This window comes from Pipistrellus kuhlii, unplaced genomic scaffold (genome assembly GCF_014108245.1).
Source record: "Pipistrellus kuhlii isolate mPipKuh1 unplaced genomic scaffold, mPipKuh1.p scaffold_m20_p_1, whole genome shotgun sequence".
In the NCBI taxonomy this organism is placed as follows: Eukaryota; Metazoa; Chordata; class Mammalia; order Chiroptera; family Vespertilionidae; genus Pipistrellus; species Pipistrellus kuhlii.
The window spans coordinates 153,650,447-153,794,625 of NW_023425404.1; the positions used below are offsets into that span (position 1 = coordinate 153,650,447).

At 37.7% G+C, this 144,179-nt stretch overlaps 1 protein-coding gene, 1 long non-coding RNA gene and 1 pseudogene across 12 annotated transcripts in view; 2 read left to right on the forward strand and 1 right to left on the reverse strand.

Moving 5' to 3' along the window:
- The first annotated feature begins 18,984 nt into the window (after positions 1-18,984).
- On the forward strand, positions 18,985-109,913 carry CNOT6L (CCR4-NOT transcription complex subunit 6 like). Of its 11 annotated transcripts, none has more exons than XM_036412884.2 (12): positions 18,985-19,114; positions 53,359-53,480; positions 58,476-58,662; positions 59,871-59,956; positions 66,066-66,155; positions 75,086-75,154; positions 79,046-79,203; positions 82,816-83,012; positions 93,000-93,151; positions 97,741-97,971; positions 98,140-98,342; positions 102,698-109,913. In XM_036412884.2, the coding sequence occupies exons 2-12, from the start codon at positions 53,369-53,371 to the stop codon at positions 102,908-102,910; spliced, it is 1,698 nt and encodes a 565-aa protein (XP_036268777.1). In that variant the 5' UTR covers positions 18,985-19,114; positions 53,359-53,368; the 3' UTR covers positions 102,911-109,913. The 11 variants fall into 11 exon arrangements, with proteins under 11 accessions (XP_036268777.1, XP_045427433.1, XP_036268766.1 ...); XM_036412873.2 differs by lacking the exon at positions 18,985-19,114 and adding an exon at positions 19,333-19,495 and having other exon boundaries at positions 97,744-97,971; XM_036412862.2 differs by lacking the exon at positions 18,985-19,114 and adding an exon at positions 19,334-19,495.
- A 22,278-nt stretch (positions 109,914-132,191) lies between these two features.
- Positions 132,192-144,179, forward strand: part of LOC118704889 — an 18,681-nt gene continuing 6,693 nt past the window's right edge. The window contains exons 1-2 of the long non-coding RNA XR_004983539.1: positions 132,192-132,205; positions 136,069-136,079. This is a non-coding gene — a long non-coding RNA (uncharacterized LOC118704889). The remainder of the gene's footprint in view (positions 132,206-136,068; positions 136,080-144,179) is intronic.
- LOC118704881 lies at positions 141,126-141,829 on the reverse strand (annotated as a pseudogene).

Genomic DNA, 144,179 nt, shown 5'->3' on the forward strand with positions numbered 1-144,179 from the left:
AAATATATTTTTTTATATCTTGCTCTGATGAGAGCCAGGACAATCTCTAATTACCCAAAGATTGCCAACAGTGCAACAAAAACCAACAAGATATAAAAATAGATTGTTAGACAACTATTTTAAAAATAAACTTTTTGAAAGAATTTTATTTTTTGTTAGTTGGTGCCTGGTCTTATGTGAAAGGCATAAGAAAGATTTTTTAAAATATATTTTTTAATTTTCAGTTTGCCTTTCAGTACAGCAGGCTTATGAGATGTGAGTCTTAGTCTTTTTTGCTGTTGTTAATCCTCACCCAAGGATATTTTCCCATTAATCTTTAGAGAGAGTGGAAGGTAGAGGGAGAGACCAAAAGAGAGAAACTTCGATCATATCAATTGGCTGCCTCCTATACATGAGGATCGAGTCTGCAACCTAGGTACATGTCCTTGATTGGAACTAAACCCAAGACTCTTCATTCCCCAGTTGGACACTCTATCCATTGAGCCAAACCAGCTAGGGTGAGACTTAGTCTTAAATGACTTGTACATATGTTACACTAGTGAAGACTTTTGAAGGAAATACATTATAGTCTTTAATTTTTTTTTCAATTTTAGTTTGTCATTTCCATCTAATCCTTCTATTAGCAAACACTTTCTGATAAGGGATTAATATTCAAAGTATATAAAGAACTCATAAAACTCAAAAGAAAAAACCAACAATTTGATTTAAAACTGGGCAGAGGATCCAAATAGACTTTTCCACCCAAAGAAAACATAACAGCCGGCCAACAGGTACACAAAAAGGGGCTCAACATCACAACTCATCAAGGGAATGCAAATCAAATACACAAAGAGATGTCACCCCATATCTGTTAGGATGTTTATTACCAGAAAGATGAGAAATAACAAGTGTTGGTGAGGATGTGGAGAAAAGAATGTTGGTGGAAATGTAAATTGGTGCAGCCACCAGGGAAACAATATGGAGATTCCTCAAAACATTAAAAACAAAACTACTGCCCTGAGAGGGCAGTTAGGGGTGACTAAGCCAGCAGGAGAGGGAAGTTTGGGGTGATCGGGCAGGCAGGGGAGCACTTAGGCATCAATCAGGCTGGAGGGGAGCGGTTAGGATGTGATCAGGCTGGCAAGCAGAAGCAGTTAGGGGCAATCAGGCAGGCAGGCAGGCAAGTGTTTGGGAGCCAGCTGTCACGGATATTTAGAAGGATGTCTGACTGCCTGTTTACAAATAGGAGTACATGTGTCTCCTTTTTTTCCTCCCATTGACCTTCCCCCTGCCTCCCCTACACCCTCACACATGCCCTCACCACCCACCCCACCCCATGTCTTGTGTCCATTGGTTATGCTTATATATATGCTTCATTAGTTCTTCTTCTATGATATTTTTATCACAGGGATCGGGCCTAAAACGGCAGTTGGACATCTCCCAAGGGGTCCCAGATTGGAGAGGGTGCAGGCGGGGCTGAGCGACAACACTCTCCCCATTGCTGAATTTTGTGCACCAGGCCTCTACTTAAAACAATAAGAATTGTTGATATGAAAGATTTTAAGAATGGTGTCAAGGGAGTAAATCAGGCAAGCAAGATAAAGCGTTCTTAAGGGAGAGAGAAATTGAAAATGCTTACAAAAAGAGAGAAAGGTAATGAGCTAGGGAACTTCAGACATCCTGAGGTTACATGTTAAAGAGATATTTATGTTGATGTCTATCTCTACTACCAGATTTTTAGCTCTTTAAAGCAAGATGCCATATCTTACTCATACTTGGGTCTCCCAGAGCAACCAGCTAAGTTCCTTGTTCACAGAAGGTACTCAATGTGTACTGAGTGGAACTTCAATAAAAGTTACCTGAATTATACCACCAGGCTATAAAACACAATGCTAGAACAAAACAAGACAAGTATCAATTAAGTGTATATGTACTATCTTATTTATTCATTCTACAAATTCTTTGTGAGCACCATGTGCTGGGAAGGCTCTGAGACAGCAATGAATCATATGTGTTGGGATCCTCTTTTTCTTTACAAAAATATAACCCATATCTTCCAAGTTTGGCATTAGAAAAATTTCTTGATAATCAGGAAGCCAGTTGGATCACATGGCACTGCCTTTTCCCCTGGCTTTCCCTAGCTGTTGGGATCTTTACATTTAAACTGACTGACACTGAGACAACCACACTGGGGTGGGGTGGAGGGACCTGGAGGAGATGCAGATCCTTCTTTTGGTACTGCCCCTGCTTCCTGGAATACAGCCAAAATAGTTCACTTAAGATCTGGGATAACAAAAGGTAAATAAACCTAAATAATAGCATGCCTTTGGATAATCTGGGTTGAAATTATAGCTTGTCTCCAAAGCTCATGTGCTGCAGGGGAACAAAAAAAGTTAAAAGCCAAAGAGTTCTTATTTATGTCTTTCCTTCTTGGCTACCTATTTGCTACCATATGGTGGATCATGGGGTCATCTAGTCATTGGTTATGCTTATATGTCATTATTCAAGAGTACATTTTCAAACATTCTGATCTTTCGAGATCAAATCTCATTTTATTTCTATTTTGGGCCCACCCACTCAGTAAAACTTTCCTGTGTGAGGACTGGCCTCTTTCCTTGACAATTATCAACAAGAAAGACCTACTCCTTTAGACTGCTTAAGATGAATGCTCTCTGAATACAGATACACATACAGTAACAGAATAGGTGAGAAAGTTAGTTTACTAGTATACCATGAGGGTACTAGACTCCCTAGTTTCTTCTTTTATTCCTAATTAGGGAAATGGGTTCTATCTCTATTACAATGATCAGAACAACATAAAGTTCGTTAATTGTGTCCAGCTATCCTACCAAATTCCATATACATGTCATGGAGGGAAGAGACCCTTTATGTACACAAGTTCAACATTTGAATCTTCAACACTTTGGCTTAAAGCACTCTGTGATGGAAAGGAGATTGTGGGGAAATTGAGTAGAAAGAGAAGCTCCTCTTTTCAAATGCCTCCCATGTGCTAGTATAATTCTAGCAACACACAAATATCTCAGTGGATCTTCACGACAACCTATAAATTCAGCTCATTGTATAGATGAGGGATCTAAGTGAGGAAGTCTGTTCATGTTCAGCTTATAATTATTGTGCTGAATTAGATTGAACTCAGCTTCATGTAGTTAGCAGATATTTACTGTGGATTTACTATGTACAAGCATTACAATATACCATAGAGGAAACAAATTACTTCCACTCTAGTAAAGGAGAAGAAAACACTCCCCTAATGAGGCGGTCATTCATATCCACTGAAATAATATTTTCAGGAGACTATAGTAGAGGTGAAGGCAACCATCCAGTGGTTTAAAAAGTGAATGTCTCTGAGGAAACAGAGGTATTAAACATGCAATAGTATACTCCCTGAAGATGTGGGTTCAGGTTAAAAATTCTCAAGCTCCTTTAAAAATTGAATTTGCTCAGTTATATTGAGTTATTCATTCAGAGACAGCCCAAGGCCTCGGACGTTAATTAGAACCATTTGTAGCAGATCTAAATCTAGCACAGATCTCCACTTTAAAAGGCAGAGGGAAGAGGGGGTGGGGAAAGGCCTCCTGTTTCCAGAAAATAATTATTTCAGAAAGATCACAAAGAAAAGGCAATTATAAAAGGGAGCTGCATCAGAAAGTAGGAAAAGAATCGAACAGAAAGAGAATGACTGCTCCAAGAAGTAATAAAAACGTCCTTTGTCAATATATTGTTCTGCCTAAGCATATTGACTTAAACATTAATAAGATCTGGATTTGGATTCTGATTCCCTGGAAGAAAGCTATTTTATGTCTTTGAGCTCAGGTTTCTCATCTGTAAAACGAAGAAAAGTAATACTACTACTTACCTCTGTATGGTGATTGTAAAGGTTAAATAAGATAATACAAATAAAATGTCATTGGGGCATTGAGAACTCTTAGTAAGTGGTTGCTATTATGATTATTAAGTAATCTAAAAAGACTGTGTCCTTGAATTTAGTGAATAGTTGGTAACCCACTAGTGCCATATTAATTCAACGAAATGGTAAATAATCTTTAAAATATATTTTACAACAGTGGTTCATGAATAGGAATGCATTCTGAGAGTTTGTAGGGAAGGTTTTGGACATCATAGTAATGCAAAGAGTGGAAAGTGCACTCTCTGGGTGTAGTAGACAGAAGTTAAGGATGCTAGAAATTCTAGAATTCTCAAGAAAATCCTGCACATAAGAGAATACATGCTCATGCTTCCTACATGATTTTTAAATGTCCCTCTAGAATTCATGTGGTTTTACCTACATGAATGTCTAGAAAAACCTGTGTAAAATGATCTGAACCTAGACCTCAACTCCATTTTACTTAAAACATAATTTTTTCATGGTTTCAATATGAATTTCCTAAGAATGCAGCTATTATGTAAATAGAGAAAAAATTGTTTTGCTTCAATTTTCACTTAAAGTATAATACTTCATCATTTTGGTAAAATCATTGACTAATGACAATGTCGCTTCCATGACAAATCAACACATCTGTAAATCAGTCTGCTTTTGTAGACCCGGTATTTGCATTAAAACCACAAGCATCTCACTTCTTCACCCAGTCCTCCGATAAAGTCATGCCTGAGCAGTTCATATGTTATTTCATTATAAATTATTTTGATTTTAATGGTCCTGTATACTATAGTTAAGGCATTATATTGCTTTTTAATAATTGTTTATATACATATAATATTACCTATGCATTTCCTGTCAGGATGGTAAAGAAAGTATTACAAAATATTTGCTATAAAGGGGAGTGGTGGATCTGATGGGGTTGAGAACCATGCTTATTATGTTTAATGTCATGAAAATATATTAACAATATAAGGTCCAATGGAAAAGGTAAATTTTAAGCATTACTGTTTGATCTCATTTTTTAAAATAAATTAGCAAAAACCTCAGGATCTCACTTTCTCCCCCATAATATCTTATGGGATCACAATAGCCCAACTGAAGAGGCCTCCTCTTAGGTGCTGTATAGTTCTCCTGCTTTTTAATCAAATAATTTGTGTTTTATTTCAGTTGGAGAATTATAAAAATGTATTATTAGAGTGCCCAGGAATCAGATGAGAAATGAAATACAGATTCTAATCTTGGCTGTATTATTTAGACAAGTCATTTTACTTTTTTAAAAATATGTATTTTATTGATTTTTTTACAGAGAGAAAAGGAGAGAGATAGAGAGCCAGAAACATTGATGAGAGAACATTGATCAGTCACCTCCTGCACATGTGCCCACAGCCAAGGTACATGCCCTTGACTGGAATCGAATCCAGGATCCTTGAGTCCGCAGGCCGACGCTCTATCTACTGAGCCAAACCTGACTCAGCAGTGGGTCATTTTACTTTTAATAGTCTATTTCTTTATCTGAAAAACCTGAGATTTAAGATACATTATCATTAACAAAAGACTTACAGCTTTCTGGTTCTATGATTTTAAAGCAAGATTTTGCTGATTATAAGCTCAAGTCATGCTTCCCCAAGTATGCTTCACAGAGCACTGATACGATGGGTCATTTATGAGTATTAATAGGGTTCTGTGGTTAATATATCTAAGAAAAAACTGGGTTAAGTGAAGTTAAGCATGTTTCTTTAGGTAAGACATTTCAATTTCCTTGAGTAGTGTGAGTTTTCAAGGGAAGTACAGTGGGTAGCAATTCCTGTATACGTTAGACCATAGAATCTCCCCTCCCCCTACACCTGAAAATCTCAAAAGTAGCTTTCTGCAATAGCAGGTGTTAGGACACACTAATTTAAGATGATGTACATTGAAGATAAGGTTTTAGAAAACATTTATTTCCAAAGGACTCAATCTCCATGGCTAATTTTCAGGCATTATAACTAAAGCAATAGTTCTGTGTAGTAATTCTCTTAAACCACATCCTATGGTGGAACCCTAACCTGTAAGTTCAGGTTGACAGACAGAAGGAACTGAAAAGGTTAATAAAAGAACACAAATTAAAATGTGTAATGAGCATGAGTCATTTTAGAACTAAAAAGTGAGAGATTCTCTTCACATCAAAAGATTGCTCTGTTTTAAAAATTCTGTCCAGAAAGACTAAATGTGGTTGGTCTAGGCGTCAATTAAAATAGTTAAATCTGAAAGGTATTTTTGCTTGCTTGTATTTTTTACAATGCAAATTCATCCATAAAGTGTTGTTCAGGACAACAACAACAAAACATATCACCTTCAAGTGACCCTGTGATTTACAGAGAATATGACAAAAGCCAAGTTTTGCCAGGTCTGAATTCTATGAGTGAATTCTGAACCTCCAGTGTTCTCCTGCAAAATTCTTCCACCACAACCACTCCTATTTCCCTAGAAAAAACAGCAGTATAGATACAGAAGGAGCGTTATATTACATATAGAAAATAATTAGGAAAATAGATGATTTAAAATATTAGACACATTGTGTTTTCTTGATTATTTTGGGTATTTCATCACCAGTATAGAAGTGCTAAATTCTTAAAAAGTGGAGTATAATTATAAAAAGAACACAAATAACATTATTGCTGTTGTAGAAAAGAGCCTACTATCTTTAACTAATGATTACTTTAAAGGTCAGCTGGTAGAAGTTCAACAAATTTGTTGTGTGGGTGTATCAGCAGATGGTATTAGTTAAAAAAAAAATGGAATGCCTGACATTTAAAGAGTTATTTTAGACCATATAAGTCTCACATTTCAAAACATAAATTATTTAATGAGTGGAGTTATCTGTTGAAAATTTTTAACATCTAATTTATTTGCCCTGCCATACAGTGTATTTCTGGGCTAGTTTCCTACTCAAGATGGTTTATGAAAACTAATTTTAATAACGTAACAGGTAAAACTTAATCTACCATCAAAATAAAAACTAAACCCAACTGTCAAATAATGGGTTCTAAAACAAAGTTAAGGCTTAACAAACACATAAAGCTCTTAAAGGCATAAGCAATACTGAAGTCTATATTTTACTGAACAGTTATTAAGTTTTTACATGCACAATTTATTGAGCTAGATTTCTGGAGAAAAAAAAAACTGTTATCACTCTAATCCAGGGTCCAAATTCAGTATCATTTATTGTGAGTCAACGTAATATTATGTGCCTTCTGATGGTAGGTAACATTTCATGTAGAATGTACCTATGATGTTTTCTAGCCAAAAATGCTTAATTTGAATCCAACAAATCTTTGGATATAACATCCAGGAATCATGGAACAAACCAAATGATAACACAAGGAAACAATTAAATAAACCAGAAAGTGTTACAATCTCTAGTACAGTTCTGTTTTCTTCAGCAAGTCGGGTCATTAAAAAATACAGTACTAGCCTGGCTGATGTGGCTCCGAGGTTGAGCATCGACCTATGAACTAAAACGTCGCTGGTTTGATTCCTGGTCAGGGCACATTCCTGGGTTGTAGGCTCAACCCCCAGTAGGGAGTAAGCAGGAGACAGCCAATGGATGATGTTTCTTTCTCACCTATGATTCTGTCTTTCTATTCTTCTCTCTTCCTCTCTCTAAAATTGATAAAAAATACATTTTTAAAAAGTATAGTGCTAGATGAAGAGAGATGCAATGTGTAGTCCTGGATAGAGGCTGGCCCAGACAAACCAGTTTTGAAGCACATTAAGGAATTTTTAAAACTATATTCTGCATTAGGTAAAACAAACATTTCCTAAAATAGATAGGTGGGCCTCATCATGGTATGAGTTCATTTTCTTAAAAAAAAAAAAAAAATAGAGAGAACAGGAAAAATTACACAACTTGCACTAAATATAGTGGATACATAATGTTTTTATTTTTGCTTGCCTGTAGTTTTTACAATGTAAATTCATAAATAAAGGGCTATTAAGAACAAAGCATATGGCCTTCAAGGCAATGACAGTTTTCCTTGTGACTTACCAGGCTGTATAAGGTATATGACAAAACTCAAATTTTGCAAGGTCTTGATTCTAAGAGTAAATGCTGAACTTCCAGTCTCCTACGAAATGCTTCCTCCCAATGCCATTCCTATCCCCCTATTCCTCCATCAGTTACATCTTCTGGGATCTTACACAAGTTAAGAGAAGACTCTTCTCTTTGTCTCCTAAAGATAAAGAAAAAGACTTCAGCTTCTCTTTATCGGAACTCTTTCTCTCTTGGGCCTCAGGAAGGAGGAGTGGCCGACCAGATGGGCTAGCTAGAGCTTGACATTTACTAGAGCACAATTTACCGGTGGGCAGGTTGCTGGGTCTCAAGTGCAATTCTGCATGCACATTTCCCCCCACACCAGATGGAGTAGATTGTGTGTCTAGCTCCACTGTTTTAGCTGGATAGCCAATATGTTAGCAGAACCTCCTTAGTGCTTCCCACCATGAGGACATGGCCTACCATCCTCTCCTGTTTCACTTGTAGCTGCCTGTCCACCATTCTCTCTCCTGCTCTCAGACTCCTCACATGTGTCAGGATAAGTCAGCCAACAGCCATCTTCATTTCTGTGGGGAAAAAATCCCTCACTTTGGCCTCAGCCCAATACTGGGTGTACCAGTTAATAATGCAGATTTTTTTCAATATATGGAGTTACACATATGTTGATATATATATGCGATTTGACATGTATGCTATTTTGTTGTATTGCTCCTTCAGATTACCACTTGTTCCTATCAATGGCACACGCACTTTCTGAGCAGCACTTCAAAATGTATGAAGAAGTGGAAAATTGGGTCTCTGAATGGTCTGCCTCAAAACAAGAAAAATTCTATTGGGATGGTATCTACAAATTATCTTAAAGATGGGGGAAATGGGTAGCTAGCGATGGACATTACTTTGAATAAAGCACTTTTGATGTTTCTCTTGAAATCATCATGTTGTCTTTGATTACAAAATCTGCATTATTACGGTTAATTATTTGGATTAATTATTAACTGATTAATAGTGTGGATTAACTACTAGCCAGCTAATAATATGGATTAACTATTAGCTCGTTAAAATGCAAATTAATTTTTAACCGGTTAATAGTGTAGATTAACTATTAACCGGTTAATAATGCAGATTTTGTAATCCAAAGAAAACATGTTGATTTCAAGAGAAACATCAAAAGTGCTTTATTCAGACAATCATAAATCCTGCACTATAAAGGAAGGAAGAAAAAAAGTAAGGTAGGGCCAAAACCGGTTTTGCTCAGTGGTTAGAGCACGTGTCAAACCCAAGGCCCGCGGGCCAAATCCGTCCCGCCAGGCCTTGCAATGTGGCCCGCACTGCGCTGTCATCACTGCACTCCGCTGCGTTTCCATCACAATGACAGTTTATGACTGTTCAGTAAACCATTTGGCCCGAGATTTAGGCTGGATTTTAGATTTTGGCCCCTTCTCTGATTGAGTTCGACACCCCTAGGTTAGAGCATCAGCCTGCAGACTCAAGGGTCCCAGGTTCCATTCTAGTCAAGGGCATGTACCTTGGTTGCAGGCACATCCCCAGTAGGGGGTGTGCAGGAGGCAGCTGATCAATGTTTCTCTCTCATTGATGTCTCTGGTTCTCTATCCCTCTCCCTTCCTCTCTGTAAAAAATCAATAAAATATATATTTTTTATAAAGTAAGTTAGGTGGATAGGTTAGTCCTGGGGGCCTGATTAGGTTGTGCCATCAGAAAACAAAGAAGAAATTCATCAGAGGAAGAGAGCCAAAGGAGATACACTTTTTTTGACCATTTATTTGTCTCTTATTGTAATACTGTAACATAATTATAAAACCTAGAGTAATATATAACATTTTTTTGTTATTTATTATTCCTCAGAATGTTTAGACTTGATTATGTTCATCTTCAAGTTGTTTAGGGTATGTAATATCCTGTTTTCCCCCCCTCTATGTTTAATAGATCAGGAAGCTGAGAAAAGAAAATCCTGGCAAATTGCCAATGGTAGCAAAACTATTTAATGATATAATTGGTTGTTGAAAACATCATTTCTGCCTCCCCATCTAGTATGAACACATCTGTGTATTTATACAATTTTTTAGGCTATGGTTACCTGGAAATTTTTGTAATGAGATTACTTGAATTAAATACATGCTTTGAGTATTTTCTACTTGTGGATATGTCATTTTCTCATGTCACTGTATTTTGTTTTTATGATTTTTACTTCTGATAAAAATCTTACAGAAGAAATCACTACAGCTTCTCTTTTAAGGTAGCTTTGAAATATTTATAATATTAATATAAATTAGCACAAACCTATATACTATATTTGTTAATTTAGACAAGAAACATTGTTTACTACTGTCAGACTTAACATTTAGTATTTAATTTGTTTTCATGACAACTCTTCAAGTATGCACTATACTTATGTTTCAGACAAAGTGAAACAATTTGCCTGGGGTCACATAGTAAGTGGATAGTAACCAGAATTTGTATCGAGATCTATCTTTCTCCCAAAGCATAGGATTTCTACTACACCAGAGTCCCTTCTCTCTAAGTGCTGTGGGTATGCAGATGGGGAGGGAGATATATCTGATGGGGAGGGGATGATGTAAGGGTTCATGAAAGGAGCATTGGAGCTAGGGCTTGAATGTGCTTGTTTTGATCATGGGGGAATGGCGGGTTGAGAAGTAGAAACCAAAACCAATGTGCACAAAGGTACAGAGAGGGATAGTCAGTGCATGGAGGGAACAAGCTTGGATGGAACCTGGGATGAATGAAAAAGAAATGTGGAAAGTTTAGTAAGGTGCTTGAGGTCATAAAGATCCTCGAACAAAAGGCAATGAGAGCCTTTACTAACTACCATTGGCCTAGAAGAGGTATGAATACAACAGACATACTCCTACAATTTCAATGGTATCTGGGTTAGGAGGATAACTCTCATCTTAAAAACCCCCCTTCAATTTATAAAAAGTAAGGGAACCCTCCTACTCAACAACTCAGAATTTAGGTGTAGATGGTATTTGGGATATCAAAAACAAACTCTACTGACCTTTCATTAAGATAGACAGACAGACAGACAGACAGACACCATGAAGGTTGTACTGAAAGTGTCTTGCTTTAATGTAGATAAACATAATTATATGTTTGCTTTGCTAGGGTTAAACTTTTAGTTATGAAACTCAACCCAATGGCTTAACTTATTTCTTTAGACTCATCAGCCATCTGATGAAGTACTGGATTGCATTCAGGCTGCACCTACATGGAGTCTGCCCACTAGTTCATGGTGGCAGCATGTGTAACTAAAACTCTATTTTCAGTCTCCCTTTCAATTGTTTGTGTCCTGTCATCAAGTACTGGCCAATGAAATCTAAGCAAATGTTTTTGTTTTTTTTATGTGGGCCTTCCAGGAAAGTGCTTAGTGGTAGTAGTAATTTTTCTCCTGCCAGGAAAATGGATGTGATAGCTGGAATCCAATGGCCAAAATATCTCTGTTAACCTCTTTGGTGCATTTGAACAGAATAGAAAGCAAACTCATCCTTGCAGATAGATTAGAAAAAGTTCCTCCCCTTGGTAGATGCAATACATCAAACTATACAAAACCCTCTCACTCCTTGATCTGGCGCCTTTGCAGTAAAGAAATTGCAAAACTCTATGAGGTGGCCCTGACAGCCACATTGGACTGTGAGGCAGGAAAGGAAGCCATGTTCTAAAGACAGCAAAACTAAAGGGAAAAGGAGATAGTTCCCCGCTGACCATGTATGTGCCATATCGGCCGTAGATGGACAACTTCCAGACTTCTTTTGTGTGAGAGAAAAATATTGTTTGTTATGGTTACTTCTGATGTCTTTTACTATCAACTATTAAGAACACATGGCATGTTTTGAGGCATGCTATTTTTAATTACTTATTAAACAAATATTCCTTGAGCATTATGTATCAGATACTCTGTATATGCCATGGATAAAGACAGAGCTTACAGTCTAGGGTAGGGGTGTCGAACTCAATCAGAGAAGGGGCCAAAATCTAAAATCCAGCCTAAATCGCGGGCCGAATGGTTTACTGAACAGTCATAAACTGTCATTGTGATGGAAACGCAGCGGAGTGCAGTGATGACAGCGCGGTGCGGGCCACATTGCAAGGCCTGGCGGGACGGATTTGGCCCGCGGGCCTTGTGTTTGACACATGTGGTCTAGGGTGTGAAAGATAGATGGGTACTTACATAGATAATTACAGTATACAGTGATATGGTGGCTCAGTTTGCATATTGTACAAAGACCTGTGGCCAACAGCTGAGTGGGGGCTGTGCTTTGACAGAAGGCAGTCACCTACAGGGGGAAACTTCTCTAGTGCATCTCCATAAAGGGGATGCCCCATTTTAAAGAGTAAGATTCAACCAATAATAACACCTTAGTTTTGTTTAGTCATTTCCAAACTTATTTTAGCAGCAGTTAGCTTTCTTTGAAAGAACTCTCATCTGCCCTAGCTGGTTTGGCTCAGTGGATAGAGTGCCAGCCTGCAGACTGTTTGATTCCAGTTACAGGCACATGCTTGGATTGTGGGCCCCATCCCTAGTCGGGTGTGTGCAGCCAATCAATGATACTGTTTCATCATTTAGGTTTCTCTCTCTCCTCTCCCTTCCTCTCTGAAATCAATAAAAAATATTTAAAAGAAAAGAAAAGAAAAGAAAAGAAAAGAAAAGAAAAGAAAAGAAAAGAAAGAACTCTCATCTGGAAACACAATGTATTAGTCTGGATGTTTTGGTTTTAGTAATCTAAAATTAATTTAGATGTAGAAGAGAATTTATTAGTTAATTTACTTATACTTATTGTAAAAGAGGTGGGCACAGTATGCTAAGGGAATACAAAGTAGGGCTTTTGGGGAAGGTTTAAAAAAGGAAGTGATGTTGTAGCTAAATCTTGAAGAATGATTTCAAGAGGACAGAATGGGAAACAGCATACCATGCTAGGAAAGAGCATGTGCAAAGCTATCTAAGAGAGCATGTTCTGTTTCAGAAATGGGAAGTAGAGAGAAAGGCTGATGGCTAACTGGCTGCAAGTGGTGGTGGTAAGAAAGGCAAATTATTAAGGGACATTCATGCTTATTAGGATTTAGTTTTTAAATTATTGGAAGTCATTGAAAGATTTTAAAGAGCAGGATAATATGGATAGAATATGTCTCAGGAAGATGTTAGAATTATACTTTGTAGGGAAACATTAATTAAAAAATGCAAGAGCTCAGGCAAGAGGTGTCAGGCTGACTTAAGACAGCAGTACATTGAAATGGAGAGAATCAATTGATGAAAATATTTAGTAGGTCAAATAAATAGATTATGGTGGGGATGATACAGAAAAGTTAAGGATGATTCCTAGGATTCTGCATTGGGTGATCATTTATATGATTGCATGACCATTATCAAGGAGGTACAATTTTTAATGAGAGAGGGTCACACAAGGTCAGGAATAGATTGGGGAGGATAGACAAACAGCTCAATTTCTTTGGAATAGGTGCAGACTGTGTAGGTGGAGATACCCAGGAGGAAATTGACAATATACTAGTAGACCTGAATGTGTGGCAAGAACTCTGAACTGGAGGTGTAGATTTGGGAGATATAAGCAAACATACCTTGGAGATACAGTGAATTCAGTTCCAGACCACTTCAATAAAGAATCGCAATATAGCAAATTGTAATATTTTGCTGGTGGAAGATCTTTCCTTCAATTGGTAAAAAATACAAAATCTGTGAAATGCAAAAGAGCAGAGCACAATCAAATGAGATATGTCTACAGTTAAAATTTGTCTATCTGACCATCTAAGACTCAAAGATTGTGTTTGGGACCAATATGAAAAACACACAAGAGGCTCAAAAAGGCAAAGGGGTCTATTACGGCCTCCATGCCACCAAATATCTTCCCACTAAGCAGTCAGTGTCTGAAATTGCCATTGTTGTGATTTATTCCTTTAGGTTAAGGCTGTATCTCTAAGTAATTGCCTCTTAAAAATACCTTGGGGAGAAATTAAATAGACAACAGGGTAGTTTAATGAAGAGAATAACTGAGCTAGGTATCCAGAGATCAATTTCTAACACTGACTTAGCCATCGACTGCCTGGATAATGTACAGCAAGTCACTCTGTCTTGGGTTCCTTGTGTGGAAAATAAGGAAGGCCAGGTGACCTTCAATATTTGGTAGACTGCAATCTTATGCCCTATTGGAGTTTAGTTCAGTGATTTTTAAATGTACTTAGCAGCAGTTAGCCTTCTTTGAAAGAACTTCCATGCAGAAACACAACGTATCAGGCTGTTTTGGTTGCAGGGGTCTAACTCAAGTCTGATTAGCTGTTGAAGAGAATTTACTAGTTGATTTATGCTATGTGAAAAGGTGCAGCTAGATCCCATAATGACTGGAACATGAGACTGATGCATTGCCAGGACTTGCTCTCTACACATCTCACTTGTGTGTGATGGCTTCATTCTATACATACAAGGCAGTATGTGGCCACTGACCACTCTCAACACTTCCTTTTTCCTTCCTCCTTGTCTCAGGCGACCTCTATAATGAAATAGCCCCTTTTCTCTTTCTTCCCTGAAAACACTCTGGAGAAGAACTCTTCTTGCAGTGGCTTGAGTCATATTGCCAATGCTGCAGCCAAGAAGTTGGGAGACTCTCTTGAGCTGTCGTGGGCCTTAGATTCACATGTTTATAGTTAGGCAGAAATAGTTTCCCCAAAGAAAAGGAGCACTGTTTAAAGAAAAATGAAAATTACCAGGCAGACAAAGATGGTCAATATGTGAAACATAAAGCAGAGACTTTCCCACCTATCTGGTCCCCTCTGTGTAAACTAGATGGCTTCTGAACAAGACCTTTTGAAGTCACTATGAGGACCCTTGGGTTATAGCATTAAAATAATTGATTTTATTGAATGGATAGTATGCCAGATGCCTGCAAGCCCTTGACAAATTGAAGCCCTAGATATTTATTTATAGTGGTGGTGGGTTAACTTAGAAGAAACATTCTGGAATAAGGGAAGTACTAGAAAGAATGGTACTGATGGTGATGGAGTTGGGGTGGAGATTCTGAATATTCAGGGATCAAGAGACTTGAAACAGAGAGCACAGAAAGAGCAGGCAGGAGGGCACCAAGATGAACTTGGCCTACTTAGCCATTTTTATCTAGGACTAATATATCATATGGCACACTATTAATATTGTTGGGAAAATGTTCATATTTGGCTATGATAGTGAGATGGTCATTGATGTCACTCTCAGTCATTCTAGGGAAAGGAACAACGGGGAAGTTTATGGAAAGAGAGTTTATGGACCTGCAAAGGAACAGAGGAGATGAGTAAAGCCACCTTTCTTGGATAAATATACCTATGGAAAATGGTACCTCAAAAAATTAGAGGTAAAGTAATGGGGATATAGGGAGAGAGAGGAAGAGGAATAATATGAGTAAAAGATGAGAAGTTAGAGAGGAGTTTAGTTCAGTAAAAGGTAGAATATAGTTTGGAAGCCTTGTCAGGAAATCTGGGATATAAAAATTCAAGATCATTTTGATTAATACTTATGTAAAATTGTACTACTGACTATCATGTAAATTACACATTTAATTATTTTACTAATTATACCTTACTGAATAATTTAAATGTGATTCTTTTATTGTAAAGCTATGTAGTTATTAATATGAGTGTATATTGAAAGCAATAAAATCAAATTTGATTATCAAATAGTAATAATGTTCTTAAAAGTTTTTAAAAATCTTTGCTTTTTGAGCAAGTTTTTTCAAAGGAATTTCAGAAAACAAAGGAACATCATTTTAAGCAAACTTATAAATCCAACTACCTGTGCTACCAACAGACAAAAACATAGAGGTCAGATTTATCAGATCAAATATTAAATGCTAATTTGGAAAATGCACAGGTTGCTAGAACATGAAGTACTTTTTTTAAAAATTCAGAAGGAATCAACCAGTTCTGTAATAATACAAACAAATATAAGTGTTCTTTCAGAACAAATTGTACCTACACAGCAGTGCTATTAAACCAATTTGGTCAAAAAGGTCTTATTAAGCCAGAAATTTTCACTTGGATAAAGAATTTCTTTAAAGAGACATTTTTTTTAAACTAAAAAATTGCAATATCTGACAAACATAAAAAATTCATATGAAATATGAAAAGCAAATGTTGATCTTCTATTATAAAGCTGCTTTTATAAAAAATAATTTAAGTGTTACTCTTTCATTGGAATGCCTTTTGAATTGAGTCTAGGAGATTTTGTTTTTACATCAGTGAAGATTTAATTTCTCAGCATTTGCACAGTGCCAAAAACTATTTGAAAATTATTATTTCTCTAACCTTAATCTCATTGTAGATGTGATATATTTATAATATGTAAAAGTATTGCTTTCCTTGTTTTTAGTGAGTCAATTCATTTGCTATGTATTGCATAGAGAACATCTTCGAGTAGAGATTATTTAATCTACATTCAATTGACCTTTTTATAATAAAAGTTTCTGTTCTTAACTCTGAATGTCACAAGTACAATTATTCAATGGATTGTGACTCATTTAGTATTTAAAACTTAAAGATCAACAATGAACATCCCCTGTATATACCTAAGCTTCTGGACCAGCAAGCCTCACCATTTATTAGTGCTTATCATCCACAAAGGCTCTCCCCGCTTTCCCCACCACAGTCACCGCTGCTGTCAAAGTGGCAGGTATCATATGGCTCAAGTGAAAATGCCAGTTCCATCACTCTTCTCTTCCCCGGCATTGTTGTAACTATTAATTTTGTGTTACTTTCATCTCAGGTTTGTCCTGTGAGAATTTCCTGTTTATGTGTCTGCTTCCCCTATGACTATGAGCTACTTAAGAATAGGGACTACATATCCTTATATTTGTATCTCTGATGCTCAACACAATGCAGGTCTGGATGTTTGTTTATTGTATATAAATGAACAGCTAGGGACCTATATAGTTATAGGTATTCGAAGAAGCTTAAATCTGTGAGAATATCCCATCATCTGATTCATATTTTCCAGGTTTATTTCCCTCTTTTCTTCAACATCTGGTAGTGTTTCTCCTTGGGAAAGCGTGTTTGTGTGCCAAGGAGAAATGCTGTGGCAAGATGCCATTGAGACGGGTTTACTACTCTGGGTTCCTGAAGTGACTTGTTTGGCTTTGTTGCTTACAAAGCCAAAGATAATTATTCATAATATGTCAGCCTAGACTTAAAATTGTTGGGAAGGAACAAGTGGGGACTTCTTCCAGGATTAAAGCCATTTTGATGCCTATTACACAGTATGGGGGTGGTGTTGCTAGGGAGAGAAATGGAAACAACACAGGTGGAAAACAAAACAGCCTGAGGTCTTCTATGCCCTGAAGGGGCTTCTTCACTCATTCACTCACACTTCCTGGTAACAAAGATGAAAGTGGTGCAATTGCTCTTCTGCAATGGTGAGCTCTTTTAATAGCTGATCAGTTCTGTCTAAATGATGATTTGCATTTTTAACGCACCATTTTCCCCAGGAGATGAGAACGTTTTGCATCCAGTAATAGGGTCTAAGATTAATTGCAACCCTATACAACGTGCTCAGTGTGCTAAACAACAACCCTGTAGGAAAAACAACACTGAACACTGCTAATATACCCGTGACCTGGAGCATGCATTGAGAAAGAGATTGCAAAATTGCAACAGCAGTATTCTTTCTGCCTCCAGAGCTGGTATGATTTGGTTTTGGACTGCTGGTGGCAACAGCTGAATGAAGCTGACCCACAAAAACAAAATTAAACCCGAGGCATTAAAATGTCAAGGTCATATCCATCAAGTAAACATTAATATTTCCATTTCGCATTTTGATGTTTTCATTCTGCAGCCGAAGAAACGTGATCCTATCGCGAGAAGGGAAAATCAGGATACATTATAGGACGTGATGATCGCAGTCACGGGTTCTTTTATTTACATTTCGCTGTGCCGCCTACAGATATTACACGTAAAAAAAAAAAAAAAAAAAAAAAAAGAAGAAAAAAAGAAAACAACCACAACCACACCCACAAAAATGTCAGGAAACATCTTCGGTCCCTGCACCTCACCTGGCATCTCAGCCACCCAGACCAGCGCTCAGCTTTGCTGTCAGCCTCTTGGCGAGCGAGCAAGCAGTAAACACCGCCGAGTCCACGCATGACCACGGGGCTCGGCGGCTCGCCAGTCTCTCTCCACACACCCCCCTCCATGCATTATGGATGTGGGCTTTTGATACCCTGCCAGCCTTTCCAGCTCTGCTCGACACTCAAACCAAGAAAAGAGAATAAGGAAAACAGCAAGAGTAAAGGAGAAAACAGGCGAGAAACACCCCCCCCCCCCAATCCCTGGCCGCGGCGCGCGCACGCGCGCCGGCCCCGGGAGGCGGGGCCAGGCCGTGGAGCCCCGCCCCTTCCCCTCACCCCACCCCAGGGCTCCGGGGAGTGACGGACTCCCGCCAGCCCCTCCACGTCAATCAACCTTTCCTCTCCTCGCACTCTCTGCACCTTGTTATTAATCTCAATACCGACCTCGCGCGGACGCCTCTCCCCCGACCCCGGGGTGTGAACGTGTGTGTGTGTGTGTGTGTGTGTGTGTGTGAGCGCGAGCGAAGGCACCGGAAAGAAAAAGCTGGCGTTTCTGAGTCGCAGCCTCGGCCCCGGCGGCGGCAGCAGCGAGCGCGACAGCCACCTCCGCAGCGGCGGCAGCCCGGGCGCCGGGAGGCCAAGGCCAAGGCCAGGCTCCGCGCGGCGCTCGCAGTAGCGGAGCCGCGGCTCCGGCGGCCGCGGGGGCGCAGCGTCCTCCGGCGAGGGGCCTTCTCGGCGGCGGCGGCCGCGGGACCTCTCTCTCCTGCGGGCCAGGGTCACCGTCCCCGAAGCCGGAGCAGCGCGGCCCTCGCGTTCCCCTTCCTTCCCCGCCCCCCCCACCTCCGTCCGTCCGTCCGTCTCCTCGCTTCCTTCCAGCCGCCCTCCTCCCCGCCGCCGCCTCGGCCGTTCCTCCGGAGGCCCGGCCCGGCCCGCCCGCCTCGCGTCCCCTCCGGCCGGTGCCTCTTCCCCCCCGGCGGGCTGCCTGCATGTCTTTGCTGCCCTCAGCCCCGCCGCCACCGCCGCCGCCGCCGCCCCCGCCGCCGCAGCACCAGCACCAGCCGCCCCGCCGCCGCCGCCGTCGCCGCCGCCCGGACCCCGGCGCGCTGAATGCAGGTGAGGAGGGGGCTCAGGGCTCCCCCATTTCCCCCGCCCCGGGGGCCCCCAGGCCTCGCGCCCCGCGAGCTCGGCCCAGGCCCCGCCGGCCTCGCAGCAGCTTCCCTTCGGGGCGGGCGGGCGGGCGGGCGGGAGCGAGGCCCGCCCGCGGGTGTCGGTGTTTGCGTCTGCGGCCGCGGCCGGCTCGGGGGGAAAGTGCCGTGGGGGCCCCGGGCGCGCGCGCGCGCGCGTGTGCGTTTCCCCGGCCGCCCGCGGGCAAATGGCTGCTGTGGCTCCTCCTGGGAGGCCCGAGGCAACAGGGGAGGCCTTGGTCGAGTGTGTGTGCGCCTCCGAGTAGGATCCCGAGTGTCGGGAAGAGGCGCGCGTCCCCGGGGAGATGAGGTGGGAGGAAGGCTCCCGTGTGTGTCGTTGTGGATGCGAGCGGGGACTTGGGCGGGCGGGGGGCGGCCCGAGGAGCCGCCGCCGGAGTGTGTGTGTGTGTGTGTGTGTGTGTGTGTGTGTGTGTGTCGGGCTGACCCGGGTCTGTCAAAGGTTCCGGGTGTGAGTGTGTGTGTGTGTGTGTGTGTGTGTGTGTGTGTGTGTGTCGGGGGGCGGGGGAGAGGCGCTCCGGGCCCGGGAGGCTGGGGAGCCCGTGAGTCCGGGACCCTCGAGTGGCGTGGCCCTCCCCGCTTTGTGGCCCAGGCTTGGGGGGCCTCGCAGGTGAGAGCGGCTCCGCGGGAGCCGGGCCCCCGGCGGGCGGGCGGGGAGTGTGCGGCCCCCGGGCGGGCGGTGCGGGGCGGAGGGCTGCGGGTCGGGGCCGCGCCTCTGGTCTCGCGGCCTCGGCGGCAGGAAGCGTCCCGGCCTGCGGCGCGGCCTAACCGCCTCGCCGCCCACCCGCCCGCCTCCCGCCTGCCCGCCTCCCGCCTCCCGCCTCCCGGGACCTGGGGCCCCGCGGGCCGGCGGCGCTGTCTCGGGCCCGGGCAGGTGACGGTCCGAGGCGGCACGGACTGATGGATGGGGGAGCGGGGAAGGCATATTCCGGCTTCGGAAGTGCAGGCTCCCTCCCCGGCCCGCGGCGGTGGGACCTGGGTGGGGGGAAAGTGAATCAAAGCAATCGTCTCGGGAATCCGCGGGGCCGAGGTCCCTGAAGCTGGAGGGAGGGACCAAGTAGTCCCTATTTTCATGTTTCGTTGCAAACACTTTTACGGTTGAGAAACCATGGATGCATAAGATAAAGGTGGTGTTGGAGGGGCGAGGGAAAGAAATGGAAGCTTCTGTGGTCTGGTCAGATTGGTTGGATGTTGTGCATTTGAAATTGTTTTATCCTGCCTCCTAGGGGGAAAGGCGGGTACGCGCCGAGCTTGAGGAAGAGGAAGTTCTTGGCTGGAGCTGTCATCCTCGCCTCCTCGGGCTGTTTTAGCTCTGGCTTTTTGATTGGAATTTGCGTTCTGGCAGTTTAGCCGAGCAGTTTGTGCACACTGGGAGTATGCCAACGCCTTTCAGGAGATAGACTTGCTTTATTACCTCGAGGTGTCCTCATTGTCAGTCAAGTTAGTTGTGCATAAACACACTTTCCCTCACAGTCTCCCAAAACCTAGATGAAGCCTCTGTTGCTCTAGTGTTCTCCTGAAAAGCTATTTTGAGAGTAGTCTTAAATAAAATGCACCGCTAGAGAGAGATCTGCCAGTAGATGTACACATGCATTTCAGAATTAAGTTTAGATGGTGTTTGGGTAATTATTTGCTGATTTACTTTACTCCACCTTCTTGCCATTTGTGTCTAGTTAGCTCACCTAGCTAAAATCTTTTAAAGTCATGATATAGGTTCGACTCTTGCAGGCTTGCTCTCTATAATGGCCGGAGATTGGTCCTTTCTGACCTGGGCTCACAAAGAAATGCTCCTTGCCCTTCACTGGGAAGGGGGGGGGTTAAGAATGGTAGTTGGGGATGATATAGTGGGGTGGAGAGCCGTTTTCTGTGGCCATTATTGGATAAACAACACACATAGTTTAATGATTTGTTTTACAGACTTCAGAACTCCAACTGTGACATTGCCTTAGCTATTTGGCCTTAGGCAAAGCTTTTAATGTCTTTAAATCTCTTTCATCTGCCTGAAGGAGATAATACATTTATAGTAAGATTGTCTGAGGATAGAATGAGTAACATATGTTTGACACATAGTAGATGCTTAGTTAAATATTAGTTCCCTCACCTGCCGTCCTGATGGCTTTGAAAAACATAAGTACAAATAATCTTTTAATTAGTGAAAGCACTATTTTGTAACTAAGTTAAAAATCAAAGCAGTAGAACATTTCAGAGTCCTTTGATATGCATAAGATATATATATAACTTAAAACTGTATTTTAGAATTCTTTCTAGAAATAAGACTCATTAAAATACCTAGTGTTCTAGTTTGTAGAGACTATATAGTCTTAATTTTTTTTTTTGTATTTTCAAATGGGCCTCTAAAGAGAGATCTGCCTGTAGGTAGGTGTACAATGCATTTCAGAATTAAGTATAAATGATATTTGAATAATTATTTGCTGATTTACTTTATTTCACCATCTTGCCATTTGTATATAGTTAGCTTATATAGCTAAAATCCTCTAGTTAAAGTCATGATATAGATTCGTTTCATTACTCTTTTTATGAGTTCTTGTTAATGTAGCCCTGGGGAAAAAATTAAGTTGTTTGTAGCACCTACATGTTCCAATACAGTCAAGCATTAAAAAGGACCAAAGATCTAGAGTTTACTTTATCTATATAGGTCCACATAGTATAAGTGCTGCAAATATTGCTATGTAATTTTTTAAGTTTATGTTGACTGATTCTGGTAAACAGAACTTCTTGGAATATTTTCCTGAATGAAGGCAAAAATCCTCTGTCAACTTTAATAATTTAACATTTTTATTACTCTGTGTGAAGTAGTAAAAAACAAAACAAAAAACTAACGACTTAGCATTAAAATTTTAATAAATTTATGAAGGATTTTTGTGAAGGGTAGCAGAGACAACTTTATTAGAATGCAAAATATCATGATTTTGTTAAAGTGAGTGTGTTATGGGTGGGTGTGTATTTACAACAAATACAACTATCTACCATATAGTTATATTTAAAGGAAGAATTCTTACCTTAAAATGTATAAATGGTAATTTTTAATATCTTAAAAAAATAAAATAGAATTTTACTGTTAAGTAGGTATTTGGTTTTTACTAGATACTATGAATCTAGTAAAATGTAAAGCACTTCATACTTTTTTAATTAGGGAAAATTGAGGAAAATTTTCTCAGCATTATGAAAATAGTTGATACTGAACTAATATATTAAGACATGTGAAATTTATTTTAATAGTGGAACTGCTTCTGCTGTCATTGTTTGATAAAGGAATTGTGTTACATCGAAATCAAAGCGGCAAATTGTTTAGATTTTAACAATAAATGTTACTTAAGTGGGCTTTTAAACAATCTTTCCAAAATATTCCTTATAAATGTCTTTAATGAAAGGGAATTAAAATACTTAAGAATTTGTGCATGTATTATTTTGGGTAATGCTAATTGGGGTAAAAAAGACACTCCAGAATTTCAGTGGCTTAATACTTATAAGTGTATATTTTGCTCTCATAATAGTGCAGGTGCTCCCAGTTAGCAGGCTTGTGGCTTTCTTCCCTCTGGCAATTGAGGGACCCTGACTCCTTATATCTTATAGCTCCACCATTCCCTAAGGCCTCCTAGCCCTGCCTATTATCCACAGACCATTTCTTAAGAATCCCATACTTAAGGTGACAAACATCTGTCCACATTTCATTGGTGAGAATTTGTCACAGATTCTTATTTGAATGCAAGGAAGTTGAGAATATAGTCTCTGCATAGTGAACAGCTTGGGACTTTTCATGAGGTTATTTTAGATGGTAGAACATATTTATGAAATTATGTCTAAAATGAATTATAATTCTTAAAAATTGTTCAAAGAATAAAATTGGGGCAAGGGAAGAAAGGGGAAGGTGTAGAGCCAGAGAAGGAGGAGGAGGGAACAGGAGCTTTCTTCTTTGGGGATTTTGAATGACCACTGAAACCAGCGATTTAAAGATACAGATAGCTGAGACAACATTGTAATTGTATTTAATAATCTTTAGTGTGTTTCTTCTTTATCCAGCTATTGATTGCCATTGTGGTGTACTGGATTTTGACTGTTTTGAGTTGTTTCTCTTTGTACTTTGAAATCACTTGACTTTGAATTTTAATTTCTGGGGTATAATTTTATAGAAAACGAATTTTTGAATTTTCCTTTTCTATTGAGAAAGCATATGTAATATATAGAGCATTATAGTTATTACTTTATACTTTAAAGAAATATCATTTAGGTTGACTTTACTATGTTTTATTGTTTGCTGTTGCTGTTTTTGTAATTTTAAAGTTATTGTATCGATAATTAGAAAGAACAACAAAATCAAGGAAACAGCAAAGGCTTAATTATTTACTTGTGCTTGTGTTTCATGATGAAAATACTACAACTTTCTTTAACTGTACTAACATTGAATCTCTAATACATTAAATGCATTTTATTTTCGAACAACTTTAATTCTAACTGAATCACAATTTATTCTTGCAGTGCCTAGGATTCTTGTGAAGTGAGACCTCAGCTTTCTGGTTCACCTATACTTATTTTTCTTCTGAAGAGTTTGGTTAGGAATCTGGGAAATTTTATGTATGTCTGTATTTCCCCAAAGAAAGATTTTTGAGTGGTGTGGTTAACATTTTCCTGGTAAATATTTCTAATATTTTGTATTTTAAGAATTAAAAACCTTATTTGAGGGCTCACTCTATTTCCATTAGTATATTCAATTGTAAAGCGAAGTATGAAAGAAATAGAAGAAACCCTTGTGAGTAAGGGAGATAAAACAATTTAGTGATTTCAAAACAATAAACAAGTGCAGGTCACTATAGTATAAACTGTTCACAAATATTCTGAGAGGAAGTAACAAATAGAATGGTGGGTAGGTCGGAAAAGGTTTTTGGTAAGAGCTTTTTGAGATATAATTCACTTAACATAGAAGTAGTCCATTTAAAATACATAACTCATTATTCATATTTGTGCAGCCATCGCAACAATTTTATTATAGAACATTTTAATCACCTAAAATATAAATCCTGTGTTCTTTAAAAGTTACCCCTCATTCTCCCAAACTCTTATTTCTAGGTAATCAATTATTTATTTTCTGACTGTATATTTACCTCTTTTAGACATTTCATACAAATGCAATCTTAATACATAGTCTTTTATCACAGATTTCTCTCACTTTGTGTCCAGGGTTCTTTCCTGTTATGTACTTTATTCTTTCTATGGCTGTATAATATGCCATTTTATGGATATGTCAGCTGATCAATATTGGAGTTGTTTCTGCTTTTTGTCTATTGTAAATAATTCTGCTATGAACATTTATATGTAAGTTTCTGAGCATGTATTTTTCAGTTATCTTGGGGATATGCTAGATCATATGATTCCTTAATAGTTAAACTCCAGACTGTTTTCCAAAGCTGTCTCACCATTTCATTTCACATCTCCACCAACAGTATGTATGTATGTGTGTGTGTGTGTGTGTGTGTGTGTGTGTGTGTGTATATATATATATATATATATATATATATATATATATATATATATAGGCTCCAGTTTCTCTACATCCTTGCCAACTTTTGTTATCTGTCTTTTTGATCATAGCTCTCCTAGTGGGTGTTAAGTAGTAGCTCATTGTGATTTTGATTTGCATTCCCCTAATGATTTGAAGTGTTTTTTCATTTCCTTATTGGCCATTTGTGTATCTTTATGTGTATTTAGACCTTAAGACCATTTTAAAGTTATTTTGTTATGATTGCATTGTAAGAGTGAATTGGAGTTATCTTTTCACTTTCCTGATAGTGTCCTTTGAAAAACAAATTTCTAAATTTGAGGAAGTCTAATTTGTTTTTTCTTCTGTTGTTTGTGCTTTTGATGTTATATTTAAGAAACCCTTTACTAATCTGAGGTCACAATGATTTACCCTTCTGTTTTGTCCTAAGTGTTTTATTGTTTTAACTTTTACATTTAGATCTTGAATCTATTTTAAGTTAATTTCTGTATGTGGCCTGATGGGGGTCTGACATTATTTCTTTGCATGTGGATATTTAGTTGTCCTAGTACCATTTGTTGAAAGACTATTCTTTCCCTACAGCATTGTCTTGTAACTCTTATTGGAAATAACTTAATCATAAATACGAGGGTTTATTTCTGGACTTTCTGTTTTATTCCATTGAATTATATGATTTTCCTTATGCCAGTACTGTCTTGACTAACGTGGCTTTGTAATTAAGTCTTTTCGAAGTAATTCAGATTTCTTGAGTCCTCCAACATTTTTCTTTTCAATATTGTTTTGGCTATTTATTTTTTTATTAAAATATACTTTATTGATTTTTCCACAGAGAGTAAGGGAGAGAGATAGAGAGCTAGAAACGTCGATGAGAGAGAAACATCAATCAGCTGCCTCCTGCACACCTACTGGGGATGTGCCGGCAATCAATGTACATGCCCTTGACCGGAATCGAACCTGGGACCTTTCAGCCCGCAGACCGAAGCTCTATCCACTGAGCCAAACCGGTTTCGGCTGTTTTGGCTATTTAATGTCTCTTATATTTCCATATGAATTAAAAATATTTTTTAATTGATTTCAGAGACGAAGGGAGAGGGAGAGAGAAGTAGAAACATCAGTGATGAGAGAGAATCATTGATCGGCTCTCTCCTGCACACCCACATTGGGGAATTGAGCCTGCAACCCGGGCATGTGCTCTGACCTGGGAATCCAACTGTGACCTGGCTCATAGGTTGATGTTCAACCACTGAGCCATGCTGGCCAGGCTATTTCCATATGAATTTTAGAATTAGCTTGTAAATTCCTACAAAGAAGCCAGCTGGGATTTTGATAGGAGTTGTGTAATCCGTAGATCGATTTGAGGAGCATAACATTAAATCTTCCTATTCACAAATATGGAATCTTTCCACTTATTTAGATCTTTATTTCAACAATATTTTGTAGTTCTCAGAGATGTTTTACAATTCTTTTGTTGCATTTATTCTTAAATATTTTATTCTTTTTGATGCTATTGTAAATGGAATTGTTTTCTTAATTTCATTTTTGGGTTTATTGTAAGTATGTAAAATACAACTGATTTTTGTGTATTGATTTTGTATTTAGCATGTTTGTTAAACTTTTTATTCTAGTGGATTTTTGGTGGATTCTGTAAGATTTTCTGTATACCAAAGATTATGTCACCTGTAAATATAGTTTGACTTTTCTAGTCTGAATGCATTTTCTTTCTATAATCTTGCCTAATTGCCTGGGTTAAAACCTCTAATAAACTGTTGGAAGACTTGTCAAGAGCAGATATCTTTGTCTTGTTCTCATCTTGTGGGGAAAGTCTTTAGTCTTTGACTGTTAAGTATATTAGCTGAGGGGTTTTTATAGATGCCTCTTATGTTGAGGAAGTTCCCTTCTATTCCTAGTTTGAGTGCTTTATCATGAAGAAGGGGTGTTATGGTTGAGTTTTGAGGAAAGTATGCAATAAGAATTAGAAAAGTGAAGATGCTGTTTCAGTAATGATTCCAGTAATAATGCTTAATTTGTTTGGAAAAGAGAGACTACCTTTTCCCCCTCTCCAGTCTTTCTTTCCCTTCTTCCTCCTCTAATGTTTTCTAATTGTCTTCTCATTGATCCATACACGCATCTAGCAGATCCTTAATCATTTACTGAAGATTTTCTGAATAACTCAAATTTCTTGAGTAGTGGAGACTATTGTATTTTGGAAAACAAACTGTGGAGAGTTTTGTTCTGATTAGTTTGATAGCTAGGTTGGAAGGGGGAACACAGGAGGCTGAGAAAATAATACAAAAAAAAAAAAAGTACCAATCATAGAATTTAAAAGAAGGGAACAAACCTTTTTGATACTGAGAATATGGCTAATGATGAATTCCATGTTTACTTTGAACCTGACAGTCATCTGACTTTTTCCCAAAATGTTTCAACATCAATAATTTTGTTTTTATACGTTTTCTGAAAAATTTAATAGTTTTCTTTTTAGGAAATTTTGCTTTTACAATGTTTCAATTGATGTGGTTATTACCCGTTGTTTCATTTTTGAAACTTTTTGTTTCCATGTAGCTACATTCTGAATAGATAAAATATTAAAAAATATTTTTATTGATTTCAGAGAGGAAGGGAGAGGGAGAGATGGGTAGAAACATCAATGTTGAAAGATAATCATTGTTTGGCTGCCTCCTGCATACCCCCTACTGGGGATCGAGCTGGCTACCTGAGCATGTGCCCTGACCCAGGAATTGAGCTGTGACCTCCTGGTTCATTGGTCTGTACTCAACTACTGAACAACACTGGCTGGACTAGATCAATATTTTTAAAATTTTATTTCTGTCTTATGTTATAAGTCTCAGAATTAAAAAACAAAACAAAACTGGGTTTAGTTACAAATCATCCTGTTAAGACAGAGTTGGAAAATGGTCTATAACTTTGGGTAAATAGCAAACAAATGAAGTCAGAATATGGTTAGCAACAAAACATTAAAATACAGGGTACATAAGCATTTGTACCCTTACAGGATGGAAAAAGACAGGTAGTATAGAAGTTGAGCTTATCTTTAGCTTTAGGAGAAGGAAGGAAAGTTAGTGGATTATTGCAAATTCTTTCAGCATCTATTATTTAACTTCTCTTCCCTTGCATGTATTGTTGCCAGAGAAATCCCTAAGTCATTAGACATTGCTTATATTTCCTATCTAAAATTCTTCAATGATAAGTTACTTTATTTTGGCTGCCTATTCTGTGTAAGGGCAGGAATTGGCAAGTTGTTTTTTTATATAAAGGACTATACGTATGTAGCAAATATTTTGGCTTTTTAAAAAAAAAAATCTTTATTGTTCAGATTATTACAGTTGTTCCTCTTTTTGTCCCCCATAGCTCCCCTCCACCGGTTCCCACTCAACCCCATGCCCTTATCCCCCCTCCCCCCAACTTTCCTGTCCATAGGTGTAAGATTTTTGTCCAATTTCTTCCCGCATCCCCCACACCTTTCTCCCCCCCCAAATTATCAGTCCACTCTCTTTCTATGCCCCTGATTCTATTATATTTACCAGTTTCTTCTGTTTATCAGATTTTTCATTCACTTGATTTTTAGATACACTTGTTGATAGATCTGTATTTGTTGTCACTTTGTTGTTCATAATTTAAAAATATATATATATATTATTGATTTTTTACAGAGAGGAAGAGAGAGGGATAGAGAGTTAGAAACATCGATGAGAGAGAATCATCGACCAGCTGCCTCTTGCACCACCCCTACTGGGGATGTGCCCGCAACCAAGGTACATGCCCTTGACCGGAATCGAACCCGGAACCTTTCAGTCCGCAGGCCAATGCTCTATCCACTGAGCCAAACTGGTCTTGGCTGTTGTTCATAATTTTTATCTTTACCTTTTTCTTCTTCTTCCTCTTCTTAGAAAATACCTTTAGCATTTCATATAATACTGGTTTGTTGGTGATGAACTCCTTTAGCTTTCTCTTATCTGTGAAGCTCTTTATCTGACCTTCAATTTTAAATTACGGCTTTGCTGGGTAGAGTAATCTTGGTTGAAGTTTCTTGCTATTCATCACTTTTGAATATTTCTTGCCACTCCCTTCTACCCTGCATAGTTTCTGTTGAGAAATAAGCTAACAGTTGCATGACTACTCCCTTGAAGGTAACTAACTGTTTTTATCTTGTTGCTTTTAAGATCCACTCTTTGTCTTTTGCCCTTGGCATTTTAATTATGATATGTCTTGGTGTGGTCCTCTTTGGATTCCTCTTGTTTGGGGTTCTGTGCGCTTCCTGGACTTGTAAGTCTATTTCTTTAACCAGGTAGAGGAAGTTTTCTGTCATTATTTCTTCAAATAGGTTTTCAATATTTTGCTCTCTCTCTTCTTCTGGCACCCCCATAATTTGGATGTTGATATGCTTGAAGTTGTCCCAGAGGCTCCTTACACTATCTTCATATTTTTGGATTCTTTTTGCTTTTCCAGTTGGGTGTCTTTTGCTTCTTCGTATTTCAAATGTTTGAGTTGATTCTTGGGATCCTCTAGTCTGCTGTTGGATCTTTGTATATTATTCTTTATTTCAGTAAGTGTATACTTAATTTCTGATTGGTCTTTTTTCATATCCTTAAAGGGTCTCACTAAATTTCTTGGAGGTTCATAGAAGATTCTTGAGTAACCTAACCATGGTTTTGAACTCTATAACCAGTAGTTTGCTTTCCTCCATTTCTTTCATTTGTGACATGTTTCTTTGTCTCTGCATTTTGGCTGTTTCCTTGTGTTGATAGAGTGACTTTGTGTGCTAGGTGTCCTATAGGGCCCAGTGACTCAGCCTCCCCAGTCACCTGAGGTGGACACTCTTGGTGCACACCTTTGAGGGCTGTATGCAGTCTTGTAGTTAAGCCTTAATTGCTGTTGGTATCACCTCCAGGCCAATTGGCCCTGAGGACCAGCTGTGTCTACAGTGGGAGAACTGCTGTGCTGGAGATACCCTTATGGGCAGGACTTGCTTCAGTAGGGCTTGGTGCTCACTGAGTCTGCCCATTGAGTGTGTTACTTATGGATGTGAAGAGTTGTAATCTGTTATGATTTCACACTGACCACTGGGTACACTGGCTTTTGGATCTCCAAGGAGGTGCAAAGTTAGTCACTGCCTGAGGCCACCCAGCAGGAGCTACAGAGAGATCTGCAGATTCCTCCTCTTTGGGGTTTGGAAGTGCACAGACAAGTGCCCACCCAGCTGTGAAGCAAGGCAGGCTGATGCTGCTGAGCCTTGGGTCTTCTTTGGAAGCTTTGGAGTTCTCTTATCTAGCTACAGTTTGTTAGGTTTTAGGTTACAAAAGGACAGGCCATTCATATGCAAAAGCCACTGCGCAGAGCTTTGGTGGGGTTATAAATTGGGTGGGGCAGGGTCTTAGGGAATCACCAGGGTGGAGCAAACAGCAATGGCTGCCATTCAGCCCTGTACCTGGGTCTCTGTGTCCTGTGGTCCTATGCAGGAACTATGATCGCTGCGAGCACCTCTGAGAGAAATCTGCCCTCGTGTTCCAGCCCAATGCCAGACAGTCCAGTTTCTCCCTGTATGAGTCTGGGTCCCCAGAGTCTTGCCCTGAACTGGAGTTCAGAGCAATCGGGAACTTGTAGCTCTCTCCCAATAGAAAAAAAAAAACTTCAGTGCACTCAGTTGCCAGCCCATTTTGTTTGCACCTCTGCATTTCCGCACCTTCTACTAATCCCAATGTGCTTTTTTCTTTTCTTCTAGTTTTAGAACTTCAACTCAGCCAGCTTTCCTGTGGTTCTGGATGATATTTGTTTTGTCCGTTAGTTGTAGTTTTGATGTGGTTGTGAGAGGCAGCAAGTACAGGTGTTTACCTATGCCACCATCTTGGTTGTCTCTCTTTTGGCTTTTTGGATCACATAAGATCTCTGTTCTGTAGTCTCCTTTATGTTTTAGTTGAAGGTTTTTTGTTTCTTTTTTTTTTTCTTTTAGGTAACCATCTTAAGATGTCAAGCCACTCATTGCTGTCAAACCAAGCTGTAGTTTGCTGACTCCTGTGTTAGGAGATTTATCGAATACATGAATTAACTTACTAGAATTCTGGCAAAATTGATATTAATTTCTATTTTATAGTTGAGTAAACGGAAACTTAGAGATGCATTTTTGTTGAAAGTCATATAGCAAGTAAATGTCAGAGCTTGAATTCAGATTCAGGTTATTGGAATTCCTAAACCTGTGTACTTTCCAAGATAACCTACTACTACTCATTGCTTATATAATAAAATGGAGATTTTGTAGAATTATATGTAAGGCTCCTTATGATCTTGTTTTTGTATACCTCTCTAGTTTTATTGATTACTCTTCTCTCTTGAACATATTCCCTAGCCTAGCTATATCGCGAGACTTTATAGCTTGGTTTATGCTTTATATGTGCCTACAATACCTTATATTTTATGACCTCACTGACGTCTTTAATAATTCACCTCAGTTTCTCCCTACCCTGAGAAACTTTGCTGACACTTACACTATTTGCTTTATGCTCTTTCTTCTTGCTCCCCTAGCATCCTATGCATTCCTCTTCCGTAACATTACCAATTGCCTTGTGTTTACCTGATTTATGTCTCTTTTTCCATTGGGCTGAGGATTTTTAAAGGCAGATATACCTCATCCTTATAGCTCAAGTGTTTGATACATAGTAGAGGCTTAACTATGTACTAAATGTTTGTTATTAAATGAATAATCAAATAATCAAATAGCATTGCAAGCAGTAGAAATTACATGGACCAAATATGTAGTAGCAGAAAGGCATCCATCTAGATTCAAGGGTGAGAGGGAAGTTGAGTAAATTTCCAGTTAACTTCCAGAGCTTCAGTGGGAAGGAGGCTGATAAAGCACATTGGAGTATGATTATTATGGAGGGGTTTGAATGTGGGGTAAGGAATTAAAATTTCTTACTAAGTTCAGCTAGGTTCAACTCTAGAGCAGCATTTTTTTACATCTATAAATTTTTTAAAATTTAATAAATCTTTATCAGATTATTACAATTGTCCTATTTTTTCCCCCATAGCTCCCTTCCACCTGGTTTCTACCCCTCCCCCCCGCCCTTACCTTCCTTCCACTGTCCTCATCCATAGGTGTACGATTTTTGTCCAGTCTCTTCCTACACCCCCCACTCCCCTTTCACCCCAAGAATTGTCCCTTTCTATGCCCCTGATTCTATTCACCAGTTTCTTCTGTTCATCAGATTTTTTTTATTCCCTTGGTTTTTAGATTCACATGTTGAATCTAAATGTACTAAATGTTTATTGTACTTATGTACTAAACTATGTACTTAACTATGTTAAGTACATATTTGTTCCATCTAATTTCTACTGCTTGCAATGCTATTTGATTATTCATTCATTTAATAAGCAATTACTAACCCCAGGATATATAACAAACTTTAGTACATAGTTAAGTAACTATGTACTTAACATAGTTAAACAACACATTTGTTGTTCATAATTTTTATCTTTACCTTTTTCTTCCTCTTCTTAAAAAATATCTTTCAGCATTTCATATAATTCTGGTATTATGGTGTTGAACTCCTTTAGCTTTTTCTTATCTGTTAAGCTCTTTATCTGACCTTCAATTCTAAATGATAGCTTTGCTGGGTAGAGTAATCTTGATTATAGGTTCTTGCTATTTATCACTTTGAATATTTCTTGCCACTCCTGTCTGGCCTGCATAGTTTCTGTTAAGAAATCAGAATGGGTGCTTGTATGGGTGCTCCCTTGTAGGTAACTGTTTTCTCTGGCTGCTTTTAATATTCTTTTTGTCTTTTGCTCTTGGCATTTTAATTATTATGTGCCTTGGTGTGGTCCTCTTTGAATTCCTTTTGTTTGGGGTTCTATGCGCTTCCTAGACTTGTAAGTCTATTTCTTTCATCAGGTGGGGGAAGTTTTCGGTCACTATTTCTTCAAATATGTTTTCAGTGTCTTGCTCTCTCTTTTTTTTAGCACCCCCATAATTCTTTTATTGGTACGCTTTAAGTTGTCCCATAGGCTTCTCACACTATCTTCAAGTTTTTGGATTCTTTTTGAATTTTGCTTTTCTGGTTGAGTTTTTTTGCTTCTTTTTATTCCAAATCTCTGAATTGGTTTTTGCTTTCCTCTAGTCTCCTTTTAGGTCTCTGTACAATAATTTTTATTTCAGTTAGTGTATGTTTAATTTCTGATCGGTCCTTTTTCATATCCTCGAGGGTTTTGTTAAATTTACTGGCCTTTTCTAGGAAGTTCTTGAAAAATCTTATAATCATGGTTTTGAACTCTATATCCATTCGTTTGTTTTCCTCCATTTCTTTCATTTGTGACATGTTTGTCTCTGCATTTTGGCTGCTTCCCTGAGTTGGTAGGGTAGCTTTGTGTGCTAGGTGTCCTAGCAGGGCCCAGTGGCTCAGCCTGCCCAGTTACCTGAGGTGGACACTCTTGGTGTGCCCTTTGTGGCCTCTGTTTGCAATCTTGTTGTAGTTAAGCCTAGATTGTTGTTAGTATCACTGCGGGGAGTTGACCTCCAGTCCAGTTGGCTGTGAGGGTCAGCTATGTCTCTGCTGGGAGAGCTTTTCTGCTCAGCTTGGATGGGACGGAGTCTCAGGGTGAAGCAGACAGCCTTGGTTTGCTGTCAGCCCCTGTGTCTCAGTGTCCTGTGGCAATGGCTGCATGCACCTCTGAGAGAAGGCTGTCCTTGAGTTTCACCTGCTGCCAGACAGTCCAGTTTCTCTGTGGATGAAACTGGGTACCCAAAGACTCACCTGCAACCGGATTTCAGTGCATTCGGGAGACTTTGTTTCCCTCCCAACCAAGACAGCTAGCTGTGCAATTGCTACCCACCCTCTCCGGACACTGCAAGTAAGCCAGCCAGGTATTCAGCCACCCACCCTTTCCCCGCATGTGGGTCTCTGCACCTCTGTCCTCCACAGCTCCTGAGTTTCAGTGTCCTTTTCTCTTTCCTTCTAGTTGTAGAATTTCTACTCAGCCAGCTTTCCGGTGGATCTGGACGATGTCCGCTCTTGTCTTCCAGTTGCAGTTTTGAAATTTTTGTGTGAGCTGTAGTATAGATGTTTACCTATGCTGCTATCTAGGTTTCTCCTACATCTATAAATTGAGGTTCTGTTATTAATAACTGAGTTTTATAATATTGTCTTGATCATATTTTGTAGGGCATACCTACATGATAGTTTTGATAATAGTTATTGTAAATGTGTCTCTAGGGTTTCATAAATATCAGTATTACTTTTAAGGACATTGGGGACATTGAGTGATTTTGGGCACATTGGTACTTTGAAAAGAATTATTGAAGATTCTTGTTGAGATATGCAGAATGAGTTGAGGAGACTAGAATGGAAGGAGGGAGGCTCTTTTGTCTTTTTTTTAAAGAGTTAAATTAAAACATGAAATGATAGGTCAAGAAATTAATTGCTGTCAGTTGCTATAGAGAAGAAGGCTTTTGCTGATTGAATGTAAAGGGAGATGACTGAGAAACCAGGAGACAATTTGGGAAAGAAAATTAGGAATTTTGTATTAGATAAATTGATTAAAATTGGAATGATTTCTCTTTTTGCCTGGATTCAGCTCCTAATTACTTGTTATTTGAATAATTAGAATATCCTCATGTTTTCCCTTTCTGCCTTTAATGAATGGATGGATGTGGGTGGATGTTGGAGCCTTTTTAGAGTAATGAATTTAAGTGAATGAAAGAAAATAGATGTTATATTGAAATACTAGAATTTATATATATATATAAACAAATTGGTGATATATCAACATATGTGTCTCTTTTTTTAACGCATTTAAGAAAGGATCTGGCAGAGTCTAATAACTGATTTTGAAGTAGTGATACATATAGATGGCATATATAGTGATATATATTTGAAGTAATATAGGTGGATGATATTTTGAGGTATCTATAACAACTATAATGTGATATGTGATTTATTTGTGTTAGTAACAAAAATCACAGTTACTGTTGTTATTATGGTAGGTTGTTTAGGTCTATCTAAGAGAAGTACAAAATTTTAGTTAGAGGTTAGTGAAAATAGTGATGTAATTTTTTTTCTATACAAATTTAGATTTTCTGAGCTTCATGGACCCCAGTTTAAAAAGCTTTGCTTGTATTGTCTCCTACTTGCTTAAGTTTATTCTATGTATTAATGTCATAGTATTCTTCTTTGCAAATTGTATTTTCTTTCATGTCTGTTCTAGAAATAATGTGTTCTTTGAAAGAAAAATGATACTGAAGAAAGTAATTTTCTGGTTGTCATCAAGACTATTAGTAGTAAAGTATAGTATATATAGTATCATTATATGTTTCTGGGCAATATGTACTTATATAACTTCATAAACATACACAACTAGAATATACTATTTGATGTTTTTAAACTTGCTTTTCTTTTTATTTATTTATTATTTTTAAGTATATATTTTTTTATTGATTTCAGAGAGGAAGGAAGAGGGAGAGAGAGAAACATCAATGATGAGAGGGAATCATTGATTGGCTGCCTCCTGCACGTTCACAGTGGGGATCAAGCCTGCAACTGGGGCATGTGCCCTGACTGGGAATGGAACCATGACCTGCTGGTTCATTGGTCAATGCTCAACCACTGAGCCATGCAGGCCTGGCTTCTTTTTAAATCTAATCCTCATTTGAGGATATGTTGAGAGAGAGAAAGGGAAGGAAGGAAGGAGAGCAAAAGAGAGAAGAAAAAAAAATCAATGTGAGAGAGAAACATCAGTCAGTTGCCTTCTGTATGCATCCCAACCCAGGTTCTAAATGGCAACCTAGATAGGTGCCCCGACTGGGAGTCAAACCCACAACCTTTTGGTGTATAGGACTCTACTCCAACCAACTCAGCCACCTGGATAGGACTAAACTTGCTTTTTTCTTTTTAATCTTCATTTGAGGATATTTTCTTTCAGAGGGACTAGAGGGGAAGGAGGAGGGAGGAAGGGAAGGAGGGGGAAGAAGGGAAAGAGGGAGAGAGGGAGGGAGAGAGAGAGAGGGAGAGGGAGAGGGAGAGGGAGGGAGGGAGGCAGGGAGAGAGAGAGAGAGATAGACAGAGAGAGAGGAACGTCCATGTGTGAGAAAAACATCCATTGGTTGCCTCCTACATGCACCCCAACTGGGGCTGGGGATTGAGCCTGCAACTGAGGTACATGCCCTTGACTCGGAATCAAATCCGTGATCTTGAGATTTGCAGGCTGCCGCACTAACCACTGGGCAACAGGCCAGGGCTAAACTTGCTCTTTTATTTAACAGCATGTTATGGTCATTTTTCCATCAATAGATAAACCTCATGCTTTAAATTTTTTATTTTATTTTTTTAATTGAATCTTGGGGTGACATTAGTTAATAAAATTACATAGATTTCAGGTGTACAATTCTATAATATATCATTTGTATATTGTATTATGTGTTCACCATCCCAAATAAAGTCTACTTCCTAAAAATTTTATAGCATTAAAATTGATATATATATATATATGTATATATATATATATACACACACATATATATATATCACATAACACACATTCACATTTTAAAAGTATTTTGTCAGTATTGTGAACACCATTACTATCCAATTACAGACCATTTCCATCACCCTCAAAAGATACCTCATACCTATTAGCAATTCCAGTTTGTCCATTCTAGCATCTGTTGGCAACCACCAATCTACTTTCTGTCACTGTGGATTTTCCTATTTTAGGCATTCATATAAATGGAATCAGACACAATATGTGACCTTTTGTGTCTGGCTTCTTTCACTTATGTTTTTAGGATTATTTCATGTTATAATACCACAAGCATGTCAAACTCAAAGGCTAACATGGGCCAAATAAGACTCAAGGTTGTGTGCCTCAAAAAAAGAAAAGCTTCAATTCTCATAAAAACATAGGTTTATTTCTATAGAGACCTGCTGAATACAAAGGGCTGAAATAAAGGAGTAATTGTTAACAAATTAATAGAAAATTTTAATAAAAATTAATATTTTTTTAACATTAACTTACCAGACACTGAATAACTGCACAAGTTAATGTGTAATGCAAATAAATCTATTTTTCTTGTACTTCGAAAGCGAAATATTTCCTTTTACATACAGCAAACAAATCAGTCCAAAACTAATGATGTGGCAGTCAGCTGCTAAAATATTCACTGCTAGTATTAGTGGAGAGAAATGGTGTACCTGCCTGTAAGGCGCATAAGAAAAATGAATGCAACATGATTACAGTCATCATTCATTAGCGAACTTTGTAGTTCGTTATTAATAATTATGTATAGCAGGATATTGTAAAAGTTAAGTTATGAAATTTTTATTAAAACGTTTCTTACATACCGATATATTGGCTGGGCCACAGAAATATTCGTGTAGGTCACATATGGCCTGAGGGCTGCGAGTTTGACATGCTTGATGTAGCATGTAACATTACTTCATTCCTTTTTGTGGTTGAATAATACACTATTGTTTGAATATGCCATATTTTGTTGACTTGCTCGTCAGTTGAGTGTTATGAATTACAGTGCTTATAGCACATTTTATAATTAATCATCATTCAAGAATTGCTACAATTGAATTTTATTCTATGTAATCTGCATATATTTCTTTATTAAGTTACAGTTATTTGTAAGCAGTGTTATATATCCTTCGTGGAAAGCAACTTTACATTTTAGCAAGAAATAGGAAATACATGTTTACAATATAGTGGTCATTGTTTACAATCTATGAATGATAAGAAAAATGTAAAGTTTTTAGGGCAGGGAACTCAGTTCTAATAATAAACAATAATGGATTTTTGATAAAATGCTTACAAAGAATTACATTTTATTTTTTAATTTTTTAAATTTCTTTATTGATTAAGGTATCACATATTTGTCCTCATCCCCCCATTCCCATCCTAAACCCCTCCCCATGCATGCCCCCACCCCCCTGTTGTCCTTGACCCTGGTTAGGCTCCTATGTATGCACACTAGTCCTTTGGTTGATCTCTCCCCATTTTCCCCATCTTCCCCTACATTTTCTTTTTTAATTTGTGAAACAACCTCAAAATAAAGTTTTTAAAAATTGTTAAGCTGAAACCGGTTTGGCTCAGTGGTAGAGCGTCGGCCTGCGGACTGAAAGGTCCCAGGTTCGATTCCGGTCAAGGGCATGTACATTGGTTGCGGGCACATCCCTGGTATAGGGTGTGCAAGAGGCAGCTGGTCGATGTTTCTCTCTCATTGACGTTTCTAGTTCTCGCTCTCTCCCTTCCTTTCTGTAAAATATCAATAAATATATATTTAAAAATCATTAATTAAAAAGGTTTATTTAGGTCTTACATGGAGAAATAATAAACATGGATTATGTGCAACTTGGTTTTAGGTAACTACCTATTTTTCCTAGTATGTTGTATGTATACAGACCTCATTTTGTCAGCCTCAAAACAAGAAGGAAGTTCTGCATTGGTTAGCTAAGGAAGAAAGTAAGAGTTTAAGTAACAAAACAGGACATTTGTTCCTCTGTGACCTTTGATGAGTTTGTGAAGTTGACATTTTGACTATAGGATTGAAATTAGGAGAGTTTTATATTTAGTTTACTTTGTTGCTTTTGCAGAGTATCTATCTGCCAGGGGGGAAAAAGAAACCCAAGTTAAAGTCTTTGCTACCTTTGTGGGAAATGATGAACAATACTCTTCCTTCTGCTGACAAAATCTGGGTATCTGTATTTTACAATGGTTCGTTTTTGCTTTCACTTGGGGCCAAAGTATCCTTTTCCTGGAGCCAAGCTTGATTCAAAGCTTTTGTAAGTTCTCTTATTCTTTATCCATGTAAATAACTATTTTAGGAACTATTTTAAAGCTGACACCCCTTCCCTTCAAACCTTTTCCGCTCAGTACAAAGCACCACCTTCTTGGCAGTCATTTTATGAGTAGTGTGGGTACTCTCAGGCATTTTATTCATGCCAAAAAGTTAAGGATTAGCTCTATTGTTTAAAGCTATCTGCTTTGGATCAATGCGAGTCAGCATTGGCCCTGCCTTTTTAATTCTTTTATAATTAAGTTACTGGCACCTTAGAACCCTTTCCTGGATGGAGCTTTTCTTTGTGCCTTTATCAAGTTTTATCCACAGACAGTTTGGTTACTAAGGTTTTCCTGTTTTATACTACTGTATTTAATAGAGCCTTACATATTTAGATACTGCTTTTCCAAATTCTAAACCTTGGTTCTCAAATAAAGTAAAACTAGTTTTAACACCTTTTTGTGTACATTTTGCTGTGTATATCTAACGCTGAAACATTTGGTCTAAAGTGTGGGGCAGCTATGACCTTCAGACTTCCATAATCAGTCGGTTTTGTATTAAAAATGTAATGCATTCACTTTCCAAAACAATAGAAAATTAAAAATAAGTAGAAATGTTATTCATTATGAAATTGATTCATTAATTAAACCCTTCATTTTTTATATTACCAAACTTACTTTTCTAGTAACAAACCAAATGATTTCTTGATATATTGTTTATATTTTCTTGATGCAATAAGACATTCTTATTTTATACAGAGGTGATAATGCTTACATAAATAAACTTAAGACATTATATTTGTGAAATATTACCCAATTCTGATTTTTTTTTCCTGTACTACTATAGAGGCAGAGCCTGAAATTGGGAGGTAGGAGAAAGAAAAAGATGAAGTATTTTATTTTTTATGAAGTGATCGACTATACATTCAGTTTTTTCCACATTTAAGCATTGAACTGAATCCAGTTTTTCTAGTGGCTTTGTTACTTTGAGTGATAGGAAGTCCCGTACTCTTATATCTATTATAATGTCCAAAAATCCAAAACACTGGCAATACCAAATGCTGGTGAGGATTGGAGCACCTGATGGGAATGCAAAAATGGTATATCCACTTAGAAGACTCTGGCAATTTCTTATAAAACTAAACATATTCTTACCATATTCAGTCATTAATCATGCTCCTTGGCATTTATTCAAATGAATTGAGAACTTATGTCACACAAACACTTGCATGTGGATTTTTATGGCAGTCTTATTCATAATTGCCAAAACTTGGAAGCAACCAAGATGTCCTTTGATTTAGCTTAATGCATTTGACATTTATCCATGTTATGTGTTTCAGTAGTTTAGTCTTTTTCTTTTTTTTTTTTAAATGCTGAGTAGTATTTCATTGTGTGGCTGTACCACAGTTTATCTTTTTATCAGTTGGAGAACATTTTAATTGTTTCCAGTTTTGGGTGATTATGAATAAAGTTGCTATAAAACAACTACCCTGTTTCCCCGAAAATAAGACAGTGTCTTATATTAATCATCCAATTTTGAGAACGCTGGCAGCATTTGCATCTCTGCTTAAGATTACTTTGGAAACTAATATTGAGGTGATCAGTTAATATTTCTGTAGAAATGAGTCTATGTTTAATGATTTGTAATTTAGGGTTAAATTCGTTGAGTTAGAAGTATTTGATTCATTATGAGACTTTGATGGTTTAACATTCTCCCTTTCTTAGTCTGAATTCAAATAAAATAATATGCATCCTTATGTTCATTGCAGCACTATTTACAATAGCCAAAATAGGGAAACAATCCAAGTGCCCATCATACGAAAGTTGTGGTACTTGGCCATAAAATAGAATGAAATCTTACGATTTGTGAAAATAGGGCAGACTTAGAGGGTATTATGCTAACTTAAATAAGTCAGCCATGGAAAGACAAATACCAAACGATTTTACTTATATGTGAAATCTAAAGAACAACATAAATGAATAAACATAATTGAAGACTCATAGATACGGAGAACAGACTGATAGTTGCTAGAGGGGAGTATGCTGGAGGACTGGGTGAAATAGGTGAAAGGGTTAAGAAGTATAAACTGATAGTTACAAAATAGTCATGGGAATGTAAAAGTACAGCATCTATATATATAAAAGCTTAAGTGACCATCGCAACCAAAACAACTGAATGGACAACCGAACAGGCTGCGTGAGGCAACCAGGCCAGCACGGGGGTTAGTAAGGGATGACCAAACAATTGAGCAGCAGGTTGCATGGGGTGACCAGGCCAGCAGGGGCTTAGTGACGGATGACCAGACGACTGAGCAGCGGGCTGCATGGGGTAACCAGGCTGGCCGGGGGGGCAGTGAAGGGTGACCAAATAACCACACAGCAGGCTGCGTGGGGCTACCAGGCTGGCAGGGGGTGGGGAAGTTAGGGGTGACCAGGTAGGCAGGGAAGAGCAGTAGGGGCAACCAGGCCAGTGTGTATGTGTGTGTGTGTGTGGGGGGGAGTTAGGGGCAACCAGGCCAGAGGCGGGGAGCAGTTGGGGGTGACCAGGCTGGTGGGGGAGGGGATGTTGGGGGTGACCAGTCCATCAGGGGTGGCAGTTAGGGGTGATCAGGCAGGCAAGCAGCTGAGCAGTTAGGAGCTAGTAGTCCTGGTTTGTAAGAGGGTTGTCTGACTGCTGGTTTAGCAGGATCGGGCCTAAACTGGCAGTCGGACACTCCCTGAAGGCTTCTGGATTGGAGAAGGTACAGGCTAGACTGAGCCCTCCCCCTCTGTGCATGAATTTTGTGCACCAGGCCTCTAGTGGGGGATATAATCAATACTAGAGGCCTGGTGCATGAAATTCGTGCATGGGTAGGGTCCCTAGGATCAGGGGCTGGACCTATCAGGTAAGGAAGGAATGGATGCCGGATGCCAATGCCATCGTCAGTGCCCTGCCACCGTGTGGTTCCCTGCTTCTTTCCCCACTTCTTTCCCCTCATCACCATGCTGCCACTATTGCATGCAAGCTGAGGGAAGGACAGGGCCTGCTGGCCAGGGGAGGGACCCTGGGAGGTTGGCAAGCCCAGGGGGAGGGACCATGGCAAGTTAGCTGGCAGTGGGAGTGCACTGGCCACCAGGGGGCAGCTCCTGCGTTGAGTGTCTGCACCCTGGTGGTCAGTGTGTCATAGTGACTAGTCGTTCCAGTTGTTTGGTCTTAACAGTTGTTTAAGCTCCATATATATATATATAGATATAGATATAGATATAGATATAGATATAGATATAGATATAGATATAGATATAGATATAGATATATAGATATATAGATATATAGATAGATATAGATAGATAGATATTAGGTCTAGTAATAATTAATGTCGTTTTCTAATACTTTTTAAAATCTAATTTATTTAAACAATACAATAAAATTTAATCAACAATATAGTTGCCGTTGTTTTCTACTACTTGTGCCCAACGCTCAGGAAGCATTTTAATCCCTCTGTTGTAAAATTCTTGTGATTTTGATGCAAAAAATTCGGTCAATGCATTTTTGAGGCATTCTTCATTATTAAATTTTTTTCCAAGAAGAAGGTTTTGCAAAGAACGAAACAAATGGTAATCGGAAGGGGCAATATCAGGAGAATATACAGGTTGAGGGAGAACTTCCCATTCCAACTGGCACAGTTTTTCAGCAGTGATTCTTGCAGTATGCGGTCGTGCGTTATCGTGGTGAAGAATTACGCCCTTCCGATTAATCAGCGCGGGTTCTTTTTCTCTTAAAGCTTGGGCTAACCTTTCCAATTGGGCACTATACACTGCACTTGTAATGGTTGGTTAGATGGTAAAAGTTCATAATGAAGAATTCCTTTAAAATTCCACCAAACACACAACATCACTTTTTTCGCATGCAAGTCAGGTTTTGGCGTGGGCTGCGGAGCCTCATTTTTATCCAACCATTGAGGCCGCCTTTTCAAATTAACATACAGCACCCATTCTTCATCTCCGGTAACAATTTGCTCTAAAAACCGCAAATGGTTTTGACGAGAGAGGAGCCAACTGCAAATTGTGACACTTTGATTATGGTTGTTGTCGGTCAACTCATGAGGAACCCATTTTCCAAACTTTTGGACTTTGCCAAGTGCACGCAATTGATTGGAAATTGTTTTTTGTGAACAATTTAAAGTTGTCGCAAGCTCTTGTTGGGTAATTTGAGGATTTTGCACCAAAAGAGCTTGAAGAGCTTCTTGATCAAAATTGGACACACGGCCTCGACCACTCTTGTCATCTAACAAAAAATTTCCCTCGCGAAATTTCTCAAACCAACATTGGCATTTTCTGGCGCTAACTGCATCTTGACCAAGAGCACTACAGATGGTTTTTGCAGCCTCACTTGCTTTTCTTCCTAATTGGAACTCGTAAAGCATGCAGTGCCGAATATGCTCTTCATCCGCCATCTTCTTAGCCCTAGTTTTGCAACAAAAACCAAACCAAACACAAACTTTTTCAAGCAAAACTTGTTAATTGCACTTCACACGTTCTGTAGATACCACGTGTTTGAAGGTTATGTCAATACAAGTCAACGCCAAGCAAGATTTTAAACGAATGTTTAAAAACGACATTAATTATTACTATACCCGATATATATATATATATATATATATATATATATATATATATATTAATATTATATATATTAATAACCTGTGTTTGATGGATAGTGGAAATATGGGAGGAAACATTTTGTAAAGTATATGATTATCTACTCACTATGCTGTATACCTGAAACTAATAGCAAAACAATATTAAGTGTAAACTGTAATTAAAAATAGTAGAAAGATGAAACAATATTAATTCTGCTGAACTGTTGCTTAAATTTAGACAGGGTGTTGAGAGGGAAACTGCGTTTTAACACTATAAGGACTTCTATCTTTATATATACTGTAGAGTCTGCTTTTTTTTGTTTTGTTTTTAGTAAGCTGCTTCAGATGACCAATATTAAATGTTTACTTCTAGTCTTTAACAGTTTGCTCTGATTTGACCCAGATTTTATATATATTTTATATATATATTTTTTTTATTTTTCTTCCCCCCCTTCAGGGGAGGATGATAGTTATGTTGTTTTATTTTCCTAGCCCCAGATACAAAACCCAAGATTTGGGATTTCTTAACAATAGTATATTTAGGTTTATTTCATATATATTTTATAATATGCTATTCATTGAAACAGCATATTATATAGTTATCTTGTATTTTATTTCGGTTTTGAAAAGTTCCAATTTAAACTTTTCCAGGGCTCTTATGATAGAGATTAAAACTTACTTACTTTCAGTATAGTTTATATAGGAACTAAGAAGTAGGACGTAATCAGGTTTTTTCTCCAGGACTGATGGTTACTCTCAGAAATTTTGCACTAGAATCTAGGACATCTTCATAAAAGATAGGTTAAGGTTTAAGGAAACTTATGTGGTTAGTATTTGGGGAGCTTTGTGGAGTATTTTTCATAGTGTTGAAATTGGGTCAAAGACTGGGAAGTTTAAAGGTTGTATTGACAAATACCATATGATTTCACTTATATGTGAAATCTAATGGGAAACATAAACTGACAAAATGGAAGCAGAGACATGAATACATGAAACAGATGGACAGCTGTTAGAGGGGAAGGATTTGTGAGACTGGATGAAGGAAGGAGAAGGGTTTAAGAAAAAAAAATACCAAAAAGCATATAAATACATATATATATATATTAATATATATATATATATATTAATATATATATATGTGTGTGTGTGTATGTATATATATATGGCACACATAGACACAGTCAACAATGTGGTGATAGCTAGAGGGAAAGAAGTTAGGTAGAGGTGGGGGGGGTTGTGGGGGGTGGGATGAATGAGGGGAGGTGGAGAGACTTTGCTTGGGGTGATGGGCACACAACAAAGTGTATAATTGAAGTTTTGTTGAGTTCTACACTTGATATCTGTATGGTTTTGTGAACCAGTGTCACCCCAATAAATTCAATTAAAAAACTACAAAAAAAAGTAAAAGATTGTGTCAAGAGAAAAAAACAAGATGATGTCATAGGTAAACAACTAATCTGCCGCCTCGCACAACAATTTCAAAACTACAACTAAAAGACAAAACGTCTATCACTCAGAACCATGGGAAAGCTGGCTGAAAGAGAAAGGAGCATAAGTACTGAAAAGCCTAGGTATGGAGGCACGCGAATCCAGCTGGTGGCGGCCAACTGGGCACGCGGCTTTTTTTCAACCCAAAGGGAAATAAGCTCCCAATCACTTTAAAATCCAGTTTCTGGGGTCACGCGGGGGACCCAGATGCCTACTGGTGGAAGCTGGTCTGTCAGCTATCAGGTCCAAAAGTGAGGGTGACTTTTTGCAGAGGTGTGCGCAGCAGTCATTGTTTACTGTGCTGGAGCCGGGGATTTAGAAACACAGAAAGGCAGAGACTGCTGACTGCAGCCATCACTGTTTGCTAAGCCCCAGCCTAGTGACTACATCCTGAGACTCCGCCCTACCCTGAGGTCTCTCTCCACACATTCTACAAACCCGCCCAGGCTCCACATAGCTGCTTCTGTATATAAAAGGCCTGTATTGTGGCAGCTTAGCAAATGAAACTGCAGCTCCAGCTCCAAAACTGCCAAATCCCAAGCAAAGAGGAGAAAACTGTAGTTCTTGTGGTAGCTCCTGCTGGGTGGCCTCAGACAGTAGCTGAACTGCACCCCATTGGAGATAATAGTGTATCTAGTGGTCCTTGTGATGACACCAGATTTCAACTACTCTCATAAGGGACACATTCAAGAGGCAGATTCAGTGAGCACCAAAGCCCCATTGAAACAAGTCCTGCCCCATAAATGAGTCTCCAGCACAGTAATTCTGTTATAGACACAGCGGGTCCCCATAGCTAATTGGGTTGGTCAATTCCTCCTAGTGACATCAACAACAACCAAGACTTAACTACAACAAGGCTGTACACACAGTCCACAAAGGGGTGCACCAAGAGTGTCCACATCATGCCCATTGAACCATATAGGACACCTAGGCCCACAAAACTACCCTACCAACTCAGGGAAGCAGCCAAAATGCTGAGAAAAGGAAATACATCTCAAACAAAAGAAATGGAGGAGAACAAAAGACTGGATATAGAGTTCAAAACCACAATTATAAGGTTTTGCAAGAATTTCCTAGAAAGGCCGGTAAATTTAACGAGATCCTCAAGGATATGGAAAAGGACCAACTAGAAATTAAACATACACTGACTGAAATAAAAAATATTATACAGAGACCTAACAGCAGACTTGAAGAATGCAAGAGTCAAGTCAAATATTTGGAATACAAAGAGGCAAAGAAAACTCTTCTGGAGAAGCAAGAAGAGAAGAGAATCCAGAAAGTTGAAGATAGTGTAAGAAGCCTCTGGTACAACTTCAAGCATACCAACATCAGAATTATGGGAGTGCCAGAAAAAGGGAGAGAGCAAGACACTGAAAACCTATTTGAAGAAATAATGACAGAAAACTTCCCCTACCTGGTGAAAAAAATGGACTTACAAGTCCGGGAAGCGCATAGAACCTCAAACAAAAGGAATCCAAAGAGGACCACACCAAGACACATCATAATTAAAATGCCAAGAGTAAAAGACAAAGAGAGAATCTTATAAGCAGCCAGAGAAAAACAGTTATCTACAAGGGAGCACCCATACGACTATCAGCTGATTTCTCAATATCAGGCCAGACAGAAATGGCAAGAAATATTCAAAGTGATGAATAGCAAGAACCTATTGTACAACCAAGATTACTCTACCCAGCAAAGTTATCATTCACAATTGAAGGTCAGATAAAGAGCTTCACAGATAAGAAAAAAATAAAGGAGTTCATCACCACCAAACCAGTATTATGAAATGCTAAAAGGTGTTCTTTAAAAAGAAGAAAAAGAAGAAAAAAGTAAAGATAAAAATTATGAACAACAAATACATATCAACAAGTGAATCTAAAAGTTAAGTGAATTAAAAATCTGAGTAACAGAATAAACTGGTGAATATAATACAATAGAATCAGGGGCATAGAATGGGAGGGGATTGATAATTCTCTGGGTCAAAGGGGTGTCTGTGTGGGGGGTAAGGGAAGAGACTGGACAAAAATCATATACCTAGGGATGAGGACAGGGAGGGAGGAGGTAAGGTTAGAGGGTGGGGTGGAGACTGGGTGGAGGGAAGCTATGGGAGAGGGAAGGAGAAACAATTATAAACGAAGATTTATTTTAAAAATTAAAAAAATAAAACAAGGGGAAAAAAGATTGTGTTGAGAAGGGGCTTTTAGATTATTTTCTTATCTGATCAGGATCTGCAGTGTAAATTAGATTGATGTAATGAAAGGATCCTTTGGGAACTGATGTAAGATGGAAAAATTTGAAACTCTTGTAAAAACTAATTTAAAACTTTGCCTATTTAAAATAAACAAATGAACAAACTATAAACAGACTTTATAGATACAGAGATCAGACTGGTGGTTGCCAGAGGGGAAGAGGGTTGGATGGCCGGGTATAAAAGGTGAAGGGATTAAATATAAATTGGTAATCACAAAATAGATGTGGGGATGTAAATTACAGCATAGGGAATATAGTTAATAATGTAATGACTATGTACGGTGCCATGGGGGTACTTGAAATATTGGGGACCACTTTGTAGAGTATATAGTTGTCTAACCCTATGCTGTATACCTGAAACTGAAACAAAATAATGATTGTAAACTATAATTCAAAAATAAAAGAAAAAATCCTATCTAATAAAGAGGGAATATGCTAATTGACCATCACTCCATCATAAAGATGGCTGTACCCACTGCTGAGGACAAGTTCTCTTAAGAAGCCTTAATGAGAAATCAGTAGGGACTTGAGGCTATGCCCTCCCCTATGGGTCTTAATAGGGGATCCCAGGCTGTGTCCCCCACTTGGCAGGGCTTGACGGGGAACCTCAAGGTGCGCCTCCCGTCCTGGCACCGGGCCAGGGGACCTGAGGCTACGTCCCCTGCCTTGTGGGGCTTAATATGGGTGGGACTGGCCAGTCTGAGTCTTGCCCGATGGGCAGGGGTGAGGGAGCAGCTGGGTCTGGGTCTCACACTATTTTGAGGCGCATGAGGGTGGGCAGGAACTTGACTCTGGGTCCCGTGGTGCACCCCAGACTCTGACAGGAGGAAGGTTTTTATATATCTACATTTTACTAATTTTCTTTCATCTCTGACACTTCTATTACAGAGAAAGGGCAAATGGCAATATTAAATTATTTCCTCTAATTAATCCCCTATTGATGTGCAGAAATTTTGTCATCAGGCCACTAGTCTATATTATTAAAACCCAGTGGCTTTAATGTTTTGACAACTATAGACCAGCGCAGATGGGCGGGGCTACGAGCATGGGTGGGCGGGGCATGTGATTTCACATGCTGGACTTCTAGTAATAAATTAAAATAATGCTTTGAAGCCCTCTTAGTTACTATTTTTTTCAAAGGTAAGGCAGCATATTTTTATCCAGTATTACATAAATATTTCTTAAATGATAAAATAACCAAAACTGCCTTTTTCATCAATTTGAAAAAGAAGGCAGGAAAGGCTTTGCTTTCCAAAATAAAACATTTCTATTTCTTGGATATAAAGTGTCTATCACACAGTCTTTTAAGTCTTAGAATGATCTATATATGAGAAATCACATTATCACTGTCATATTTAGAGATTTAAATTAGCTTTGAGTTATTTTATATTGTAAGTTCTTTTAAAATAAGTGTTTTTGTGTGTTATGTCTCCAAAGTGATTCATGCTAAGGAACTAAGAAAGAAAACAAAGCTGAGTAGTAGGATTCAATAATACCAATTTTCTAAATTTGAGTTCTCTAAACTTTTAAGTAGCACATTTGAAAACTTCATGTTTGGGACAATAGTGATTTCTGGAACTATTAGGTCTAGTAATAATTAATGTCGTTTTGTAATACTTTTTAAAATCGAATTTATTTAAACAATACAACAAAATTTAATCAACAATATAGTTGCCGTTGTTTTCTACTACTTGTGCCCAACGCTCAGGAAGCATTTTAATCCCTCTGTCGTAAAATTCTTGTGATTTTGATGCAAAAAATTCGGTCAATGCATTTTTGAGACATTCTTCATTATTAAATTTTTTTCCAAGAAGAAAGTTTTGCAAAGAACGAAACAAATGGTAATCGGAAGGAGCAATATCAGGAGAATATGCAGGTTGAGGGAGAACTTCCCATTCCAACTGGCGCAGTTTTTCAGCAGTGATTCTTGCAGTATGCGGTCGTGCGTTATCGTGGTGAAGAATTACGCCCTTCTGATTAATCAGCACGGGTTCTTTTTCTCTTAAAGCTTGGGCTAACCTTTCCAATTGGACACTATACACTGCACTTGTAATGGTTGGTTAGATGGTAAAAGTTCATAATGAAGAATTCCTTTAAAATTCCACCAAACACACAACATCACTTTTTTTGCATGCAAGTCAGGTTTTGGCGTGGGCTGCGGAGCCTCATTTTTGTCCAACCATTGAGGCCGCCTTTTCAAATTAACATACAGCACCCATTCTTCATCTCCGGTAACAATTTGCTCTAAAAACCGCAAACGGTTTTGACGAGAGAGGAGCCAACTGCAAATTGTGACGCTTTGATTATGGTTGTTGTCGGTCAACTCATGAGGAACCCATTTTCCAAACTTTTGGACTTTGCCAAGTGCACGCAATTGATTGGAAATTGTTTTTTGTGAACAATTTAAAGTTGTCGCAAGCTCTTGTTGGGTAATTTGAGGATTTTGCACCAAAAGAGCTTGAGGAGCTTCTTGATCAAAATTGGACACACGGCCTCGACCACTCTTGTCATCTAACGAAAAATTTCCCTCGCGAAATTTCTCAAACCAACGCTGGCATTTTCTGGCGCTAACTGCATCTTGACCAAGAGCACTACAGATGGTTTTTGCAGCCTCACTTGCTTTTCTTCCTAATTGGAACTCGTAAAGCATGCAGTGCCGAATATGCTCTTCATCCGCCATCTTCTTAGCCCTAGTTTTGCAACAAAAACCAAACCAAACACAAACTTTTTCAAGCAAAACTTGTTAATTGCACTTCACACGTTCTGTAGATACCACGTGTTTGAAGGTAATGTCAATACAAGTCAACGCCAAGCAAGATTTTAAACGAATGTTAAAAAACGACATTAATTATTACTAGACCCGATATATAGATTCTACTAAATCACTTAGTTAATCCAAATGAAAAATGTTTTAGCTTCAGTCAGGTTATCCAAATCTAGATTCACTTTGAAAAATTAAGTAACTAGTATTTTTATTGGCTTCCTAATCAAATGAGACCTCTGACTAGCCCTTATATAGCAGTATTAATATTACTTTGGTTTTTACATATTATAGACTTTCATAAACATTTTGTGGATGTGTCTTGCAGAAACAGATTTTGTAAATTTTAATGTACTCTTAAAGTTGTAAACTTGTATTTATTTAAAAATATATAGTTTTATATAGTAGCTGTTTTAAGATTAGAATTAGAGGGCTAGAAAAGATTATTAAAATGTTTAGGGAAATGGAACATTTGAATTTATTACCTTTTCTTGAGATTAATTTTTAGAAAAGTATTGTCTGTTAGTTGGCTGTGAGATGGCAAGGGTGGTAGAAGTGGTAGATTTTAGGATTACATTCCATAAATACATATTAAGTGCCCTGGTAGGAACTATATAGAGATATAAAAAGGATATGCTTCAGCACAGAAAAAACTCACAGTCCCTTTAAGAAACATACTGTCTATGAAATATTATGCAGCTGTAAGAAAAGAAGGATGTTTTACCTTTTGAGACAGCATAGAGGCACCTAGAGAGTACTATGCTAAGGGAAATAAGCCAGTCAGAGAAAGACAAGTATCACATGATCTCACTTATATGTGGAATCTAATGAACAAAATTAACTAACAAAATAGATCCAGAGACATTGAAGTACTCAACAGATTGACGAATTTCAGAGGGAAGAGGAGTGGGGTGGCAGGAAGAGATTAACCAAAGAATGTATATGCATAACCCATGGCGGACAGTAGTTTGGGGAAGGCCTGGGGATGGGATGGGAGCAAGGTGGAGAGGGGCATTAGAGGGGAAAAGGGGCATCTATTATACTTTCAACAATAAAGATAAATTTTTTTAAAAGAAGGAAACATACCATCTAGTGAGAGACCATAATTAAAATAGCTAAATTAGCTCTAGCTGGTTTGTTTTAGTTGATAGAGCGTCAGCCTGAGGACTGAAGGGTTCCAGGTTCAATTCTGGTCAAGGGCACATACCTCGGTTGCAGGTGGGCCCTGGTAGAGGTGCGTGCAGGAGGCAACCAAATCGATGTGTTCTCTCACACTGATATTTCTGTCTTTCCCTCTCTCTTCCCTTCTCTCTAAAAATCAATGGAAAAATATTCTCAGCTGAGGATTAAAAAAAAAGCAGCCAAATTAAGTTGACCTCTAATCCTATGCTGCTTTATGCTTTATAAAAAAGATTTAAAGTTACTTTAACTTTAATTTAAAGTTAAAATCTTAAAAAAAGATTTAAAGTTTGCAAAAACATATGTTTTTGCAAATTTTGTAGTGTGTTTTTTACCCCTCCTCATTGGAGGTAATGGATTTGGTAGCATATCTTTGGATTTGGATCTGTTTGATTTAGCTTTGATCTTGTGTTTTTGTAGACTCTTATAATGCAGAAATACCCACAGAAAGATATATGTGCTTTATGGTGCACACTAGAAATTTTGAAAACGTTATCTAAAATTTTTTTTTCAGAAGTATTTTACATAGGCTAAATTTGTTAGAAATTGTTTTTCCCATGTGAAAAATGATCTTCTTTGTGCTATTTGAAGGTATGGGAGATATAATAAGGTATGGGAAATAAAATATAGTTTAGTATCACCCAAGTTGTATGATAAAATTAAAACAGAAAAGCTTAACATGGAAACTTGGAAGCTAATTACTGTTAACAGATGAACAAATCTGGAAAACTTTCTCTTTGCCTTAAGGTAAGGGGGAAAATCAACTATTTTATCTTTAGAAATAAAAGAACAATTTATGGTATGGGAAACTTTGTACTCTTATAAACTAACTTTGATTTCTTGAAACATGATAGAATACCTGTAATTTTCTCTGTGTGTGTGTGTTAAACAAATTTCAGACCCCCTGAAAATAACTCTTCCATTGAGATATAATTCTGAATTCTACTTAAAAACACTCCCAGATTTAGACACTTGGTTTTGGTGTGTATATGTTTGTGTGTGTATGTTAAAAATATGAGCAAGTGTAAATACTATGAGGCAGTTTACTAATAACGTGTGTGAGTTTAATTAGGTTTAGGACTTTGTTATTTACTATTATTGTTAGATTTGAACTGGATTTTTCCACCCTACCAATTACCAAGCAGTAATTCTTTCGTTGGACCCCTGAAACAATTACTTTTAGGACCATTTGTCATCTGTTTCATACATGCATACTAGTGTAATTTTATGCCTCGTTGGTCATTACTTTTGATTGTTCTGTGATTATTTTATTAATACATGAAGACTCTATGGTAGTTTCAATTAGGGTCGTCATGTAACTCATCATTCAAATTGGATACTTTTGAGAGTGAAAAGGGCTGATATTAATTATCTAAGAACAAACAGATATAAACCAAGACTGGCCCACGGAAACCAAGAAACATGATCACTCTAATTATTAAGCTTTTGATTGTAAATAACAGGAAACACAACTCAGACTAGTTCAAACAAATGAAATGTATTGGCTTGTGTACCCAAAGAGTCCAGTGTTTGGAAGTGCTACAGGTATGGATTGGTGAGGAATCTGGCTTTCTTTTTATATTTTCTAGACTCTTAACTCAGTGGTTCCTAATGTGGGCAATTTGATTTTTAAGGAGGGCAATTTGAGAATGAGTTATTAACTGAATTTTTTTTGTGTGTGCATTTGTTATGGTTCTAGGGGCCTCATATACAGTATATAAATTGTGACATGCTCTTTTATTTTTCTCTTTCATGGATTTTTCTCTTCTTTGGAAGCTTGTTTAGACCAAGTTAATGGCTTTTTAGGCTTCTTTGTAAATGGGAGTTCACTTTTTGAATAATAAGAATTATATGTCACAGCGCAGGGAGCATGGATTTTAGATATGCTTAGGTGGGGCATGGCCAAAGAAAGGTTGAGAACCACTTGCTCCAACATCTATGACTGACGTCCCTTTGGATGGCTGCCAGTAGCAATTTAGGATATATTCTCCTTTATAATCAGCAGAAGAGAGGGGACATCTATAATACTTTCAGCAACATATTTATTCTCCCATTATATAACATATAATTTTTCAACATATAAGAGTTTTAAACTCTGTGATCGCTGTATATGTCTCAACTAATCTATGTGTATAGGGGAATGTCATGTGTTGATTATCTTAGATATGGGATATCTGAATATCACTGATGCAAAGAAGATGGGATTATCATGGTTCTCTGGGACTAGTCAAGAGTCCATTCAGAAAATTGGTGTAGGATCAGTCTGTCATGCAAAGCAAGGAAGCTAAATGAAAGGGAATGGATGGAATGAATGTTTGGGAAGCTATTACAATGTTCATTGTGTAGTTCAGTGTCATTTTTTGTTTGAATTTCCCCCGACACACCTTTTGCTAGTTCCTGTAAGAGCCTAGCATACTTCAGAGGTATTTTTCTTTTAGTGAGAATTTGTGGTATAAAATCACTTAGTAACCTGGCAAAGGGAGACAAAAAAGAAAACTTACCCATTTTTCTCTTTTTTCTTATGAGACTCTAATGACTTTTTTTTTTCTTTTTTACAGACTAATAGGGATGCCAAAGGAAAAATATGATCCTCCAGATCCTCGCAAAATTTATACCATCATGTCAGCAGAGGAGGTAGCCAATGGGAAAAAATCTCACTGGGCAGAATTAGAAATCTCGGGTGAGTGGAGTCTGAAGCATTTAATTCAGGGTATAATAGCAATAATGAATAAGAGTTGAGTATTGTTATATTTATTTCTTTGTTGTACATTTTTAATTAGATGAACTAATCAAGAAAATATATACTGAGATACTAATGTTTAATTTATCTATAACTAAATATATTTGTTCATATCCTTTCTTTTGAGATTAGTATCTTGAGCCAGAATTGACATCTGGAATTGAAGACATTGGGAGTTGTTTCTTTTTTTGTTTTTGTTTACACTTATTTATTTATTTTTATTTATTTTTAATTTAACAAATCTTTATTGTTCAGATTATTACCATTGTTCCTCTTCCCCCTCCCATAGCTCCCCTCCATCCGGTTCCCACCCCACCCTCTGCCTTTACTTCCCCCCACTGTCCTCATCCATAGGTGTATGATTTTTGTTCAGTCTCTTCCTGCACCTTTCCCCCTGAAAATTTTCAGTCCATTCCCTTTATATGTCCCTGATTCTTTTATATTCACCAATTTATTCTGTTTCTCAGATTTTTAATTCACTTGATTTTTAGATTCACTTGTTGTTAGATATATATTTGTTGTTCATAATTTTTATCTTTACCTTTTTCTTCCTCTTCCTCTTCTTAAAGAATACCTTTTAGCATTCCATATAATTCTGGTTTGGTGTCTAAATGATAGCTTTGTTGGGTAGAGTAATCTTGGTTATAGGTTCTTGTTATTCATCACTTTGAATATTTCTTGCCACTCCCATCTGGCCTGCATAATTTCTGTTGAGAAATCAGCTGAATAATTGTATGGGTGCTCCCTTGTAGGTAACTGTTTTTCTCTGGCTGCTTTTAATATTCTCTTTGTCTTTTGCTCTTGGCATTTTAATTATGATGTGTCTTGGTGTAGTCCTCTTTGAATTCCTTTTGTTTGGGGTTCTGTGCACTTCTTGAACTTTTAAGTCTTATTTCTTTCATCAGGTGGGGGAGGTTTTCTGTCACTATTTCTTCAAATATGTTTTCAGTCTCTTGCTCTCTCTTTTTTTCTGGCACCCCAATAATTCTGATGTTGGTACGCTTGAAGTTGTCCCAGAGGCTTCTTACACTATCTTCAAGTTTTTGGATTCTTTTTGAATTTTGCTTTTTGGGTCGAGTGTTTTTTGCTTCTTTGTATTCCAAATCTCTGACTTGGCTTTTGTGTTCCTTTAGTCTCCTTTTAGGTCTCTCTATAATAATTTTTATTTCAGTTAGTGTATGCTTAATTTCTGATTGGTCCTTTTTCATATCCTTGAGGGTCTTGTTAAATTTACTGGCCTTTTCTAGGAAGTTCTTGAAAAACCTTATGACTATAGTTTTGAACTCTATATCCATTCGTTTGTTTTCCTCCATTTCTTTCATTTGTGACATGTTTGTCTCTGCATTTTGGCTGCTTCCCTGAATTGGTAGGGTAGCTTTGTGTGCTAGGTGTCCTAGCAGGGCCCAGTGGCTCAGCCTCCCTAGTTACCTGAGGTGGACATTCTTGGTGTGCCCCTTTGTGGGCTGTGTGTGCAATCTTGTTGTAGTTAAGCCTAGATTGTTAATATTACTGGGGGGAGTTGACTTCCAGTCCAGTTGGCTGTAAGGGTCAGCTGTGTCTACTATGGGAGAACTTCTGTGCTGGAGAATGCCTTATGAGACAAGACTTGCAAAATTGCAAAAGCCGCCGGGACCGGTTTGGCTCAATGGATAGAGCGTCGGCTTGGGGACTGAAGGGTCCCGGGTTCGATTCCGGTCAAGGGCATGTACCTTGGTTGCGGGCATATCCCCAGTAGGGGGTGTGCAAGAGGCAGCTGATCGATGACTCTCTCTCATCGATGTTTCTAACTCTCTATCTCTCTCCCTTCCTCTCTGTACAAAATCAATAAAATATATTTAAAAAAAAAAAAAAAAAAAAAAAAAAAAAAAAAAAAAAAAAAAAAAAATTGCAAAAGCCTCTGTGTTCAGCTTGCCTCGGGCCGAGTCTCAAAGCTGAGAAGACAGTCTTGGCTTCCCGTCAGCACTGCTCTATGAGGCCTCTGTGTCTCAGTGTCCCTCAGTAATCGCTACAAGCACCTCTAAGAGTAAGCCGCCCTCGAGTTTTGCCCACTGTCAGACAGTCCAGTTTCTCCCCCAATGAATCTGGATTCCCAGATTCTCGCCTGGAACTGGAGTTCAGCGCACTCCATTTCCCACCCACTAGAGAAAACCAGCGGCACACTCAGCAGTCAGTCCTCTCTTCACTCACTCACGCACACTCCTCCAGACCTTTTCCTTTCGAAGCTCCCCTGAGTTTCTGCCTGACAATCCAGATTCTCCCTCATGTAAGCCTGGGTCCATAAGAACTGGGGTTCAGTGCAGTTGGGAGCTTTTGTCTCCTTCCCGCTAGATTAAGCCACTCAGCTGCCCGCACGTGTGTGTCACCGTACCTCAGCCTTTTGTAGCTCCTCTGATTCTCCGTGTACTTTCCTCTTTCTTTCTAGTTGTAAAATTTCCATTCAACCAGCTTTCTTGTGATTCTGGATGATGTTAGTTTTGTCTTTTAGTTGTAGTTTTGAAATTGTTGTGTGAGGCAGCAGTTTAGGTGTTTACCTATGTTGCCATCTTGGTTTCTCCTACTGGGAGTTCAGTTTCTAAGTAAAATCAGGTTTTTTAATATGATAGATTTTGTTTTAGCTATTGCAGAGTATTTTTATTTTTATTTTTAACTTTTTAACTTTACTTTTTTCTTTACAGAGTAATTATTTTTGCAAATTGAAATCTTTGCCATTCTCCTATCATCTCAGTGTTGGCAGAGTAGAAAATCTAGATGGTCTGTTTAGTCTAACACATGTGATAACTGTGTTATATAACCTTACATATTTAGGATTTAGTAAAATTGAATAAAATTTCCAAAATCTTATTCAAAAGCTTAACCCAGTCTAATAATAAGAAACAAAGATAAACTTAATTAAAGTATATTCTTCAAAATGCCTAACTGGTCCCCAAAATTGTCAAGGTCAGAAAAACAAGGAAAGACTGAGCAACTGCCATGCATAAGAAGAGACTAAGGAGACAGAATGACTAAATGCAAAATGGTATCTTGAATTAAATCTTGGAACACAGAGTGTAAAAAATGGGTTAGATCCAAATTAGCTTATTAATAGTAATGTACCAGTGTTAATTCCTAGTTTTGATAAATGTACCATGTTAATATAAGATACTAATATTAGGGGAAATTGGATGAGGGATATATAAGAACTCTGTATTATCTTGGAACCTTTTCTGTATATCTAAAATTATTATTACAGTTAAAATTTTATTAAAAATAGAATATGAGTACTGTTTTTCTTTTATGAGTTGATATGCAATACAGATTATATAGGCTTTCATTTGGAAGAGTTAAACCAACATTATAGTGTCAACGGCAAGAATCACTGTTGCAGTTAGCTAAAAAGGGAACTGGGTGAATAAGTGATGGATAATCAGAAGAATTAATATGAGAAAATCCTATTAGGTTAACCTAGAGTTTCTCAAATTGGCATTGTAGATCCAGACAATTCTTTGTGGTTGGGGGCTGTTGTGCACCACAGGATGTTTAGCAGCTTTTCTGGCTCCTACCCACAAGTTGTTAGTAGCACTTGTCTAGTTTTTTAAAAAATATATTTTTATTGATTTCAGAGAGGAAAGGAGAGGAGAGAATGATAGAAACATCAATGATGAGAGAGAATCATTGATTGGCTGCCTCCTGCACGCCCGCTACTGGGGATCGAGCCCATGGCCTGGGCATATGCCCTTGACCAGTATCGAACTTGGGACCCTTCAGTCCACAGGCTGACGCTTTATCCAGTGAGCCAAATCAGCTGAGGCAGCACTTTCCTAGTTTTGAATACCCAAAATGTCTCCAGATTGCTGAAGTCACTTTAGGAGCAAAATTTCCCCTGGTTGAGAACCATTCTGTTAAATCCTGGGTAAAACTGAAATACATTCTTCTTGGGAACTTTGTTTCTCTATTAAAATGCAAAATCCTAGTTTGCATTTTAAGCCTGATTATAGATAGCGTGAAAAAAAACCTTGACAGAAGATCTAAGTTTAAATTTACTGCTCATTAGGTACATAAAAAGTAATATTTCCCTTTTGAGATTTTTGTCCCTCTTTACCTCCCACTGCTTTTTAAATAAAAATCAATTGTTTGAAAAGCATTATATAATTAAATAATATTTTACTTTTGTAAAGTTTATAAAATAATCTTCATATATAATAAATTAAGATATTACATTTTATAGAAGCTGAGGCGAGGTGATTTTTCCAGGCTTATGTAGCTAATAAATAGCAAAAAATCAGGAATCTGAACCATGTCTTTCTAGTACATGTTCCACCATAACTATAAGATGCTGACTATTTGTAAAACTTAATGTCTGACTATTTCCTTCAGTATGTTTACTTAATGGAAAATATTAAGCCAGAGTTAATGTATAATTGTGTCTTTTGAGGGTTAAATGATTTCCTGGTGGCTAATCTAAGGTTGGTCTATTCTATATCACAGTCATTACTCTTGTCTATTTAAGTTTGTAGACCAATTTGGGCCCTAGATATGGATAAACCATACACTGTTAATTTTTATGGAGCATATGAGATATATTTTGTTCAGGACTATGACTAAAAAAAAAAAAAAAAAAAAAAAAAAAAGTCATTATCTATTGCTCAATTCAATCAACCAAGGCTTTTTCCTTGAGAACGTGTAATCAACCTGATTCTAAGGGTCTCCCCATTATTCCTCATCTCATTTAATACATAGAAGATCCATGAGAAAGAATGATTGTCAAGGGAAAGTGGTCTGACATTAAAGAAGGGCCAGGTGTGTTTGGAAGCAGTCAGCTAGCGTTAAATGTAAAATTTAAATGTCAAAGATACAATATTTGTATATATTTGCAGGCTCTTCTACCACTTTTTAGTTCTTGTAGTTCAGTCTTTGTCTTAAGCCTAGAGTTTAATGCTTTAATATTTTACCTTTTAGGTAGAGTGCGGAGCTTAAGTACATCACTTTGGTCATTGACACACTTGACAGCGCTGCACCTAAATGACAATTTTCTTAGTCGCATTCCACCTGATATTGCCAAGCTTCATAATCTGGTTTACCTGGATCTGTCATCCAATAAACTCAGAAGTTTACCAGCAGAACTAGGAAACATGGTGTCTCTCAGGTGAGGAAATATTATAGATATGACTCACAATATGAAATTCTAAATTTACCAAATTAGAAAATTATGGGATGTTACTTATCTTATAGTAGGATTTCCATGTGTGTTTCCAAGGTCAAATGATATAGATTGAACACAGTGCTTGCATTGGCCTCCCATGAACATTTCTTTTCCTTCCTTTCAATTGGAAGGTTTCTGACAAGAAATGTGCTTATATTGCCAAGTTCTTTTGACAGACTTTAGGTAGGGTGGAAATACAATACTACATCTGACTTTTGGCTCAAGTGTATGCTCATAAGACTAATCAAATAATTGAGAAAATATAATGTACTTATTAGTAAACCTTTTAGGAACATATCTCTGTTTCATATAAACTTCTGTATATATAAAAGCGAATATGCAAAGTGTCCCCTTGGGAGTTCGACCAACTAGGAGTTCAGTCGTTCACTATGATGTGTGCTGACCACCAGGGCGTGGCACAGAACGAAGGAAAGCCCCAGTTGGCAGCCACATAGGAACTCTATCCATATATGGATTTAGTGCCCTGGGCCTCTAGTACTTACATATTACAAGTCCTTAAGGAAACCTTAAAACCTGATAAATGGATTTATTTCTAGTCCTTCAGGGTTCTTTAAGAACGTCTCCATAGGAGAAAAATTTGTAGAAATCTTAAGACCTTGAATAAATGTTCCCAATACAAACTAGGATTGCTTTTCTATATTGTTTATATGCTGAGTAGTAATTTATGAGATTTTTATCATATGTTTAAAATGAAACATACTGTTTTAAAGTCTTGTTACTCACCATCCTCTTACTATATGATTATAGTTAAATCCTGAACTTTGTAAAAATTATATTTTTTCTGTGAATTAGACTAGGTTCAAGGATATCTGTTTGTCTTTGAACACTAAGAATATCTGTCACTGGCATTTGGATGAAAGAGAAAAGAGAGTAGATTTAGCTTGAAAATGATATATAATTCCTACACCTTTAATAATGAGTAAATTATAGAAACACTGTTAATAATTGTGGCAATTACATATTTTGTAGTACTTATATATTACACAACAGTTTTACGTAAGCATATAAAATGTGCCTTGAATATATACAGCACTCATGTTATGTTAGAGGGAAGGTTAAGAAAGTAATTGTAGATATTAATAAAGCTTGATAAATTCAACTAAAACTTTTTTTTTTTTTTTTTTAAACAGGGAATTGCTTTTAAATAACAATATGTTACGGGTTTTGCCTTATGAACTTGGTCGGCTCTTCCAGCTACAAACTCTAGGTTTGAAAGGTGAGTGATTTTTTTTTTTTTTTTAATATAGTGTTAACACTCAGTATTGAGTATACTGAGCCCTTTAAAGACCATTTAAGCCGAAGCTGGTTTGGCTCAGTGGATAGAGCATTGGCTTGTGGACTGAAAGTTCCCAGGTTTGATTCCAGTGAAGGGCATGTACATTGGTTGTGGGCACATCCCCAGTAGGAGGTGTGCAGGAGGCAGCTGGTCAATGTTTCTCTTTCACTGATCTTTCTAGCTCTCTATCCTTCTTCTTTCCTCTCTGTAAAAAATAAATAAAATATGTATTTTAAAGACCATTTAAATTACTAGGTTAGGTTTTAGTATAATTTTGAAAATGGAACTACGGTATACTTATTTTTTAAATAAAAAAGTGGTTCTTTGATATTGAATTGTTTCAGGATTTCAACATGCAGCCATCTTTTTAACAAACTTTTGTGGGGGAATGTTTTTTATTTTTATCTTTAACTTTCTATAAAACGCTAAACTTTCTTAAAAGAGACATTTCAAATTAACAATAGTTTTTTTCTTTTGTGTTTTTTTTTCTTCAATGACTTAATAGCTGGAATATTCCATGTCAGATATTCATAGAGTACATAAAATAGTATTAACATATAATATTATTGTAAGAGGATAAACATTGTAACAGTAAAAATGAACTATACCTAGTGAGTATAATTATTCTAAATAAAATATATTAATTCAAAATACATGCTCCACTGATAATTTTATCTCAAGATTAGCTTGAAAAGAAAGTCATACTCAATTTACATAAATACTAAAATTTGTAGAATTTTTTCTTAAAAGAAAAGGGGTTAATTTAAATTCAGAGGACTAAATATAGATGTACTGTATTGGTTAAACATTTTATTCTGTGCTCTTGAGGAGTAAACATTAATTAAAGCCATATAAAATATATGCTTTCATGTATTTTGTTTTCCTTCTTCAGAGATTGAGTGTTCATGAACATGTTTTGTTTGCATTTGTTTATGTCATATAATGGAACATTAAAAAGAGAAACTTGAACAAGAGTGAAAAGAATGTTGACATTATTGGTTGAAATGACAGAAAAGGCTTCTTTATACAGTTAACCCTTTATAAATTATATAATTATATGAATGGTTAAGTCTTAGTTTTTAGTTTCTCTGTAGGATATTTTGGATTTTTAAAATTATATATGAAGTGGGAAAGTATTTTCTTTGAGAATTAATCCAAGGCATGTGAAATTTAACTATTGGGATATTTTACCTAATACTATATATGCTAAAACTTATTTTTATAAATATGGTTAAAACAGTCATACAGGTAGAGTTGGAGTAGAAGCAGGTCTGTTCCTTACTAAAAATAATTATGGAATGGTTGTCATTCTTTTATAATTTTAGATTCTAGAATTATGAAATTCATACTTTTATGTTGACTATAGTTAGTATAATGATAATGATAAATGAATAATTTACTATTGAGCCCAGTGGACTTACCCTTTGTACTGCATTTAACATTCTTGCAAAACCACGTATTACATATACTGTTTCATAACTCTAGTCCATGCTATCTCATATATAGACATGTTCCCAGAAAATTTATATTAAGTATCAACTGAATGTATCATTCTGAATATCTATTATCTTCTTAGTCCTTTTACTGGTTAAAATGTTAGTCTTCTAAATTACAGTAGCCTTTGTCTGCAGGAGGTATGCTCTTAGAACCCCCAGTGGGGATGCCTGAAACCAATGATAATACCAAACCCTATATATACACACTATTTTTTCCTATCATAATAATAAAAGGCTAATATGCAAGTAGTCATCATGCTGTGGCTGTAGTGACTGGAACAGCAGGGACCTAAGGCTGCACCCCCCACCAGGCAAGGCTTGACTGGAGACCTGAGGCCAAGCCCCTGCCCAACAGGGTTTGAGGGGGGTGGGGCCAGCCAGGTCTGAGTCTCGCCCAATGGGAGTGGGGCTGACTGGTTCTAGGTCCTACCAGAAACATAAGTGCATGGGCGGGGACTTGACTCTGGGTCCTGCTGCACACCCCAGACTCTGACAGGAGGGAGATTTTCACATACACTTTACTAATTTTCTTTCATCTCTGACACTTCTATTATAGAGAAAGGACAAATAGCAATATTAAAATATTTGCTCTAATTTCCTTTAAATGTGCATAAATTTCGTGCACCGTGATGACATTTATGAATTCATGCAGTAAGAGATGAACAATTAATAATAAAATAGAACAACTATAATAATGCTGCAGTAAAAGTTATTGCATAATTTTTAGATATTTTATTGTGTTATACTCACTTTCTGACTTAAAGGAAGAGCTTTATGGCTTCTCTTGGGCACATCTGAATTGCAAAGAGTACTACTGAGTTGCAAAAAGCATTGGGGCATTTTTAAGTAAAACAAGTGATACTTGAACACAAGCACTGTGATACCTCTATAGTTGATCTGATAACTGAGATGCTGCTAACAGGCAGGTAGGGTATCCACCATGGTTACACTGGACAAAGGGATGATTCATGATCTGGATGGGATGGCATGAGATATCATTACACCACTTAGAGAACAGCATCTAATTTAAAACTTATGAATTGTTTATTTCTAGAATTTTGTTTTATATTTTTGGACCTGGGTTGACCATCATGTCTCTGAAGCTATAATAAGATGAAGACTACTGTATTCTCTTTGTCTGGACTTTGATCGTAGGGCCCTTTTGACTACTGATTCATAGTTATTAAAATCTCTTCTTAGACCAGTAGTCTTTTGGATGATGCAACAGCTCTGCTTCGCCAACTTTAATTCAGCTTTGTTCATGGATATACTATATATTCCTTTTCATTAAACTTTAGTTTGTTCTATGGTAAATACCTATATGTAGCCCTTTTATATTAGAGCCTCTTTTTCTTGCAGTGCCACTTATTGATCCAGAAGAGCAAGCACCTTTTATTGTAGAAATGAAAGAAAACAAGTGCTTTCTGCCTTCTTTCAAAAGCTGAGGAGGGTAGAAATAGAATTGGCTCCATAAAGCAAATAAAGGAATAAAATGTCCCTAATGAAATATGCTTAGGAAAGTAAAACTTGAAATAATTTCTTAATCAGTTTTAATAACCACATAGTGGTACTTTGTGTTAAAAAAGGAGAAGATAATGCAATGGAAAATTTTAAAAAGCACTGTTATATATGTAAATGAAACAATGAGAATGAATTACCTCTGGGATGCCTTTTTGTCTTTTTTAAAATTCCATTTTGTCTTGAAACTGGCAAAAGGAGTGCCTTTTTTTCTATTTCCTTGTCTACCTCTGAAACACAGATACTGAAGTTTTGATAATGATTTTGATTATCTTGGCCCAATATGCTAATTTTTAGAAATTCTATTTTGAGATTTAAGGAATGTGTATGAAAGGGCAGGGTATTTGAGGAATAAGATAAAAAGGCCAATTTTAAAACTAAAGAAATGGTTAGTGTAGCAAATTGGAAGTGTTCTTTTTAGTCACTTAAAAGTCTAAAATGTATTAATTTAATGGAAGGAAAGGTATAAGAGCAGTTCTCACACAGTTATTTTAAATAATGTAGAATTCAGGTCCTAATGTGTTGGGCAATACTTTTTCTGACATATGATTGAAAGAGTTGTCCTCAGGCATTGATGTCATAAAAAATTAAGAACTTCAATAATTGTGAAAATTCTAGGTTTCTGCTAAGAATTCCTTATCTCCTTAAAATAAAATGGGCTGTGGCAATAGATTCTTTTTCCTTGTAAAAATTTTAACAAGGTTTTGAAAGTTTTAGCCCCTCTATCCCCAAATATTGCCTCTTCTCTCTCTCAACTCTCTTTCTGGCTAGGAGTTAGGCTGTGTTTACTATTTATTATAGTCGCTGTATGTTAGAATCAAAATTTTCCTCTAGTTTCCTTGCTTTTATCCTCTGTTGTCCCTGTGTTTTCCCAGAGAATCTTTAAGTAGGGTCGAAGGCTTGCAGTTACTTGAGACAGAGTCCTGTAGATTTATGATTAGGTCTGTTTTTTAGCGAGCCTGAGCTAGTTTTACCCGCACCCACAGTAGGCTACAGGGACCTGGAGAATGGGGTATTTCTCTTACCTCAGGTTGATTAAGTTTTGGTAAAATCCTAATTTATCATATTCTGGTAAATTATTTTCCTTGTGGGTAGGACTTGTTAAAGAGACATTACATTCTCCCTTCCCCTGCAAGAAGAGGCAAAACGTTTCTTTACCCTTTTAAAAATGTATTTTTTTTAAATTGATTTCAGAGAGTAAGGGAGAAGGGGAGAGAGAGAGAGAGAGAGAGAGAGAGAGAGAGAGAGAGAGAGAGAGAGAGAGAGAGAGAGAGAGAGAAACATCAGTGATGAGAGAGAATCACTGATTGGCTGCCTCCTGCATGCTGGAAATTGAGCCCGCATCGAAACACTACTTAGCTTAAGATACAGCATTTTTGTCATCCCAGAACAGTTTCTTTTCCTACTATCAAGGGTTTTGGAAACTAAGGCTTTTGGATGTAAAATTTGGATAAATTTTACATTTCCACCAGCAACTTATGAGAGTTACAAGTACTCCACATTTCTTTCTAACACTTTGGTGGTTAATATTTTTTAATTTTAGCCAAATTGGTGGGTGGGTGCTGCATTGAAGATTTCGTTTAATAGTTAGGACCTTCATTTCTGGAATTTCTTTGTTTTTTGTTTTTCAAATCTGTTTACAAGGCTGCTCTTGCATGCTTACTTGACAAATACCTCCTTTATTTCTTAAGAGAATATAGAGACTGTTAGTAATAGCTTGTTTTTGGTATTTGATAAACCTGTAGTCCATATACCTGATCAATATCATAAAAATTACTTCCCTACTTCCCTCTCACAGTTTACTAACTCATCTTCATATTAATTTTCTTTTTCACATGAAATGTCTTTTTTTTCTCATATGTAACATAAATATTCTAACTAGGATATTTATTCTAATAAATATTAGATAAATATTCTCCCTCTTTTTTAATTTTTTTATTTTTAAATATATTTTATTGATTTTTGTACAGAGAGGAAGGGAGAGAGATAGTTAGAAACATCAATGAGAGAGAGTCATCGATCAGCTGCTCTTGCACATCCCCTACTGGGGATATGCCCGCAACCAAGGTACATACCCTTGACCGGAATCGAACCCCGGGCCCTTCAGTCCCCAAGCCTACGCTCTATCCATTGAGCCAAACCGGTCCCGGCCCTCTTTTTTTTTTTAATCCTTAGCTGAGGATATTTGTTTCCATTGATTTTTAGGGACAATAGAAGGGAGAAACACCAATGTAGAGAGACATCCATTGGTTGCCTCCCTGGCCGAGAGCCTGCAACTGAGATCATGCCCTTGACCAGAATCAAACCCGAGACCCTTCAGTCCACAGGTCAATGCTGCATCCACTCAGCCAAACCAGCTAGGGCCTCCCTCTTTTTCATATCACTCATTCTTCCTCACACCAGACTTTTTTGTTTCTCAGTTAAAATATTGTCTTCAAAGATAAAGTTAGAACCTAGTCCGCAGGCCGGTTATTACTTCAAGTGTCGAGTTGTGATATTACTTCAGAATTTACTTAGATTAATATTTATATGCTATGTGTCTATGTATACATGTGATTTTGACAAATTATTGGGATATAGTAGGTAGGACTTGTTAAAGAGACATTACATTCTCCCTTCCCCTGCAAGAAGAGGCAAAACGTTTCTTTACCCTTTTAAAAATGTAGTTTTTTTTAATTGATTTCAGAGAGTAAGGGAGAAGGAGAGAGAGAGAGAGAGAGAGAGAGAGAGAGAGAGAGAGAGAGAGAGAGAGAGAGAGAGAGAGGAACATCAGTGATGAGAGAGAATCACTGATTGGCTGCCTCCTGCATGCTGGAAATTGAGCCCGCATAAATAGTGAAATATGGAAAGAAATAACTTGGAAGATTTTCTTTTTGAATATCTTAAAGTATTTCTTTAAATTCACATTTCTTTACATTTATGTTTAGATTAAATATAGTAAAATTCACTATAAAAACAATTTTTTTTTATTATATACACTTGTCTGGTCTTACTGTTATACGTCTTACAGATTGTATTTTTGTCTTCTGCTTTAGGCAATCCTTTATCACAGGATATTCTCAATTTGTACCAGGACCCAGATGGAACCCGAAAGCTACTGAACTTCATGCTTGACAATCTTGCAGGTAATTATTAATGACAAAGCAGTAAACTCTACAGATATTACTGTTGATTATATACGTCACATATTGTCACATAGGTCACAATATGTCACATATTGCTTAAGAGGATCAGACCATTTTAAAAAAAATTCTCACTTGAGGATATGTTTTTATTGATTTATGGAGAAGGAGAAGAAGCTACATTTCTTACTTATAACATTAGTTATAACATTACTTACAAGTAAGAAATGTAGTTTTTGGATAATATTAAATAACTTGGGGAAATACATTCATGTGCCTGAGGTAGGGAAAATTTTTTAAAAAGGACACAAAAGCAGTACCTTAATAGAAAAGATCAACAAACTTAAGGATGTTATAATTTTTTTGGTTCATCAAGAGATAAATTAAGAGAATGAAAAAGCAAATAACACCATGGGAGAAGGTATCTGTAATATATAGACCAACAAATAGCTTATCTCTAAAACATATAAAATTATACCCACAAACTACATAGATCCCCTACTGCTGGGTCATAGACATGAGAGATATTTAATTTTAAAGCAAGAAGAGAATAGCATACACATAATAAGTATACAGCCAAATACTCTTAAATTTTTACTAAAAATACCTCTCTAATAAGTTTATCTCTCTCCTATCAAAACTTTTAGTCATTATAGTCAAGCATCCTATATATCAATAATAAAAGGCTAATATGTAAATTGACCAAAGAGTGGAACCACAGGCCACTATGATGCACACTGACTACCAGGGGGCAGATGCTCAACACAGGAGCTACCCCTGTAGTCATTGTGCTCCCACAGGTGGAGCACCACTCAGCCAGAAGCCAGGCTCATGTCTGGTGAGGCCAGCTGCGGTGGCAGGAGCCTCTCCCACCTTCGCAGCAGTGCTAAGGATATGTCAGTTGGACATCCCCCAAGGACTCCTGGATTGTGAGAGAGTGCAGGACAGGCTGAGGGGACCTCCCCGCCAAGTGCACAAATTTTGTGCACTGGGCCTCTAGTTATTTAGATATTAATCTAGTTTTACCTTATTGTAAATCTTACTATTTTAAAAAATTTTGTATGTAAGTGTCCTCTATCATGGAGAGAATTTCCAAAAGTATAGCCAAATATTGTGATAACTAGTGACCTGGTACATGAAATTCGTACACATTAAAAGGGGATTAATTAGAGAAAATAATTTAATATTGCTATTTGCCCTTTCTCTATAATGGAAGTGTGCAAGATGAAAGAAAGTTAGTAAAATATGTATGAAAACCCTCCTGTCAGAGTCCGGAGCACACCATGGGACCCAGAGTCAAGTCCCCGCCTACCCACATGAACCTCAAAATTGCATGAGACCCAGATCCAGCCAGGTTCCCCGCTCCCATTAAGCTAGATTCAGACCTGGCCAGTCCCACCCTTGTCAAGCCCTGCCAGGCAGGGAGCATAGCCTCAGGTCCCCTGGCCAGGCACCAGGATGGGGGCCATGGCATGAGATCTCTCAGCCCAGAACGAACGGGGCAGGAGGTGTGCCTTGAAGTCCTCTGTCAAGCCCCACCAAGTGGGGGACATGGCCTGAGGTCCCCTGTCAAGCCCTATCAGGCAGGAGGACACAGCCTCAGGTCCCCTGGCCCAACACCAGGAGGGGGCGCAGCCTCAGGTCCCCCTCAAGTCCCGGCTCGGTAAGGTCGTGGCCTGAGTTCCCCCAACCCAGCACTGGGGGTGCACTTTGAGGTCCCCCATCAAGCCTCACTGGGTGGGGGGCACGGCTTGAGGTCCTCAGGCCTGGAGTTGGGGCAGGGGGAGCAGTCTGAGGTCCCCTAGTCCAGCACCAGGATGGGAAGTGCACCTTGAGATGCTCCCTCAAGCCTTGCTGGCGAGGGGGCGTGGCCTCAGGTCCCCTGGCCTGGCACTGGGGTGAGGGGTGCGGCCTGAGGTCCCCAATCAAGTCCTGCTGAGTGGGGGGTGTGCCCTGAGGTCCCCTGTCAAGCCCCACAGAGGCGGGAGAGGGTGTAGCCTCAGGTCCCTGCTGATTGCTAGTTAAGGCTCCTTATGAGAACTAGGCCTCAGCTGTGGGTGCAGCCATCTTTGTGATGAACTAATAGTCAATTAGCATATTCTCTGTCTATTAGATAGGATGGCTTCTTTGTTGAAATCTAGATTTCTCTAGCTATTTCAGACTCTCTATTTTAGAAAAGCATTATTTAATAAAAATCTGAATTTAGTAGCATTTCTATACTTTTACCCGTATTTTGAGTCTTAAGCAAAATAAATAAATAAATAAATAAAAGTCAAGCACTAGCCGATTTGGCTCTTGGATGAAGCATCGGCCTGTGAACTGAAGGGTCCTGTGTTCGATTAAGGGCACATGCCCGGGTTGTGGGCTCAATTCCCAGTGGGTGACTTTTCAGGAGATAGCTAATTCATGATACTCTCTCATTGTGGATGTTTCTGTCTCTCCCTCCTTCCTTCCTTCCTTTCTGAAATCAATAAAAACATGTTAAAAAAAAAAAATAACTCAAATACTTATTAGCTTTCTTATAAAAAAATTCCATTTGGAATACAACTATATTAGATAAATCTGGTGTTCTTAATTAAAATTCTGCTAGTAAAATTTTCACAAATGTGTAGAGAATCAAACCAGTCATATCTCATTCATGAAAAATGTACACAATGTATTAGTTCTACATAATCTGCATTAAATTCAAATTGGTAACTATGTATCTTTGTGATTAAGAGCAAGACAATCTTGGGTTCATGGCTCTGTCATTAATTAGTTGTCTTTTCTTGGGTAAGTTACTTTATTCTTTGAATCTTAGAATTTGCCTATAAGGCCAATAAAAATTCCTACCTCCTAGGTTCCTAGAAAGATTAAAAGAGATAATGTAACTACAGCTCCTTTCATATTGTTTGGTAAACAGAAACCAATCAGTGTAAGAAAAGAACAATGTCCCACTACCCTGGGATTCATTATTGGCAGGAATTATAAACTCAGGCTGGGCTGAGGGATACACAGACACACACACACACACACACACACACACACACCCACGACAAATTTCGTGCAAGTGGGCCTCTAGTTAACTATAAATATGTAGAACTTAAGTCTACCATTTTATTAGTTGTTTTCTTTATCCTTTTGTTTTCCATTGGGTTCCTTAAACATATTTCAGAATTCCATCTTGTTTTATTTTTGCTATTTTGAGTATATTCCCTTGATAGTTTTCTAAGTGATCACTCTAGATAACACAATATCCATACTTAGTACAGTCAATTAGCATATTCTCTGTCTATTAGATAGGATGGCTTCTTTGTTGAAATCTACAGATAGTGTTTTAGCACTTAAATGAGTTGATGATTCCTTACTTCCATTTATGTTTCTTTCGCCTCCCCACTTTTATTTATTTATTTATTTTTTAAAATATATTTTATTGATTTTTTTTTACAGAGAGGAAGGGAGAGAGATAGAGAGAGATAGAAACGTCGATGAGAGAGAAACATCGACCAGCTGCCTGTTGCACACCCCCTACCGGGGATATGCCCGCAACCAATGTACATGCCCTTGACCGGAATCGAACCTGGGACCTTTCAGTACGCAGACCGATGCTCTACCACTGAGCCAAACCGGCTTCTGCCGTCTCCCCACTTTTAAATATAATGGTTCTCTAGTGTTTTCTCTGCTTATACTGAGAGCCACACAGACGTTGTAAATTTTGCTTCGAGTATCAATATGGTTTAAGAAGCTGGTATGGAGAAAGATAACCTATTCTTTTTTACCCCTAATTTTTTACTCTTTCCTTGTTTTTTTCTTTTTTTCTTTTTGGTGGTCCAATTCTTTTGTTATTATTTTCTTTCTGTTTAGAAAGCTTCTTTTAGTCATTCTTCAAGGACAGGAGTGCTAGCAACAAAGCCTTTTAGTTTTCCTTTGATAAAATCTTTTATTTCCTCTTGATTTCTTAAGGATAGTTTCATTTAATATAGAATTCACAGTTGATGCTTCTTTTCTTTCAGCACTTGAAAAATATTCTGCCAGTTTCTCTGGCCACCCGATTTTCAGAAAAGAAACTCCTTGTTTCTTTATAAGTAATGTGTTCTTTCTCTTTGATGTTTTTGAGAGTCTTTGTCTTTAGTTTTCATCATTTTAATTATAATGTGTCTTGGTGTGGATTTGTTCGGGTTTATTCCACTTAAAGTTTGTTTACCTTGAATTTGTAGCTATTGGGGTATATGTCATTTACTAAATTTGGGAATTTTTAGTCATTATTTCTTAAGAATACTGCTGAAATGTATGTCCTTTCCTTTTTCTGCACTACGATGATATGAATCTTAGAGCTTTTGTTATAGTCCCACAGGTCCCTCCTCCCCCTTGCCCCAGTTCTTTTATTCATATTGAACAAATTCTGTTGATTCATATTGAACAAATTCTGTTGATTCTTAAATTCAATTATTTTATCTTTTTAAATCTTTATTATTGTGCCTTTCCTGTGAGTTTTGTTAGTTTATTGTATTTTTCAGTTCAATAATTCCAGTTTGGTCCTATTTATTTATTTAATTTCATTTTGAAAGACACTTTAATTTTTAGGGGAACAGAAGTAAAGCACGACATACTAGGGTATTTACCCTTGGAAGGGTCATGAATTGGAGGCATAACATTGGGGTGTGTTCTTTCTCCTTCTGGGCACTGATGTGATGTTTGATCTTGGCCATGGTGAAAACACCTCTGCCCATCCAGGTGGCTGCTCTGGCCACCAAGACATGATTGTACAAAAACTCAGGTTTTAGTGAGTGAGGCCGATGCCCCAGATGTCCAAGTTTCAGACCAAAGCATTGTTTCTTTTATAAATAACACTTAAAATTCTCCTGGTTCCGTGGACCTGATGTCCAAGATCAAGGTGTCAAGAGGATTGGTTCCCTCTGGAAGGCTTAGGAAAGAATCTGTTGCAGGCTTCACTCTGAGCTTCTCAGAGACATCCCAAATTCTTATTCTTAGTGCATCGCCCTGATCTCTGCCCCTGTCATCAGATAGCTTCTGAGAACCCAATTTGGTCTTTCAAAAAAAAAAAAAAAAGTCAAAATATTATTTATGCTTCTTTGCTGTAGTTTTCTGCTCCCCCCCCCCCATTTATTTCAAGAGAATTTATCATTATTTTCTGAAACAGATTTATGATGGCTGCTATAAAATCTGTCAGATAATTTCAAATCTGAATGATCTCTGTTGGCATTTGTTAGAGTCTTTTTTTTTAATGTATGTTTTTCCTGGTGTTTGGTATGAGCAGTGATTTTTCAGTTGTATCCTGGATATTTGGAATATAATGTTAGGAGACTCTTGGTTTTTTAAATAAATCTCAATTTTATCAGATAGTTGCCCAGTTTAGTTTTATTTATTTTTATCTATTATTTCTTTTTCTTTTTCTTTTAATCTTTATTGTTGAAGGTATTACATAAGTCCTCCCTTTCTCCTCTTTAACCTCTTCCAGCTCTCTCCCATACTCCTCCCCCACCCCTAACCCCACCCCCATTTAATTTTAGCATGCAGGATCTGTCAGCCCTTCCAGACTCAGGCGACACCCCTAGTGTGGACAAGCCATGCCCAGTGCTGCTGAATTTGCTCACTGGGGCTCTGTTAGAGTTGTTGTCATCAGCAACATTATTTCATCCACATTGCCGAAGAAGAAAGGAATAGAGAGGAACTATAAAAATAGATGATAAACAGTTAAGAAAATGGCAATCAGTACATAGATATACAAAAGTGAGAGTGAAGAAAGTTTGAATACTGTCTAGAGATTTGATATTTAGAAAGCACTGTTAATTTGTTTTTAGATGTGATAGTGTCATCAGTAACTTTTAGAGATACATACTAAAACATTTATTGAAGACATGAAATGTTTGGGATCAGCTTTAAATAATCTATGTGTAGGGAATAGATTGAAGAATAGATAAATCAAGATTATTTAAGAGTTTGTAATTATTGAATCTGGATAATGGATATTAGAGATTCAGTATATGATGCTCTCTATACCTTTGTATATGTTAGAATTTTCCATACTAAAAAGTGGAATTAACAAACAAGACCAAAGACTTCATAATACAAAATGAAACAAATAAATTTTTAAAATATATGTCACTCTTAAATATATTCTCATTGTAAAAAATGTTAAAATTCCTGTTAAGACTAGAATTTTCTTTTACTAGTATCTTTAATTCTAGTTTTATCCATGTAAATTAGGGGTGGAGAATGTCCAGCTGCGGGCCATATAAGGCCCGAGGAATCATTTGGTCTGGCCCTCCCAAAGTATTAGGGATGAATTAAATGTTTGATTAAATATAGCAGGCTAATTTTTAAGTTGATAATTTTGTTTGGCCCATGAATGATGTTATAAATGTCCAGATGGCCCTTGGCAGAAAAAATATTTCCTACTACTTATGTAAATAAACATACTTCTAAGTTGAGTGTGTATTCTTGTAGACATTAACATCTAAAAATAATACCAGTAGAAATTTTATAGTATTACTTTTTAAGTATGCTCTAAAAACTTTTTATAATAAATTAAATGTCTTATTAGATTTTCTTTTTTTTGTACTCAACAGTATTTTAAAAAATATATATATATCTTTATTGATTTTCAGAGAGGAGGGGGGGGGAGAGAGAGAGAGAAAGAGAGAGAGAGAGAGAGAAAGAGAGAGAGAGAAAGAGAGAGAGAGAACCATTGGTCAGCTGATTCTTGCATTCCCCCTTCAGGGGACCAAGCCTACAACCTGGGCATGTGCCCTGGCTGAGAATCTGTGACCTCCTCATTCATAGCATTGAGTTACACCAGCCAGGCTCACCAGTATTTTTATATATCTTTTCACTTTAGTATACATGTATCTAATCATTTTTTTCCTTTAAATGAACTCAAGCAGCTTTGAGTTTTATGGGTATTAGCCACTTACCATTGTTTGAGATATTTTAAACAATGGTGTAATGAATATCTACTTGAATACTGCTTTAAGCAGATAGGACTGATCCCAGGAAATAGAATTTTTTTTGTCTCAGGGACATGGATGTTTTAAATTTTAAAACATGATTCACTTAATCCTCCCAGATAGCTATGCCAGTTTTTATTCCTATCAGTTATACATGTAATTATATGTTTTACCATATATCATCACCCATGGATATCAGTAAAATTAAGTTGTTGTTTTTTAACCTGGATAAAAATATGCTATATTATCTTTTTCTGCTTTCTAATTACTGGAGATACAGTCTTTTCCTGTGTTTTTATATCTTCAAATATTTTTAGTGAATACTATGCATTTTACTTACAGTGATGTAGTAGTTAAGTATATTATTTTAAGATTTGGGAAGCACCAAAATGTTGACATTACATTACTTGTTTCATTTTGAGAATTTTCTTGATTTATACATTTTTAACCACTTGCTAAGGATCCCAGTAGCTAGAAAGTGTCATGTGTACCTTCAGTGTATTTGTATATTGGGCTTTCATTTTTGAGATAGTTGCCATGATTTTGACATGGCACTCCTAGCAGGCATGATTATTTTTCACATTGCAGTATGTTGAACTAGCCAAATGGTTTGCTTGTCCTATATAATAAAAGCATAGTATGCAAATTGTCCCCTCTACCAGTTCTTCCAGGAGTTCAACCAAGGGGTGGGGCTGTTTGGGGGAAGTAAGGGAGGCCCTGGCCGGAGGCCAGGGGAAGGGAGGGAGGCCCCACTAGGGACCCTACCAGTGCACAAATTTCTTACACTGGGCTTCTGGTCATAACATTAATCCCTTTCCTGGCACTATATGGAATATACAAAGTAATGTTCATTTAATTTTTTTGAAAAGTATAGATGCTAAGACAGGCATCTTTTAGATAAACTTTTGACACAAGAATTGGTTAGTAAACTGACATTTTTTAAGATCTTTGGTATTTGCATGAAAATTTTTGTGGCTGGATGAAGATGATAAATATTTGTTTTAAAAGAATACATTTCTCAGCCACTAAATACCCTGCACAAATAATTTGCATCAAATTGTTATGTAATTAAAAATGTTTTTAAAAAGAAGAAAGGGGGGTAGTTAAATCTTAACTTAGTGCCCAGCTGGTGTGGCTCACTGGTTGAGCATCATAACCTATGAACCAAGTGATTATGGTTCAATTCACCATCAGGACACATGCCTAGGTTGCGAGCTCTATCCCTGTGAGGGGCATGCAAAAGGCAGCTGGTCAATGATTCTCTCTCATCATTATGTTTCTGTCTCTCCCTCTCCCTTACTCTCTGAAATCAATAAGAATTTTTTTTTTTTTAAAAAGGAAAAAATTCAACTTAATGAGTTTTCTTTCATCTGATTGTTGGGTAGTATTTAGTTCCATGGTATTGATAACTATATCTGAGCAATTAATATTTAACCACTGCCTTTCTTTTTTCTGTACAACCTACTTCTAATCTCTTGCTTTGCATAGACATTATGAAAGATTTAAATTAGCAAATGAAAACCCCATTAGAAAATGTATTAATTTTTATTATCCATTCATATATGTATGTTTTTCCTATTTTAAAGAGATTTGAGTATTTTAGTTCATTAATATGTTGGAACTCTAAATAGCTTTGATTTCCCTGCAGAGAACAAGGCTGAGTCAATGTGTAATTAAGACATAAGAACCTGGTTAAAGTTTTAAATAGATACTTTTCATAAATACTATGTAAGTGGAAGTGCCAGTGAGTTTCTAGTATTATTTTTTATATATTAGTTATGTGTTTTCTGCATAGCTCATTTTAAACTTCCTTTGGTTTCTAAATTTTTATATATAAATAGTATATTTTTAATTGGGCTTTTGGTTCATTATAGCTGAAGAGAAGAAAAGTTGACTTGACATTATAACGTAAATGATACTGATTTTAGGAACATATGAAATTAACTTATTAATTTTTAATAACTATTAATTTTTTTTTCTTTTCAGTTCATCCAGAGCAGCTTCCTCCGAGGCCATGGATTACATTAAAAGAACGAGACCAAATTCTGCCATCAGGTAAATAGTTTTTATTCTTCCTTGACTTTTTCCAGAAATACTTGAAATGCCATTTGGGCAGTCTGATAAAATGAACAGGCCTTCATTTTATAATAGGTGAATATAAAAATACTGATGGATAGACTTAAAAATTCACACCAAAGCTTATGTATAAGAAGCTTTCTTTCATGTAACTTTTAGTTTTAAAGTGATTCCTTGTACCACAGCCTTCAATTGGCATCTTCACAGCATATTGGGAGATGTAAGGAAAATGAGTAATAATGAATTTCTTCTGAAAAATTTACCTATTTAGGTACTTAATCTTTCTTGAACATGTAGGTTGATAACAGTTGTAAAAGAATAATTTAGTTTGAGTTTATTTTTGCTACATAAGAAACAAAATATTATATGAGGCCTGTGATGTAGAAATGGTATAGTGTGAGCATTTGAGCATTTTAAGGATATGTTTTAGCACTTTTTGTACTGCATTAGTGTAAAAAATATAAACCTTTGTCTCTTTGTGGAGACAAATATTGATTTGACATTTTTATAGGGCTCTTTACTTCTTATTAGACATTTTATGAATGACAATTCTACTTAAAATAAGTTGTGGATTGGTATTTCTCTTAATGCCTTCTTTTTAATCACAAGAATAGTGATTATAAAATTAAATAAAAATTTTACTGTTTTAACTTGAAAATTAAAACAAGCACTGAATACTCATGCTTAAATAATTTTTAATAGGCAAATCATAGTTTATTGTGTACTTTTTAAGCCCTTCTGTTTGTGAGGGTTTTTTTTTTTATGTTATTAAATAAGAGGATTTAGAAAAAGTCATTTGCTTTGGTATTGGGAAATGTGGGCAGTATAACATCTTGCATTTTAATAACTCTGAGAAATAGCATACCTTATAAAAGAGTAATATGCAAATTAACCATCACTCCACTCAAGCCACACCCACCAGCCAATCAGAGCAAGTATGCAAATTAACCCCAACCAAGATGGCTGCAGCCACAGAGGGCAGTTGAGAGGCAATAGAGGAAGCCAAGCTTTCCACCTGCCCTGGCTGGTCTAGACCTCCACTCAAGGATACAATTATAGAAGATACATAAAACCAAACAGAAATAGGGGCAGCCTAGTGAGCAGGGGGTTTGGCTCCACTCCAGGCTACAAAGTTTCAATTGTAGAAGGTAATTCCTGAAACCAGAACCTGGGCTTGGGTTGCCAGGGGGCGTGGCCAGCCTGCAAACCACCACAGGCCCCTCGCCAAGGCCACCCCACACCCCAAGAGAACCCCCACCCTGATCCGGGACACCCTTTAGGGCAAACCAGCTGGTTCCCACCCATGCACCAGGCCTCTATCCTATCTAATAAAAGAGTAATATGCAGATTGACCATCACTCCAACACACAAGATGGCTGCACCCATGTGGTCAAAGATCCTGCCCCCATGTGGATACAAGAAGCCACCACAAGATGGCCAGCAAGGGAGGGCAGTTGAGAGGGACCAGGTCTGCAAGGGTGGGCAGTTGGAAGCAATCAAGCTTGTAGGGAAGGGCAGTTAAGGGCGGCCAGGCTGGCAGAGGAGGGAAGTTGGGGGCAAACAAACTGGCAGGGGAGCATTTAGACATCAATCAAGCTGGCATGGGACTGGTTAGGGGGTGATCAGGCTGGTAGGCAGAAGTGGTTAGGGGCAATCAGGAAGGCATGCAGGTGAGCATTGGGAGCCAGCAGTCCTAGATTGTGAGAGGGATGTCCGACTGGGATCGGGTCTAAATGGGCAGTCGGACATCCCTCAAGGGGTCCCAGATTGGAGAGGGTGCAGGCTGGGCTGAGGGGATCCCCTCCCCCATGCACGAATTTCATGCACCAGGCCTCTAGTTATCATTTACAGTTCATTTCTGTCTTCATGAAGTAAAAATGTTGAAACCAGCACAGTCTAGAGTCACAGTATCAGCCTGTCCCAAGAGGCATTGTGTCAGTGTTATTATGAATAACATTTCTATACATTGATGGTTTGAAAAAAAGAGTACCTAAGGTTTTCTACAAACCTTAAGGTAGGCAGATTTACTTTATGTTTAGCCTCCCCTAATGTGCAATTAATTTGTTCCTTTCTGGTATTAAAAACACCATTTTCTATTATACAAAGCAATCCTTTTTCGAGTATGAGTGAATATAATTTTCAAGAAAACATTTTCTAATATTGCATACCTAAATTTCCATTAGAAAAAGGACAACAGAAAGAAGTTTTCTAGTTGTTGAACTCTCAGAGTAATGTTTTTTTTGGACTTTCCTTATTGAAAACTGGTATGGGTTTTATTTTTTTTATTTTTTTTTTGAGATGTATGCTTCTCTGAGTAGAATCTGAGTGCTAAAAAAGAAATTAAAAATGCCTTTTACTTTTGGTACATAGGGAGATGTGTATAATAATGAATGATGTTTAAGTGTGATTTATAGCCAAAAAAATTATAAACATTAAACATCATAAGAGTAATTACCAAATAATGAAAAAGGTAGCAGTATATAAAATTGCCACCAATGGAGATCCCCAGGGGAGCATTGAAATTAAGTTTCTCTTAATTCTTTTACCATCATGTGAATCTGAACCAATTTCAATCAAGTGTTACTTTATTACTTGGGTTTCTTACCTTTTATTTAAATACTGGAGGCCCAGTGCACAAAATTCATGTACTCTGGGGATGGGGGTCCGTTAGCCTGGCCTGTGCCCTCTCGCAGTCCGGGACCACGTGGGGGAATGTCCGCTGAGGTGTCCTTAGCTCGGCTGTGAAGCCTCTCCTGCCACCCTGCTGCGCTCACCAGCCATGCCCGGCTTTTGGCTGAGTGGTGCTCCCCCTGTGGGAGTGCACTGAGCACCAGCAGGCAGCTCCTGCATTGAGTGTCTTCCCCCTGGTGGTCAGCGCACATCTTAGTGACCAGTCGTTCTGCCGTTTGGTCGATTTGCATACTAGCCTTTTATTATATAGGATGTGATTCTCAACCGTGTCTGCCCATACTAATCACCTGGAATACTTTTTATAAATATAAATACCCTGACCCTAATAAACAGACTTAATTTGTTTGGAGTAGGGCCATGGGCATCAGCTGTTTGTTTTTAAAGCTCTTCAGACTGATTCTAATGGGCAGCCAGGATAGAGAATTACTGGTAAAAATCAGGGCTTTTCAAACTGTGCATGTCATATGAAGTACCTGAACATTTTGTTAAATTGCAGGTTCTGATTCAATAAGTTTTCATGGAACTAAAAATTCTGCATTTCTAGAATAGCTGATGCCTTTTCCTTAGAGCACACTTTTGAGTTTCTAATTTCATTATAAAAACCATGTTCCCTCAGCTATTAGTTTGCTCACAGTCCTTTCATAGTTCAAGAGCATTCTAAAATGAGAATTTAATTTCAGCAGTGAACATTTCACTTGGCAAAAAGGATTCTCTTATAACTAAACTTTGTTAGTGCATATTCTTCTGGCTCAGAGCAGTGAGAGCAGTAAGAGGTCCACTGAAGTATTAAGTATAGATATTTTATAAAAATAAATGGAATTAGAGCCTTTTAATGATAACAAAACTAAAATTTACCTTTGTTTCATTTATATAGAGAAGCTTTACTCAACAAATTATGTGCAAAAATCGTTCTATAATTTAAAATTTTAATTTGTATTAAAATAAATTTTCTAAAAATTTCAAATATGAACTGTTAGTCTAATTCTAGTAAAGTTGCTTTGGTGTGATGGACTTCAAAGAAGCTTTAGTAGATACTATTTAATGTGTTCTTGCCCAAGGCATTTCATAATGATGATATTTTGAGTGTGTTTGAATGCCCTGTGTGCTTGTGCACATTACTTTAGAAAAAGTTGCCTAACTTTCTCCCTTTTGTCTATTTTTTTCTCTCTCACTTCTTAGCATCATTCACGGTTATGTGTTACAATGTGTTATGTGATAAATACGCCACCCGGCAGCTATATGGCTATTGCCCATCCTGGGCATTAAACTGGGAATACAGGAAAAAGGGAATTATGGAAGAAATTGTTAACTGTGACGCAGATATCATTAGTCTTCAGGTAACACAATAGAAATTGAATTGTCTTTAAGGTAAAGGTGAACTTAAAAATGAAAGCTCTTCTGGGAGAGATCCTGTTTTCAGAGTAAAACTCAAAGGGAATTGTTTTCTGTCCTTAAAGAAAATGGACAATTTTAAAAAGAACCTAAGACATTTCCACAGTGAAACTATCGGGTCTAGTAATAATTAATGTCGTTTTTAAACATGCGTTTAAAATCTTGCTTGGCATTGACTTGTATTGACATAACCTTCAAACACGTGGTATCTACAGAACGTGTGAAGTGCAATTAACAAGTTTTGCTTGAAAAAGTTTGTGTTTGGTTTGGTTTTTGTTGCAAAACTAGGGCTAAGAAGATGGCGGATGAAGAGCATATTCGGCACTGTATGCTTTACGAGTTCCAATTAGGAAGAAAAGCAAGTGAGGCTGCAAAAACCATCTGTAGTGCTCTTGGTCAAGATGCAGTTAACGCCAGAAAATGCCAATGTTGGTTTGAGAAATTTCGCGAGGGAAATTTTTCGTTAGATGACAAGAGTGGTCGAGGCCGTGTGTCCAATTTTGATCAAGAAGCTCTTCAAGCTCTTTTGGTGCAAAATCCTCAAATTACCCAACAAGAGCTTGCGACAACTTTAAATTGTTCACAAAAAACAATTTCCAATCAATTGCGTGCACTTGGCAAAGTCCGAAAGTTTGGAAAATGGGTTCCTCATGAGTTGACCGACAACAACCGTAATCAAAGAGTCACAATTTGCAGTTGGCTCCTCTCTCGTCAAAACCGTTTGCCGTTTTTAGAGCAAATTGTTACCGGAGATGAAGAATGGGTGCTGTATGTTAATTTGAAAAGGCGGCCTCAATGGTTGGACAAAAATGAGGCTCCGCAGCCCACGCCAAAACCTGACTTGCATGCGAAAAAAGTGATGTTGTGTGTTTGGTGGAATTTTAAAGGAATTCTTCATTATGAACTTTTACCATCTAACCAAACCATTACAAGTGCAGTGTATAGTGTCCAATTGGAAAGGTTAGCCCAAGCTTTAAGAGAAAAAGAACCCGCGCTGATTAATCGGAAGGGCGTAATTCTTTACCACGATAACGCACGACCGCATACTGCAAGAATCACTGCTGAAAAACTGTGCCAGTTGGAATGGGAAGTTCTCCCTCAACCTGCATATTCTCCTGATATTGCCCCTTCCGATTACCATTTGTTTCGTTCTTTGCAAAACTTTCTTCTTGGAAAAAAATTTAATAATGAAGAACGCCTCAAAAATGTATTGACCGAATTTTTTGCATCAAAATCACAAGAATTTTACGACAGAGGGATTAAAATGCTTCCTGAGCGTTGGGCACAAGTAGTAGAAAACAACGGCAACTATATTGTTGATTAAATTTTGTTGTATTGTTTAAATAAATTCGATTTAAAAAAGTATTAGAAAACGACATTAATTATTACTAGACCTAATATTTTACTAAATATAGCCATCCATTTATACTTATTTTCTATCTTAAGTGAAAATTATCTCTTGCATTATTCATGTTAACAATTATCTCATCTATAAATTATTGGTATTGCCAAAAGAGAAAACTGCAGAAGATTATCTTTTAGGAATATAAATTGACTTTTAATTTTAAAAGAAAATTGCTTGCCTACTATTGTTCCTTGATAATAAACATTTTAAATATTTAAAAATATTGTATTATAGCCCTGGATGATTTTGCTAAGTGGTTAGAGCATTGGCCTGAGGACCAAGGGGGCATGGGTTTGATTCCTGGTCAGGGCATATACTTGGGTTGCAGGATCCCTGTCCCCATGGGGGCACAAGAGGGAGGCAACTGACCAGTGTGCTCCCTCACATCAAAGTTTCTCTCACTCTCTCTCCCTCTCCCTCCTTCCCTTCCACTCTCTCTAAAAATCAGTGGAAAAAATATCCTCAGATAAGTATTAACAACAGCAAAAAATATTTTACCATCAATCATACAATTTTGTCTTATTTAAACACAACCTCTGAATTTTAGATTCTTCTGTTTTATAACACTTTAGTATAGTAAATTTAACTGGAGAAGTACCTTTCCATTGAAATATACATTTTATTGCTTTTTTTCAATATGTAGCTAATGAATAGCCAAGAAAGTTTTTAGATAAATTTCAGTAAAAATTTTTTAGCAGCTTTCAAAGCATATTAAGTATTTTAAGTGTATCTTAAAATGTTAAATATTATAGTTTCACACCTTCTTTTCAGGATAGCCTGAGAAGAAATTATTATGTTGTCCATGGTTTATATGACTTCCTGGGGAATAATAAGAAATAAATATCTTCAAAAATTACATTTTCTTCTCGTCACTGAGAACTGTCAGATTTTGGGGTAGGAGTAGGCAAACAGAATGTCTTATTATTATTATTATTATGATTACTTGTCTCCATTTTGTATATGTAGTAAAAATAGCCTCACATTCTTCTATGTAAAGTTTAGTTTGAAGGATAAAAATACCATAATAAAAAGTTTTCATATCAGTGTCACCCTAATAAATTTAGTTTAAAAATGTTTTACAGCAAGAAATGTTATATTATCAGAAACAAAAATTTAAAAAATTGAAACCATTCTGAGATCTGCTCTGGGGAATAGACATGGCTGAATATATTAATAAGAATTAATTTTTCAAATGTAGGTCATACACAACTATATGCCAAAACACTTCGTTTTTTTTAAAGTAATACTTTATAAAGTGTTAATTCTAGAGAAGTTGAAAATGCTGAAAAAATATAAAGAATGATGGAAGAAAACACGTAATCTCATATCCCAAAGATAGTTGCTGTGTTAAAACTTCTGAAGTGTTTCTTGTATACATTTTTAATTCACTTATTTATTTGTAGATATATTTTAAAAATAAAGATTATCATACTTAATTGACATATTTTCTTTTTTTATTTATTGCTCTTAATGCACTTTATATTACTATAATTATTCAGAATTATTTACATGAATAAATACTGATTTATCATTTTCCCTACTGTTGGACATTTAGGCATGTTATAAAATTATGTTGTTATGAGCATTATCTCTCATAAATCATTATCTTCAGACTTGATTTTTTCATTTGGAAGGATTTGTTCAAAATATTTTGTGGATAAAAAATAAAATAATTTAACCCAATAATTACTAAATTAACAGAGACCATTAGAATCAGGTACCAAAAAATTCCTTAAAGAACAATTTTTGTTGATAGAACTTAAGCTTCTTACTCTCAGATATTCAATGCCTTTTACCACAGATGAGAAAGCTTTTTAAAAAAGTTTTTTTAATTACTTTTTTATATATAAAATTTATTCTTTCCTACCACTTAATCTATATGATTAACTTTCTTTGTTTAATCACCAGTTGTGAGGAAGTGAAAAATAGTGGGATGAACTCTGTATTGGGAGTCAAGAGGCTTGGGACCCATTGGTTGTGTGAGCATGCAAAAAATCATATAACATTTGGTTCTTTCTAAAGGTTTAAAAAGCTGCCATTTTGAAATGGCAGCTGTTAGGAGTAAGGTAAGGTAGATAATATTTGTTATGTGAATTATTTTAACTTCGTCTCATCTTACTCATAATGCTGAACATTTTTATATCTTTATCAGAGTTTTCCTGTCATGTTGATGATAACTTTTCTTTCATCTCAGGAAGTGGAAACAGAGCAATACTTCACTCTCTTTCTGCCAGCATTAAAGGAGCGTGGATATGATGGATTTTTTTCTCCAAAGTCACGTGCCAAAATCATGTCTGAGCAGGAGAGAAAGCATGTGGACGGTTGTGCAGTATTCTTCAAAACAGAAAAGTGAGTTAAGGAAAGAAAACATAATAGTGTAAACTTACTCCTTTAATTACTGCACATTTTTAATTGTTTTTGGTTTGACCCTATAAAATAAATAAAAGGCTAGAAAGCAAGTGATATAAAAATTAAACTTTAAGTAAATTAATATACTTGAATATAGTGTTATAATCATGTTTCCAATTATATTTTCATGAAGTAAAATATTAGTTTTGGTGTAAAAAAAGTAATTAGATTTAAAGTAATTAGCTTTTAAGATTAGAAATAAGTTTTTATTTCCTTCTGTGATTTTTCAAAAAATATGTGGTCTTTTTCAGAATCATTCATTTTATAAACATTTTCATCATTTTTTTAAGTTACCATTTATACATTTATTTAATCAGTTATTCACTAAACGATTACTGAACATTTGTTTTGTGACAAGTACTATGGTAGTCACAGTTACTAAGCAGACTCAGAGCTCTACTCTAGTAGGAAAAGGTAAGCATGTAAGAAAATCACAATAGCTCTGGCCGGTTTGGCTCAGTGGATAGAGCGTCAGCCTGCGACTGAAGGGTCCCAGGTTTGATTCTGGTCAAGGGCATGTACCTCGGTTGTAGGTTCCTCCTCAGCCAGGGCTTTGGTTTGAGCTCATGCTGGAGGCAACCAGTTAATGTGTTTCTCTCACATTGATGTTTCTGTCTGTCTTTCCCTCTCTCTTCCACTCTCTTAAAAATATAAATGGAAAAAATATTTTCAGGTAAAGATTAACAAAAAAAATTTACAATAACAATTTTAAAAAATCACAAATATATATATATATATATATTTATATATATGTGTGTATATATAGATTATATGTATATATATATGCCAGATATATACACACACACATATATATTTACATACATTAGATTATATATATACACACACATATATATATGCCAGGTGTGTGTGTGTGTGTGTGTGTGTGTGTGTGTGTATATATATATATATATATATATATATATATATATAGCAGAAAAAATATGCATTAAGATAAGGCAAGGCAGAAGCACAGCTTATGGAGTTGGGGAGTTAAAGAATTAATTAGGACAGGATAGTGGAAAGTAATCATTATTGGACATAAAGAAAACATCACTCATGGTTTTTTTTTGGGGGGGGGCTGTTAATATAGCTGATTACTGTATAGTTATAATGATAATATAAGGAGTCTTTATTAAAATACATAAATGATCTTGGAGAAGCCTCTGTGCTTTAATATTCTTGAGTTTAATCTGGAAAACCATATTCATGCTTGCTTCAGAGATAGTTAAAATAATTAAATGAGATAATGAATGGGTAGTTCCTTTGAAACTTAAGTATCCTGGACATATTTTTATTATATTTTCCTTTTTCTTAGTCCTTTGTAATATTAGTATTTCTCTATTACTGGGTTTATTATGTTGTGTGCATTTGATTTAGAATTGTATTTCCTTCTTGAGGGTGAGGAGCTGTAACATGGTCAGAAAGTGTCTCTTGAGTGTTGGTTGAGTAACTATATGGTTAGAGGCAGATTCTTTGGTTATCATCTGGAGGAAAAGACAATATTTTTGCCTCATAAAGGCTGCCAATTTTAAAGTGGAAAAATGGAAAGGACCATCAATAGAAGACTGAAAATGTGAAGTCTGATAGAGATTGAATCTCATGGATGATAATTTAGGTTTGCTATATTAGAGAATCTACTTAAACAATAAGTATTTACATGCTTATGACTATATTCCTGTTTAATACCTATTATAACAAAGTTGGTTAAATGTTTTTTATTAATATAGGCATATTACCAGAATGTTAACTTAAATAAATGAATTAAGTGAATTTGAAAGATATTTCGCCTATAATACTTTTCATTAATTTGAATCTATTTTCCAATCTTTTCTGTGAATTTTTAATAGAGGTATTCTCATTTTAGTTAATAATCAGTACACAGCCCTATAATATTTGAGGTCAGAATATATGAAATTCTTTTAGGTGATTTTTACTTATAATATGTTTTATTGATTTTTAGAGAGAGAGGAAGAGAGAGGGATAGAGAGATAGAAACATTGATGAGTGAGAAATATCTTCAATTGGTTGCCTCTTGTATACCCCTTACTGGGGATTGAGCCCACAACCTAGGGATGTGTCCTGACTGGGAATCAAACCAGTGACCTCTTGGTTCATGGGTTAGCACTCAACCACTGATCCACACCAGCCAGCCAGGTTAGGTGGTTATTTTAAAACAAATTTTAAAACAGTAATTACTTTTAAAATGTTTACATTTTAAGCCTTTTATTAATATGGATTATCTTATTTAATTTTTAAATAAACCCTCAGAGGTAGGAATAAAGGTAGTTCCCCATTTAAAATTTTTTTTCTTTATTGATTAAGGTATTACATATGTGATACAGAGAAGCATCAATCAGACTGTCAAACCTCAGAGAGAAGATAGGGGAGGGTGAGGGTAAGGAGGAGAGATCAACTACAGGACTTGTATGCATGCATATAAGTCTAACCAATGGATACAGACAACAGAGGGGTGAGGGCATGAGTTGTGGGGGCTGAGAGGGTAATAGGGGGGATAATGTTATTTTGTAGTTCCCTATTTTTAAAAAGTTATGAGTACCATCTCATACTTGTCAGAATGGTTATCATCTACAAATCAACAAATGACAAGTGCTGGCGAAGATGTAGAGAAAAAGAAATCCTCAAAGCACTGCTGGTTCATCCACTGTGCAAAACAGTATGGAGTTTCCTCAAAAAATTAAAAATGGAATTCCCATTTGACCCAGTAATCCCACTTCTAGGAATATATCCCAAGAAATCAGAAACATCAATCAGAAAGGGTATATGCACCCCTATGTTCATAGCAGCACGGTTTACAACAGCTAAGATTTGGAAACAGCCTAAGTGCCCACCAGCAGATGAGTGGATTAAAAAACTGTGGTACATCTACACAATGAAATACTACACTGCTGTAAAAAAAGAAGGAACTCTTACCAATTGCAACAGTATGGGAGAGCATTATGCTGAGTGAAACAAGCCAGTCGGAAAAAGATAAATATCACACCATCTCACTCATTTGCAAATTTAATGAACAACCTAAATTGTTGGACAAAAACAGAACCAGAGTCATAAAAGCATCGAACAGATCATCCAACCTAAGAGGGAAGGCAGAGGAAATGGGTGGTAAGATCAACCAAAGGACTTGAATGCATGCATATGAGCATAGCCAATGGAGGTGAGGGCATGTGGTAGGGGGTGGGGAACATCCAGGGAGAGGTCAACGGGGAGAAAAAGGAGACTTATGTAATACTTTTTAAAAATATATATTTTATTGATTTATTAGAGAGGAAGAGAGAGGGATAGAGAGTTAGAAACATCAATGAAAGAGAATCATCGATCAGCTGCCTCCTGCACATTTCCTACTGGGGATATGCCCACAACCAAGGTACATATCCTTGACTGGAATCGAACCTGGGACCATTCAGTCCACAAGCCGACGCTCTATCCACTGAGCCAAACCGGTTTCGGTGGACTTATGTAATACTTTAAAGAATAAAAATATTTTTGAAAGTTTATTATTATTGTTAAAAAACTTTTATAAATGTGCTCCTCTTTTCCCCTGTTGGTCTGCTCCTCCCCTCCCCAGGCCCTCACCACCCTATTATCAGTGTCCATGGCTTATGCATATAAATAATTTGGTTGATCTCTTTCTGCTCCTTCCACCTTCAGTCTGACATTTGTCAATCTGTTGCAATCTTTCATGTCTCTGTATCTATTTTATTTGTCAGTTTATTTTGTTTACTCAATTCTACATATGAGGGAGATAATGTGATACTTGTCTCTCTCTGACTGGCTTACTTCACTTAGCATATTACTCTTCAGGTCCCTCATACTGTCTCAAAGGGTAAGAGATCCTTCTTTTTTACTGCTGCAGAGTATTCCATTGTATAAATGTACCACGACTTTTTTATCCAGACATCTACTGATTGGTACTTGGGCTGTTTCTGGACCTTAGCTATTATAAATAACACTTAATATGAACATAGGGGTGCATATATTCTTTCTTAATAGTATTTTCTCAATTTTATAGATGAGGAAAACAAGGCACTGAAAGTAGTCTGGCTTCATAGTAAGTGCTTTTAATCACCATACTAAATGGAATATTTACGTTTCTTATATGACCTTCCAATATTACTTGTACTTCGTATACAGTTGCTTCAATTGGAAAAATAGCCTTGAGTTTGATATTTATTACTTACATTTCTACACAAATTTACTTGAAATACCATAATATATTTTAAAAGTACTGATAAAATTGAGATATGTATACTAGTAATAAAAAGATAATATGCTAATTAGACTGGAAGATCTTCCAGAAGTCCTTTCGGACAAAGCCATGGTGGCGGGGTGAAGGCAGAGGTGGTTAGGGGCAATCAAGCCAGGAGGGGAGGGCATTTGAGGGCAATCAGGCCAGCAAGGGGGACAGTTGGGGGTGAGTAGGCTAGTGGGGGGGAGCAGTTGGGGATGATCAGGCCAGCAAGGAGGGGAGTTGGGGGCGAGATCAGGCCAGCAGAGGGGCTCCAGTTGGGGCCAAGCAGGCCAGTGGGGGGAGCAGTTGGGGGCAAGCAGGCCCACAGGCAGAGTGATTAGAGGAGTTCAGGCCAGCAGGCAGTGAGCAGTTAGGAACCAGTGGTCCGGATTGTGACATAAACTGGCAGTCGGACATCCCCCAAGGGGTCCCAGATTGGAGAAGGTGCAGGCCAGGCTCAGGGACACCCCCCCAACCACGCATGAATTTCATGCACTGGGCCACTAGTCTAATATAAAGCTCTTTTCTTATATTTTCTATTTCTTCCTGAAGGAAGATGATACAAAGAATTTTTACTATTCCCTTCATGGTTTTAAGAGAAAATTTTAAATGCCTTGGTAATTTAATAGTACTATAGGTAGTTAAGATTTTGAACTAACAATTATATCTGCTATCTAGGAAACTTGGAAACAATTAAGTATTTGAAAATTGATGCTAGAATTTTTTAAAAATATATTTTATTGATTTTTCACAGAGAGGAAGAGAGAGGGATAGAGAGCCAGAAACATCGATGAGAGAGAATCATCGATCAGCTGCCTCTTGCACACCCCCTACTGGGGATGTGCCCGCAACCAAGGTACATGCCCTTGACCGGAATCTAACCCGGGACCTTTCAGCCCGCAGGCCGACGCTCTATCCACTGAGCCAAACCGGTCCCGGCTGATGCTAGAATTTTTAAAAATATTGTGAATTAGTTGAGAGATGAAATATATAGGAAACGCTGAGACCGGTTTGGCTCAATGGATAGAGCATCGGCTTGGGGACTGAAGGGACCCGGGTTCGATTCCGGTCAAGGGCATGTACCTTGGTTGCGGGCATATCCCCAGTAGGGGGTGTGCAAGAGGCAACTGATCAATGACTCTCTCTCATCGATGTTTCTAACTATCTCTCTCACTTCCTCTCTGTACAGAATCAATAAAATATATTTTTTTAAAAAAGAAATATATAGGAAACACTAAGATGCATTATTTGGATTTCTTTCCTTTCTCAACTCTTTTTGCCTACATAGTAACATAAATCTAGCAAGAGATAAAGACTAGGGGTATGATACATTATTACATTTTACCTCTTTTAAACAGTACCAAATACTTGTTGATGTCATATTAGCTAAAACTATATTATTTGGAATTCAATACAAAGTGTGCTACCCTGCCTTTATTCTATTCTTTGGATTGGAGAGAGAATACTGTGCAAAGAAAAGATAATTCTGGGCTTATTTCTTTATGTGTGTGTGTGTGTGTGTATGTGTGTGTGTGTGATCATTCAACAAACATTTATCTATCTGTCTATTTATTTATATTGTCTAAAGTTTTACACATGTCTCCTTTTCCCCTCAATTAATATCCCCCCCCCCCTCCCCAGCCCAGCCTTTTCCAACTGGGCAAGCCCCCACTGCCCAAGTATCTGTGTCTATTGGTTATGCTAATATGCATCCATACAAGTCCTTTGGTTGTTCTCTAACCCCCCTCATTTGTATATTAATTTGTAAGATAATTTTTTTATATAGTTAACAAATCTAACAGTCAGAAAAGGAGATGTAGAGGGATTTTCTCTTTGTACTCATTCTCAAAGTCTCATTCTTCTAAAACCAGAGTACTTGATAATTCTTAATCTTCACTGATGACAGTTTCCCCCCCTTCTTTAAAAATAGTGGTACAGAATCAGTAACAATAAATAGGAACTATATAATTACTATTTTAGCAAAGTGCTAGAAGAAAAAACTCATCCTTTGTGATGACAGGGTAGGAATATAGCCTAGCGAAAGCTAGGGCACAGATTAACAATATTCAGGGAATTAGGATACAATAAAATATTCCTTTAATCATATTCATTCTGGATTAATTTAATCTTTGGGGATTCAGAAGTTAAAGATTTGGTAGTACTTATCAGTCATTATTATAAACATGTTCTGTTTTTGTTTTATTGGTAGATGCATAGAAATACCAGAAAATAAGTTTGGATTGGTAGCATGCTTTTGCTTTGTCCTTTACCTCAATAAGTATCATCTTCAGTCTAAAGTGTTTTATAACGTGTGTGTGTGTGTGTGCGTGCACTGGTGTGTCTATACACACATATGTATTTGTGTGTATGTGTATGTATAGAGGCATTGTTATTGTAGATTAGATACCTGGTGCATGAATTTGTGTATGGGTGGGGTCCCTTGGCTGGCTGCCTGGCTGGATGGTTTGGGGGGAGGAACCACAGGAGGTCACAGGAGGTTGGCTGTGGGAACTCACTGACTACCAGGGTGCAGCTTCTGTGTTGTGTTGAGCGTCTGCCCCCTGGTGGTGAGTGCGCATCATAACAACTGGTCAGCTGGTCATTTGGTCTTAAGAGTTGCTTAGGCTTTTATATCTTTTATCTATATTATAAAGGCCTGTGGCTGTAACACCTTAACACCATATTGACCGGTCACCAGGAGGTGCATTGAGCAACTCTCGGTCCCTTCTCCTTTCCCCTGCCCGAGAGCAATGGCTCTTGCAGCAGGTGGAGGGCAGGGCAGCAAGCTACAAGTGGCAGAGGGCTACAAGCAGTGGAGAGCTATGAGCAGCAGAGTGCAGGGCACAAGCTACAAATAGCAATGGGCATGGCGGCCAGTTGAGGCAAGTGGAATTGAGCTACACTGGGCCTCCAGTATATATCTAAAAAGCTAATATGGAAAGTATCCCCTTGGGAATTTGACTGGGAGGCCAGGAGTTTGATTGCTCGCTCACTTACTATGACTGTGCTGACCACTAGGGGGCAGCACGGAACAAAGGAAGGCCCTGGCTGGCAGCCAGAAGGCCACAATTGGCCCTGATCACCTGCCAGGCCTAGGGACCCTACCCATGCACGAATTTTGTGCACTGGGCCTTTGGTATCTATATAAGATTTGTCCTATAGACTTATCATTTAGTAGAAACGAGATCTTTTATCCAGATACTCAATTTGCAGAAATCCTAGGTGGATTTCTTACTGTCCCTGAGGTTAGCAGTCTGATCTGATCCTGCTTTGTTTAAAATAAAAGAGAGAGGGAAAGATGAGAACAGCAGTTTTAGGACACTGAAAAGGCAGTCTCTTCCAGTAGGATTGGGAACTACTCGGTCATGGTGCTTACTTAGTCCTTGCTGTATTGCCTCTGCTGTCTAACTTGCTTTCAGTATCAGAGGTACCAAGTAAGGCCAGGTCTTTGCTTTTCTTTCCTACATTAGTATAGGTAGTTTTGTGCTTGAAAAGAGGGCATTCAGAGGTTATACTTATATCATCCCAAAATGATCTGTTGTGATGATCCCTGTCTCACTAGTTTCTCAGTTATTAATTTCCTCTGCTTTTGGTGGTGATTGAAGTTAGAATTTGTCTATGTAAGTTAAAAAAAAACAAAACCAGATTGTGATTTTTGGTTTCTAATGTTAATTTTACCATTAACTTAATCTTGAACATAAAATTATTGCTTTGTACCACAGTTTTTTGACCTCTCAATTAGGGATAATACAGGGTATCTCCCAAAATAGGTATATACACTTTGAATAATTATTAACTCCCAATGAGTTAAATCTGAAAAGAAAGAAACATCAATTGAGCTATCAGGAAAAAAAAAATGTGTTTACATTTTTTGGGATACCCTTTTATAATGATTCCACCTAACTTTAAAGGCTTCTTTTTGGGCTACAATGATCAAGAAAGTGAAAGTGCTTTCAGTGGTTAAGAGTTGTATAAATATAGGTAGTATGGTATACATCTACTTATCTTCCCCATTTATTCAGTCTCTAATCTTTTCTTTTCTAGTACATTATTTTCTGTCACTCCATGATTACTTAAAGGAACCCAAGAACACATTTTATAGCATTTTATAGTACTGAATATACAATAAAAACTTCTATTTGGTTTAGTTTTAAGAGTGCTGGGATATGCGTCATAGTTAACTTTTGTATTACAATATTATTGACTATATTGCCTATGCTGTGCCTTACATTCCTGTGACTTATAGTTGGAAATTTGTACTTCTTATTTCCCTTTCCCTTTTCTACCCAACCCAACCTCTATCCTCTCTGGCAATCATCATTTTGTTCTCTGTGTCTGAGTTTGTTTGGATTCCACATGTAAGCGAAATTATACAGTATTATTTTGCTTGCTCATTGTTGGTATACACTGTCCTCTCTCCAGCATTAATTTAATCATATCACACCCCATAAAATTGCTTCCATATCACAAGATAGTAATATATTGAGTTATTTCTTTGTTCTGTTTGAAGGACTGTTTTGGACATGCTCTTCTGATTTTAGAAACATTCAAACTAATAATTTTTCTCAAATCATATAAGAATGGTGAAGTCTCTTTTGTTTGTTTTTGTCATATTAATCTTCATTATATTTTATCTTATTTCCATATGACCATCAGTGAAATAAGATTTTTTTAAAAGAGTAAATGTACAGGAGAATTCTTAGATTTAAATACAATAGCCTTAGGCATAATACTTATAGTCTTTGTGTACTTGCTACAGAACAGGAATAATAAAATGAATTGAAGTTTTAAGATTTTACATATTACCAAGATTTGATGAGTATAAAGTAAGTATAAACCAGTATGTCTTATTTAAACACACACACACACACACACACACACACACAAACACACACAAAAAAACACACACACATCTAATAGATGTGTCAACATATCTGTCAACATATCACCTGTATGGAAATCTGTTAGACAGAAAAATAGAAGCAGAGTGGACTACATTTGGTTGTGTATACGGGGGAAAGTATAAAGTAGTATTGTTAAAGTAGTATAGATAGAATATGGATAATTATTTCTTAGGCTATTGGTAGACTCTGTTTCTCTGAACACTTCTGTACATTAATTCCAGATTTCTAGTAAAAGCCAGATGGAAAAATAGGCTTCTCCTTAGCTGAGATAAAGGTGTGTCACTGCATCTTGTTGACAGATCTCTTGAAGTGCTAAGAATAAAACTGCAAAAAAAGGTTAGGTAGATTTTACTCTGTTCCTTTCCTATTAACTTGCTGATTTAGTGAAGTTTCTGTTCACCTTTAAATACCAGAAAATTCCAATAGCAGCTTAAAGAAATGGGGGAAGGGTAATTTTCTTACACAAGAAGTCAGAAATGGCAGTGCAGAACTGACTTAGCAGCTTTCCCATCCATAATGATTGGGCTTTTGTGCTCCTGCTCCTCACCACATGGACAAAGGTATAAAGGGACAAAGGGATTAACATGCCATTATGTGGTGGTGCTTCCAAAACAGTTTTTATGGTGAGTAATCGGACTTCTTACAACTCATTGGCCAGACCTGTATTACATGGCCCCTTGCTTGATTAGAGAGACAGTGCATAGTGCCTGTATCTTGTGCTCTCTTACCATGGCAGTCCAAGTACATAATATAATAATAATGTATTGTACCTTGTAGATTTACATTGGTGCAAAAGCATACAGTGGAATTTAATCAAGTGGCAATGGCTAATTCAGATGGATCCGAAGCTATGCTGAACAGAGTGATGACAAAAGATAATATTGGTGTTGCTGTGGTATTAGAGGTCCACAAAGAATTATTTGGAGCAGGTGAGTACAGTTTAAAATATTCTTACTACAACCGAAACCGGTTTGGCTCAATGGATAGAGCATTGGCTTGGGGACTGAAAGGTCCCGGGTTCGATTCCAGTCAAGGGCATGTACCTTGATTGCGGGCATATCCCCAGTAGGGGGTGTGCAAGAGGCAGCTGATCGATGACTCTCTCTCATCAATGCTTCTAACTCTATCTCTCTCCCTTCCTCTCTGTACAAAATCAATAAAATATATTTTAAAAAAATAATAAGGAAGTAAAATAAAATATTCTTACTAAAAATAAACACCATCCCAAGTTTTTCTATCTCAGACAAGTGCAGAAAATCTTGCTATTTATTGCATAGTTGTTTTCTTGTCTTTTGTGGAAAGTTGAGAGAGATTGGCAGGAAAATAGCACTCATTGTGTAAAGCACCATATATTTCTTAGGATACTAAGGCAATCTTTAAAAATGGGAGTCTTTAATATGCCATTAATTCCAAATTATTTGAAATAGGAAATGTTTAGATAGGCTGAATTTGGATATTCTGATGAGTTGGTTACCTTCTTAGTCATATTTTTACCTTCTTGAGAATAAAATCTTTTGTCTTTAAGGTTAAGTACTTGACACATTTTCTCTAATATTTCTGTTATCTCTCAGTTATTGTCAGGGTAAAGGCTGGATCTTTAATCTACCTGCTGCTTTTGTATTTTATATTTTTTTATAGCTTTTATTAAAGTCAGAAACTCATGTACTTTGCATATCCAGACCTCCATCTCCCTCTGCTTTCTACTGACAGCCTTTGAGCATTTCATTGTTTATTTAACTAAAGGCAAGAGTAAGAAGAATCTATAAGAGTACACAAGGGCTTTTATTTATATGCTAGAGGCCTGGTGCACAAAATTAATATATGCGTGTGTGCGTGTGCGCACGTGTGTGTGTGTGTGTGTGTGTGTGTGTGTGTGTGTGTGTGTGTCCCTCAGCGCAGCCTGCACCCTCTCCAATCTGGGATTCCTCTCACAATACAGGCCTGCTGGCTCCCAACTGCTTGCCTGCCTGCCTGATTTTCCCTAAATGCTACTGCCTGCCAGCCTGATCATCCCCTAATCATTCGTCTGCCAGCTTGATCAATGCCTAACTGCTCCCCTGCCAGCCTGATTTTCCCTAACTGCCCTCCCCTGCCAGCTTGGTCACCCCTAACTGTTCTCCTCTGCAGGCCTGGTTGCCCCCAACTGCCCTTCTCTGCTGGCCCAGTCACCCCTAACTGCCCTCCCTGCAGGCCTTATTGCCCCAACTGCCCTCCCTTGCAGGCCTGGTCCCTCCCCTGTTGGCCTGATCGCCTACAACTGCCCCCCACCCCCCTGCTGGCCATCTTGTGGTTGCCATCTTGTGACCACATGGGGGTAGCATCTTTGATCACATGGGGGCAGCCATCTTGTGTGTTGGAGTGATGGTCAATTTGCATATTACCTCTTTATTATATAGGAGGATTTTTTGTACTTGCTAACTGTAGAAGAAAATATTTTTGTCTTGAATGTTACTTGAATTATTCAGACCATGCATATCTGTCAGACTTTTTTTTTTTTTTTTTTTTTTTTTTTTTTGCCATTAATCAGTTTATCCATCATCAAAGATAATCGGACTTTGTTAGGATATTTAAAATTTTCTTTTTTAGCCTCTCCACTTTTACATACTTTTATATCCTATTTAGTCTCATTCTTCTCAGAGATTTGGTACATTTTGGGGGGTGGTGTGGGTAATGTGAAAATTGAATATCCTTTGGAGTATTACTTTTCTTACAATTTAACTATAAATTATACAGTGGACAGTTTCACATTCTGATCTATGTCACTCTTGTACTCCTAGAAGAAGATTTAAATATTATAGAAGGTGCTTATGACCCCTTTGAAGGGGCAAGTTTTTAATATTTAACATATATTTCATCTACAGCCAAAAGTGACACTTTATAACTTCTAGAAAAAAAGAGAGCTTAGAGAACTTCAGCTGCAGGCTTTATCTTATGATCAAATTGCTTTAAAAATGACAACAGTCAAACCTCCATTCTTTAATGTCTCCCATCTAAAATAGTTAGGTTCTCAACCAAGTGTTTCATGGAAAAAATGTCTCAGTTGTCAAACAAACCATGGTTCTCCATTGGATAACCCTTTCATGGTGATATCTGTATGACAGTCATGGGTCTCTCAGGTGACAAAGGAGAGAATGCATGAGTATGAATCAGTTTACCACTAAACCTCACGTTTTTAATATCTCAGGAAATTGTGCTGTGAATATTTTCATGGTTTTTTGCTTTTGTTGCTGCTTATTATTACTAAATACGTACAGTAAGTTCATGGTCATAAGAAGGTTAGTGATAGCAGCAAAGTGAAAGGGGACAATGTGAGAACAATGAGAGAGCTTCAAAAAGAAATAATTGCAAAGTATGATATAGGTGTTCATTTGCGTGTCTTGTCTGGCTACTGAGTATGCAGTGGTAAAATAGACAGTTAGCACAATATTAAAACATAAAAAGGCCATCAAGACTGTTGATATTGCTAATGGTGTGAAAGTACACAGGTAATTTAAAAAGGTTAAAACAGGGAGTCATTTAGGGGTCTGAAATGGACTAATTCAATTCACATTATATCTAATGGGAAAAATTCAGTTTTTTTAACAAATAATTTCTTGAACAGCCTTCCAGAATGAATTAAGTTCGAGAACCAAGGTTCCATTGTATTTCTGTCACATATAACACATACTTTAATTACTTATTTACACAACATCAAAGATAATTATAGCTTAGTAAGATGGAAGGAAACAACAAAAATAGTAGACATAGAAAGTTGTCTTTTCCTACAGGGTTGTGTTGTTTTTGTTTTGTTTTTTGTTTTGCCCAATATAAAAATTGGAGAGACATTTTTATAGAAATTTCAATGGAAACATTGATTTTATGTGTTCACTAATTTTCCAGCAGTATAAAAGTATATAAAAGTCCCTTATTCATACTCTGTAGGAGTAACTCTTTATTTCTTTACACATCACTAACATGTAAGATATATGTATACAATTTTATTTAAATTGCATCATACCATATATATTGAGTTTTATGTCTTACAGGTTAAGTTTAATTTTCACAATTTTTAATATATTATTCTGTCTGCCATTTTGATGAAAGTACTATGTTAATATTTTGACAAAATTAAAGAACAGACCTTTAAGGAAAAAAAGAATAACAGATTTTCTAGTTGAACACCTTCATTGTTCAAGCAAAGTAACCAAAAAGTAGCCCATGACTACACAAAATAATCCTATATAATAAAAGCCTAATATGCTAAGTGTGCAGTCATCCAGTCGGCCATTCAACCAATCAAAGCATAATATGCTAATGATATGCTAAGGCTGTTCAACTGCTCACTATGATGTGCACTGACCACCAGGGGGCAGACAGTCAACCAGTCAACCAGTTGCTATGACGTGTACTGACCATCAGGAGGAAGATGCTTCAATCAGTAGGTGAGCCTACTGCTGGGGTCTGATCTATCAGGACTGAGCAAGATTGGCCAGACATGCCCTGAAGCCCTCCCTCGGTCCCCCCACCCCAGCTGGCCAACCTCCTGTGTCTTTCCTCGGCCCTGATCATGTACCAGTAGGGTCCCTCGGCCTGACCTGTGCCCTCTTGCAATTCAGGACCCCTCAGGGAATGTCAGAGAGACAGTTCTGGCCCCATCCCACAGGCCAGGCCAAGGGACTCCACTAGTGCATGAATTCATGCACCGGGCCTCTAGTTAGTAATAAAGTTGGGTAGAAAACCCATGTCCAGACCTTGAGAACACACTATTGATTTTAATTTTTAAAATTATCTTATTTGGGCATATGGTATGAATTTGTTTTGGTAGAAAATTCACTTTCTCATTTTATTTTGTATAGGTTAGTATAATGTTACTGCTTTTTTACTGCTGACCTATCACTGATGTGCTAAAAAAAAAAAAAAAAAAAATGTAAGGTGAATAGCAAAAAGAATTTAAATTAAGGTTTAGATAACTCAAATAACTGAAAACCTGTCTCACTAGGTTATATTGATATTTAAATGATAGAGATATTTAAAGTGCTTCTTTACACGAAGAAGTTGGCAAATCAAGGTATTATAATCAAATATTGGTTAGTTATATCATGGTATAATTTCTAATTTAGGCATATAGAGCAGGAGTTAGAAAACATTCTATAGAGTTCCAGATAGATAGTATTTTAGGTCCTGGGGGCCACATGGTCTCTAGTGCAGTCTTTAAAAAAAATTTTTTTCTTTTTTAGAACTCTTTTATAAAGTAAAAGCAGTCTTTGCTTATACAGGCTGTACAAAAACAGGTGGTGGGCCATTTTTAGCCCATGAGCTGCAGTTTGTCAACCCTGATCTAGAAAAGTAATTTCTATGTTGTGATTACTAGAAAGTCAGTACTGTAGCTTATGAGAACTACTTTATGAGATAAAGGGGAAGATATAAATTCATGAAAAAGAGTAAAGAAGTAGCTATGGATTTGGGGAGAGAACCTTAAGATTCTGCCTTTTTGATACATAAAGCATAACTTTATCTTCCTTTTTCTAATGTTTAAATTTAGGTATGAAGCCTATTCATGCTGCAGACAAACAGCTGCTTATAGTGGCAAATGCCCACATGCATTGGGACCCAGAGTATTCTGATGTGAAACTCATCCAGACCATGATGTTTGTCTCAGAGGTTAAAAACATTCTGGAGAAAGCCTCTAGTAGGCCTGGCAGCCCAACAGCAGATCCTAATTCCATCCCGCTGGTGCTATGTGCAGATCTGAACTCATTGCCAGATTCAGGTATTTATAGCATCATTTCCTATTGCTTTCAGTTTTGCTTTCACTTCTACTTGAAAGGCCAGCTAGCATTTAATTTGTGAGTAGAGAATTTCTCTTCTAAATTAGGGAGTGTATCAGTAAGAATCCTGTGGATGGGACATGGGGTAAATGATATTGTTTCTTTACTAGGTGTTGTGGAATATTTAAGCAACGGAGGAGTAGCTGACAACCATAAAGACTTCAAGGAACTAAGGTACAATGAGTGTCTTATGAACTTCAGCTGCAATGGGAAGAATGGAAGCTCAGAAGGGAGAATCACACATGGCTTCCAATTGAAGAGCGCTTATGAAAATAACTTGATGCCTTATACCAATTACACCTTTGATTTCAAAGTGAGTGGTTGCTCTGGGCTGCTATAAAAGTTATTTTAAATATAAACATGGCAAGAAAGGTTTATATTGTGCTTAATTGCATAATCTTCAGGAATTTTTAGATTCTCAGAATGTCTTGGTTGAGTATGCACCTAATGTAAAAGAGGTTTGTTAGGTTTTGTGATTGTTATTCTTAACTGGAGAATTCTTTTTAAATCCTTATTTGTTCAAATTTCAAATAACATTTGATAACAGAAAAAACTACTAAAATGTTTATTATGTGCCAGGCACTGGAAGCACTTATGTTTATTAATACAGTTAAATTTCACCTGTTCATACCATCCCTAACTTTCAGTAATGACCCAAATTATATGCAATCTGATATAGCTAAATTCACCATGAGTGAATTTATATAGTATTCTCTCAAAATTTTATTAGTACTTTTTATTATATATTTCTTTTTCTTTATTTTTTGGGGGATAAAGTATCCTCTTTCACTGTGATGCCATATAAAATATTAGCTGAAACTCATTATTTATAATATTTGTAAATAAGTAATTCCTCCCAGCCACTCCAACACCCCAGGACAAGCCCACACCGCCACCTTAGTTTCTCTATTTATTGGTTATGCTCATATGCATGCATACGAGTCCTTTGGTTAATCTCTAACCCCCTCCCCCTCCACTGTCTTCTCTCTGAGGTTGGACGGTCTGTTCAGTATTACCTTGTCTCTGAATCTATTTTTGTTCATCAATTTATGTTGATCATTATATCCCACATATGAGTGAGATCATGTGATGTTTATCTTTCTCCGACTGGCTTATTTTGCTTAGCACAGTGGTTGACAAACTGCAGCTCTTGAGCCATATGTGAATGTAGTAGCTTCTCCACAAAATATATCATGCGGACGTGCATGTACAGCGCGATTGAAACTTCATGGCCCATGCCCAGAAGTCAGTTTTTGGCTCTCAAAAGAAATTTCAGTCATTGTACTGTTGATACTTGGCTCTGTTGACTAGTGAGTTTGCCGACCACTGGCTTAGCACAATACTCTCCAGGTCCATCCAGGGTGTTGCAAATGGTGAAAGTTTTTTCTTTTTTATAGCAGCATAGTATTCCATTGTTAGATGTACTACACATTTTTAATCCATTCATCTGCTAATAGACAATTAGGCTGTTTCCAAATCATAGCTATGGTAAATTGTGCTGCTATGAACATAAGGGTATATATATATACTTTCTGATTGATGTTTCTGGTTTCTTGGGATATAATCCTAGAAGTGGGATTACTGGGTCAAATGGGAGTTCCATTTTTAACTTTTGAAGGAAACTCCATACTGTTCTCCACAGTGGCTGCACTGGTCTGCATTCCCACCAGCAGTGTAAAAAGAGTTCCTTTTTCTCTGCATCCTCACCAGCATTTGTCGTTTGTCGATTTTTTGTAATAGCCATTTTAATAGGTGTTAGAAATTACCTCATTGTCCTTTTAGTTTTCATCTCTCTGATGATTAGTGACTTTGAGCATGTTTTCATATGTCTTTTGGCCTTCTGTATGTCCTCCTTAGAAAAGTGTCTACTTAGGTCCTTTGCCCATTTTTTGATTGGATTGTTTTTTTTCCTTTTGTTAGATTGTGATTGTATAAGTTTCCTGTAAATTTTGTGGGATAGCATAGGCAAATACTGATATGTTCTCCCATGCAAAGGGCTTTCTTGTTGTTTTGTTGATGGTTTCTTTTGCTGTGCAGAAGTTTTTTATTTTGATATAGTCCCATTTGTTTATTTTCTCCTTAGTTTCCATTGCGCTAAAAGCTGTTATTAGTAAAGATATTGCTACGAATATGTCTGATAAATATTTTGCTGCCTATGACTTCTTCTAAGATTTTTATGGTTTTCCAGTTCTTACATTTAAGTTCTTTAACCATTTTGAGTTTATTTTTGTGTATGGTATAAGTTGGTGATCTAGCTTCTTTTTTTTTTTTTTTTTTTTTTTGCATGTATCTGAACAATTTTCCCAACACCATTTATTGAAGAGACTGTCTTGACTCCATTGTATGCTCTTGCTCCTTTGTCAAATATTAATTGAGCATAATAGCTTGAGTTTATTTCTGGGTTCTCTGTTCTGTTCCATTAGTCTATATATCTATTCTTGTGCCAGTACCAGGTAGTTTTGAGAACAATGGCTTTATAATACTGCTTGAAATCTGGTATTGAGATCCCTCCTACTTTGTTGTTCTTTCTCAGGATTGCTGCAGCTATTCAAGGTCTTTTTTTTATTTCCAAATGAATTTTTGGAGAGTGTGTTCTAGGTCTGTGAAATATGCAGTTGGTATTTAATGGGGATTGCATTGAATCTATAAATTACTTTGAGTAGTGTGGATATTTTAATGATGTTGAATCTACCAAGCCACGAACATGGTATGTTCTTCCATTTGTTTATGTCTTCCTCCATCTCTTTTTTCGATGTCCTGCAGTTTTCCAAGTACAGGTTTTTTACCTCCTTAGTTAAGTTTATTCCTAGGTATCTTTCATTTCTTGGTGCAGTGGTAAATGGGATTGTTTTTTTAGTTTCTCTTTCTTTGAGTTCATTGTTGGCATATAAAAAAGCCATAGATTTCTGTGTGTTAATTTTGTATCCTGCCTCATTGCCAAATTCATTTATTAAGTCTAGTAGTTTTTTTATGGAGTCTGGGATTTTCTATGTACAATGTCATGTCATATTCGAATAATGACAGTTTTACTTCTTCTTTTCCAACTTGGATACCTTTTATTCTTGTCTCTGATAGCTATGGATAGCGCTTCCAGCACTGTCGAACAGGAGTGGTGGAAGTAGGCATCCCTGTCTTGTTCCTGTTCTTAAGGGAAATGATTTTAGTTTTTCCCCATTAGGTAAAATGTTGGCTATAGGTTTATCATATAAAACTTTTATTGTATTCAGGTATGATCCCTCAATTCTCACTTTGCTGAGAGTTATTATCAAGAAAGGGTATTGGATTTTATTAAATGTTTTTTCTGCGTTGATTGATATGATTATGTGATTTTTGTCTTTCAATTTGTTTATGTGATGTATCACATTTATTGATTTGCAGATATTGTACCATCCATGCATCCCCAGAATAAATCCCACTTGGTCATGGCATATGATCTTTCTAATGTAATGCTGGATCCGATTTGCTAGAATTTTGTTGAGGATTTTAGCATCTGTTGGTCATCAAGCATATTGGCCTGTAATTCTCTTTCTTTGTGGTGTCTTTATCTGGTTTTGGAATTAGGGTAATGCTGGCTTCATAGAAAGAGCTAGGAAGTGAAGAGCACAGTAGTTTTGAAACTTACTGATCAGACAGACTGAGAAATACTGCTAATCCTATATAATAAAAGGCTAATATGAAAATTGTTCCTTCAACTGAAAGTTCTACTAGGAATTCAACCAGGGTCAGGGCTGATGGCCAACTGCCTGTGGCCCCTCCTCCATCTGGCTCTGCCCCCAATTGCCCCCCCCCCCTCCCTGATTGGGGGCAGGGCTGGTCAGCCAACTGCCTGCTGCCCCTCCCCCAGGCCAGCTGGATCCTACCTGTGCATGAATTCGTGCACTGGGCTTCTAGTAATATATATATATATGGTCCTTGCTAAATATTTTTTGCAAAGGTATTGTTAGGCAGGAAGGAATCCAGAATTTAGAGTATATCAGGAATTGTGAAAATGAGTATTCTAAACTAAAGAACAAATTAGAGTAATTAACTGCATGCAGTATTTTGTAGGTATGACAAATAGGGAAAGCTGAACTAGGATTAGCAAACCTGAAAACATGCTTTACTATGGCTTCTTTCAGATGTGTTTGGATATTTTTATGTGCTGCAAATAATTGAAAATAATTCCAGTTATCATTAAAGGAATTAATTTGAGTGATACCTTTTCATTAATTATACTGGTATATGCATTTTATATAAAGATCTTTATTTTCTACTTATTGTAGCTGTTAGAATTACTGCAATTTCTATAATACTTATACTGATATATTAGATTTTACTAACCCAAGCAAGCAAATTTTAAAGATGTGTAAACATAATTTGGTGTGCTTAGCTCCTCAGTTTGCTTATCACCTGTACACACATGTAAGACTTTGTTATTTCAGTAGGATACTTTGTTTCCCTATTGAGTCACTTTTATTTCATGTAATAACCCATTGAAGACTTGAGCCTTATTTTACCCATTGTCAAGACAACCAAACGTACAGGTCACTCAGGTGTTTAGCTTTTTGAAAATTATGGATTGTTCTTGTATATATTAAGTTTTTCTTTTTTCTAATCATATGTTTCTCTCTCTCTCTCTCTCTCTCTTTTTTATTTTTTATTTTTTTCCAACTCCCAATCTCTTTTCAGGGCGTAATTGACTACATTTTCTATTCCAAGACTCATATGAACGTGCTTGGTGTCCTGGGGCCTTTAGATCCTCAATGGCTGGTTGAGAACAACATCACTGGGTGTCCACACCCACACATCCCTTCAGACCACTTCTCACTGTTAACTCAACTTGAACTCCACCCTCCACTCCTGCCTCTTGTCAATGGTGTTCACTTGCCTAATCGGAGGTAGTGGAGTACTGCCCCGCAAAGACGGGGATCTATTGCTATGGACCTGTACAGTTGTAAATCAAAGTATATAGGAGTGAAGTATGGCCATCCTTAAGCTGCTTCTTCAGGTTCCTTTCATTATGTGTTTGCTATAAGACTTTGTACATTTTTTGTGCATATTGGCATCATTTGGCACTAGAGCTGGGACCAAAGTATTACTCTTTCCAAATTTTTAATTTATAACATGTTTTTAAAATCGACCTTCTTCATATTATATTAAGAGTCAACATTCATAATTGATAAATCACCAATTTGAGGCCCAACAGCAGTGTATTTGTTTTTCCAAAACAAATATTTTTCTTTAAATGGTTTCAAATGAGCCAACCATTTTTGTAAAAGGCAAATTTTAAAAAACGATGTAAGATTTTAAACTTAATGTTATGCCTTGTAGGGAAAACTTTCTTGAATTTCTGTTTTCCATTATAACAAACTAATTTTTGGCTCCCAAAGTCATTTGCACATTAACAAAGCATTTACATTTACTAGATCTGTACATAAACTATGATATAGCCTATAGCCATAAGAAAAATTGAGAAATTAAAGCTGGTTGCACAATATGCTTTCAAAATCAAACAGTTAACTCCACATGACAGTTTGTTGGGCAAACATTTTTTTAGAAATCACTCTGAATTTTGTTCCCCTTTTAGTTATAGACTTATTGGAAGTATTAATTTTAAGCCCGACTCTCCAGTTTATTTATAGGGAAACAGCAAGTAATTTTTACTGCCACACATTTTGAAAATAGAGTTTTTGGTATATTTAGGAAGCCCACAAAATTAGTGTCTAGTATTTTTCATTATTCTCATCTACCCTTTTCTGCCTGGTTGTGCTGGAAAAAAAATGTATTATATGATATATGTCATTTTTGCTGGTATAGTCAAATATTTAAAAAATAACTACTGAATGAAATGGCCCTGATCAAAGTTTTAGAAGATGAAAGCTGTCCAAGTATTTAATATGTTTCCCAAAGTAGGTCAAGTGGCTATTGGTTTTGGCTTTTGGGGGCAACAATAGAAAGAATTTGGGGGAGAAAGAGACAGGGAGTAGTTGAAAACCTTGAATCATTTTTCCTGACTCTAGTTGCCAAATGGCCATTACATGCTTTAAATATTTGTTTCTGTTGTCTGTCAGGGTTGAATTAAGAAGCTACTGGTTTATTCCCAACTCTTGATGTTCTTTAGATATGTTGGAATCCTTTTTTTTTTTTTTGCCCATGAGGGGCCAGTTGAAAATCTATGACTCGAGGCAGTGAAGATAATATCATTTTCTGGGGGGGAAATTGGTTGGCTACTTGATGTTAATTATGGCACAGTAACAGGAAAAGGTTGTGTCTGTGTTTTTAAGTTTTTCTTTATTCTGCTTTTTTGCTGCTATAAAAGTTTTCTGAATTTATATTTTAAACTTTTCATGCACTTTACTGTTTCTAGTCTCAAAATGTGATATTTTTAATAAACAAGAAATTTTCCATTATGTGAATGAAATTTTAAAATAAAATAGCCTATATTTGTGTCTCACTAATATATAAAGTACAAGTCAAATTTAAATTATTTAATTAGTTTTAAATGTATGCAATTAGTCTCCTCTTTCAAACCTGACATCTTAGGCTGTTTTATTAGTCTTAAATGATGCTTTTCTTTTAGTTATTTCATACTAATTTCTTCCATAGTAAATCAGGCTATAGAATATAATATTTCCCTGAAGGGTAATTTTAATGGGATGAGGGTGGTGGGATGATGTGATACCACATATGGGATTGCTTCAGAAGGTTTCTGTAAAGCCTAAACTCCCTTTTAAAAGTGCCTAGTGATGAGGCGTTGTTTGTCATCTATTAAAATTGGAATGTCATTGTAGTTGAGTGAAGTTTGATGTAAATAAAATATTCTTTTAAAAATGTTAAAATATCAGAAGAAACAAACACACAAAGAGACAACCCTTAAGATGACAGATTTTCCTCAATGTGCAGGTATCCCTTCTTATATACCTCAAGCATTCAACATCTAGCCATGCAAATTGATTACCTGAAGTATAGTACTGGAAAGTAGAATAGCATGAAAAACTTAATTTTGTGGACATTGCCTTTTTTTGTAATCAGCTACTGTATGTGTTATTTTAAACCTTTTGTTTTGGGTGGGTTTTCTGCTCTGGAGGTATATGCACTAACAAAACATTTTCCTTCTTTCATATACGCATGTTAATTAGCAATGTGAGCAATATTTCCTACCATACTTCACTCCCAATATTTTTTGAGATGTTTGTATAAAATGGAATTTAAAGTTCACTTATGATTGTATATGAACCACAGAGGAGCCCATTTATTAATAAAAACTTTTTTAATAGTTAAATGTAGAGGGAAAATAAAATTTGGGAAACATTGTAAACAGCTTAAGTTTATTTTGTGTATGATCGAGGCACTCTGTTGCAGGAAGGTGTGTAATTGGGTTCTCTCTGCTTCCAAATGCACTCTTTCAGACCATTCATTATCCTGTGTATTTTTAATGTGGTTTTAATAAATGTTGGTAGTAGCTTTGTTGAAGTAGGTAATTGTGTTATGTTTTGGGTGGCACACTTTCTTGGGGCATGGTGACCCAAATTTCATGTGCACGGTTTCCCTTCAGCCCACTGCCCAACCTTCACATATACCCTTCACCCTCTGTTACCTTTGTAAAAGGAGTGGTATCTGTTTGAGCTGCCAATTCAGATGATCAGAAATGCTGCTCTCCTCAGTATTGTCTTGTTAAAACCCATGCCATTTGGAACTTTGGCAGTGACAAGCCAAAAAAGGAAGAGGTGAATGACATATGATATATATTCAGTGAGAATAAAATATTTATGCTCATATGCTTTCTAGTTCTTAGAATAAGTTAATAAGCTCCATGCCATTGGGCTGCTGCATATTTTAACTGAAGATAAAGGAAAATTTGGGCATTTTTAGATTGTGCTAATGTGTTTTTTAACTGTTAAATATGATTTCTGGTATTTATCTAAGAACTGGAGTGTTCTTTAAATTTATTAAAACAGTGTTGTTTGAGGAAAGGAAAACTGCACTGTTTGCCATTATAGCAGCCATGCAAGTGCATGCGAAGTCACCCACTTTCTCAGGCATCAGTATCCGCCTCATAGCTTTACACACCGTGATGGGGAAAATCGCAGCATCCTCAGGACTGACATCTGGGAAAGGCTCAAGTCCCTTACTGCTCCTTGCTTGTTGACTTTGTTTTAAAATATTGTGCCTGGTGTCAACTTTTAAGCAACAGCACTGCCTAAAAGCAAGCAGAGAACAGAATCCCAGCACCATTCTATAGGCAACTTTTTAGAATTCAGATATAGTAAATCTGTTCAAGATTTATGATGTTTTATGTAAAAAAAAAAAAATTTTGTACAATGTAGCTGAATGTTTTTGTTTTTCATTTTCTTGATGTAAGGCGTGTGAACGATTGTTTGAATATCACATGTTAAAGTCAGGTATGGCACAATGGGTTCTGAGACCAGCTTTCCCCCTCCCATTTGCCTTGTTCCAAACTCTTTGTTTTCAAATTACTTTTCTGCTATTCATAGGCAAATATTTAATTTTGCTAATAAGCATCCTGTGTGAGTGTATTAAAGAAGCTACTGTGTTTTAGTGTTGTAGTTTGCAGAAATATAAAGTTTCATTTCTAATTTGTCCCTTTTCTTTGGTGTCTTAAAGTTATATATTAAATGCCAGAGAAGCAAGGAGAAAGTTGAACAATATCTGAGGCTTATATCACTTGATTCCATGGTGGGTTATATTAGAATTGAGGATGTGGCACATTAAAACTGGAACACGGGCAAATGATTGTGATCCATTTAAAAATTGTATCTCGTAAGTATAGTTAAATGGATGAAAATTTAAGTTTGTTGAATTTCTAAAAGTTTCTAAAAATCACTAATGCCATCTATACTTTCAATTTCAAATAGCAGGGCATAGAGAAAGCACAAGAAAAATATAGGTCAAATGTGTTCCATACAACCAGAGACATAGGTTCATCATTTCTAAATTCAAGGTTAGATGTTATAGCAATGAAAGTCAACTGTGTCCCAATACTTGTTTCTAAGGTCTTATATTCTGAGTTTCTGAGGGATTTTTAATAGCTTTGTAAAACACATTGACTAATTAGTAGCTTCAGTCCCAGAAAATATCATCAGTTTCTGATACCTTTGGCAGGCCATGAAAATAATGGTTTATAGCAAGCAAAGACTTTACAGTACATTTTCAAAATAGCATTCATCCATGATTATATTTTGACAGAAAAGTGAATTTTCACATTTGTAAGGCAGTCACTTTCCCACCTATCTTCTTCTTAAAAAAAAAAAAAAATTCACTTTTCTATTGTAAATGTGTGTAAAAAGATTTGTTTAACCCTTATTAATTGTATCATTTTTGTAGAACCCTGAATTATAGGTAGACAAATTAACTGGGGAGATGAGAATATTTTTCTAAGCCAGGAACTTCAACTAAAGTTTTAAAGTTGTTTGAATCACAGAAAAGAAATTTTATACTATGTTTGCTTTGAATGATTCACCAAATTTGAATTCAAGCATAAATAAATTAGTACATCTATACCTTGGCTTATTTACCAAAGTTGTACTCTGTTTAAGAACAGGATGCCAAGAGCATCTTTCATTTTACAGAATATGTAAATCTTTATTATGTAATGTCACTTAAAGCTTAAAGGTACAGAGAAAACTCTTCTACCTATACTGCAGGATGTTCTGAATAAGATCCACAGAAAGAAAGGGGGGGAAAATTCAAACATTTCTTTTTAAGAAGGTGGTAAGGGGGTACATGCATGTTTCTTGTTTTAACCAAATACCCTCCTTATGCAAGTTTCTTTCTTAAACCACAGGTCCTACAGCCAGAAAGAGGGAGACACCAGGAAAAGCAAGCTTTATTAACCTAGTTAGTTTTTTGTTTGTTTGTTTTTTGCATAAGTTTGGTTAGACTTGGGTTATTCTTGGAACCAAAGGAAAACAAGCATGTTGAGCTTTTATTCAACAAAGATTATGCTATTGAAACAATGGAAGTTTTTAAGTAAAATAGTGCTTACTTTCAAAGCATATGAAATAAGGACATTTCTGCCTATTAAATGTTAATTTTTATGGAACATAAGTATAAATTCAGCATTATATTGAAATTAAGTTGTGTCATCATAAATCATATTATGAAAAGCATATGCAAATGCCAATGATATTCTTTTGGCCTTGGTACATTCAGCTTTCATAAACTTTCAGAAGACATAGTTTAGTTATTTTTTTATACCAATCTCCCTGAATTTAGATAATTTCCCTGTTGGTATATCTGTTACTTTTAACTCTGAAGCATAAAAAGTGGTCCTTTCTTGCTCATTTCAGTTTTGTGTTAATTTCTAATTACTGGTATATGACTGTTTCTTTCAAGCTATCAGTGGTTATATGTACCACATTTGTTTAACTAGTTGTCTTAGCTCACATGATTGGCTCAGTGCTGATGTGTCAAATAATGGCTTTGCTTCTTACTGAATAAGCTTAGTTTCCTGCTACTCGTTTCAATCTTGATGCAGTAAGTGATACAATAGTCTGGGTGTGTATGCAGAAACTGTACTGTCCTTTCTCTGCTTAACTTGCTAAAAATATATTCCCTTACCTGTGAAATTCCTGAGCGGTGCTCTGCCAACCTTTGGAGGAGGCTTTGGATGGCTGTGTTGCTGCACACTGGATCTGAAATTGTTGTGGCAAATTTCTTAAACACCAGCAGCACTGAGAAGTGCACTATGGGCATTTGTACAGCTGTCCAAATGCAAGCAATCCTTTCATCTAGGAGAAGCTAAGGAATAGAGTTTATTGGAGCACTTGGAATATTTCGAGGAAGATGAACATTTCAACTTTGCATTTATCTCTAGTGGGGTGGTGTGAATGGAGTCTGTTTTAAGACAAAGAGTGTACATATGTACTTTTTCTCTCTGAAAGGACCAAGCGTTGGTCACATTCACCATGGATTAATTTGTATTTTATATTGTGATTTCTGTTGACTATAAAACAAGTGCCAACTCATTGTCCATGAGATGACCTCTTTGACTCAGTTTACCATTTGAATTGGGAAGGGTTCATTTATTTTCAGTACTTGGCATTAAATTGATTGTTTTGCATACATTTGAGTCATTCTGTGGCCTATAAAGTGTTTTTGTAACTCAATTAATGGTTGAAAGCAAAGCACATGAGTTTAAAACTGAGCAAGTTGTTTTTGTATTTTCCCCTTCTTGAATACTTGGTAGTTTCTATTGATACTATTCCAGAACAAATCTGTTTTATGTTGCATATTTATTTTGCTTTTGTTCTAAAAAAAAAAAAAAAAAAGTCTAGCACTAAATTAATTTGTTATTGTATTCTAATCAGTTTAAAAATCTAAGATTTTCTTTTCTTAAAATTAGATTTAATGAAGTGCCATGTAATTGTAGCTTACTAGTGTTTAATGTTTAATAGATTGGTTATGTAGTGTTCTAATCATTTAACACTGTCATCCCTGGAGAAAGTGGTTCTATTCTTATTGAACACATTCTCCTTGACAAAATCACCAGCTGATTTATTTTTCTATTTATTACAGTTAAACAGTTGATGAGGTCTGAATCTTGACCAAGCTGCTCAGCTGAGATGTTTTTCACAATAGACACTGTACAAAATGTGTGTGCAAAAGGACACAGTTGGGTGGTAGTATTTTTTCATTAATGTGAACATTGACTAAACAAAGCAGTCCTGCCTTTTAAATCCGTGGCAGCTCAGAAGGGAGGTGCTTAAGAACCTTAACTATTATGTCAGATGACAAAATACTTTTTTCCATTTTGGAGATTGGGTACTGCTCACACATGATGTATAGGGCTAAATATATGCTTGTTTCCTTGCACCTGTGTACTTCCCTTCTCTCCCTCACTTTTCTTTCCCTGTAGGCAATAAATGGCCATTTTGCAACTGCATACCTTGTGTTGGTTTTTTACTATTTATGTGTGCAGTGTAAATGTCTGCATTCAGGTCAGTGCATCTCTTACAAAGTGAATTAGGGAGAGCCAAGGTAATTCAGGCAAAAAATTACAAATTCCTGATACATTTTTTTCTGGTGGAAACTACATTACTACTCAAGCCCTACTTTGTTTTGAATAGGTTCAGAAGTTAGTCATAATTATGAGACTTACTTTGGCTGTAGAAATCTGAGTAAAAAGACTTACTTTGGCATGTGTCACTTCTGAGTGGCGCTTTAAGAGCCAGTGTGTAATTTGCCATATTCTCTTTCCTTGCCATGGTGATCATACAAACGTGGAGATCAAACCTTTCATCCTAGATCCTTGAGTGACTGATGAGCAGAACTCCTACATAGGACATGTAGTGTGAATGAGAAACAACTGCTAAATCACAGTGTCTGAATACAATGAAGGTTTATTAAGGGATATGATAATCTAGCCCATCCTGACTGCTAGACATCCTCGGACAGATCTGAGTAATCAATATTCAGAGGTGGACCTGCCAAGACCTAGAGTAAGTTCATTCAACAAAAAATACTATATACAAAATGTTTGGGGAGATATAAGATGGACAGAGTCCCACTCTAAGAATTCACATTCCAAACCTATTTCTGACACAGGAGAAAACATTGAAGTGTTAAGTCAGAGTAAAGGTTATCTTAAAACCTTGGAATGTTAGGAGGGGGAAAGGTACAGCAAAGTAATTAGAAATTCTGAAAACTATGTTTAGGGACATCTAGTTGAAAAATGATTTTAAGATAGGGTGTTATAAAGACCAGATTATCATTGAAGAGAATGAAACAATTGTGTAGCTTCATAGGTGCTTAGAGAAGATAATGGCAGCTTATTTTGGAAGAGATTACTAACATTGGCAAATCTCTAGCTGAATGCTTAGTGCCTATAGATTTTTTTTTCTACTAAGGTATCAATGTGATCCTGTCCTGGACCCAAGGACCATCTCTTTGCAGAGACCTTGATGTCCAGCCTTGAAGTTCTCCAAAAGTACAATCACTCCCCCCTTAAGTGGATCTTGAAGGAAACAACTTTTAGGATACTGCCTTATAAAGAATAGACTCCTAAGATAAGGCAGTTATGACATTCACCAAGTGTCCTTGCATTTCACCATGTGACCTTGGATAAAATGCGTCCTCATTGGTAAAATGGATATAAGAAACTAAATCTCAAGAAATGGTTCTGTCGAAGAACTGACACCAAGGCTTGACTGCAGGTAGTTGATTTGGAGACATGATCCCGTGAAAGCAGAGTAGGGGAGTAGGAAAAATAAAATTGGGAATGAGAGAAGGCCAAGTCAAGGGAACATTATTGAGCTGGTCATTCTGTGAGCAACTGGGCCTCAAAGCTGACACAGACCTTCTGAGGAGCAGATAGAATGTTTTCACGAAGGATGGAAAAGAATTTATTGGTAGGCTCCATCTCCCATGAGGGAACAGTTACCCCATGTGTACTAATTCCTTTTCCTATCCAGGTTTGTACATCAGTTGAATTTACTAAGGTTCCTACAGGCATCTCATACAATAATAGTGGGGAAATGGGGTGGTGAGGTGAAGAAAGCAAGCATTTGGTGTGGCTGAGGCAAAGTGTTATTAAGTTAAACTTGTGTGCAACTGGTTGCCAAGGCAGTGGTGAGAGTAAGAAAGGGAGTTGAGACTTCGTGGGAGTCAACACAGAAGAGTTACACACAGTGTACCCATTTGAACCACTGAGATCGCTTTGGACCCACTGTTAAATCTATTTCATCATAGCCTTCGACATCATGACAGGCTATAATCTCAACAAATTACAGAGGAGTGGTGGAGCAAGGTACGCTCCACTGTTGCAGCTGCTTCTGAAGCTATGATTGATATTTGTCACCTTGCCCTTTCCATTATGCATTTCAAATCTTAGCATTGCACCAATACATCAGTGGGTCTAGGTTGCTTCCCTAAGAAAGTGTGACACAGACCTTCACACCAACAAAAATGTTATGCTTCTTGAGCCATAGTTACTGAATTTGCCCACTTATCCTTGGGTATGGAAGAACAAAGAGTTGCTAAATGAATCCCTTGGATTCCAGATATGCTGCTTCTTGCCTCCTATTATGTAATTGCAACCCTCCCTTCTCACACCAGTGTGATGAATCTGCTTGTTCACCAGTTTTGTGAGCCCCAAAGGGGGCAACCTACACCCAATGCCTGAGAATTGTGTAGGTATAAAGGGTTGGTCTGTCCACTTTAGTAACTCTGAAGGCCGAGCCCATCTTCAGAGTTCCTCAAAATGGCTTTGTTGAACCTGCATTGTGACCCACCTACTTCCTTGGTTCAGTTTTGATTCCTTTTACAGGGTTGATTCTGAGAGTACTCATTAATACCTTTCCTGAATACTAATCTCCATCTAGATTCTAGAGTATGCTTCCCAAAGAACAAAACTTACCACACCCTTTCAAGGAGGTTATCAGGACCGCCTCTAGGACTCCTTGCTAAGACTTTAAATCTTGAATCACTAGAGTGCTACTCTGTCAATAAGTTGTTCTTTATGCAGGTTTATTCAGGTGTCCCTGGCTCAATACTTTAAAGATCCACTTTCACATGTTTCTTCAGTTTCCAGTCACAATGATAGCCCAAGTCTTAGACTTTAGTGTGTGAGAGTTATTTTTTTTTCTGATATAGGTGCTCTATTCCTCTGCTCAGGCTATGGCGTACTGTCACTGTAATTACTAGTATTGATCCCGAGTTCAAAAAAGAGGAGGCATGGATGGCTCTTAAGAGGAATGAGCATAAACAATCCAAAAAAATCAAACACCTAGAGACTAAATAGCCTGCTATTAAACAATGACTGGGTTACCAGAGAAATCAAAAAAGAAATATAAAACATCATATAAAACAAATGATAATGAAAACACAACAATCCAAAATCTATGGGACACAGTGAAAGCAGTCTTGAGAGGGAAGTTCATAGCTCTATAAGCCTACTGAAACACACACACACACACACACACATACACAAACAAAAACAAAACAAAAAACAATGGTAATAAATTACCTAACCCTACAACTCAAAGAGTTAGAAAGAGAGCAACAAGAAAAGAAGAAAAGCCCAGTGTAAGCAGAAGGAAGGAAATAATAAAAATCAGAGTGGAGATAAAGGACATAGAAACAAAAAAATAAAAAATATAAAAGATCAGCAAAACCAAGATCTGGTTCTTTGAAAGGATAAATAAGATTAATGAAGCTCTAGCCAGGCTCACTAAGAAGCAAAGAGAGAGGACCCAAATGAAAAAAATCAGAAATGAAATAAGAACAGACCCCACAGAAATACAAGGATTGTTACAAAATACTATAATCAACTCTATTCCAACAAACTGGACAACCTGGAGGAAATGGACATATTCCTAGAAAAATACAAAACTCAATCAGGAAGAATCTAAAAATCTCAACAGGCCAATAACTATGGAAGAAATTGAAGCAGTCATCAAAAAGCTTCCAGCAGCCAAAAACAGTTTGGCTCAGTGGATAGAGTGTTGGCCTGTGGACTGGAGGGTCCCAGGTTTGATTCTGGTCAAGGGCATGTACTTTGGTTCTGAGCACATCCTCGGGGGGGGGGGGGGGGGGGGGGGAGTGCAAGAGGCAGCTGATTGATGATTCTCTTTCATCGGTGTTTTTAACTCTCTATTCCTCTCTCTTCCTCTCTAAAAAAACCAAAAACCAAAAAACAAAACTTCCAGCAAACAAAAGCCAAAAGCCCAGGGCCAGAGGGATTCACAGGGGAGTTTTACCAAACAGGGAAGAAGTATCCTATCCCCCTCAGACTATTCCAAAATATTCAAGAGGAAGGAACACTTCCAAGTTCCTTCTATGAAGCCAGCATCACCCTAATACCAAAACCAGATAAAGACAACACAATGAAAGAGAATTACAGGCCAATATCCCTCATGAACATAGATGCCAAAATCCTCAGCAAAATTCTAGCAAATCGGATCCAGCAGTACATCAGAAAGATTATACACCATGACCAGGTAGGATTTATCCCAGGGATGCAAGGATAGTACAATATCCACAAATCAATAAACGTGATACAGCACATAAATTTAGAGATAAAAATCACATAGTCATATCAATTGATGCATAAAAAGCATTTGACAAAATCCAACACCCTTGATAAAAACTCTCAGCAAGGTGGGAATAGAAGGATCATACCTCAACATAATAAAAGCCATATATGACAAACCCAAAGCCATACTTGATGGGCAAAAACTAAAACTATTTCCCCTAAAAACAGGAAAAGACAGGGATGCCCATTCTCACCACTCCTATTCCACATAGTACTGGAAGTATTAGCTATTGCAATTAGACAAGAAGAAAGAAAAAGTATATACTTATGAAATATATACATATTTACAAGGAATTTATCTTACATGCCAAATACTACAGTTTTCTGGCCTCCACAATTTATAATTTTATTGAGGATTCTTTGTATGTGATGAGTTATTTCTTGGTTGCTGCTTTCAAGATTTTACCCTTGCCTTTTGAAAGTCTAATTATAATATATTCCAGTCTGGACCTTTCTTGGAATTCATTAAGCTTCTATGGTGTTTATACCTTTCATCAAATTTGGAAAGCTCTCTCTGTCCCTTTCTCTCTTCTCTATTTGGGATTCCCACAACGCATATGTTAATCCACAGGTCCCTTAGGCTCAGTTAATTTTTCTTTAGTTATTTTTCTTTCTGCTCCTCAACTTCATAATATCCACTGTCCTGTTTACTAATTCTTTCTTCTGCCTGATTAAATCTGCCTTTGAATTCTCTAGTTAATTTTTCATTTCAGTTGTTGAGCTTTTTAGCTCCAGAAATTTTATTTTTGGTTTTCTATTTATTGTAATAACTATGTTGCTCAGACATAATTTTCTTTACTTTTCAACATCTTCTTTGAGGGTTTTTTTTTAATCAGCTTTATGCCAGTTATTTTAAAGTCCTTGTCTAATTGATCTGTCATCAAGCCTTTTTTTTTTTTAAGCTTTTTTTTTTTTTAATATATTTTATTGATTTTGTACAGAGAGAAAGGGAGAGAGATAGAAGGCTAGAAACTTCGATGAGAGAGAGTCATCGATCAGCTGCCTCTTGCACACCCCCTACTGGGGATATGCCCGCAACCAAGGTACATGCCCTTGACCGGAATCGAACCCAGGTCCCTTCAGTCCCCAAGCCGACGCTCTATCCATTGAGCCAAACCGGTCTCGGCCATCAAGCCTTTTTTAAGGACAGTTCCTATTGATTTATGTTTTTTACTTTGAATGGGACATACTTTTCTATTTCATTGTGTAGCTTCTTACATTTTGATGAAGGAGTATATTTAAATATAAATAATATAAAAATAATAATATAACAACTCTGCAAATGAGATTCTATTTTTTCTCCTGGGTTTGCTGTGCTTTTTTTTATTTTTATTGTTTGTTGTTTTTTTAATGTTGTTGGCTGTCTCTGTGCCAAGAATCAGCCTGAAGTATAAACTTAAGGTCTTCTAGGTCTTGTCTGAATCTGCACCTTTCCCTGGGCATGATGATCACTCTAATTTTACCTGTAAGTGAAGTTGCTTTTCAATGTTTTAGTCTTTAATGTCTGACTCCCAAGAAGCAAGGAGTAGGGAGAACTGGTCCTTTAAATTCTCTTGAAGCCTTTTCAGCCAAGGGGGTAGGGGCTTGAAGCAATAAAGGGAGGTGTAGCAGCATTGGCTGCCTGTTTCTTTGTCCACATCTTTGTGATCAGAAGCAGAAATCAGCACTCAAAGCACTGATTTGGGGGACAGGATCCTTTTGCTCACCCTGGCTCTGGTAAGCTGTGTTCAGGCTGCTCCAGGAACAGGTGCACAGCTGCCTCTCATGTGGCTGGGAGTGGAGTAGGTTCTATGCTAAAAGCTGACATTGAACAAAATTAACCACAAATTACCTTCTGATCCTTCTCCTAGAAGTTACAAGTCTTTAATAGACTCCAGAGTTCTAAAGTAGCTACATTAAACAAATCCTGCTAGTACAATTGTTGTCTAGGCCCGGAGACAGATTCCTGGATCTTTCTACTCTGCCATCTTCCCAGAATCCTCCTCTACTTCTAACTTTTAAACTTCAATTACAATCACAACCTAATACTGCTGCATAACAGCATCATATGCTTCTGTCACCTCTGCATTTATTAATACTATGGAGAAAGGAATATCTCCTGTATCTTCAAGGTGAGGATATGGTTGGGAGTGGCTAACCAGTTTGCACATTATGTATCCACTCCAAATTCCCATCTCTAGAATTCTCCAGACTTCTTTGCCTATGCTGTGCTACCCAGTATGTTAGCAACAAACCTCACTGAGCACTTGAAATGATAATTTTTAAAAAGATATATGTCCTATCTAATAAAGAGGGAATATGTTCATTGACCATCATGCCCTTACAAAGATGGCGATACCCAAGTCAATAAAGGAGGAAATAAGCTAATTGACTGCCACGCCCTCGAAGATGGCACTGCCCAGTCTCTCAGCCGCCACCCCCCACCCCCGGGGTGGCAAGCGTGCAGCATGGCCAGGCCTGCCCCCAGGGGGGTCCAGCCACTCTGTGCACCTGCCTCTGGAGTCCCCCAGTCCTCTCAGCCCCCCAGCTGCCCAGAGCCAGCCCAAGGCACAGGCAAGCCTTGGATATCAGCTACCCAGCTGCCCAGGGCTGCCTGACGTTCAGGTAACTAGGGCCAGCCAACGCAGCAGCAGAGGTGTGATGGGGGCTTCTCCTTCCCCTAGTTGCTAGGTTGCCTCCCACCCCTGAGGGCTCTTGGACTGTGAGAGGGGTCAGGCCAGGCTGAGGAATCCCCACTTCGAGTATGTGAATTTTCATGTACCAGGCCTCTAATGTGTGTGTGTGTGTGTGTGTGTGTGTGTGTGTGTGTGTGTGTGTGTGTGTGTGTGAGATAGCTTTATGAAAACTCCTTCGGTATCTTCGCTTTCTCTTATTGGAGTAAGTCCTGCACTTTTCCATCTGGGCTCTGTTGAAACATAACTCTTGTTATAAGATCAGAGACAATGATGACTGGTTAGAATGAATTTTGCAGAGAATAATCATCTTCTTCTCAGGCAACTGCCAGAAGTGAGTAAAGTCATGCAAAGGTTTTTATACAAGTGAAGGTTGGTTGCCTCAGTGGAATGTTAAATTGACAAGAGAACTACTTCTGCTAGCTAGGAAGGTGCAGGGAAATGTAAATCTGAGCTCACAGCCTCATCTCTGTCTGCCTAAATGTCACCATCCAAAGGCCCAGTGAAATGCTGTTTCCATCCAGGCCCTTATATTAGCAAAAACAAACAAATAAACAAAAACAAAAAGCAAAACTTGATTGTACTACACATTTAACTAATGTTACATCTTTATAACCTATGTTATTAAGCCTTTGGCCTGATTCTCAGCCATGTCTGCTCTGTGGCTACATGGCTGTAGAATGTGGCTTCATAGCTTAAGGTCTTATGTTAGAGCTTCAAGGCCTTGGGTTTGTCCTTTTTTTGTGTACACTGTTCAGGACATTTAGAAGCATCCATATCATGTAATGATTTTTGTTAATCATAATTGTTATCATAATGGTCAAATGCATCAGTTACTTAACCAAAGCCTCTGTCTTCACTCTATACCATATCTCAAGAAATCATAGCTTATGGTTTAAGGAATTATCATGCCACAACTTGCTAGTGTTCATTTCTTTCTTATAAGGAAGTCTTCACTGCATTCATGGTCAAACAGATAGCAACCCAATCCCAGAGTTCCATGTTGAATATCAGTTTTCTATGACTGTTCTTGGAATGAAGAGCTGTATCAGTAAGGAGCCATTCAGAAAAAATAGAAACCACTCTGGGAAACACAGAAGAATTTAATGCAAGGCATTGGTTGTACAGGTAATGGAAAAACTGGGGAGCCAAATAATAAGATATGGAGGTATTCCTGAAATTAGGAAAAGCAGCCGGAAATGGCCACCGCCCTGTGGGTGGAGGAAGTATAGAGAAAGTAGAATGTTACCAGTGTTCAGAAGTTAAGCCACCTTATAGGAGCTCCAGCCTCTGAGAGGCCATCTTGTGAGATCTGATAAACACAGGAATGGTTATCCCATGGGAACTGTGTTCCGGGGGAAACACAGCCACTGCCAGAAATGCCTCCAAAGCAGGGAAAGGGCTAATTATCCTGGCTTCTTCTCTTCTCCCACTTCCAAGTCACCCAGCAACACTTCCCACTCGCTAAAACTACTCCGAAGCACTTGTCAGGGGACCCTGGGAAGTGTAGACCTTGAGGTACAGGCAGAACTAAAGAAGGGTGGCAATAAATCTGAGAGCAGTGAGGCAACTGAACAGCACAGGGAGCACCCTTTCTTGGTGGGTTCATAGAGGTGATATGCTACAGCCCTTGCTTTAGAAAAACTTGCAAATATAGTTATATGTCAGTAGTAGTAACAGCATGAATGTCAGACAAATTGCACATCATCCTAGCATTGTTTCCTGGTAGGGCTACCTACATAATTTTTAGAAAGGAATCATCATAGATATTATTTGGTGAGAGGTGTGAAATTACTTAAAGTAGTCTGCGATTAAATAATCTACCTACCTTTCTTATTCTGACTACTTTATTCAAAACTTACCTGTCAATTGAGAAAATAAGAAAACCCAAAGAACAACATATACCTTCCCTCCTATAAACTTGGTCTTCTTCAGTAATTTGCAGCTAGGTAGCCAAGACGAATTGTCTAAATTCAATAGACACCAATGTTGTGTGGAATTGAGGTACTAAACATATAGATAGGAAACAGTATGGAGAATCCTACTTGAAGATGTTTATTTCTGCAGAAACATTAATCTTCAGTTTTAGTATTTCCATACCTATAATCTAAGGGGGGAGGAGAATGGAAACTGTGCTTTGTCTGTTTAAGAGTCTTATTCTAAGCAGCAAATATGCTTGCCCAAATATTTGCCCTTCATAGCTTTTGAAGAGTACCTACTAAAAATCAGATAAATTTGGAACAGTTACATTCTGCCCCAAGCTGTCAGGAAAAAAAAAAAATTTTTTTTTAAAGGACTTTATGTTTTGAATATGTGACTTGACTCTACCTGACCCAGTGATCCACAGAACATCTACCGTTCTTTCCCCAGTGCGGGGGAGGAAAGATTTGCTAGAGAGGCTGACAGCATGAGAATGTGCTACTTCTTTTAACCCTCCGGTCTAGATTGGGTTTCTCCTCAACACAACTGGCCAAGCAGTTGTCTCTGAAGTGTCTTGGGTGCGGTCCACATGACTGGGTTCTCAGTTTTGCATGGCAATGCCTTCTGTTAGGACTAAGGGGATATTTCGCTAATCACCATGAACATCTGACTTTACAAACACGCCAGTTACAAACCCCGTGACATTGAACACTGCCTCCAATGTGGAAAAGGCAAAATATCAACTTCTCTTCTATCCTGATGCAGGCCAGCTCACAGGCTTACTTTTGAGGAAAAGAGAAAAGGCATTGAAGCACTGGAAAATGCATAGATAAGTTAGGGAGGTGAGAGGATCAGACAATTAGGTTCTTTCTGTGATTTTTTATTTCTGGAGGAGAGCAGTTTTTTTCCATCTTTGCACAGTGCCCTCAATAAATGTTTATTAAATGAATTCACTAAAGAAGGTTTAAAAAATGACAGTACTTTGAATGTTTAAAAGTTGTGATGTGGGAGAGGAATGAATTACTGAGCCTTTCTTTAACCTTTTGTTCTGTGCTTTCCTCCTGTAAAGACACACAGAATAATAAGTTAATCAAGTGTGGGGATTCATGACAATGGAAACGTTATCTAGGGATTCACTGGAGCGTGTACCTCTCCTCTGTACACTTCCTCCTCAAATACCAAGCCACAGTGGACTGGCTCTGCCATGGGCTTCAACTGACCCTCTCTTTTCCTTTGCTGTCACGTACATAGGTGTGTTCCCCTGACCTACTGACATTCCGAGTGCAGATGGAATGACTGGAAATGGCTTTGTCTGTCAGGGCCTAACTGTGTTTTAACCACCTGTCATCAAAATGCGAATTAAAGTGGCTCCTCCATGTCATGTAGATGCCATTGCCTATCTATGGAAATGCTCAGCTGTCTAGAGGGACAAGTGTGAAGTCAGATGGCTCTCAGTCTCTCATCCTAGCTTGAAAACGATCACCAGGGAGAGAACAAAATCCTTTCAGGATATATGCCAAAGGCCAGAGCATGCCTTATGTTACAGTTTTTAAAAGCAAGTCTATTTATTTGTCCCGTTGCCAGAATTAGGCAATTGCTAGACAACATTCTGATCTTGCCCGTCTGAGATGGCAGCGGTGCGACCGGGACCTGGTGGAGCTGTGCGCTCCCAGGCAGCCAGCTTTCTCCAGTGACGGGGCCTGTGCCTTTTCACAGATGCAAGGGCAAGCGTCTTGGTGAAAAGATGAAACGGGAAAAGCATTTGGTCTGCTTTCCTGCTTCTTTTATCTGTGACTCTGCGCAGTGCCCGGAAGAGAGCCTGGAATGACTTGGGGAAGAAAGAGATGGAAGGAGGGAAGTGAAAGGGTTGAGTTTTGATGGTGGTGGTGCTGGAAAGTGGTAGCAGAGAAAAGATCCCAGGAACTGGTGGGAGCAATGAAATGGTTCATCCCACCTGTCAGCTGTGGTTTACGCTGGCCAACATGCCATGCGCACAGCACAGCTATTGAACTTACGTTGATTTGTTATTACTGTGATATGTAAAAGCATTTTTTAAACTAATAGCACTTTTTTTTGGTAAAAATATATTTTATTGATTTTTTTACAGAGAGGAAAGGAGAGGGATAGAGAGTTAGAAACATCAATGAGAGAGAAACATCGATTAGCTGCCTCCTGCACACCTCTTACTGGGAATGTGCCCACAACCAAGGTACATGCTCTTGACCGGAATCGAACCTAGGACCCTTCAGTCCGCAGGCCGACGTTCTATCCACTGAGTCAAACTGGTTTCAGCATAGCACTTTTCTTTTTATGTTTTTAAGAATATGTGCAAGCCAAAGTGATTGGATGGAAATATAGCAAATGATTAATACTTTTTAATTCATTTTTTATCCTATTTTTTCCACTTAACATTGTTACGTAAGCATTTATCCAGGTTAATTAATATACTTCGGGACCACAGAATATTACAAAACCATTCAAAATGTTTTGGTTTTGCTATCATAGGCCTGAATTTCGTATTAATGAATATATAAATTGCTTCTAATATTTTGCTATTATATGTCATTGAAACTAACATAAATTTACTCTCTTTTTTTTTCTTTTTCAGCATCTCAACTCACTTGGTTGACACTTAGGATGAGGGCCGGTACAGAGGAGCCTGAACACATTATGTGGCTTAGGCCCAGAGGTGGGTTTCTAATCCACCTCCACTGTCCACACCCAGGGAGCCCCGGGTCACACTCCCAGATGGCCCTGCTGCTCATGCTGCTGCCTGAGCATCCCAGGAATGCACAGACCCCTTAAACAGGAGTAATGCAAGCCCTTTGGAAAGATAGCCAATCTGCAGTGCCATTAGAAGTCGGAAAGTCAGCCACATTTCCCTGAAAACAGAGGACACACCAGAGTTAGGATCAGCGAGAGCCATTTAGGAAAGGGAGAAAGCAGAAAGGTTTTATTTAAGAGAGCTATTGAATGAGAGAGTAGATGGTACCAAAGTAAAATACAGTAGCTACCAAATACGGAGGAGTGGGGAAATGAAGGATGGTGGAACACTGTGTGGCCCCCTCCGCGCCCCCCCTCCCCCCGTTCTCCCCCACTCCCCTGCAGCCTCCACTCTTGGTATGGGGAGAGACTAGGCCTCCAGCCCATTTCCATACCCTCACGTTCATTGTCCTGTGTTTTGCCAGTCTGTGGATGTAAGTTAGGACAGTGTCCGTCTTTCCAGGCTAGGAGACATCTAACAGGCATAGTCATGCTGTCAGATACTAATGTCTTTGAGTTTAAATCTCCAGGACCCGTGCTTACATCTGTTATGGTTCAATTCTGCAAATTGGTTGATGATTTTGAGCAGTGATAGATGCTGTGTGGGATGAAATTAAAAAAAAAAATAGTCTCCACTTTCAGGTAGTTTATTATGTAATTTAGGGATAGTGGGCAGAGGAATTAGACGCACCAGTGGCTGTCATACAAAGTAACCGAGGAAACTGTTGCAGGGAAATGGTAGAGGTTCAGAAGTAAGAGAGAGACGAGGATCAGTGAGGAAGGCAGTGACTTTTTAAAAAAAAGATATGGGAAAATGTTAGCAAAGATTTCGGAGCGCATTACAAAATCGAGTGAGTCAACCTGTCTTCAACTTCCATTCCCGGCATAAAACAGTGTTCCATAAACCTATTTTGGCTATTTGAGGACCCACTGTTTATATGGCCTGCAGAATAAGAAAAGGTAAGACCATGGGCGTTAATGCTAGACCGACTGGGGTTCAAATTTCAATCTACTTTCTAGTGTCCTGGAATGAGCTGCTTCATGTCTCTGATGACTTTTCTTACTTGTAAAAATGGAGATGATAAGAATGGACCTCAAAGAATGGTGAGAATTCACTAGGAACGTGTGTGGGGTTCTGTTTTCTTTGCCTCACCTCCATCAGACACCCTCGTCCAGACCAAGTGTGTGCAGCCCCTCTCTGGCTCCTTGGTGACACCAGAGGGCGGTGTCGTCCCATTCTTATATCAAGGGCTTCCAGGAGAGCGAGCCTCCAGGGCAGACAGACCTTTTCTAAATGACTTCCCGATGAAGGAAGCAGAAACACTGTGTTCCAGAACATGGTAAGGGCAGTGAGAGATAAACCATGGACATGCTTCGGAGCAGCTTCTGTGTCCCTCTGTGGACAGCAGCTGTGTATGAAGATGCCATTGGAGGGCTCCAGCCAAGCCATCTATTTCTGTCCGTTGGTACTAATATAGCAACAAAGCCTTAGACTGGGCTTCTCAGTGACCTGCCTGACTCCTGCTAGAAACCACTGTGCTATAGGATGTCTCTGGAAAGGCTGCTGGAACGTGTTTCTCAGCATCAGAATGATGGTGACCACCTGTTCTGGGACAGTCCGGGCTTATGCCTGGTTTAATTACAAATTACTCTCAAAGTGTCCTGGTGTGGAGGATATGTAACATGGCCCCCCTATTCAGAACATCAGGAGGGACATGCACTAATAGGCCCGGGAGTCCTCGGGCTGGGGGGAAGACCATGCATGGCCTTTGAAGTCAGAAAGTGACAGCCTGCCCTGACTGGTTTGGTTCAGTGGATAGAGCGTCAGCCTGGAGACTCAAGGGTCCCAGGTTTGATTCCGGTCAAGGGCATGTACCTTGGTTGTGGGCACATCCCCAGTGAGGGGTGTGCAGGAGGCAGCTGATTGATGTTTCTCTCTCGTCGATGTTTCTGACTATCCCTCTCCCTTCCTCTCTATTAAAAAAAAAAAAAAAAAGTGACAGCTGTGTCAGGGTTAAAATCCCTTCTTTGTCTGTGTGTCCTTGACAAGTTATTTAACCTTTAGAAGCCTCATTTTCCTGGTATAGATTAGAGATAATAACAGTTAATCCTCCTCATGAAAGTGATGACCAGAATCTCTGGCACATAGCAACCTACGGTAGCTATCCTTTTATTATTTTCTAAACTTACTGTAGGATGCAGGCTGTCCCCTTCGTTCTATTGGCTGAAGAAGAGGTGAAGAAATCGAGTACCAAAGTAAAAATGAATTGCTCAAGGTCGTAAGACAGTTGCTGAGTTGCTCAGAGCCAAAATTAGCACCAGTTTCTCAGAACTCCCTGACGAGGTTGCGGCTCTTTCTGTGGCCATCATTCAAAGTTAAGGAAGGCTTTTTAGCAAGTGCCAGACACAACATTATCCTAGAGTTTAGAGAATAATATGTATTCGATGACTACCTTTTATTGCAAAATGTTTCAAACATATTAATAAGAATAGAGAATCTTATCATGAACAACAGTGTACGAACCTTCATCAAATCCTAGCATTATGCTATACTTGAGCTCAAGTCCTTTTTTCAAAGAAATGAAGTGTCATAAATGAGACCTCCTGTGCACCCCTCCATTATTTATGCAAGCTTTTTCTTAGTTATTACATAGTATTATGTAACAGGTTTTTGTTCAAATGGTATCACACATATCCCTTCACAACGTGTTTTGTTTTTGTTCTGTTCACTGCTTTTGAAATTTATCCATGCTGATAAATACTGGATGGCATGGCAGTATATGAATTTCCCACAATTTATTTCCCCATCTTCCTCATACTAGACATTTATGAAGTTGGTTCCAGTTTTCACATGTATAGGTTTCTCTATAGCCAGAACTGGACTTAGGATATGAGTATTGTCAACTTTACTCAATATTGCTAACTATTACCAAAAGGTTTTCAAAGCGGTTGTTTCCATTTCCATTGTATTTAAAACTCTCCCATCTGAAAACACATTATTTATTTTTTAAAAGGCATATTGATTTCAGTGACCAAGTAACTGAAAAATCATGCTAGTTGTAACATATACATTTTAAGAAGTGATGAACTGAATATTCATTGGATACCTACTATGTGCAGGCTCTATGCTAGGTGAATTACATTTGTTCCTTCATTTGCTTTTCAATGAATTCCATGACCTATCAGTCACCAAATCCTCTTAATTCTACCTAAGAAAAAGTCTCTTCAATGTATTCCCTCCTCAACTTCTTTAAGAAGTTTTTTTTGTTGTTTTTTTTTTGTTTTGTTTTTTTAATAAAAGCACAGATGACACCAGCTGAACTACATAACCAGTCTCCTGGCTTCTAGACCTTGCCCTCACCAATCTATGCTTTGCGGTCAGAAGTATTTTTCTAAAAACACAAATGGAATCTTGTCACTCACTTCTGTGGGAACTTCCTAGAATTTTTTATTGACTAGAAGATAAACTTCCAACTTTTCGGATTTATGGGGTCAAATATGGAAAGGCCTTGCATACCTTTGGGCCATCCTCGCCTCACCTCCTTCCTACCCCTTCCCCCTGTATTCTCCTGCCGCACCAGGTAGACCAGTTCTCCAAATAAATCATCTATTTTTCAAACTGGGGAAAGCCATGGATGTTGGAATGTTCTATCCATCACCTCACCTCCGGCAGATTTATCACAATGGTTTGCATGCTGCAGCAGTCTGGGGAGGAATGTGGAGATGGCTTGCCTCAGAAAGGAAGGGTAAGTGGAATGAGTCAGCTCTGTGCCATGAGTAGGAAGAGCATATAATGTAACTTAGCCTATTTATATAACATATACCTAAACTGGGAGACGTTTTAATTTTGGTAAAACATATGTAACAGCCTGACTGGCATGGCTCAGTGGTTGAACGTTGACCCATAAACCAGAAGGTCATGGTCCGATTCCCAGTCAGGGCACATGCCCGGGTTGTGAGCTTGATCCCCAGTAGTGGGCATATAGGAGGCAGCTGATCCATGATTCTCTCTCATCATGGATGTTTCTCTCTCTCTTCCCCTCCCTTCTTTTCTGAAATCAATAAAAAAAATATATTTAAAAACAACAACAATTAAAAAGAACACACATACGTAACATAAAATTTACTCTCCACCATTTAAGTGTACAGTACAATGGAGTTAGCTCTGTGTACATTGCTGTGCAACAGAATTAGAACTTTCAGCTTGTAAAACTCCATATCCATTGAACGTTTGTCTTGCAAAACTCTATACCCTTTCTCCCTCTTGCTAGCCCCTGGAAACCACAATTCTATTTTTTGTTTCTAGAAGTTTGATTATTTTATATACCTCGTAGGAAACTATGATGTACATTTGTTGTTCTATGACTGGTTTATTTCACATAGCATAATGCCCTTAAGGGTCATCCATGTTGTCACCAATGGCAGGATTTCCTTATTATTTAATGATAGATAATATTTATTGTATGTATATGCCACACTTAATCATTTCTCCTTTAATAGATATTTAAATTGCTTCCATCTCTTGATGTTGTGAATAGCGCTACAATGAATATGTGTGTACAAATATCTCTTTTCAGTTCTTTTGGATATGTACTCAGAAATAGGATGGCTGGGTCATATGGTAATTACATTTTTAATTTTGAGGCATCTCTATACTGTTTTCCACAATGGCTAAACCAATTTTTTTTAAACCGAACAACACACAAGGGTTCCAATTTCTCCACATCTTTACTGTCACTTCTTTATTTCTCCTTTATTGTTGAAGGATGGTTTTGCTAAATATAGGATTCTTTCTCTAGAGCTTATAATCTCTTGCTCTCTCGGGTTTCTGTCTGAGCTTTAGGTTTCCTGGTGCTGCAATATGTCACCGAGGTATCCTTTGTCCTCAAGGTCCTCAGGCCTCCAAAGTATGTCAGTTCCCCATCGTAGGGCTAGGTAAAAACTATCCTTGGTACCCCAAAAATCTGGAAAGTTGGGCAAATTTTCCACTCTTTCTCTCCTGAGGGTGAAACCATAATTCAGGTATTTTTCTCCTGATCGGGTTGTGCTCTACCAGCTTCAAGGAAGGGTTTTCTTGATGAAAGTACAGTGGTTTTTCTTACTCATTTCAATACAGTTGTTTTTGACTCTGCACTTGACTTCTCGGCTGTTTTCTGGAGTTCTCAAAAGGTCTTTCTGTATCATACACTGTTGTTAAATTGATGTCTTTGGAGGGGGAAGGAGGTCTGAGGCTCCCTGTTCTTTCATATTGTTGATATCACTCCTTAACTATTGAGAATGAGCTTTTTAAAAAAAGTATATTTATCCCTAATATGCAAATCTACCGAACAAAGACTGGTGGAACGACCTGTTGCTATGAATGCACTGACCACCAGGGGGCAGATGCTCAATGCAGGAGCTAACCCCTGGTGGTCAGTGCTCTCCCACGCGGGAACACCGCTCAGCCAGAAGCTGGTCTCATGGCTGGCCAGAGCAGCAGCAGTGGCAGGAGCCTCTCCTATCTTCTTGGCAGCTTTAAGAAGCCACAAGCCAAGTGGCAAGGAGCAAGCAGGTGGGCGATAAGGAGTGAGCAGGCAGGTAGTTAGGAGCAAGGAGTCTCAGATTGCAAGAGGGTGCAGGCTGGGCTGGGGCACATCCCCGCCCCCGCCCCAGCACTAATTTCATACACTGGTTTATCTACTCCCTGTCAAAAGTGCCCCAGTTATATATAACTGGGGCACTTTTGACAGGGAGTAGATAAAATCATTAAAATTATATATAATTTTTTGGAATTTATTTATTAACTATGTAACACTTAGTTTTGTTATATTGATATATCTAAAAAATAGTTCTATCTCAAAAATACTTGCCATAAAATATCATATACTTACATGTATTAAACCAAAATATTATAACTACAAAATGTAAGTAAATTTATCTTCACTGTTGAAATTTAAACTAAATTTACAATAACATTCACATTAACAAGAGCTAACACTATTTTGCTTTCATCATAATGAACTTTTAACCTTAATTTCCTACAATGGAAGAAAACAATGAGCTATTGTTGATCTTAACCTTTCTCTCTGGAGCATCCGAAGACTTTGATGTAAAACTGACACAATTTAACACGTTGAGAAGTTCTTTTTCTGCTATTTGAGCCAACACGTTGACAGTTCTCACTTTACTTTTGTACATGCAAAGAACACTTAACGTTGAAAACCAGCTAAATAATTGGTAAGTTTGCTCCAAATGAAATGTCACGCTTCCCCCAGGGCTATGTTTAACTTCTGAGGCACACGTGTTAAATAAGCTTCTTTGAACACAGTTTTTATATAACAATTCACTTTTTTAAAGAAGGAATTGCATTGTCTTTTTTTTTTAATTATTTTGTTGAAGTGTAATTCATGTACTTCTCAGTGGACTGTACAGGTTATAAGGGTAACGTTCAATGAACATTTTTGGATCAAGAGAGAATATTGGCTACATCCCATTCTCCCACCATTATATACCATTTGTCCCCAAGAGTTATTATTATCCTGACATCTAGCACCATCATTTAATGTTCTCTACATTTGAACTTCAGGTAAATGGCCTTCTACATTATGAATTTTTAAAATTCTGACTCCTTTTACTCAATATAATTTTATGAAATTCATTCATGCTGCATATAGCAGGAATCTGTCTCTTTTACTTGCTGCAAAGTATTCCTTTTTATGAATGCCACAATTTATCCATTTTACTAAATTTATACTATTTCTTTTCACTTTTAATTATTGTGAAAATGCAATTATGAACCTTATTGTGCCTTTTGGGATATGCTCATTTTGTTGAGTGTATATCTAGAAGTGTAATTGCTGTGTCATAAGGTATGCATATGTTCAGCTTTAATAATTACTACAAAACAGAGAGAGGGCTCAAATTAATAAAATCAGAAATGAAGGAGGAGAAGCTACAATTGATACTATAGAGATACAAAGGATCATAGAAACTTCTATAAACAATTACACACTAACAAAATGGACAACCTGGAATAAATAGATAAATTCCTAGAAACATATACTCTCCTAAAACTGAATCAGGAAGAAATTTTAAATCTGACCAGACCAATTACTAGTAAGGAAATTGAACCAATAATAATAAAATCTCCCAACAAACAAAAGTCCAGGACCAAATGAATTTACAGGTAAATTTTACCAAACATTCAAAGAAGATTTGATACCTATTTTTCGCATACTCTTCCAAAAATATTGAAGCAGAGTGCTTCCAAATTCACTTTATGAGACCAGCATCACCCCGATACCAAAACCAGACAAGGTCACCATAAGAAAAGAAAGCAACAGGCTAATATCCTGGGTGGACAGAAATGCAGAAGTTCTCAACTACATATTAGCAAGCCAATTTCAATAATACATTAAAAGGATCGTACACCATGATCAACTGAGATTTATCCCAGGGATGCAAGGCTGGTCCAACATTCACAAATCAGTCAATTTGATACTCCACTTTAACAAAATAAAGGATAAAAATTATGGTCATCTCAATAGATGTAGGAAAAGCATTTGACAAAATTCACTATCCACTTATGATTTTAAAAAACCTTTTAGTGAAATTGGTGAAGAGGGAACATACTTCAAGATAATAAAGACTATGTATGACAAACCCACAGCTAAATCATACTCAATGGTAAAAAGCTGAAGCTTTTCCTCTAAGTTCAGGAGCAGAATAAGGATGCCTACACTTGTCACTTTTATTCAACATTGTATTTAAAATCCTAGCTAGAAAAATTATGGGGAAAAAAAAGAAATAAAAGTCATACACATTTGAAAGGAATAAGTATAAAACTATCACTATTTGCAGATGACATAATTTTACATATAGAAAACTCTAGAGACTACACCAAAAAACCTGTCAGAACTAATAAGTAAATGATTTGCAGGGTACAAAATCAATATGCAAAAGTTGGTTGCATTTCTACACACTAACAATGGACTATCAAAAACAATTGCATTTACAAATGCATCAAAAAGGATAAAATACCATCCAGCCAGCATGGCTCAGTGGTTGAGTGTTGACCTATAAACCAGGAGATCATGATTCAATTCCCGATCCATCTTCAGGGTGGTGTGTGTGGGAGGTGTCCGATTGATTTCTTTCATCTTTGATGTTTCTCTCTCTTCCTTCTCTGTTTTTTTTTTTTGTTGTTGTTGTTTTTGTTTTTTGTTTTGTGTTTTTTTTTTTTAGGATAAAATACCTAGAGATCAGCCAAAACTGGTTTGGTTCAATGGATAGAGCGTCGGTCTGAGGACTGAAAGGTCCCGGGTTCGATTCCAGTCAATGGCATGTACCTTGGTTGCAGGCACATCCCCAGTAGGGGGTGTGCAGAGGAGGCAGCTGTTTCTAGCTCTTTATCCCTCTCCCTTCCTCTCCGTAAAAAATCAATAAAATATATGTTTTTAAAAAAATACCTAGAGATCAATTTCAGAAGGTGAAAGAGCTGTACACTTAAGATCATGAGATGCTGATTAAAGAAACTGAAGAAGACACAGTTACATAGAAAGATATTCTGTGATCATGTATTGGAAGAATTAATGTGTTAAAATGTCTATACTACCCAAAGTAATAATGTCATATTACATATTTGAAAGTTGTGGAGAGAATAATCATAAAACTTTTCATCATAAGAAAAAGACTTGTAGCTTTATATGGTGACCAATGTAACTAGACTTACTGTGGTGATCAAATTGTAGTAATACAAATATCAAATCATTATTTGATATTTCAACTATAACACAATAAAAATAAAATAAAATAAGTAGAACTGAGTCTTAAGCAAAAACATTCTGTTTTAATAACTGAAAGGGACAGACTAGACTAAGAAGATATTATGGGTTTGTGTACCCAGTGAAAAGGAGAATTAAGAGAGCAGAACTTGCCAAAACCGGTTTGGCTCAGTGGATAGAGCATTGGCCTGCGGATTGAAGGGTTCTGGGTTCAATTCCGGTCAAGGCATGTACCTTGGTTGCAGCACATCTAGTAGGGAATGTGCAGGAGGCAGCTGATCGATGTTTCTGGCTCTCGATCTCTCTCCCTTTCTCTCTGTAGAAAATCAATTAAAAAAAAATATATATATATATATTTTTCTTTTAAGAGAGAGAGAGAGAGAGAGAGAGAGAGAGAGAGAGAGAGAGAGAGAGAGAGAGAGAGAGAGAGAGATAGCAGAACTGGAAACACTTACTGGTAAGATAAAATAGTTTTATGCTTCTGCCCACGTTGTTGAGACAGCTCAGTCAAGTTGCTCGCGTAATCTTACATGGTTACTTGGCTAATGTCATCCTGCCCCAAGAGGACAGGGCCTGCGTCTGTTCTGGCCACCACTGTATTCCCATGTTCAACACAGGGCCTGGGACATGGCAGATGCTGTTATATTTTGGTTTTCTAACTAAGAAATTCCAAACACTACTAATGATAATTAAATTCTACCTGAAGGCAATAATCTGTGAAAGCATAGTATCATATTATTTTATTTGCAGCATTTTTTGAAAAAAATTCTAGTTTTGCATATTAGAATCAAGCAACTAAAGTAAAAGTTATAGGGATTCTACTTTCTAATTGAACACTGGTATTAGACAGTCTATAACTTTAACTTAGCACCTAAATTGAGGGGGGGGGAAATGGAACAGGAAAAAATGTGGTTAGCATATTAAACCAACACTTTATTTTATGTGTACAAGCTTCTTACCTATTTAGTTCCTTTTGCAATGGGGAGCATATTGGATTTTTTAGAATTGCTTATTGCAATCTAGAGTTTGAACTGTATGGCATTTTTATTACATTGAGAAAGACTTTTCCCCCAAGAAAATCCGATGATTAACAGCATAAGTAGCAATAGGTTTCAGCCAGTACCAAAATGGGCAATAAATTGGACTGTGATGAAGCTGTTATCTGTTCAAGTTCAGTGTGACCTAGGGGCCCACCCATTTTTTTGGCAAGGGGAGGGATGTGGTTTTGGACATTAGGTTACTCAGGCACTAACAAAAACTTACCCTACAATGATTTTATTTTATTTTATTATATATTTTTTATTGATGTTTTACAGAGAGGAAAGGAGAGGAATAGAGAGCTAGAAACATCGATGAGAGAGAATCATGGATCAACTGCCTCTTGCACACCCCCTATTGGGGATGTGCCCGCAACCAAGGTACATGCCCTTGACCGGAATCGAACCTGGGACCCTTCAGTCCAGAGGCTGAGGCTCTATCCACTGAGCCAAACCAGTTTTGGCTTACCCTACAATGATTTTATTTGTAAAGTAATTCTATGGCATGAACTCAAGGGTTCATCATAGCAAAGGTTATAATAGACCATTTATATTCATTTTCTTTAATAATTTATTATTAGGGGCTTAGACTAGAAAAAACAACCTTTCTCTTTTTTATTTTTCTCTCTCGTTTTTGTTAATCCTCAGCTGAGGATATTTTCCCATTGAATTTTAGAAAGAGTGGAAGAGAGAGGGAAAGACAGAGAGAAACATCCGTGTGAGAAAAACACATTAATTGGTTGCCTCCTGCATGAGGCCCAACCAGGGCCCGGGCCGGGGGAAGCCTGCAACCGAGGTATGTGCCCTTGACCAGAATAGAACCCTGGACTCTTTGGTCTGCAGGCTGACGCTGGATTCACTGAGCGAAACCAGCTAGGGTCTTCAAAAATTTTTTAAATAACATTTTTGCTTTAGAATAATTTGGGTACAAAGATTATACCCCACACCCAGTTTTCCTATTATTAACTCTTTTTAAAAAATATATATATGTTATTGATTTCCCACAGAGAGGAAGAGAGAGGAACAGAGAGTTAGAAACATCGATGAGAGAGAATCATCGATCAGCTGCCTCCTGCACCCTTCCCACCGAGGATGTGCCCGCAACCAAGTTTTTAATTTTTTACCCAATTTCTTATTTTTTACCCAATTTTTTACCCGCAACTGAAAAATTGGGTAAAAAATAAGGAATTGGGTAAAAAAATAAATAAAAACTAAAGGACATCATGTAAAAATGGAAATATGAGTAAATTTTGGATATAAGCTAATAATATGCATCAATATTGGTTCACTACTTATAGTAGGTGTACCATACTAATGCAAGAGTTAATAATAGGCCGAAAACAGTTTGGCTCAGTGGATAGAGCGTCAGCCAGCAGACTGAAAAGTCCTGGGTTCGATTCTGGTCAAGGGCATGTACTTGGTTGTGGGCATATCCCCAGTAGGGGGTGTGCAAGAGGCAGCTGATTGATGACTCTCATCGATGTTTCTAACTCTGTATCTCTCTCCCTTCCTCTCTGTACAAAATCAATAAAAAATACATTTAAAAAATAATTGACATATATTAGTGTCAAGTATACAACACAGTGATTTGATATTTATATATATTATTAAATATTCACTGAAGTAAGCCTAGTTAACATCCATCACCATACATATTTCTCACTTTTTTTTCTTATGATGAGACATTTTAAGATCTTTCTTTCTTAGCAACATTCAAATATGCAGTTCAGTATTTTCAGTATTATTAACTACTAGGGGCCCAGTGCACAAATTTGTGCACCTTGAAAGAAACTGTGGGTCGTGAGGCTGAGGTGGGCATGGGGCAGGTCTCAGTCCATCCTCCAAGCCTCCCGCCCGGCCCCTCCTGCTGCAGCCCCGGTCCCCTGTCTGCCTGCAGCTCCGCCCTTGCCACAGCTCCCACGCACTGATAGTGTGTGCCCCTCTTGTAGGGGCCATCACCCGTCAGGAGCAGGGAGAGGTGGAGAAACCCTCAGGAGCGAACAGGGCCAGCAGCCATGGCTCGCACCCACTGATGGTGCTGAGCGATTGGGGCCAGAGCACCAGGCACAGCGTCAGGTGCAAGTGTGGCTCCAGCATTGGCAGTGGGTACAAATGGGGCCAGCACCAGCAGCAGGTGTGAGCCCTAGGCAGGACCATAGCATGCAGGTGCTAAGAATTTTCAATAACCACCCTGATGATAGCGACAGGCACCCTGCCTTGGTCTGACAATCCCGCTCACCTGCTCCACCATCTCGTTGCGACCGATGCCCACCATGTTCTGTGCATGCCCCCTGGTGGTCAGCACCCGTCATAACAACCGGTCGTTTGTTGTTCCACCATTGGGTTTATTTGCATATTAGCCTTTTATTATATAGGATAGTCACCATGCTGTGCATTACATCCCCATGGCTTACTTATTTTATAACTGGATGTTTGCACCTTTGGCCTCTTGCAACCTTTTTGCCTTACCCCTATGAGATAAAATTTCTTAGCAAACATTTTTAACTGAATTTATTGGGGTGATATTGGTTCACAAAACATACAAGTTTCATGCGTACAGCTCAGCAAAACATCATCTTCCCAATGCATTGTGTGGCCTTCGCCTAAAAGCAAAGTCTATTACCATCCCTCACCGCACTACTCCTACTCCTTGCCCAGCTCCACCTACTTCTTATTTCCCTTTCCCTCTGGCTATCACCACCTGTTGTCTGTGTCAGAGTGATATATATACCTAGGTTTTTGCTTAATCCCTTCACTTCTTTCATCCAGCCACCCAACCCCTCTGACGGCTGTCAGTCTATTCCATCTATCCATGCCTCTGTTTCTATTTTGTTCATTAGATTCCACGTATAGGGTGTCCTAAAAAATGTATACACATTTTGAATGACTATAAAGTGAGTGTTTATTAACCTACAGTTCATTTTCAAACTGATGACTGTTCAGGTACAGGCAATGCTGATAACTTGAAGCAATGGAATCACAAACATCAAGAATCATTTTGTTTGGTATTTGCATGCCCTCTATTCTTCAACTGTTGCTGATTGGTTGATGGTTGCCAGGAGCAGAGAGATAACGAGCTGAAGTTGCTGATGAGGCCACATTTTTTCTATCTTATCTACAAGGATTCATAGACAAATCCTGGCTGAACCCTGTGTTACCTGGATCTTTGATACTCAAGTCGTGGTCCATAGACCAGTGTCATCATCCTCACTTGGGAGCTTGTTAAAAATGCAGAATCTCAGGCTTCTCCGAGAATGACTGAATCAGAATGTGCATTTTAACACAATTCCCAAGAGATCCACATGCACATTAAAGTTCAGGAAGCATAGGTCCAGAGCGGGGTAGGCAAACTTTTCCTGTCATTAAAGTTTTATTGGGACATACGAGTGCCTGTGCACTTATGTTTTGTCTATGACTGATTTTGCATTACTTTGGCAGTTTTAAGAGTTACAACAGAGACTGTAGAGACCATAAAGCCTTAATCTTTATTGCCTATGGTTTTACACAAAAGTTTGCTGATCCCTGGTTTAGCCACACACTGCACTATCTATGATGGACTTGCAAGGAGGGCGGTTCCAATTCCATTCTACACCACTAACCCATTACCTGCTTCTTAAGAAGCAGCTAACAATTCATGACTTCTCATACACTGTAAGGACTTCTTTGGAGAATTAGTGTGCTACATCTCCATGACAGAAAGTAAAGAGATGGTCTCCCCGTCCCCATTCCCAAACAGAAAGTGAGGGAGATGTCAAAAGAATCACTTTGAGATAACTGATTCCTGAGTTGTTCCTGAAAAGAAAAAGAAAGAAAAAAAAAAGTCTATGAGACATTGTTGGAGGGTGAATGGTGAGAATAAGGAGAAAGGACCACGGTGGCAGTGAAATGGACCTGATATAGTAACTGTTCTCTCCCCCCCTCCTTGTCTCCTTTCTCTTCTCCATCCTTCTTCATAGGTTTATTTTACCACAAAAATCACCCTTTTAAATAAAATGTACACCGAGTGGCCAGATTATTATGATCTCTGAACGCATAATAAAATGGCCACTAAGTGTATATCCTACATAATAAAAAGTTAGTATGCAAATTGTCCCCTAGACCAGGAGTGCAACCCTCAGGCAGGCTGGCCAATGCCCATGTCCCCTCCTCCTGGCCAGGCTGACCAGACCCCACCCAGACAGGAATTCATGCACTGGGCCTCTAATATATATGTATATACATGGAGTGGCCATATTATTATGCATTCAGATATCATAATAATCTGGCTACTCAGTGTATAACTCAATATATTACTGTATTCACAGAACTGTGTAATCATCACCAATATCTAATTGTAGAATATTTCATCTTCCCTAAAAGAGACCCTGTACCCATTAGCAGTTCTACTCATTTCTCCCACCCCCAATCATAGGCAACTACAAGTCTACTTTCTGTCTTTATAGATTTTCCTTTTTGGGGCATCTCATATAACTGGGATTGTATCATATTTTACCCCCCCCCCCCTTTTTTTTTTTTGGCTTGGTTTCTTTCACTTACATAATGTTTTCAAGGTTTATCTATTTTATAGCATAAATCAGTGTTTCATTACTTTTTATTACTGAATAATATTCCGATATATGGATATACTATTATATTGATATCTTTTATTTATTTGGTCATCAGTTGAGAGAGATTTGGGTTGTTCCCAATTTTCTGATAATATAAATAACGCTTGATTGGATAAAATAATATATAAACATTTGCATAACAAAATTTTGTTTGCATGACTGATTTCAACATCTTGGGTATATACCTGGGAGTAGAATTTCTGCATCTTATGTAACTCTTTGTTCATCTTTTCAAGGACTGCCAGACTTTCCAAAAGTGGTATTCCATTATATCCTCTTACCAACAATGGGAAGGCAGTGTATGAGAGTTCTAGTCTCTCCATCTTGTTTCCAACACTTGTTATTGTCTATATTTTTTATTAATAGCTATCCTAGTGGGTATAGAATGATATATGATTTTGGTTTTAATTTTCATTTCACTAATGATATTGATGTTGAGCATCTTTTCATATGTTTATTGGCCATTTATATATTTTCTTGGGAGATTCACTCAAATGTTTTTGTCCACATTTTTTTTAACATTTTTTTATTGTTTGAAGTATTACAAAATAGTAGTACATATGTCTCTTTCTCCCCCATTGACCTCCCCCCAGCTTCCCCAACCCCCTAGTACATGCCCTCACCTGGCCCCCACTCCCCACCAGTGTCTTGTATTGATTGGTTATGCTTATATGCATGCATACAAGTCCTTCGGTTGATCATAAAATTAAACGATATGTCTTTTTGTTATTGAGTTATGGGTAGCTGATTTTGAGTTGTCTTAAGGGGTCTTTACCATACAGGCCTTCTAAGAAGAGTGAGATCAAACCACTAGAGGCCATCAGAAAGCTAAATCATTTATGGTTATTGGGAAGAGACATTACCCTTATTAAAGAACTGTTGATGGATTTTCTGAAAACTAATGAAAGCACTAAAGAGAAAAAGAACCAGAATATGGGCTTACAAGCCAGACATTTCAGTGGTATCAATGTCAGGAGATTTCTCACCTTTTCCCTGAACATTACCTCCCACTCCTTTCACCTTCCTAGCAGCCACAATGTGTGAGTAGTTAACCAATAACAGGGGCAAGGGACAGAAGGAAGTAACTTCAACTGTAGGGGAGAGGAAACACTTAGTGAACTGAGACAGTGAGGTTTTTATTTAAATTTAATTGAAAGGTTTTTTATTACAACTTTATTTTTACCAGTTTTGCTAAGAAGCAGCAACAGCAGCAGAGTTGATTAAGAAAAATGAAGAAAATTGCAAAAAGGGAAACACACATAAAAGAAAGTGGTGCCTGCTTTTTAGATATTGATACCGGGGGCCATGCTTTCCGTAACCACCACCTTGTAGTTGCAGAAAGCCCCAGATGAGCCAAAACCAGTTTGGCTCAGTGGATAGAGAGTCAGCCTGCAGACTGAAGGGTCCCGGGTTAGATTCCGGTCAAGAGCATGTACCTTGGTTGCGGGCACATCCCCATTGGGGGGTGTGCAAAAGGCAGCTGATCAATGATTCTCTCTCATTGATGTTTCTAACTGTCTATCCCTCTCTCTTCCTCTCTATAAAAAAATCAATAAAATATATATATTTTTTAAAAAGAAAGCCCCAGATGATTTGAATTGTATGCATTATTATATCAAGGCGTTAGGTGGCTTGCATGAATGTGTCTTCTGGGTTTAGGCATCCTATGCCACTCTTGCTGTGAAATTGAAGTGCATGTAGAAAAAACATACACTATATGAAACTTTACAACACTTGTGACAACAGTTCCATTTGGTCTATGCGCAGAGTAATATTTCTCCAATTATCCTCCAAAACTCCCCACAGACCAGGCTTTCGTCCTCATTAGGTGCTGGCCTCAGCCTAACCACCCAGGACTGTCCTATTAAATCGCTTCCAGGATGTTACAGCCAGCTACTTCCAATTTCTAGAACCTATTCTCTACCAATGTTATTGAAAACAATTTCTACTTCATCTAGATGTTTCTTTCTGCAATGGCAATTGAAGTTTTTCTTACACACACACACACATGAAGTTTTATTAAATCAAAGATGAAGGTATTTTTTAATACCTAAGAGTAACAACAACAACAACAACAAAAAGATATGCCTAAAATTTTATAAAGAGATGGGACTGACTGAGCTCAATGGAGTCAAAGGCAGTTGTGTGACAATAAATATTGAGCTTGTTTATAATGTTACCCCTTCTGAGTCTAGCTTGTCTGAAAGGCCATTTACAAGAGCAGCATCAGTACAAACCTCTACGGCATGATTGTGTGTCTGATGGGACTGACGTAGGAAGTCAGAGAACAGTAATGGCTTGAGGAGCAGGAAGGCCAGGATGTTGGCTGGACAGTCAGCTTTGATATTGTATTCCATCTACAGGATAATGGGGAATGTGGGGTCAGAATGACATCAAGGAAGCTGAGGGATGTCCCTGGAGGCTGACAGCCATAGGGATGTTGAGAGACCCTGTATACGCAGAGTAAGTAGAATTATTTATTAAATATTCTGGAGCTATGGTCTGGAAACTTCAGTGAGGAGTATGCCAACCACATCTCTAGTCTTGGTTTTTGGATTGGGATGGGAGAAAGGAAGGCCACTGATTGAGAGGCTTGAGAAGAAAGAGGAAGTATGTGAACAGTTAGTTAATGGGGTTTGGAAAGAAACAATGAAAGAAGCCAGCAAGGGTCATTAATGGGAAGAGGCAGGGATAAGGGACAGATTCAGGGATGGAGATAAGCCTGAGGGGACGAGGGCACGATCTGGAGAGGTTCCTGCAGAGGTGCCAATAACTTTATGGACAAAAGAGATGGGGGAGGGAGTCAGCAGCCAAGGGAAGTGGGAACAATGAAACTATTGATGCTAAATTTTTTCATTTTATATTTGATACATTGGTGTCGCCTAACTTGTCACATGAATAACAATCCCATCAAGTTGCAAAACCTGAATACCAATGCTAAGAAGAACTTGGGGTTTCTCTGACCAGTGCCTTTTTTTGTTGTGAAATTCTTCAATTTGAAAAGGGGAATTTCCAGTGGAAATAATAGACTGTAAATTGTTTACTTGACAAAACACCATTAGACTAAGCTAAAGACCTTGATACACAAGGAGATGATAACAGAAGTTTACCTGCCAAGTGCTTTCATAATGAAATGGCAGGGAGATTTTTCCTGACCTGTAGAGCAAAGAAAACGTTCTGAAAGATCCTGTATTTATTTAAGGGGTGAAAAAGTAGGAATAATGAAAAAGCCAATTAATGAATAAACTGAGTGGGAATCGGGCAAAAGACTCATTGAAAAAGCCTTAAGTTGTTTAGCTATAGATTTATCCTTAATATTGGAACAAATAGAGAAAAAAAAATTTTTTTTCAGGGGTGCTTTACTTAGATTTATTTTCCTCATTTTCCATCTATGGTGTATTTAATATTAAAAAGGGACACAGAGAAAAAAGGAGTGATGAGTGATAATTAAAGCACAGAAACATTTAGATGACATGTTATCAAATATACTAGAGGCCTGGTGCATGAAATTCGTGCACAGGGGCAGGTGTGTCCCTTAGCCCAGCCTGCACCCTCTCCAATCTGGGGCCCCTTGAGAGATGTCCGACTGCCCGGTGGTATTGGACCTAAATGGGCAGTCGGACATCCCTCACATAATCCAGGACTGCTTGCTCCCAACTGCTTGCCTGTCTGTCAGCCTGATCACCCCGTAACCAATCCCCTGCCAGCCTGATCACTCCTAACTGCTTCCCTGCTGGCATAATTGCCCCTAACTGCCCTCTCCTGCAGGCCTTATCCCCCCAACTGCCCTCTCCTGCAGACCTGATCCCCCCTAACTGTTCTCTCCTGCAGGCCTGGTCACTCCCACCTGCCCTCCTCTGCTGGCCCTGTCAACCCCTCATTGCCCTCCACCAATGGCCTGATTACCCACAACTGTCCTCCCCTGCTGGCCATCTTGTAGCAAGCATCTTGTGTCCACATGGGGGCAGCCATCTTGTATGTTGGAGTGATGGTCAATTTGCATATTACCTCTATTATATAGGATAGGAAGTTTATAAAAATTTGCTTCTGCTGTATTTTTAAGCTTTATTTTTTTCCAATCAAGGTGCACTTATTGAATCTTTTTTTAAAATATATTTTATTGATTTTTCACAGAGAGGAAGGGAGAGAGATAGAGAGTTAGAAACGTCAATGAGAGAGAAACATTGACCAGCTGCCTCTTGCACACCTCCTACTGGGGATGTGCCCACAACCCAGGTACATGCCCTTGACCGGAATTGAACCTGGGACCTTTCAGTCCGCAGACCGACGCTCTACCACTGAGCCAAACTGGTTTCAGCCACTTATTGAATGCACCAAGTGCTATGCATGCTTCAGGGTAGGTACAGGCATGATTCTTACTTTTTTTTTTTTTTAAATGCTTCCTTTAATACATAAAGCCAATATAGCTATTTCTAAGTTCAACTGTTTATGCATCTCTATATTATTCAAAGTGTTATGTCTGTGATGTTAAGACAGTCATATCCAAGTGTCATCAGGTAGCAGTTTTCTATGGGTGTCATCTTTTGTCATACCTGCTCCCCATTTCACATTCAGTTGACAAACTGCTCTAGGAAATTAAGAAGTTCTCCCAGGCCCCAGAGTAATCACATACCTAATGTTCTTCCCCATCTTATTGTGCCAGAAACAAAGTTCGGAAGAAGACACAAAGTTTTCACAAGTGTCCCAGCTTATCAATATACTGTTTTATCACTTTCATTAATAAAGTAGATTACAATGGAATGTTAATTTGCATCTTATCCGATTGTTACAAGATATTGACATTCTCCTAAAGACACATGATTCTCTAGATGCAAGGTCACTCTCAGAACAGTCTCCCTTCTAGTTAGTGGAGAGCTCACCACAGGAGCAAGGAGTTGTTTCCTGTTCTCCAACTACGCGCTTGAAACAGTGCTTTGCAAGATCAGCGCTGATTCTGGTATAAGCGTTCACAATTCTGAGACAGTCTCATTACACATCTGGTAGAATTGAAAGACTGCCTGACTTAATCTTATCGTAGTTAGTGTATTAGTGTTACTACATTTGAGAATTATTTTCCATTATTCAGTTTCACTCAAGAGAGAATAAAGAATTTGGGCAAAAATTATAACCAAGTTATGAGTAATTCTCTAAGCTAAAGAAACAAAGTAATTGCTGAAGTTAACAAAGATGCAATAGTTCTCTTCATATGACCTTGCACTGCTTTGTGAACTGCATTATTAAAAAGGAGCTTAGCAAAAATTTGACCAATAAGAATTTAATTTCATACCAATAGAACTTTAGATTTTAGATTTTAGATTTATTTAGGGCCTTTTGCACATGTTTATAGAATATTTAGTTTACTCTAATAGATGACAAGATAGCTCCCCCTCAGTGAGACTCTGGCCTAAACATATTTGCTTTACTTATATATAATAGCAAGAGGATAACATTAAACATGGAAGCTTTTGATTTGTGGCACTGAACCATGATCTACACAAGGCATCCTTCAAAAGGTACAATTAAGGATCCAGCTACAATAGCTTTTCAGCAATACAAGCCCGATTGAGGTCTTCTGGCCCATTTGCTTGACATTCATGTTTTATGCCTTGAAATTTCTTTTTAATTGCATCCTTGGAGCTCGTATAGATCATTTTACTTTTCAGAGGTGCTAGTTCTGGTGCCCATAAGAAAAACATCAGCTCCTCTTTTCTGGATTCCTTGGTTTCAAAGCTTGCATCATACAAAGCATAGCGACAATCTTTCTCTGGAAGCATTCCCACAAAATGCTTGAAAGGATCGGTTATGGTTACACCAACATCTCCAACCAAGATCTCTTTGCCTTCTTCTACAATGATGCACTTTTTGTCTGCACTGAGACAAAAAAATGACAGCCTTCTTTTCTTGATTTCTTCTGGTGTGGAACACTTCCTAACTTTCATGTCATAAAAAAATGCGATATACTTCATCAGCAACTTGCACTCCTGAGGCCATCTTCGCGGAGGCGGTCGCAGGGATGCCGGGGCAGGGAGCCTGCGGGCGTGGAGGGTGCTGAGTGGGCGCCTAGTGTCCTCGCAGCAGCGCGGCCGAGCAACCCACCCATGATTCTTACTTTTATGGAGCTTACACTCTTAGGAAAACAAGACTAACCACAAAGAGAGAAGAATACAAGATGCTTTCACGGAAATTAATTGAATATTATCATGCATATTGACAGAAATGAAAGATAATACTTTTGTGGTATTATATGATGGAAAAGACTAATTGAAAGTTAAGAAAAAAACAAATGTAATTCTCCCCCCCCCCCCCCCCCGCCCAAAAAAGAAAAAAAGCTTTGGGCTGTTTAATTTTGTTTAAACTTGAATCATTAGACGCTCTTTTCTAAAGTGTCACAGAGCTGTATACCATTGAAGAGAGTGCTAAGTATTTTTTATATTCATTCTCTCCTTCCTGTTTATACAACATCAACTTTTAGTTGATCTCCTAACCACTTAGTTAAAATACTCATTTGTAGCTCGGTGTAATCAAATGACTAAAGTCTATCCTATGACATAAAAATAGAGTTTCTGGTAAGTCTCCTGAAAGGCGCTCCAATGCATTTTTTTTTTCTTCTTCCACCTGTTTCAAGGAAAATAGGCATATTGGCTAGATATCCCTCCCCACATTAGGTTATGAGAATGAGGGCAACAGCTCAGGCAAGTAAGAAGTTAGACGGAGCTGGAGTCTCTGATGACTATTAATATTAAGGTGCTCTATATGCTTAGGCTGTTTACTTCTGGACTTCATTTATATGTGAGAGAGAGAAATATCTAGCTCTCTTAAGTCAGTTTTTCTCATATCTATTATACACAGGCAAGCCTAATAATAACTGATACAAATGTTGGTAAAATATACAAAATAACTGATACAATTAATTTCTATGTTTAATACAAAGAATGAGAATTGCCTTTGAGTAGTTTTGTTTAAATTAAAAGAGTGGATGGCAGAAAGATATTTTTAGTTTCTAAAAAGTCAATTCATTAAATTCATATGAAAATAAGTCTTGACTTTACTGGTATCTGACAAAAATTCGATTTGATATGAATCAAAGGCCTACATATAAAAACTATTAAGTTTTAGGGGAATATCTGAGATTTGAGAGTAGGCAAAGATTTCTTAGGACAAAGAAAGCAGTAACTATAAAAAGAAAAGCTAATTTAAATTCTATGTCATAAAAAATTTAAAACAGGCCCATCAAAAGTTATCATTTTAAAATAAAAACAGACAAGCCAGAGAAATAAAAATATATTTGCAAGGTAATTATCTGACAAAGGACTTGTATCTAAAATATATACACGACTCTTATAATTCTATAAATGAAAAAATTTAAGAATATGAGCAAAAGATTTGAGTAGACACTTCACAAAGAAAAATAATAAATAGCCATTACACACATGAAAATGGCCAATATCATCACAGAAGTGAAAATGAAAACTATAATATGAGACCATTGCACAAACACCAGAATGGCTACGATTGACAGCACCGACAATATCGAGTTTTGGAAAGGATATGGAGCAACCAGAACACCTGTACATTTTTGGCATGAGTGCAAAATGACATAAACACGTCTGTAAGCCAAGGAGAGGAGCCCCAGGAGAAACCAACCTGCCAACACCTTCATCTTGGATGTCCAACCTCCAGAACTGTGGCAAAATAATTTTTTGTTGCTTAAGCCACCCAGCCAACTCATATAGACAGCACATAGAATGGTCTTATTATGAAATCTAATCTGTCAATCTCTGCCTTTTATTTGGAGTGTTGAGATTATTTAAGTTTAATATAATTATTGGTTTAGTTTGATCTATGCCTACATCTTGTTTTCATTTTTATTTTTTCTCCTGATTTTTATAGTTATAAATAGTTCCTTTTATACAATTAGTATCCCATTGTATTCAGCATATAATTAATGTCACTACACATGAAAAATAAACAGGAAAATGTGAACCATAGTAAAGACAAAACAAAATGAAAAGAGGCATTAGGCCTCCAAAATTCTATTGGCAAAAAGTACACTGATAAAATTACTCAGCTACAAACAAGCGCTACTTTTCATGAAAAAATGAAGGGATGACTCAGAGGGTGAAACAATAGCTCAGAGGACAAACCAAGAGCCATGGAGATTTATTTCCATGTCTAGAAAATAAATGAAGGAACTTTCAATATTCTCCGTTGGATTTCAGAATTGCCTTGGGCAATGATTCCTTTGTTTATTCCATTTTCTCCTTTTTTGAGCAGAAGTATCTTTATCAATTGCCCTATGCCTACAGGATCATTGTTTTTTAGATGTATGTGAAGGAGGTAAGGATTTCTTTCTTTC

What these genes read in the sequence shown, in the direction of transcription:
- CNOT6L (XM_036412862.2), top strand. An exon ending in GGAAACATGGTGTCTCTCAG is followed by an intron (nt 58,663 to 59,870) that starts GTGAGGAAATAT and finishes TTTTTTAAACAG; the next exon opens with GGAATTGCTTTTAAATAACA. An exon ending in CAGATATCATTAGTCTTCAG is followed by an intron (nt 79,204 to 82,815) that starts GTAACACAATAG and finishes TATCTTTATCAG; the next exon opens with AGTTTTCCTGTCATGTTGAT.